Raw genomic sequence first — 144,179 nt, forward strand, 5'->3', positions numbered from 1 at the left:
GACTGTGGAGAGAGCTTTCTCATAGTTTACTGTGTTTATGACACAATGAGTCACCAGGGATTCTCTCAGTTCAACAGCAGATGTTTCTCAGACAAAGTATAGCCTTAAGAGCGTTATTATGACTAACTCGGATTTCAACAGATTTTAGATTTCAAGTAAAAGGGCAGATCACAGTTTTTGATTAGCTAACATTAAAAACCCCCAGCTGCCAGAAAAGTGATGATTATATTTAATTTCTGCTTTGGATTAATAAAGTAGAAACACTGCTTCCAATAAAGACTTTTCACGTCTAAATGTGAGTGCATGCATTCGAAATGGAAAATATGCCTTTTAACTGCTTCAAAATGTTACCCAGCTGCTTTCATTTGCAATGCATTCACAGCTGTGAATAATTATTTATTTAGAAAGTATGCATGAGGAGTGCTGTTTTTTTTTTTTTCTCCAGCTACGTTGAGCTGCACAGTAAGGTGCAGCATGTTGCAGAGTGAGGATGGAGTAGCGTAGGAGGAAGCGCATTGGACGGCGGGGGGGCGGTCACATGACAGTGACAGCATGTGCGCTTTAAAAGAAAGGAAAATAGAGAGTTGGGCATCAGATGAGGATCGGACGACATCTGCAAACTAACTGCGCCTCATTTCTCTGCTGCTGCTCTTATCTGCTTTTTTTAAATGCGTATTTCTTTAAACCAACACGGCTGAAATAACTAAACTATTCAGTTCCTGCAGAATAAAGAAGGCACAGCCCTTCACTGCGCTCGTCTTGGTCACAACAGAGGGGAAGAGCGTCCAATCAGAGATCCACTCTTTTTAAAAGGTAAGAGGTTTTAACTTTTTACCGCAATTTTGCGGAGCATTTAGCGCTTTTCTGTAATTGCGAATGAATTATTTGAGGTCATGTTGTATAATTTATGAAACAACCTACTTCACACAGTATTCTTCTTAAATATTAATATCATGCGTGTTGTGGCTCAATGCGTGCAGTGGGTGTAGAAAGCTCAGAGAAATGATACCACAGTGTGCAGAATCAGGAGCGTTTTGACGCACTAGTACGACCCAGTTACGTTTACTGCAGCAGCATTTGAAATATTAGTGTTTGATATCTAATTAATTCTGCTTTGTAGACGTGAGATTAACGTGCCCTCAGAGGAATCAGAAAATAATTGGGTGCAATTAGGAAATTGTTGTCTTTTAAACTCTGCAACATGCTACAGGAAATGAATCCGTATGAAAACATACACTATGTTGGCTAAGTTGGTGTTTGGAATAAATTAGGGGAAACTTTGAAGAAAAGGAAGTGCAGGTTTTTATTTATTTTACTTTTCTTGTTAATTTCTCTCCTTAAGTTAAACTTTTTTTCCCCCAAAAAATGCTTTTTGTAATTATTGTTCACGTTTGAAAGATGAAGTCAGAAATCGGCACTAGTCGGAACATCTCCTGTTGATCGGATAGCAGTGGATTTTAAAACGACTCTTTTATTATTTATCATATCCATTAAAACAAAACAGCCTTGCATTGTGAACCTGTTGCTGACCAAGGCACTACCACTCTTGTTTAGGTTATGTGATAACTGACAACAGATTCCCCTTGAGACAGAAAATATTGAAATCACTGTGGAAGTATTTGCATAACATGACTGTTGGAACTGGTTAATGTGGATACATTTTTTTGGTTAACTATGTCATATTTATTTTCAACCTGATTAATTGTTTTCCTTCCCGATATTTGGTCTGGTCAAATTGTATTGAGGCAGAGAGTAAACACGTTAGACCTGTTAGACCCAGAGTATTGGTAACTTTATTCAGTGGTATAAAAAAAGTATTTTCCAACTTGCAATATTATTCGGCCTTTGATTTTTTTTGTCAACCAGTATTCACGAGGCTTAGGGATCACAGCTAATTAAAATCAGCTAAATACTTGTGGTTCCCTCTAAATACTCTTTTAAGTGCTTATTATAATGGTTCAAACATCAAGTATACTTTGAGATGCATTTATTTACACAAAGTTAGCCATATTAGAAGAAAAATGACATCCCCAGTCTTCCTTACCCTCTGCTCTTGGGGGATACAGCCAGTCAAAGAAAATGAATGGTACTCTGGGATTGGCTGCTTAGTGAATGCCAGTCAACAGCATGTCAAGTGACATTGTGCATAGTTATTTAAGCTTTTAAATCCGCATTTTCTTCCAAATAATTTAGATGTGCTCTATGAAGCAAATCCAAAAATAATTTGGAGTTTGTTCCACAGAAAAATCTGGGAATATGTGAGTCGGCAAATACTGATCCCCAATAGCCGGGTGAACACTGTAGTGATAAGATTTCATCTTTGTCTTATGAAAGTTGTGTTCTTCCAAAATATTGATTGAAAAATTTGCTTGACTTGGAAGAAACAGAGTTTAATGATTTCATTACTAACTGAAGTCAGAAGGGCAGCTGTTTGGCTAGGCTTCCATTTGTTTATCTCAAAGACTGATGGAGACCGAATTTTGCTGTAATTGTGTAAGTTTTCAACCACTAATGTGAAGGTTTAATTAACAACATCCTTGTTTGTGGGTTTACATTAGTGTTTTCTGAGAAAATAGAGAAATATTTACTTTTCTATAGTCACATTATTTAAGAGTCTACTATGAATATTTCTCGGTGTTTATTGATGATGGTACTAATAGTAAAGGTTTACAATGAACTGGGTTTTAATTAAGGTCATGGTAAGAATCTCGGGAATATCTCCAGTTTGTAGAGTATGTATTTAAAGTTGCATATCTAAGAAAATAATTCATTTATATGTTGTGCTTTAAGGAGCCTTCACAGTGGTAGTGAAATGAAACCTTCTGCCACCCCCCGCAAAGAAAACGTCAGCCACACAAGTACGTAAACAACAGTGAGTGTTCATGCAATAAACATTGCTCACTTGGTGGAGTTCAAATGGATTTTGTTTGTAAGTCTTTGGCAATTTTACATCTGAAGTGACAATTATTCTGCTTGGTGACATGTTTAATATGTAGCTTAAGTTGTCAAGTTTCCTGATTCCTGTCACAGACAGCAGTGATGACAATAATCCTCAACCAAAGTACAAACTCTGATAAAACACCGTCTACAAAGTCTGAAAACGTTCCATAAGGCTAAAATAGACTTTTATTCTTAACCATCCTCCCATATTTGTGACTAAAACACCCTGGATGAACAGATATTTACATGATATTGTAAATAAGAAACTTGTATCAATTAAAAAATTTTTTTTGGTCAAAGGTACAATCAGAATTAATCTGGTAAAACCCGCTCTTTGTTCTACGCTTTGCTTCGTACGAAAGGCCTTGACTCTCGACTAATGAGAAACAATTGATATTTTTCGGATAAAGGTGGAGAGATATTGGTTTGAAGCTTTTACATTCAAGGACAACAAAGCAAAGCTGTTAAAATAACACACTGCTTTGTGCGCTTTGATGCTTAAAACCACCACAGACTGGAAGGTTAAGAATGTGTTTGATGACTTGAAGAGGCCAAACCCGGAAAATTATTTTTGATGAATTGGGGAGAAAGGGTGCCAGTTGTTTCTGACTGACTGGAGGGCTTCCTGAAATATTCATGAGCAATGCCTTTTTTTCTTGTCTTTTGCTTTTCAATGGCATTTGTTGTGATGACACAGTAAACGTGCCCAGGAGCCATGCCAGAGCTTGCCTGCAAATTACATAAGCACACTTGATTTTAATTACTGATTAAACAGATATCATAAGAGAAAGAAACCATAAAGCTTCTGTTAAGTTTTGGTTCCCACTTCTTATTTATTTTATGCATTAAAAACAATGTCTTTATAACGAAATATTGCTTGTAAATCTTTTTTTTATTTTTATTTTACCTGACTTAAAGCAGAGCAAAAGCTGCAGATTTTTCAATTTAAATGTAAAAATCATATGCTTCGTGGTTTGGGGGCATTGAACACATTATCATGTTAGGCACAGGCTGTCAGATGCAGTAAATCTCTGACCATGAGTCTGTTCTTATGACCAACAAGTGACCTACCTCGAAACACACATCCACACACAAATCGTGCTCACGTGCCTCCCTGCAAATTCACAAGTGTCAATTTGATTCTCAGTTTGACTCATGCCACGCTGAATCAAACAAATCTCTCTCTGTCTCAGACACTTATCTGACATTGATTTGCACAACAAATGAAGCAACAAAAAGACATTTTTGTTCTGAGCATGTAAGCTATCACTAAAGACACTTTGACGTGACCAAATGGAGAACATGTATATATGTTTAAAAACTGTTCTCTGTTTTGGATTATGAAATTACTGAGCTACCATGTGATGAATTGCTGTTTAATTTACAGTAATGACTAAATGGTTCACCCGTGGTTATGGTAAGAACCTCCTGCTGCTGCACTAAGGCAGGATCGATGCCACTGACTAACAGCAGGACGTCCATTTTCTCACAGCAAGCTGAAAAGGAAACTGGCTACCGTACCATATGGGCATTATGTTGAGAGAGGCTACCTGTATAAAAACAAAGCCTCTGTCAAACACTTTTACAATGGCAGTAAAATTAATCCCTCAAAGTTGAACGTTCCTGCATGTATTGAATATTTAAAGACGGCAGATTGGTATTTTAGTCCATAATCCGCACCATCATATGCAAAATTCATCATGTCAGAGGTACAGTAGAATACTGCTGAATCTGATTTCCCACTCAAACTGTAAACAATGTTTGGAGAATTTGCCGATTTGGTCTAAAGAAAAATGGAAGCGGACTTTTAAAGTCTTCAGGTAATGGGGGAGGACTCGGTGATTGCACACACAATAAATACCTTCCAGACACATTTCTATAAACCAGGTGTGTGATTCTTCCCAGCCTTCTTTCTCCCAGTTTCTTTGCTACAGAACGGTTCTTTGATTGCATTTGGTGCAGTTCACAATGACCAGGAGTCCATTTTCTAAGTTATCAGCATTTGAGCAAAGATAGTGTTCCATTTCTTCTGCTCAAACATTTGCCTTTACAGTGCTTCATGCAGCATGTCATCACTCTGACATTTTTCTGACTAAAACAAATCACATTGTATTTACATTATCAGATGAAAAATAAATGGATTGGAGAATATCATCCGTTTCATCCTGATTACTCGCAGCTAACCCTTTTCCATACTCTGTCCTCTTGAGGAGCAGCAGCTTTAATACACGACCTGGTTTAAAATTATATGAGGCACCGTGTGAAGAGTTACAGAGGAGCAGCTGTGAGTATCTGTAAAGTATGAGATGTGTTCATTAATAATTTTAACACCTCAGAGCTTGTGACATGAGGGCAGTTCTTACTAATGTGCAACGATGACCAGCTATGCTTCACTCCTTACTTGATAAATAATGGCAGTTTAGTCCAAATTGCCAATTGTCTAATTACTGCACTGCAAAAACTGAAATCTTAGTAAGATTAAATATCTTAAATTAAGGAGATTTTTCTTGTTTTCTTTCTGACAAGATAATTTTTCTCACCAAGAGAGATTTATGTTAGAATATTTTTCTTATTTTAAGTGTTTTTGTACTTAATTATCTCAGTAAGACATAAAAGCTTAATATTAAGAAAATATTACTTATTATGAGTAAATATGTGCTAGAATCTAGAATATCAATATTTACCAATCAAACTTCAAGTCTAGAACTTATTTTATATAAGTAAAAATTTCTTATTTCAAGCACATAAAGCGAAATCACATAGATTAGGTCAACATTGCATGACATAAAGGAGTCTAGGGAAGATATTAATTTTCTCATAACCAAAGAAGGTAGTTTAAAAGGATTTTAGGATTTGTGGGCCTTACTAAGAGTAAAATAACCAATTACCAGCTCCAACAATATTAAGGATTTCTAAGAAGGAATGCCTGCCATTTGACCTATTTACCTTAAGATGCTGTTTCCAATCTTACAGTGCATGTTTACATCTGGAAAAAGGGTTGCTTTCCAAGTCAGAAACAATAAACAAACAATAAACGTCAAGTCCTTGGAGTAAGTGTGTCGTTTTTGATAAGCACCTAGTTTGAATAGTGCACATGTATTGGCATCAAACATGGAATTTATTATGTTTAGCCACATCAGGTTGGAGGTGCAATACTGCTACCATCCTGTCACTGTCTTGTTAGTTTGCCTATGTTTAAGGATCAACTGAGCATCTAATACTGAAATTTTAGTTCTCAATGATTGCCAAGAGATCAGTTAATTATTAGCTAAATTTATGTGAAACCATGACATGCCATCAATTTTGCTTTCAGTTTTAAGCATCCAGCATCCTGATGCGAGTTGATTTTCATCAGGGTAGGCAGAGTATTGCAGGATTGCTGCAATATATTAAACAGCAGTTGTTTTAAAGCTGTAGGCACACATTTGCATTAGGCATGGTTGCCGTTGTGGCGCACATGCTACAAAACTTTGGTTTAGCTAATAATCAAAATCTCAATGCTCTTGAGTAAATGTGATGCCGGAGGCCTAAAGGCAATGTGCAAATGCAATAATGAGATGTCCACTTATGTGAGAGGCTGTCCATTGTTAAGTATGGTTAAAAATTGACATGCACATGGAAGCATCCAGATTCACACAGTTAAGAGACTGTAGTCAGGTAAATTTACAGGATAAGAAAAAAATGTAGTAAAAGTACAATAATACCATATGAAATACAGCATATTCAGTATAAGAAATATGTACAACTCAGTAGAATAGAAACAACAGATTATTTACAAGGAATTGGAAAACTGCAAATAACAGAAAATATCACATTTGCAACCCTCTGGGTTTGTACTGAGCCAGGAAGATGCATTCTTTATGCTCAAATTTGTAAAAACCTAATTTACATTCTGCTCCAAACCATAGTTGATTATAGGGTTGTCTGAAATTGTTTCGTAATAGCAGAGTTGTTTTTTTTTATTTTTTATATTTTAAGAGCTGGATATTTTTTGTTGCTTTACAACAGTTATGTATGATTACAGCATTCAAGTTTTTTTCCCCAATAGGTGTTTATCATGACTGAAACTTCCTAAACTATAGGGACATGTTCAGAGTCTGCTGTGGCTAAAACTCTACAACAGGGGTCACCAACTCCAGTCCTCAAGGGCTACCATCCTGCAACTTTTAGATTCACCTCTGCTCCAAAATGTCTGAATTTCCTCACCAGCATTCATTCTTCTCTGCAATAGGCTGGAAATGAGCAGTTTATTTGATCCAGGTGTGTTTGAGCAGAGACGCATCTAAACGTTGCAGGACGGTAGCCCTCGAGGACTGGAGCTGGTGAGCCATGCTCTACAACATCTTCTTTTTATATACCAACAGCAAAAGTCATGATTTGTTTTTTCATACTGTGTTAACATTTTTAATCCCAATATTTGTATTAAAATTAAAACTCGGTCAGGTTATATTTGTGCTCATAAATCAGTGACATAACTCAAACAACAAAATCTAAACAAAGAAACAGGAATAAGATTATGAATTAACTCATCTATATAACTAAATGGTCTGCAAAATAAAACATTGATAAAAGACCATTCAAAAGCTTATTTTAAAGTGAAAAAACAATACAAAACCGAAAACCCTCCATTGTTTTGAACCCAGTGATGCAATCAGTGACATCATACAGCCATTTAAGCAGAAGATATCATATTCATCTAATGGTCCAGAAGTCTTAGCTTTAACTAGAACATTTGCATAGATGTAAATTGCAACAAAATGCTACCACAAACAAACCCAGGATTGTGAGTGAAGCAAAGTTACGACAGCAATGTTTAAGCATGGAACAAACTTAAAACAATGATAATTCAAACTTACACTTTGAAAATTTATAAAATGTCCGCATATTTGTTGATATTAGGTTAAAAAGTTCTTTTAATATTTGGTTTACCTTAGAAAAAAAAGTTTTATTCCAGGATTAACTTTTCAGCTTGAATATGTGCAAAACCCCACAACAGCAGAAGAAACTGACTATGAACTTGGTTATAAGCAAATTTTACACAGAAGTTTCAGCTGCTACAACACTAAAACTACACCTACATATTTAAAACAATTAGCATTTATCTGTTTCCTAAGGTTTATTTCAGATCAAAGCACCTCTTTTTTTAAATTTTAGTTTTGTTTTTTTCTGTCGGGAAGGATTCCTTGTTATGGCATTCCTAACAGATGGTTGTTAAACTGCCCTCCCTTGTCTGTATGGTGATGAGCAAGCAGTGCACCTAAAGGTGATGTTAAGAATTAATTTAAATGTTGCATAAGCCTTTAGAAACACTCTGCAAAACTGTAGGAGAATTTGATGGCAATTCTCATCACTTCTCTATCGAAACAATTGCTAAGAATTGTTTATCAGTTTGGCAGGATCTAGTAGCGGAAATCAGTTGAAGCTTTAACCTGTTGTAAAGGAAAGAACACACACTGGTTTCTTGTGGTGTGTTTCCTTGGAAGAGGAGAAGCGGTAATGGATGGCTCTGGGAACCGTTGAAAGGTCAGAAGGCTGGAAAGAACTCTGTGATAAGAGTCATCAGACTCTCTGGGGCAGCTCGGCGATGCTGGCAGCGTGGTTCCTCCCATTACCCATGCAGCATGAAGGCCCTGGCTTTCTCCCAATTGTAATTAAGTGCTATAATGAGAGTCACCTCCAATTCCACACATGCAGAGAGAGAAAAACATTAAGTTTCTGCTGAAGCACACTCAGTTATTCGGTTTCATTTCTTTTACTTCTGAAGATGTTAAATTATTATTATTTTTTACGTTAGGGCTGTTAACGTTGAAGCGTTAAAGTATGGGATTAATCTGGAAAGTTTAATGCTTTGATATAGCATAATATATATTAATTGTCTTACCTAAGTTGACCTAAGTGCCTCTTGTAGATGGTGACTTAGTTCAAAGCAGTGCGTTACACGGTGTTGTACTCCATTCAACAAGGCAGATTCACAAATGTGAGCGAGAAGATGAACGAGGAGAGTCAGACTGGTGTGCTCAGCGGCATCACAGCTCTTACTTCATATGATCATTATCTAAATTGATTGACAGCACTAGTAAAAATGCATCCTTACACTTGACTGTCTCCGCCCACTTTGCTGGAATCTTTCAAAAAATTTTTTGCTAGTGATGGAGTTTAGCTTTCTCGTGGGAGTTAAACAAACTTGAACCCTTTAACTGTTAGCCCAAAAACACTTCGAATAAGGACACTGGTGTCCTCATGACATCAATAGAATACCTTTTTTCCCCATCTTCATAATGTTGCACATCATATACAATAGCCTTTATTAGAAAACTACAGACAACATTGAATTTTAACATGGTAGTTTACATTAAACAATACAAATAAGACACAGAAACAAGTTATTGCCACTACTTTCAAAATTAATTGTAAAGATGTACAACTTTGAATTCGTCATCAATATCCATTACATAATGCAATAACAAATTGAAAATGTCACTGTTGGCTTTTTAAATTGGTTTAGCTTGGTTTCCATGGACCTGATAGGATATTTTGTAAATTGAAAGGGCAAACGACAAGTGAGATGATCTCATAGGCCTGATACAAAAATGCTTGAACCAAATGATCCTTCAACCTTTGAGGTCTTTAGAAAGCTGGTGTACTCAGGCAAAGCCTCCACCTTTGAGTGATTAATGTACAATAACGACAGTAGAGCCAGTGGTTTACCATGTAACCCATGTGAACACCCCCTTCTGTCAGTTGTAATGAAATTAACTGATACTAAATCCAGGCCAGGGTCAGAATAGTGAAGTGAAGCTGAATTATGATGGCATAATGAGAGAAATTCTGGGGTGGGGGAGTCTCAACCTCAGTACATCGCATACAAGCCTGCAGGAGACGTGAGTCAAAACCCACGACTGTGATGACCTGCTTGCCTGCATTTTGCTTCATTGCCACAAATATTTCCAACTCTATAATCTCCCCTCCTTCTACTGTAATATAGTTGCACGTTTTGGAAATCTGTTTTCAAAATGATCAAAAAGTCTTTCTATGCTTGTTGTAGTCAATAAATTTGCTGTTTATGCACAGATACATTCTAAATAAAGCCAATTATTATTCTGTTGTCTTACTGTTTTGTGTCAGACTAAATCAAAAATCTAATACAAATGTAGGAATTGTTGTTTAAGGATACTTTTTGCTGCACTTCATGAGTCTATATTTAACACTTGGCTAATGTAGGGAATGTGGTTCAGATTAAAAGCAACTTCAAACTGCATTTATTTATTTTTTGGCATTTCTGTTTTCTATGATTTATTATAGTTTTTCAGTTATATTGCATTTTTTATCAGTCATTTGGACGCCTTGCTCTTTTTATGATCTGTGCACACCTCAAAAAAAGTAGCATAATCCTTCATTCAATTCTAAAGGGTCTGCAATGCCTCATGCAGGGTTCTAATTTCTGTCTCTCCACACATTCAGACAGTTGTATGCTCCCTAACACGCGTCATGCAGAGAGCTTGCTGCTGTGAAATGTCAGTAAGATGCAGTAAGCAACACTGCCTTGCTCCCCGGAAAGGAAAGAGAGGAGGAAAACACAGCTACAGGGAGAAAAATAATGAAGTCATTCTGAGATGCAAATTTACTGCAAAAGGTAAATCTTTACTTATTGTGCAGAATTTACATCAAGAGGAAGCCAGTTAAGAGACCACAGCAACACCTGCAAAGTTTGTTTCATCTGCATGCACTTCCCACAATGACGGCAACAAGTTAACTCCTCTGAGGCTGTGATGGATTTCTTAGGCAAATATGTGTTTTAGTTGCAAGCAGTCATGCTTAAACATTTCAGAATATGAAAAATGTGTTTCAGTCAAGTTCTTCTGAATTTATTAGAATATAATCAAATCATACATTTTTTATTAAAAAAATACAAAAAATCTGACTTGTTACAATCAGCAATTACTTTAAAAAAACAAAATTCAATAGATGAGCATATCAGGTAAGACCAATAGATAAAACATGCATTTTTTTAAGAATGCCACCATATGACCCACACAGTTATTTTAGGTCTGCTAACTTGACAGTTGTCCAGCTGTCAGTCACTAAAAGCCTCTGCATGGAAGGCAGGCCACAAAAGGCCATTGCTAAACAAGTTTGCTCTTTACACTGTGCTCTATACATTTATATAAATGGAAAGTTGAGTGAAAGGAAAAGTGAGATGGAAAAGGTTGAAAAAATATATTTTATTTCTAACTCAAGGTCTCAGAGTCTGATTGAAGAGAGGAAAGGTACAGAATCCAGGTTGTTTTTCAATTTCCAGCAGAAGGTTTTCCACTCAGACTCAAGTGTACGGATAACTAATGACAATTGTCATTGTTTGATAGGACAGAAAAATCACCTGACCTAAAACTCATGCACAATCTGCGGAGCACTGTAAGAATATTGAACATATTTTAGATTTTGTCTGGAGTTTTTTTTTTTGTCTTTAAGCAAATTCTAACATTTTATTGATTGCAAGAAGAAGCTAAATCAATACGAGATAGAAAACGTGTCTTGTTTTGATCATGTATTAACTCCTAGAAGAAAGGCATGTATTCAATATTTGCACAACATAAAGAAAGCAATGCGTTTGGTTCTGTATGGAGCTCTGCCATCACAGTCTGAAATGCTGGTGTTGTGTACCACATCAAAGACAAATTACAAAGTGTAACATTTGTTCGAGAATAGTTGGATATTGTTCCTGTGGTTATCTAGGCGATTATTTGCTCCTTTCAGAATCTTGCCTGCAGCATATTGAAGCCAGACAAATCTCAGTTTTGAGAATAAGAGCAGTAATTATTGATGGAGTCCTTGAGACTTGCTCTGAGGCACGCACTGGTATGCTATACTAGTTGTCTGGTGGCCATTTCTTACCAGTTTCCTTTGTTTATATTAGAGATTATAATAACCACAGCCTTCAGTGGGAGCAGCAGGACATGCAGGAGGTCAAAAAGACACATTGCATTTAATCATTGCCTGTGGCTAGAATGCAGGGCACGGTGTGTTTGCTAAATCTGGACTCTGACGGATAAATACAGATTGAAATATTTGTTCCTCTTTAACCCTTTACCGCATTGCTTGCGTTATAATAGAAAACAATAAGAGTATTTAATCAGAATTATGGTTTTATTTAAGTTGATGTTTTTACCAGAAAGGAAGCAGTTGATTGCTTAATCTCTGGTGATCCAATCACCTTCTTACAGCACAGGCATTGATGCACAGAAGCTTCACCTCTTGGTCTCCCTTTGGGCCAACATGGTTTATGCAGCAACAGTATGCAATGAAGGCTGATGATCAAATATTTACTAACGGTCTGAATTAACAACTAACAGTGTGTAAATCATCAGAAGCTATAAGCGACATGAACAAAAAGAAACAGCTCATGTCAGTGTAAATGTTTATGAAGGCCATTTTCTACCATGTCACGTTTTCTGTGGTTTCTTTCCTTTCATGTCCGGTCATGAAGTTTGTGATTACGAACCGTTATTTTAAGGATTCTGTTTACTTTAGCATGTGCTGTATTTTAATTTTCTACTCTCTGGCTGCTAATTGTTTCTTTGACTCATCCTCCAAACTTTTCTCAATCCCTGCAGCTCTCAGACATCTGTCCTTGCCAGCTGCATCATCATGTTTTCTTTCCTATATTGATTTGTTCTATCCATTCTTACGGGGTTCTACAAAGGGCATACCATTATCATTTCATTGCCAAACATATATCTTTTTAATAGAACATCTAATTTTGTTCATCATTATATGTTCAGAAATCCAAAGTTCATTAACACATTAATGCATGTTTGTCATTTTGTTTCTAACTTTGTTTAGCCAAAAGCTGCACACAGAAACTGTTTAAATGTTTAATTTTAGCTCATGTTGGAGTGTTTGGAATGATCTCCTGATCCTCATCCTCTGCCCAGATTCGATCTGCGTTGATGTTTTGGTTTAAAAGAGATGAAAGCCGCAAAGCTCTAGGCAAAGCGAGACTTTGCAAGTGTTGCTCTTTGTGCTTTAGTGTAGGAGGTACTTTTATGAAGAGGCTTTTTATTTGTAGCATAACTTTACTGTATTGACCTCAGTTGCTAGTCGCTGCAGGAATGGCAAGTTATTTTTTATTATGAGCAATAGAGCTGAATGAAATGGCCTGCACAATATTTGCTCTATCATACATCTAAGTTCTTGCAGAGGATAAAACCAAAGATTATCTCGGAATCAGATAGTTTCCTTCAACTCCTGACAGTCGCAGAGTGTCTCCATCCTGATTTATCTCCTAATTCTAAGGCTTAAGTGGCAGAATATTTTTTTATGGGCAGTGAGCTCCCTGTGAGCATGACTTTCCTTCATTGTGAACCTTCCCACACATTCTCCCTGACTGACTTTTAAATACAGAAGAAAATAACTGGCGGTTTTAATGTTCCCATCTAACCTGTCACTGGTAATAGTAGAAAAACGTTTGCAAGAAGGAAACAGGGAGCAAGCTCAATGTTTACAGCAAGGAAATGTGCTTAGTAAATGCTAATTAACAAGCTCTGGTGATTAGATGGTGGGGTTGTCTTTGGCATGTTTGTATTTTTCTTATGCAATTGCCGAGGGTGAAATTCAATACAAAGTTATTTTGGCAAATGCTGGAGGTGAACTGTTTATGCACCCAGAGGCACTCTCTGTTGGAGCTATGCTGAGATGTAGACAGTAAGGCAGCTTTTGTGCTTTTTTTCTGCCTCTTCACCACAGGAGATGTCTTTTTAACATCATGTATCAAAGCTAACTTCTGTTAAAATGTTCTGGTTTACTTTCCATTTTCTGTGAATCTTGTCACTTGCTGAAACTGCAGGATGTGTCAAATGCAAACCTTCTGGGATGTGTGATTGATAGGAGTACAAGACATCAGGTCGGTGACACATGGGTATTTGTTGCGGTGTCTAATGAACGTCTCACTTTCCTTACTTCTTCTTTTGAAGAATTAACCTATTTAAACTATAAGTTATTTTGCCTCCCTAGCGTCCTCGCTTAATTTCCCCTTAGCTCTAAGTATTGTAGGCTTGTTAAAAAGAGGTCAAAGAGGTCAAAGAGGTCAAAGAGTCCTGAGTCCGACTCTACACGACCATCAAGCAGATCATTTTGGTCCAATAAAGTTCTGGATTTCAGGTCCAGTTTGGGTTATAGATCTAAACTCCACACTATAGCTTTTATTTACTGTTTTATGTAGTATGTTTTTCTGGTAGATGGGCTGTTCCTTCATTTCTTTTCCTATTTTGTTCATTTTCCCTGAAAGACAACAGGTTTTTATTAAAAGATATCAATCTAGTTTTGTCATTACCTGCTTCTGTCTGGTACACAAGGCTTGTCATTGCTTACTGATAGCATAACTATAACACCAGTTTATAGACTTTACCTGGAAGCAGTTTTGTTTTTAATGAATATTTTTTATTATGCACCTCAAAGTTAATTTCCCCACAATATCCAGAATCTTTATGTCTAAAAAGTTCATTTTGCTCTAAGTTAATGTTGATTCAGATATAATTATGCGTTTTCTCTCTGTAACGGTGTAACCACACTTGTTGTGGACTCAATTTTGTTTGCCATTTATGTTTGCTTCTTATGAGAATAGTTAAATCAAGATAACTAGAGAAGGTAATCATCCTTTGTCCTTGTTAATTAAAATTAGTGTGCCAATCAGATATAGACATGATGGTGGTGACCAGGCTAATATTTGTTCTGTGAAATTGGAAATTGCGCAAAATTCAACATTGGATAACATTTCTAGGAATATAAGTTCAGGACAGCATTATTGGCGAAGACCCTACTGCAGACAACCAGCGAAGGAAAGCAACACACTTTTATGACACTAAAAATAATATAACTGTGTGTGTATTTCCTGGGAAGACTCCAAAAATAACCATAAAACCATCAAACGAAACTAACTGGGCCTGGAAAAGATGCTTGCAGTGAATCAAGGAGATTCAAACTTAATTTAGTAATTTAAACTCAAGAACTCCACAATACAGGATGACCAAACTAAATGATAACTCAAAGAAAACAGGCAGGAACTGGGACAGAAACAGGAGGGGCGGACTATATACTGAGAAAGTCAGGAAGTATTGATAACATGTAAACAACAATACAGAACTGAACTAAGACTGCTTAGGAAATTAATTCTCTTTACTAATGACACGTTAGTGTCATTAGTAAAGAGTGGTGCACTGATTTGTGGTCTATTTCATATAAGACAGTTTATATCCCAAGTTAACAGATCAGATTCAGAAATCAATGGTGACTTTGTATTCAATAGCACTATATTGTTTAAATGCCAGGAATGTCGTATTTTTTCAATGCATTAAAAGGGTCCACGACTTGTTGAACATGTTTGCCTAAATATGTTGCAATTTTCCATCCTATTGCCTAAAAAACTGCTGTTTGTGATACCCCACTCAAAATTACTTCAGAAATGTGCATCTTTTGCTAGATTTTTCACCCATGGAGGTCGCCATTTTTTCACCGATGGGTTGATGACGTCATTAGGTCCATTCTTCACTGGAGTCTAAAGAGAAACACAGGAAGGCTAATTTTACCTAAGTAGTTGTTTATCATATTGCGTTTGACTGGTGTCATTTTAGATAATGTCACACTGTGTCACTATCGGCTGTGATAAAATAATAATAATAATAAAATTGAGACGAATCTGGATAGTTTCCCACATGAAAGAAAGTTCGAGAGCCGGAGTGGAGCACAACGAAGGAGCTAATCTGGACCCTAGACATTTCTCCACAACACTGAGCCATTTATACCAGCAGAACTAAGAAGTCTCTAACAGGTGATTGTTACCTTAACAAGCTAAAAATAAATGCCGTGCTAATGCTGAGACAGGCAGAGCTGGACGCTCTTTGAGATGCTAGCAGGAGCTATACGGCCTGCGGTGCGGACATCACCAATTGACCGGTGATGTCGACATCGGTGGTAAAGTCCGATGTCGCTGTTACCACCACCCCTCTCAGCACAGCTGATGCCGAACCGGAGACAGCACTACAGACGCCTGAGAGAAACGTCAAAGACAAGCAGCGCTAATGGAGCCATTACTACTGGAAATGCTAATGGAGCTAGAACACAATGCTAATGGAGCAGCAGAAAACACCAGCTCCTACAGCCATCTCTGTCCTCTTCCTCTGTTTGCTCCTCCTCCTCATCACCTCTTCTGATTTCTACGTTCCGATCGATTTCAACGCTCTGGTTCAAATGAAAAAGGCTTAATAATGTTACTCATCACTGTTTTGGCTGGAGGAGCCAGGCAGTTGGACCATTACACATAATTTACCCAGAATGCATTGCAGCATGAGCAACATGGCAACATTCCTGTGAAAATATTTTATTGAAATGTATAAAAACTAAACCTACAGTAACCTACAGTGTTATTGCTGTATTGTTTTTACATCTAAGATAAATATTTCCCATATAAGCTTTATTTTTATAACTAGTTATAAGGCAACATAAGCTGTTTATAGATCACGTGATCTCCAGCACTGTATGTTTTTTTTTCTTGCATTTTTATGCTGCCAGCAGTAAATCCCCGATCACTTTGACAGGTTGTAATTTATGTAGGGTGATTACGTCAAACACCTTTCCTCCGGTCTCACAGGAAAGCTCCTCCTTTGATGCTTATCTGCAATATGAGTTGACTGATGAGTTTTTCTGTTGCTGATATGTTAAAAAAAACATTACCTTTACTTTTTGGCCAATATGGTTTGTTTGAGTGATGTTGACAATATGACAAATGACGATAGGCACATTGACAGATGGAATCATTAGTCTTCTTTTAAACAGGAGTTAGAAGTTTGCCAAATTCTATGACAGGCTAAAACAGGAGAGCTAAAGCTTCCCTCCTTTGTGCCTCCAGTGGTCTGGTGGTGAAGACACCACCAGGGGACTCGCATGCATCGTGTTTACTGCTCCGTCTTGCACAGCAGCTTCTGAAGGGGAGAGTTTCACCTCTAGAGATTAAAACACTGGAGCGATTTGTTCCTGTTGTGGTTTTATTGCTCACTAAGCTGCAGCTGTCTGAAGGTTAGTTGTAAATTTAGCAGTGCACAGAAGCTGTTTGATTGACAGGAAGATGCACTTTTACTACACAGCTGGGTGTTGTTGATTGTTTGTTTAACAGTAAACAGGAGTATTTTATATTTATTTTGAAATGTAGATGTTGACTGGGCATTCCTTCTCACCTGACCCCACCACACCCTCCGTCTGTTTTTCAGGCAAAGTATTGCTTCAGGGGCCCACAGTCCTGAGGGGGTTTATAAATTAAACTTGCGTACTTAACTTGCTTACTTACAGATGTATATATTCAGTTATTGATTGATACATATTTATGGAATTGACATGAGTAAATAAAATTCTGCATCTTATATGCTGTGATTTAGCGTATTCTCAGAAAAATTGTAACATTTCCTTTTCTGTGTTTATTGGAAACTCGGAAGGAAACCAGAAGTAATTATATTTTAAGTAAGGCAAAATTGCAAGCTTTCTACTGTGACTACTGACCTAATTTCTAATCATATTAAACAAATTCATCATAGACCACATCAAGCAGTGCAAAAATGCGACAAATCAATCCATATTTAGATTGAACTGCAGCTTTACTAAGCATAGTGTGTGTGTGTTCCCATTTAAATTTTACAGCCATATTCTAATAGTTTCTTGCTAACAAAGCAATTCATATTATAGATTGTTTATTTATGTATATAGTGAAGACTTATCACAGCAAATAATTTAAGTTTTTGAGAAAACTATTTTACATGTTTATCATATTTTCCTTTAATAAATGCTTTGACTTAAGCATGTTACCAACCAGTCATGAGGACACACACGCTTTTCCATTTGTTATTGAAACTCAATGACAGAGGCTTAGCACTGGTATTCACCCCACAGTGTAACACCTTCTGAGTTTCCATTAACCTCCACAATAGGACTGTCTGCTAATTTTCACAGCTCCACTTTGGCAATAATTGATATTCATGATGTGTATTCTTCCAGCTTCCAGTTGAATTCAATATAAACAGACTCGGAGGTTGTGGGTGTTTTAATCTGCTTGGGGATATGTGCCACATTGAACAAATCAGTCCACAGCCAAACATTGCACACTATTATTCCATGTTAAATGCACAATATGTAATTCACTGTAGAAACATGGAGCCAATAAATATTTCAAAACAAGACATCTCAGCCAATAAAGGTGACACTTGGAGAAGGTGTCCTTCCTCTAACAGATGGCATGCTCATTTCTTAGTGATGCGCCGCTCTGATGAGTAGTGCTCCTTAAAGAATAGTGGAAGCTTTTTATGCATTTGATTTCTAGAGACATCATATATTGTTTCCTATGGGAACAGCTGAAATAAAAGGACATTTTGTAGCCTGCAGATAAATTAGTATCTAGGGAATTTACACAATTGAAACCTGACCATGTTACTGGCAACAAAAGAGAATTTAAGCTCTATTGTTGCATATGATTGTGCAGAAATATAGTCTATTTTTCTTATGTATTTTATCTTTACGTCTTACTGCGAGTATGTCTGCTTGGGAATAAAAAGTTAATTAAAAGAGTTAGCAACACCACATGCTCACCTAATCACTGCTTGAACAAAGAACTTTGATACACATTTTATGTGAACCATGATGTGTTCTGTTTTTGGTTCCAACCTCTGCTGTCAGGAAGCCATATGCTCTCAACCTTGGGTCAAGGGAAACAAAAAAGAAAAAAGTAGTAGGGAATGTCCAGCATATAGCTAGGTATGACAGATGAGGCTGTCATGAAAGGCATGTTGCATAGTCAGGGCAACATCTTTCAGTGTCATGCTGTTAATTCCTGTACGGTTCAGGCATGCAGCAGCAGTTTGCAGCAAATAGAACAGATGAAGATATAGACAATTTCCAAGGACATTGCTTTATTTTAATCTCCAGAACGGAAATATGTGACAGGTGTTTTATCACACTGTATCTGGGTTTAATAACCACGCTGCTGTGGCACACCAGTATCAGTTCTATTCTTATGTAAAAAAAACAAACAAAAAAAAAAGATTATTTTGAAGATGTGTGCTGTAGCTGCAATTAAAAAAAATCTTTATGAGCTCTAAAGTGTAAGCTGTGTAGGCTATGTTGTAAAGTAGATGATGAAAAACAAAATTTAAATAACCAGGATGACAAAAGGCTTTTTAATTTGACTTTATTCTTGAACTTTTGAAGTTGGGCTTTATGTGCTGCAATATATCCGCAAAGAAAATTATCATTATAATAATTAGTTCTTCACTGATCATAACAATCAACTCTAACAATGACTGTAAACCCTGAAAACCAAAATTATGGTTGGAAATTGTTGCTTTTAATTTTTCCTTCTTCCATGTGACCAGAAGCACATGCTACGTTTCAGTTTAAAAGTCTACAGTTAAGCAGTGCAGATGTACTAATTGGTGTAGTGAAGTGGACTGTTTGATAACGAGCAGGTTTATTTTTAGAGGGACATTTGTGTTTGTAAGGCTCAAGCTGTATGCTGTGATAGATTTATAGCCAAAAACACAGTTAGACATTTTGTAAGCATTTTGTGGTGACTTTTATCATCATTGCAATATATTTGATAAAATCTTAAGATAAACTTTTATGTTCATGTTACCCAGGCCTACCTAATAATAAAAAGAAAATACCTGAATACATTTCCAAACTACATGATATTTTTTCTTTTGGAAAATATTGTTCACTCTTACTTGTAAATACAACACAATAAAATGGTACAAGTGTACCTGTCACTGTGTGACTCAGATTAAAGTAGTTCAGAATAAATTACTCGTCCATTAAAAATGTTTCCCCCCGTCGCCACAAGTTTATTATATCTTGTACAGACAGATCAACATTTAGGGTGAAACCTTGATAGCGCAAATATGCAAACATTTAAAGTCTCCGCTCTGAATGAACAGTTTTTCAGCAGTTTTTAAACAACCACTCTAGTTGACGTCCTGCCAGCAGTCTAATAAATAAGGTTACCATGATAAAATCACAACAAAAAAAAATTGCTATAATTGATGACTTTATTTTTCTTCCTTACAATTTTACAGACATTGTATATTCATTGTTCCCATGAAAAGGTGATGTTCTTTTAAGCAGTCAATGCTTAATATTTCCTTGTATCCATGAATGGGATCAATCTGGTATTTTATAGCACTGCTGGTAGCCCAGGGCTCCTCCGTGGTTCTCCGTTAAACTCATTACAGGCTTCAATATTTAATATCATGGCTTCTCTGGGGAATATTGGCCTCTCCAAAATATCCTGCTCATTCCATTGTTTAATGGATTGCCATCTTTGAGTGCTTTCCATATTGGCAAGTTGCAGAACCTTACATCATCTCACAGCCAGACTGTCTGCGTATAGATATCCATGGTCCACATTCTAATATCACATTTTCACCTTATCTGGGGTTTACAGAGGGAGTTTCAAATGTAGCACACAGCAGCTGTTATTTTTCTGTTTAAGTGCGGGTCTTTTCTCAGCAGTCTCATACAAATGTATCCAGGGCAATATGGTGTCTAAGCTAAAAACACTTCTGATACAATGCTGATTTTTTTCATAGTACTACAAGAACTCCATTGTTGATTCACAGCTATTGGACAATGTAAAATTGTGTTACGGCCCCCCCCTTTTGTGAGGAGGAGGGGAGTAACCCGACAACCACAAAAACTTGACAGAGTCCAGGTGAATGTTTTAAAAAAGAGGGATTTATTGATAAAAATCCCAGAAGGCTTGTACAAACTGTGGGGGAGAAAGGGACGGTTAGGTGGTGCCAAATCAAAGAAAATAATAAAACAAAACAGGGCCTAACTACCGTCTATGCTAAAGAAAAGAAATAGAAAACAAAAACCCTGCCTACCTAATCTAACAAAAGTTTCCACCAAAACTTTACATGGGTGGCACCCACCTACTTACCTAATGTTTCTAACAGAAAAACACCTACGTGATGACATGTACAGGGTACCCCAAACTTACCTCGCCCTCTAACTCCCACCACAAACCTTCACACCAAGAGCAACAAGACATGCGTCAGGTAAAGTCAGTTCCCGCGAGAGATCTCCGGCTGGGATGCTTATATAAGGCCTCCCTGGATGCTGATTGGGCCTTGGTTGACAAGGATCAATCAGGGGAGATTGACACCAGCTTTCCTTACTACCTGTGAAGAGACAAACAAAAGAGGGGGGAGGGGAAAGAGAAACAAACAGCCTGACAGGCATGTAACACCCCCACCCTTATAAGTCCAAACAAAAATGTTTGGAATGCTCAAGATAAAAAAAAATGCAAGCTCAAAATGCACGTGACAAAGCATCTGCTAACACATTCTCTGACCCCTTTTTATGGCAGATCTTGAGGTTGTACTCCTGAATGATCAAAGCCCACCGCATAAGTCTTTGATTCTGATTGTACATCCTGGAAAGAAAGACAAGTGGGTTATGGTCTGTGAAGACAGTGATGGGTTCCACACTCAAGCCAAGGTAAGCTTCAAAATGCTGTAACGCCAAGAGTAGTGCAAGCGCTTCCTTCTCAATGGTAGAATATCTACTTTGATGAAGATTAAACTTCCTTGAGAAGTAGCTCACAGGATGCTCTATGCCATCTTTATCATCCTGCAGAAGGACAGCTCCTGCCCCAACAGCACTGGCATCTATGTCCAGCTTAAATGGCAAACTGAAATTTGGGGCGGAAAGAACAGGAGAACACGAGAGCAATCCTTTTAGCTGTTCAAAAGCATACTGACATTCATCAGACCAAGTAAAAGGTTTAGAAGGGCTGGTCAAAGTTGTTAAAGGAGCAGCTACGGTGGAAAAGTTTTTACAAAAGCGACGGTAGAATCCTGCCATCCCCAGGAATCGACGGAGCTCCCTTCTGCTTGAAGGAACCGGAAAGTCAGAAATGACTTTAACTTTTGCATCCACAGGACACACTTTTCCTCCACCAACTTGTTGGCCAAGATAGAGAATGGTACCTTTACCAAACTCACACTTTGAAAGGTTGAGTGTTAGTGAGGCAGTTGAAAGACGTTTGAAGACCTCAATCAAAGCTGCCAGATGGTTAGGCCAGTCATTTGAGTATACAACTATGTCGTCTAGATATACTCTGCAGTTTGGCACATCTCCCAGTACTTTATTCACAAGCCTTTGAAACGTAGCCGGAGCATTACATAGCCCAAAAGGCATCACTGTGTACTGGAGAAAACAGTCTGGTGTGACAAAAGCTGAGACGTCAGAGGCCTGTTTTGTTAGAGGTACTTGCCAATACCCTTTCAGCATGTCAAGTTTAGTGACAAATTTTGCTGGTCCAATTTCATCAATACAGTCTTCAATGAGAGGCAACGGGTGTGCATCAAGGACTGTTACAGCATTCACCTTACGAAAGTCTGTGCAGAACCTTGGACTTCCATCAGACTTCATGTCTAATAGACACGGAGAACTCCATGGGCTGCAACTCTGAATGGCAAGTCCATTTTTAACAAGGTACTCTACCTCCTTTTTCATAACCTCCCTCTTTGTGGGATTGACACGGTATGCCCTCTGCTTTATAGGTGCAGGATTGGCAAGAACAATGTCATGAGACACCACATTAGTCTTGGTAGGAACATCCCCAAACAGACATTGGAAGTCTGATATGAGTTTTGTAATGTCCTCCACTTGGTCATCTGATAAATGTGCCAGATAGTCCGGCAGGTTTGCCAGTATTTCACCATTACTAAGCCTTGCAACTTGTGGTGGATCTTTACGCATTACCATATCCTCCTCATCCAACTTTGAAACACATGTTGCAGGGGAAATGGCTTCAACCTGACTGTGGGTTGCTTGGTCAGTCCCCTTGAATGATATAGTTTCATCATATTGACATGACAAAACCTGGTCTTACGGCGACGATCTGGGGTTTGAATAATGTAGTTCGTTTCACCAAGTTTCTTTTCTACCACATATGGTCCAGAGAACTTAGTTTCCAAAGAAGAGCCAGGGATGGGTAGCAAGATCAAAACCTTATCACCAGGGTGAAATTCACGAGTGACTGCTTTCCGGTCATAATGTTGTTTCATTTTGACCTGCTTTGAAGCCAAGACATTTTGCGCAAGAGCACAAGCTGCCTGAAGTCGCTCTCTCATCTTTGAAACATACTCTGGAATACTTTTTACAGAGTGAGAGGGTGAGATTAGCTTGTCTTTAAGGACATTTAAAGGTCCCCTAACCTCATGTCCAAACACAAGTCCAGCAGGACTACAACCTAAAGTGTCTTGCACTGTTCCACGCACGGCAAACAACAGAAAGGGGATACCTTCATCCCAGTCCCTCTCTGTATCCATACAGTATTTTCTCAGCATTGCTTTTAATGTCTGGTGAAACCTTTCAAGGGCGCCTTGGCTTTCAGGGTGGTAAGAGCTTGAAGTTACATGCTCCACACCCAGCTGTTTTAGTGCCTGGGCAAAGGTTCTAGACATAAAGTTTGTGCCCTGATCAGTTTGGACAACCTGGGGAAGACCAAATATTGAAAAAAACTTTACCAAAGCTTTGGTAACCATGGGAGCTGTGATCCTCCGCAGGGGCACGGCCTCAGGAAACCTGGTGGAAGCACACATCATTGTCAAGATGAATTGGTTTCCACTTCTTGACTTTGGCAAAGGCCCCACACAATCCACAATCACTCTTCCAAATGGTTCACCCATGACTGGAATTGGGCACAACGGAGCAGGAGGTATAATCTGGTTTGGCTTGCCTGCAACTTGGCAAACATGGCAAGTACGACAATAAAGTGAAACATCAGACTTGAGACCTGGCCAAAAGAAGTGTTTGAGAACATTGTTATAAGTTTTATTTATACCCAAATGCCCCGACAGTGGATGATCATGTGCTAATGCTAGCACCTGCATGCGGTACCTCATTGGCACAACCACCTGATAAATAGTACTCCAGTCCTCCAAGATTTCACCAGCCCAGCGTCGCAACAGAAGACCATCATCAAACACATATGCCACCTTCTTTCCCTGGGCTTCCTCCTGGGTAAGAACAGAAGAATGACATTTCAACAGAGTCATGTCCTGTTTTTGAGCAGCAATGAATTCCTCTCTGGAAGCAGGTAACTTCATCATATCTGGACCTGGAAGAGGAGATGCATTTTCAGACTTGTTAAGTTCAGTCTCTGATCCAGCAGCTTGAGTCTGCTCTGCAGCAAGAAAAGAGTCAGACAAATCAAGACTGTATTTCTTTGACTGGGCCCGCGTGACCACACAAGCAGGGAAAACGTTAGGCATTGGTTCAAAGTCCACGCTTGTGTCAGGTCTGTCCAACACCTCAGGCACAGGTAATACCTTTCCACCAGCCAAGTCATTCCCCAGAATGAGATCAATTCCCCTTATGGGCAAGGCGGGAAGGACAGCAACCCTGCAAAAACCACTCACAAGAGTCGAGTTAAGGTGGATATTATGCAGTGGTGCAGATACAAAAGTCATTCCAATACCTTGGACAACCACTTTGGACTGACAAGATGACATGACGGGTAAAGACAGAATACCCTCCCGAATGATTGTCTGGGAACCGCCTGTGTCCCTCAGTATTTTGACTTGTCGGCCATCCTTTGGATCCCCTGTCAAGGAAACAAGACCCTGGGTAACAAAGGGTATGAAACAGGGATCTAGTTCATCCTCATGTTTAGCAGTCTGTTTGCTGGAGGGTGACACATTTTTAAGCAACCCAACACCTTTTGTCTGTGCTGCCAAAGCCTTGCTCTTTAATGAAAGGCAGTCAGCAATGACATGGCCTTTTTTATGGCAGTAAAAGCACTCCCTTACCTCACGTGGAGAAAGTGGTGGTTGCTTAGCCTTAGCTTCTGACTGAGTGGGGTCAGGTTTTTGTTGACGAATGTTCAAAACTTTATCTGCACGAGGTACAGACACAAATACATTCTTGTGGGTCAACATAAACTCATCAGCGACAATAGCTGCTTTAGACAAAGAGGCCACCTTTTGTTCATTCAAGAAAACCACCAGTCTTTCAGGCAACATGTTCTTGAAGTCTTCCAACAGAATTAGTTGGCGAAGGGATTCAAAGTTACCTTTAACCTCACTTGCAGCACACCATTTATCAAAAAGTAGTCCCTTCTCACGTGCAAACTCCACATAGGTCTGGCCATTAGACCTCTTTTGGTTCCGGAATTTTTGCCTGTAAGCTTCAGGTACAAGTTCATAAGCACGCAAGATTGACTTTTTCAGCACATCATATTTCATGCCGTCTTCTGTTGACAGTGATGAAACAACCTCCTGTGCTTTACCTATGAGCTTGCACTGCAAAAGCACAGCCCACATCTCCTTTGGCCACTCTAGTGCCACAGCAATCCTCTCAAATGCATTGAAGTAAGAGTCCACTTCTGACTCCCTAAACACAGGCACCAAAGCAATATTCTTGCTGACATCAAACTTGTTTTTATCTGACACCACCTGTGGACAATCAGAGTTCACAGATGAACGAGGTGGTGAGTTTCCACGTGAAAGCCTCATAGCTTCTACCTCAAGCTGTTTCAATTTAATCTCCTTTTCGGCTTCAATTTCCAACTTGCGCATTTCAAGTTTGAAATCAAACTCAGCTTTTCTTACCAACTCCCTCTCCTGTGCCTCCAACTGTAGGCGAGCCAGCCGAACCTTGAGTCTGACATTACCACTGGAGCCACTGAGCTCTGGTGACACCGGATCGAACCGTGGTAAAGTCGCAGGGGGCGCCTGTGGCTCTGCCAACCCCTTTGGGGGAGTTTCCATTACAGCAACTCCATCTTCCGAAGGAGGGAGTCCTAGATCAACAGAAGGAACAGCACAAACATCTACATCCATTTTACTTGAGTCTGCTAGGACTTTAATCTCAATCAGTTTTTGAACAACAATGCTTTTAATTTCAGCTTTTGAAAAGTGTTTTTTCACTGAAATGTCAAAATGTTCAGCCAGACACAACAAGTCGTCCTTACGACACAGTTCCAGCCGTTCATGGCTAGGAGCCTGTATGAATTCCTCTAAGCTGAAGCTCATTTCTAAACAGACACAAGGATCTCTCAAATTATTGTGGATGTCTACAGCTCAGGGAAAATGGTGATCCCGGACGAGCCCCCACTTGTTACGGCCCCCCCCCTTTTGTGAGGAGGAGGGGAGTAACCCGACAACCACAAAAACTTGACAGAGTCCAGGTGAATGTTTTAAAAAAGAGGGATTTATTGATAAAAATCCCAGAAGGCTTGTACAAACTGTGGGGGAGAAAGGGACGGTTAGGTGGTGCCAAATCAAAGAAAATAATAAAACAAAACAGGGCCTAACTACCGTCTATGCTAAAGAAAAGAAATAGAAAACAAAAACCCTGCCTACCTAATCTAACAAAAGTTTCCACCAAAACTTTACATGGGTGGCACCCACCTACTTACCTAATGTTTCTAACAGAAAAACACCTACGTGATGACATGTACAGGGTACCCCAAACTTACCTCGCCCTCTAACTCCCACCACAAACCTTCACACCAAGAGCAACAAGACATGCGTCAGGTAAAGTCAGTTCCCGCGAGAGATCTCCGGCTGGGATGCTTATATAAGGCCTCCCTGGATGCTGATTGGGCCTTGGTTGACAAGGATCAATCAGGGGAGATTGACACCAGCTTTCCTTACTACCTGTGAAGAGACAAACAAAAGAGGGGGGAGGGGAAAGAGAAACAAACAGCCTGACAGGCATGTAACAATTGTTTGAAACGAATAACTGCTCCTCTTAGCTGGAATGATATAATTGGCAGTATAAACATAACAGTTGCCTCGCTTCAGATCCTAAATTAATAATAATATCTAAGTTAATAGACTTTTCCTAAGTTAATATAATATATCAATGGGGGGAAACAAGGTTTCTGGCTGTTAACTGATTATTGCTTGGTTAGTAAACTGCTAATTTTTATCTTCCTTTATTTGTTATGAGGTATAGCATTAAAAGTGCTAATAACATTCCCTAGAGGGCATATATTAAGTCTCTTGCTTCTTAAGAAAATTACAAATAATTGATAATTAACAGGAAATAATAGATATTTCAGCAGCACAAAGATTTTTGTGGTCACATTATTTATTGGTGGACTAACTTTAGGAGCTGTTAGCAAGGAGATTGAGTGCAAGGTGAATAAATCTTAACTTTAAGACAAGAAACTAAGAGTGAACATTTTGTGAATATTTTTTGTTTTAATGGTTAGCTCATGGACGAAGATGCTTTCTTGTTCTAAAGGTTTTTTGGGGAGTTAATTTTAATGAGGGCAAAAAATTCAACATCACTACTCTGCATTTAACAATAGTGTAAGTGGTTTAGATGTGAAGAGAAGATTCTAATGGTCAGTGACTGACAACAGCTTTTGCTTTGTGATTGTGTGTTTCAGTCGGACCAACCAAGTGAAGCAGGTTACTTCCAAAAATCTGTACTTAACTAGAACTAGCTGAAAAGAAAGCTAAACTTCTTCCCTGCCAGAAAAAGCTTCACATGTCCTGGGAGTGGCAACTGCTCCAGCTCATTTATTGCACATGTTCCTTATTCTTCTTGGCTAGCATTTGTCAGGAAAACAAAACGACAAAGTAACACGTAGTGCCACAAAAGTTAGAAAACAAACCGAAAATGGTAGTAATCTTAATCAAAAACTCAAGATCATATATGGAAATACCGAACTGAGGCAAATTATTTGCAGAGAAACATTCCAGGCTGAGTTGTTAAGATTTCATGAAGTACATTTTTGATCAAATTTATATTTTGTCCTTTGACTTGAGCATTTCAGATCTACTCTTTTATTCAGACGTTCAGCAATGATGGACTTTCTTGTCTCTTCATCTCAGATGTGGCCTTGTGTTTCCTGAAACACATTCACATTTGATAGGCTTTGCTCACAAATGGAAATATGGTATTGGGGGGGAAAAAAAATAAAATGACCAAAAGGTTTCTAGACATCAGATAGTCTATCCATTTTTTCCTTTTGTCCTAAAATCATCAGCAAGCCTGAGACTTAGAACTTTAGCAACGGATATGTGTTTTCTTTGGTTAAATCTCCTGCTGTCTCCTTAAAGCATCAGACGTAGGAATTCCCGTTTGGATTGTAGAGAGCCTCAAAGGGTCAGAGCGAGCACTGATTGGACACAGGCCGCACCATCAGATTTAGCAAAATGCCGCATGGAGAACAAAGGCAAAAGAAAGGGTGGCTTTGCCCTTTGATGTCACATCTGAAGTTGAGGAAGGGGTAGAAATCAGTGTGACACAGTGATCGCACTTCTGCTGCAGTGTGACACAAACACATATTTTCATTCAGGTATATTTTCAAGCCAGCAATTCCATTATTTTTTTGTTCACTTCACAGTAATTGTTACAACCATGTTTCTGCATGAGTGTGATAGAGCACAAACCTTTTAGTGAGTTTACAGACACCAGAACGAGGCCTTATATAACACATGGTTTTAAACGATCGTGTTGTGGAAAAGTCTGCTGTGAAAAATGAGCAATTCTTGCTATTTGTTAGCAGTTTAAACATAATATGGAGACGGATGTTTGTGTTCGTGTTTTAGAGATTAATACACTAATAAAATGGCATTGTGAAACTTTCTTTTAAACTGGACCAACCTTTTATGTTTTTTTATAATTGCACTTTAATTTGTTGTTGATATGCAAAAATGTAAGCTAATTAATTGATGTATATTTTTATGTAATAACACTATTATGTTATACGTATCATTTTAGATTATTTGGAATGCATTCAAAAGCATTATATGTAATTTTCATTGCAGCCTTCTTGACTACATTTTTGTCAGTTTTTTGGGGGTTTTTTCTTTTGCAAAGCTGAATTGCTAGAAATGTGTATATAGCAGAAAATTCCCATCAGAGCCTTTTATAGCTGCCCTCATAACCATGGACAGCAAGTTCTGAGTACAATTTACCCATTCAGTGTTGCTTTGGAGATGGCAGAATCATCTCTTTTGTCACATCTGTGATGGCATGTTTTGTCAAATGACAAGCTCAATGGCTTCATTTCCACAATTTCTTTTGATTTTTTTCTTGCATTGAAGATGTCCTGGCCTCCAAATTGTCCATCTGACACGATTCAAGCGGTGTCGACAAGAAGCTTTAACAATGCTTGAAGACAATATCAAAGTCCTAAGTTGTAATGGTGTATGGGTTCTACCATTGGATGCATCCTTGAAGACTTGGCATGTGTTCACATCCTGTTGTGCAGCAATGGCCAAAAAAAATGTTTGAATCCTGCTGCCGGGATTTTGAAGTCATGAACATAGAAGTTTGCAGCAGCTACCAAAAACGTTTGCTAACCTGACAAATAAGCATATTTTTGTTGCTGTCTACTAGAATAGATTGACAGTCTAAAATGTTAGTTAAATCTTGAGAATGATTTATTTTTGCTCTTGCCTATACTTCAATTTGCATGGCCAAAAAAGACTTAATCTCATTAAATGTTTTCAGATTATAAACTCATTATGTAACAGTATAAAATACATTTTCTTCAGTTTTATTAATTATCCATTTGTGCAAATCTGTTGGAAACGCACAGGTCGTTGAGAGGTGTGCTAATTATTTTTACGACTGTAAGAACTCCTTTGTAACCTCACAATACTTCGCCCCCAGATTACCATTTAGCCTTGTGCACCAACTGCTTGATCATACTTGAATTGAATTGCAACGCAACAGAAGCTGGACTTCTGAACAGCATGCTCAGCGAAGGTTTATTTTGATGAAAAATTAAACATCTTTCTGTTTATTTCTGACCCTCTGGAGTAGATAAATCAAAGTCAAACCCTTACTGAGTATCTGTTGCGTTTGTGTGGAAAGTCATTAAATCCAGGATGTGGCCCACAGGCAGTGCTGCTCTCCTCCCGTTAGACTCAATGGTTGAGATGAAAAATTCGCTTGGTTTTTCCTCTCCCTTTGTTTCTCTTTTCTTTGTTCTAATGGGCTCCCGCTCTCGGCTTTCACTCTGAGGATGACTCCTGCGTCCTGCTGGGCTTCTTCAGTAACGCAGTGCGTTAAAATGAACGCATTATGCCCTTACTTCAGACTTCTCTGAGGGCACATTCACAAAATCTCCCTGTCTTATGCTGTGATTTGTGACTTCATATTTCATCCTTATCCACAATCCAACACTAAACTAATGACTAAGGTCTACAAAGGCAGTGCTGTTATTACATTTTAGACAATAACTTGTTTGTTTTATGTAAAAAAATTAATTGGTTTGTTTATTTGCATCTTTTAATACATGTCTAATATTTTGTATAAAAAATGCTTTAAAGAAATTCTACAGAATATGCCCATTTTTTAAATAATAGATTAATTGTCCATATAATCAATAGGATAATTGATTACTGAAATAGCTGATTGTAGCATCTCCAACATTAATATTTATATACGAGTCTGTATGTCTGCCTACAGCAGCACCTTACAAGCACATTTTTTCCCCACCTCTTTTCTGTTCTGTTTGTCTATTTTTTCCACGGCACTCCCTTACATTCCTCTGCTATCATTGCCTGGAGAAGAGTTGTGAAATTTATGACATTTCAGATCTGCAGGGGCTGGGGTGATGGTAGACGAGAATAGTCTCCAGAGTTCCTGCTAGAATCCGCCTCTCTTTGATGAGCGAGTTACACAACGTCAGCGTCCTCAGTGGTCTTGCCTTCGCAATTTGTGGTAAAGAGAAAGGATTTTCATTTCATCTGGTATCAGAGGAGCGACCTCTGCAAGATGGCCCATCCTTTGTAATAACACGTGCTTCACCTTCAATGGGATATCGAAGGGTTTCAGAAAGATGTAAGGAAATGAAACTGAAACCTTTGTGTTTGAACTTGTGCACCTTGCTGCCCTGCTACTCTGTGCTGAGAAAACTCGACTCTTGTTTTCTTTTTTTCTTTCAATTTTCAAGCTATTATGTGTTATGAAGCAGCTTGAGAGCATGAAAAGTCATTCCTCTGATTAACAGAGAGCAATAGTGTGCTCCAAATCCATTAGTCTTTTGGCTTTTATTTGTTTTACTCTGTTTTTTTCAGCTATGACATAATGACATTTAATCCTACATTGAATATTCAGGTTAAAAACAAGCAGTGATTGTCTAGTGTCACAGCTTCCCCCAAAATTGTTTTTTTAGTCATTGCTTCTTAATTAAATAACAGAGAGAAGTAAAGCAAAACTTGGCATTTATTTATTTATGTGTTTATTTATTTAGCTGTAAACCAAAAAATATATTTAAAAAATGGACATTTATCATTTCACACTACAGAGACTGAGTGTGTTGTCCTTGCAGTGTTGTCAGGGATGTTGTTAGGTGCACAGATGGTAAATATTTAATGTTTCTGTGTCCTGCTTTGCTGTTCCCAGTTGGGATGAACTCTATAAGTGTGTAATAGCTCCTTATTCCCTCAGGTCAACATATAACAGCCTTTCTTCCACTTGAAGGTTTGCTGACCATTGCCTGAGGGGAATCTGGATGTTTGGACAGCTTTTCTATGGAACAATGTTTTTGTCATCTGGATATTAAGCTGCAGTGTGGAGAGGAGAGTTATAGTTTGAGCTAACAATTTTTATCAATAAGAAAATTATTTTTGCATCTTCAGACTTACTATTTTTAAAACCTTTTTTTTTTTTTTTTGAAAACTCATCTGTGAATTGGCTAATGTCACATTTTTATTATTATTGTGACAGTTGTAGTTATGCAACAGTAGGGATAAAAATCGCAATAGGTGACTTTTTTTTTTTTCTATTCCTCAGAGGTTTTTCCCATTTTTCCAAACTCAGCGGAGATGTCACTTTACATCTGTTTCCGGGTCTCACCGGAGATTTTCTATGCATCTGGATCTCTATATGCAACTTTGTCTTTGTGATGTTTGAGGCGTTCAAGGACCATTAAAAAATAAAAGATGCATACCTGTACCAAAAAAGAGAAATAGGATGTGGCAACCAAGAAGTCATTCATGTTATTTTTTCAGTCAGTAGGTTTTGTCGTCATTCACAAGTAAGAGTTATGTAGAAAAAAACTATGCCGTTTCCTTTTTTGCAGTGAATCCGGCAATTTTATGTAGATATGTTGGGATTCAAGTGCCAGTTAATGGTTATGGATGGGAATAATTTGTGCACATGCATAAATGTTCTCTGTTGTCTTGGTTCAGCAGAGTGAATCATTTACATGGCTTGGTAAACTGAAAGGATAAAGTGTGCATATTCCTGCCTTTTTCTTTGCACACCATTTAGTTATAAAACCTCTGATTTTTATGCATCTGTCCTTGGGCCTGCAACGAGTTTTCCCCAGAGCCAACTGTGATTTTTTTATTATTTTTTTTTGCTTGTATGTTATGAATTGTTATGCTGTTGAAACGTAACCTTTCACACCATCCTGAGCCTCTGGGCATTCTGACTGAGAAGACATCACACAGCGGTTCTAACCTTTCATAATTTCCGAACAACATTACACCACTGTGCTCCGTTGACCACATTCTGTAAGAAACATTCTAAACAGTTCTTATTTTCATTTTTCTTTCAGGACAAAAGACTTTGAGTCCTATGTGTGGAAAAAGTTTAAAAAGATTTTAAAACCTTGAGAACTGGATCTACTTGTATTACAGATTCAGACTAATATTGGTGGTGCTCTTGGGTGATTTACTTATTTGCCTATTTTCTTGTTAGGAGTTTATTTTAAGCACATTTATATATTTATCACAGAGGCTAATATTAAGGCCATTTCACAACAATCATAGTCACACTGCAAAAACACAAAATCTTACCAAGTATTACTGGTCTAGTTTCTAGTACAAATATCTTAGTACACTTGAAATTAAGCAAAACCCACCTTTAAGTAACTTTTCACAAAGAAATATGAGCTTGTTTTAAGTCAAAAATTCCTTAGTATTGATGAAAAAAGGTTAAGTTGTCGGACAGATTTTTTTTTTTAACTTACAAGAAACTGTTCAGCAACCTATAGCAGGTAGTTTTAAGTAAATAATTTCTTAATATTATTTAAAAAGTACTTATAAGTTACTTTTGTCTTATTTGAAGTGTACCAAGACATTTGCACTAGAACTAGACCAATTATACTTAGAAAGATTTTGCATATTGCAGTGGGATTGACTGAAGGACTTTTTATTGTTTGCTACCTGAATAATGCTGTAGTGCTAAAAAAGTTCTACACTCCCAAAAAGTTGTATTGGAGTGAAATAGATGTAAAACTCATTATAGCTGCACCATCATACGGAAAATGACTTCTCTTTTCAAATATGCTTTATAGCTTTTAAAAGCAGTGGGCTCAGATAAAAGCTGCAGCTTCTGACACTTATAATTTTTTATATGTTAGCTTCTTTCACAAGATAAATGTGCTTTAAAGAAAATACACTGATGTTTGGGTCAGATTGTATTTACACGTCTGTTGGGGCCGTATATACCAACTTTGTGTGGAAAAGCACTAATTCCACTGGCATTTTCTTCCAACATGAAAGAGAAAAAAAATATTCTTATTAGTGAATAAATCTTCCTGTGGAAATAGTAATTTTTTTTTGTCTATATTTAACAAGTATTGACTTGAAAAAAGTTATTTTGCTGAAAAGTTACTCTTAAATTAGTTTTCTCTTATTTCAAGTGTACTAAGATATTTGGAGTAGAAATTAGACCAAAAATACTTGATAAAATCTGAATTAATATCTGTTCATCATGTATTTCTGGTATGTTCAATGATTGTTTGTACGTCGTTAACATTTTCCTAGCATACCATGTACATATTGGCTGTGGCCATGTTTCAACAGACAACAGCTGTAGAAACCTGACTATTCCAGTTCTGTGCACATTTCTGCTTTCTGTCATTATTAATACACCTGGATTTAAAGAGTGGAAAATGTCATACATCTTGTTTTTGTTAAATCCACTTTGTAAATTAGGCTCCAAAAAATGGACAGGTGTAACTGACTTTACATATAGTCACTGTCTTTTTCATGTGCTTTCCTGGACTTGATTTAGTAGCTCAGTATTTATCTACTGCTTCAACAGAGCATATCACAGAGGGCGACCTTTCATTACCGTCTCCTACAGCCTGTTGACAGTCAAGCTCTCAAAGTCAAGGCTGACTTACATTAGATGGGCATTTCAGCATGGCCGCCGCGTCTCCTGGAGCCCGCAGACATGCACTAATTACACCAAACTGCCCTTTCAGTTTGACTTCCCTCAAACAGATATCTCAGAGTAAATGGCTTTTTTCTCTCTCTCCCGTTTTCGCATTCAATAAAAGGACGTCTTTTGAAAGACACGAGGGAAAATAAATAACAGCAAACAAAGCTCCTCAAACTACCCCAGTGTAGAGACAGTAAGCCATTTGTCAGTAGATGCCTATCTCTGGAGAATTAGCTTGCTGCCAACACGAGGTGTTAGTTTTGATTTCAGATGAAACAAGGAAATCTTATTCTAAAAGGGGAGCAGCAACCCTTTACCCTCATCTTTCTCTGAAAGCAAAAATAAAAGAAACGGTGTGATTAATATGCAGAATGCCAAAAACAGGACATGACATCTGAGCTTTGAAAAATAAAAAAGTAATCCTGTTTGTTCCCAGGTGTCCTAAAGCTATCTATTCAAAACAAATAAATTCTGACAGACTAAACTGATGGTAAATAGCTACTGCATCCAGACTAAAATATATGTGACATCAACCCTTAGGTCTTAAATTTTATACAAAAATAAATAAATATTTGTTCAGTGTAAGGAGCTGAATTTGCTTCAGACCTTCCCCAGACCGGATTGAGTTCTCTTTCATGCCAGATGATTGTTTGTTTTCTCCTTTCTATTTATTCAAGAAGAATATCTTTATTGCAAGCATTACTAAAGGACAATTAGCCTCAATAACAATTCTTAAAGAAGCTGAGAGAGCTTGGTGGGGACACGGTAGATTTAAGTGGCACAGTCCTTCGCCCTCTCCTTCAAGCCCCTGATTTGATTTATAGTCCATGTCTTTGCCAATGTCCAGTCAGACTTAATCGAATCCTAAAAGGTTGACCGGTGAGCCGTCAAGGCTCCCAGCTTTTTCAATCATTTGCAATATTATATGGGTTGTGTGCTTTGGGTGTGATTTGGGTACAGGACAATGATTGTACTTGAATATGACAAGGCAAGGAAGGGTAAATAAGGCCTTATCACAGAGAGAAAACTGTTCCTTTATAAAGATAAGCAACAAATAAGACACGCAGCAGTGATGGTAGCCAGAGGCAGGCAGAGGGATGAAAGAAAAGACGAGAAAGGATGAGGAAGTGTGAGAAGCAGAGTGAACCTTAGATCCAGGTGACAAATAAGGAAGATAAATCTGAGATATGGGATTTATTCCGTCTCTCAGTTGATGATAATGAACCGTGATCTTTCCCAGAAAACTTTTGTAGATGTTTATTTTCTCTTTATCATTATTCAGATGTTTCTGACAGGTTTGTTTTTTTTATTTATTCAGTCAAATTCAGTCAAAAAAGAAAAAAAAAGAGATGATGCTAGATTGCCTTGAGCATTAAACTATTTTCTGTTGGAAGGAATGTATAATCCCATATTTTCTAGAAATGTTGAAGAAAATGTTTTATTGCCTCAGATCAAACATCTTTTTTTCAGGTTTTCATATTCAGAAAAGCATACTAACTTTCTGAAGAGATACATCCAGTAATTGTCCTCTGCATAGCTAGATCATACACTCATCAAAATATGTGGAAAAATATACAGATGAATGGCATCAGGCAGCTTTAGGAATGCTAAGTTTTTGATGATATGCATAAATGAGCATATTTCATTAGAAATACTACAACTCCAAGCTGCCAACTCTGTCATTTCAGAGTTTCAAGCTTAATTTGGTTGTTGGTGTTTTTTCTATAAAGGTTTGAAATGCTTAATGAAGTATGGTAGAGGAGTGCTGGGTAACTCAACTGGTCAAGCCAGTGTATAATCTGCAGAGATCTGCAGGTCTTTGTTGCGGTAGGCTCAGTTGACCCTGACCTGACCTCTCTCTACCCTCCTCTCGAGGAAGTTTGTAAATAAAGGCTTGTTGTGTCAGCAAAAAACAAAAGTAAATATTAAGAAAAGTGTGCAAAGAAAATTATGTGAAATTTTACTTTTTTCTAAAGTGAATCATTCCAGTTCATCAGTGGGAAATTAGAATTATACACTTTCTCTCTCAGATTGAGCAAAGCAATGACTCCCTCCCAACTATTACCTGTAGTGAAACTCTTTCTTAAGACGTGTAAGTATAGCAATTAATTGAGAGCTCTTCAACAAAGAAAATAAAAATAAATTTCAGTCTCAGAAAATCCGACAAACCCTGTCTTTAACCTTGAAGTGCATTTGTGCTGCTTGCATGGACATCTTTCTATTTTCCTCCAGGAACACTCATGGACAGAGAGCACTTTTCATTCACACCGGAGCAATTGCTTGATAAAATTGAAAAGCAGAGGAAATATCAATTTTGTACCCTCTTCCTGGCAGAAGTAAAAAGGTAAACAGTTGAACTGATTTCAAGAAATCATTATTTGTGTTTCCGGGACACTCGCCACATCTTTAGTCGGCCAGAGATGGAAACTGCTTATAGTCAAAAATGGTGGGTTGGCAAGAGTGCACACAAAATGCACATACAGGAAAAAAAGAAACACACGCCCACATAATAGGGGCTGAATCAAAGACGGGAGAGGGGAGGTGAAAGTTAAAGGTGTTGGGAAATGAGGTTAAGCAGAGAGAAACAAACAGGTTTGACTGACTGTCCGTGGCTCCATGGTCTGATCTGAGCTGATATCCTCTGTGAAGCCTCATCAGCCGCTCAGCAGGATGTCTCAGAGGAAAAGGAGTTTTACGTTTGGAGCTTATGGAGGGTAAGATAATACAGGCCTAATCTGTGTAATGGCCATTTGATTTGGGATGTTTTACCATTTGCTTCGCTCTACAACGACACTAGCGTGTGACACAGTAGAGAACCTGTTGTGTCTGATTGCCATCTCAGGAGAACTGAGGGGAAGGTGTAAGACGACTGCTCAGGGAGCTGTTCTGCACCTGCTCAGCAACCGCAGAGTCGGATAACAAGGTCATTCACAGTCGGCAACGGGTCCTTCTAATTAACAGCTTTAAACATTCATAGCGAAATACTATGCTAAACTAATTACATGAGTTTTATTTATGTGCAAATCCAACAAAGGGTGATTTGAGGGATTCTTCAGATACCTCATGAGGAAGGCAGTTTGTTTTCTCGGTCACTGTGACCTGTACAGATTTTTTTTAAAGTATTGAACAGACTTGACTGCTTTCATGAATAATAAAATGTCTTGTTGTAAATTTAAGCAATGAATTGGCAGTTTTAACGGCTTTTCCACTGGATTTTTTTTGAACTTGTAGATTAATTAAATTCTATTTAACAAATAACATGATGACAAAGGGGGTCTTGAAGTGTTCACTTTGTGCCATTTAGCACAGAAAAGATGGCCATCAAAGTTGAGTGACTCTCTCAATGACTCAGAGACGAGTAGTTTGGTTTCTAAGCAGCGTACAAGAATTCATATGGTATTAAATGTACTATTGCTGATGCTGGGTAAAATAAATGAGTTATTTGAGGCTGTGAAGAGAACACCCGTGAGAGTCAGTTTGATGTTTTTGGAGGTCAAGTTGAAAGTTTTCCTAATTCTGCAGGCCTAAGAAAAGCAGAAATGTATTTTAAGGATTGGAAACAAAAACTTTGAGGACATAATTTCTCTCCACTAAAACCTCCAAAATCTATAGCTCTGAATGTAAAATATATTTTAATGTTGGAATTATTATTAGATCTTAAAGATGCAAAGTCTTCTTTTCACTCAGCAAGTTATTAACATTTTCAGGCCTATAAAATAAATTACTTGTTTTACTCCAACCAATAGTTGGAGTAAAACATCAAATTGGTATTGGTATTATTTTTACCAGGTTTTAAGGCTTATTCCTTAGCTGGATTGCAGCCGCTAGTTATCTAAATGATTGAATATTTACATGGGTCTAGTTTTATTTTGAAGATGGCGTCCTCCCTTCCCTCTCCTTGTCTGCCTCACCTTTGCAGTTCCCTGCGGTAAAGTTGGTGTTCTAGGCAATCAGGCCGAGCTTTGTTAACCATGTCATGTGATCAGACCATAAAATTTGTATTCCTCCTAGAAAATGAAAGTGGGTTAGTGCAGTGCATTCTGGGACGAATAGCTTGCATACAAGTCTTACTCTTCCTAGTATATAGTTCAGTTCCAACACAAGAAGCTAATAACACTGAATGAAGTGAATGCTCACAAACCTTAATAATGTTGAAAGAAAATTGGAAGAAATTTTTAAATTAAAAACATGAGATGCTGTAATTTGTTTTAGCTTTGCTGCAATTAATTAATTGTTTTACAGTATTTGGAGCTTTTTTTTTTATCTCACCAATATGAATTTTCTTTACAGTTTTCAATCTTCGGTTTTTATGAAGCTGCCGATTTTGATTTTAGCTTATTCAGATTCCTCTTTAAGAGCTATAATGTAGGAGGATATACGGACGACCTTTATGATGTTTTTAGTGACCTTTATACAATGAGGACATTAATTATTAGTGGTAGACGAGACGTCATATTCTATGTATGTGTGTGGCAGAGCAGCAGCCACCATACAACAGAGTTTCAGCATCAGAGTTGACATTTTAAGATGACTTGATTTTCTTATCTTTGGGTTTGGATCCTATTCTTAACTCAGAAATTTCCGAAGATCTTCTAACATTTTTAAATCCAGAATGCGCCAAGGAAGGCAGGTTGAAAGCTCTAAAATATAAATCAAGGCAAGTTTGGTTTAATATGTTCATCCCTCCTTTGCCAGAAGACTTGCCTTGATATGAGATTTAAAAAAAACCTCAATTTCCTTTTAAAATACTGGCTTACGTCTGTTTTTTCTGGCTTCATTTTTAAACACCTTACTGATAGACTACTGTTTATTTTGTGTTTTCCTCTTGCAGTAACATCTTCCACATTATAGGATATTTCCATTGAGACCTGAGTTGAAAATATCTTGTGACTGCATCAATGTAGCAGATAGCCAGATCATTTAATTGTAAGCAACTGTCAGGTACAAATGAGCATGTTTGTTGTAAGAAAAAAAAAAAAAAACTTTTTCTACTTTGCATTTTAATATATATTGGTGATTTATTTTTGCTTCCACATTGAAGAGAATTTTTCCTTGCTGCTAAAAGCCCTGTTGCTGAAAATGAGTCCCTGTGAGGAAATAATTGCTTAATGAATAACTGGAAAATAATTGAACAGAAATGAATTGAGCTCAGGCTTGAAGCTTCAGACTTGTTACACTGTCTTGGAGATATTATTTGGTGGCAGGATAATTTCCATGTGAAATTCTCATTGCTGTTGGAAGACGAAGTTGTTGGAGCAAGGAGAGCAGATGTACAAAACAACTGAAAATTGCATCCTTTATCTGCCTGTTCTGTTGTTGATAGAAGCCACTGGACAACAAACAAAGACATGGATGGACACGTTTCAATTCAGTTGTGGATTTTAATTAATTTATACAGCACAGACGAGTTTAAAAAAATTATTAACCCAACTTATTCATCCTAAAAACTTGTTTAGCTGTTGATTGGATGCAGAGTTTATTAATTCAGAGGTGTAAAAGTGTCCTTAAAGATTGTACAAGGTTTTTGTTTTTTTCCATCAATGTTCAGATGAGCTCCTGATAGATATTCAAAGCTGGAAATGTGGTCATCCAGAAATGCATGATTCCTTTATAGAAATATCTCACCATCATCACAATTGCGCTTACTTTCAGCCTCAAGGCTGTTGAAAATCTGTGCGTAGATGATGAGCTCCTACTGTTCTATATGGGTGATTTATCTGACTGAAGTTTGATTATATCTGCAGGTAAAGCTGCTTTATTACTCAGAAATATATCCATCTTCAGAGTTATTGTTGCATCATGCTGTTATGCTAAAAATAATTTTCCAGTTTTTTCCTTATTTAGCGCCAAGTTTATAACGTATTGAGACTTTCCCCACAGGTTTTCTGTTCATATTGTCCCGTCTCTGTCCATCACAGTTAGTGCAAATAGAAGATACTTAAACTACAATAGCTTTACCTTGCGAAACACATGACCATCTCGGCAAGGAAAAACTGGGCAGTTGCACAAGATGAACTTAATAAATGGAGAATAATGGCAAATTTTGCATCAAGGACTTTAAATATCTAATATAACAAGATATTTTAAGGAATTGGTGCAGCACTAAAAAACAAAATGCTCAACAGGTAGGTGCACTGTTCTTTGCAGTGCTCCACACACATACTTATGACCAGATAGCTCAGTTTTTATCTGGGATTTTGATTATGTACATAACCAGAAAAAAAAATTACCCTTCCAATAGGATAATGATCACAAAGATGCTTCAAACTGGTTTTAGAATGGGTAAAGCAGACTTTCATTATATTAGACATCTGGAAGAGGCCAATGAAAATTCATGGGCTGTGATTGAAAGTCAAGCCTGTGCCAAGAAACCAATCAATTTAAATGAACTCTACCGTTTCTGATAAGGCTGAATAAGTAACCACACAGTGTCATGTCGAAGGTTTGTTGATGTCTACAAAAAATGTGTGGTTTCTGCAGTGTTTGTTAACCAATATTAGTGGCGGCGTACGTATTTGTTTGTGCTTGTAATTTTAATCTTTTGTAGATAAAAAGAGACTCTGTTTTAAAGGCTTTGTAACGGTGAGTCAGCTTTCAGCCTCAAGACAAAAGGAAGAGTTCACCCATGTGAGATCAGAAGCTGTACACATATCTCACTGCTCTATTACAGTTACCCTTGCAGGTGTTTCTACCACCTTATGATTGTGTTGAGGAGCTTGGTGTGATAGTGTAAGGACCCTTCTTGTTGATTCATGTTTTCTATTCTTTTTTTTTTTTTTTTTTTATTTCACTGTTTTCCCAAGATGACTTGCGTTTTTTTCTTAACTTTGATGTTTAGGTTTTGCCCTAAGTAATAAATTGAAACATAAGTAAAGTAACAAAAATTTAAAGGATGAACAGTTTTTAAATCATCTCTGTTTCTGATTGCTTCTGAGGCAAACCCACCTGGCAGTTCTAGGCAGCCGTATAATTACTAAAGGAGATGGGGTGCAGAACTGTACCTATTGGAAAGAGCAGAGGTTGCTCATTTACAGTGGTGGAGAAAGTACTCAAAAAATGTACTTAAGTAAAAGTACAAATACACAGTCAAAAATGTACTCAAGTAAAAGTCAAAGTACCACATTAACATTTTACTTAAGTAAAAGTAAAAAAGTACTGGCTTTTAAAAATACTTAAGTATTAAAAGTAAAAGTACTCGCTGAATGCATCACTTAATCGCTAATATCATTAAGTGTGCTGATCGTATTTAATTTTAATACATCAGAAATGTGCCATTTTAATGAACACTACCACAGATTAAACATGTTCTTATTGTGTTTATTCTCTGTAACAGTTTAGACTTAGATATGTGATTCTATGAATCATAATTTCAGGGATGGAAACATTTTGTCTCCTGTCCTAACATAGCATGAACTTCATTAGTCACATTTATTTAGAAAGAAATCTAACTGAAAGGGGATGGAAAGAAGGTGTGGGCGGGATGGAGGACATGCAACCAAGGAGCCATGTAGCAGAGTTGTAGTCAAGACCACCGAACCCAAGACCAGTGCCCTGCGCTAAATGACACAATAACATTAAGTTTACCTATCAAAATTGGTTTTCAGATTGATCTGAAAGATCCACATTCCCATAAAAACACCTAGATATTAAATACTTAAGAGCTGAAATGAATTTAGCCAGTATCAATTAAAACTCACTTCATTCTGTTTTGCTTTCATCGCTGTGCTACAATCCGCAGAGGTCTCCTGCTATCCCTAGAAAAATAACGCCCTGGGTGGTTGCCCATATTGCCCATGTCAGAAACCACAACTGAAACATCGCAATTAACGGTAAATAACGTTCAACTATGAACACTGTCCAACGGCGCAACACCGCGCAACAAGTAACCAAGCAGAAGGAGCACCGTGACTGTTTTCATCCTCCCTCCCACTGCAATGTTTGCCACCATGACAGGAGACGAAATCAATCAATGAGCAATGAGCATGTTCTGTGTTCATACGTTCAACTTTTACTTATTCAGCGATTAAATAAATATGTGTGTGTGTATATATATATATAGCTACCGCAGTGTACACAAGAACAAAGAACGGCTCTAAGTGAGGCTTCAGTCCTTAGGACTTAGTAAAGATCCGTCCAGAAGAATCGGATCGTTCGTGAATGTTATATCACTATATTGCAGACTTTGGTCACAGTGTTGTCCTAAGCAACACCTCAGTCAACACCTCCACACAATAATTCAGCGCATGAGTGACAACTTTTTTTCATCGCAGATGCAACATGTGTCTCAGTACAGCTAGCTTTGCTAGCATCACTTCCACAGATATTACCTTTCTTTAAGCTTTCCTTCCAAGTGACGCTAAAAGTTGGACGACGTCCCACCGTCTGTGAAAGCGAAGCGCTGGCGATTTTACATGTCGCCATATATTATGATTTATGCAGCTATTATCGATTAAACAGACATCTTCTCCCGCTCAGAGGAAACCACTGCGCATGTCTGGAGCTCCGCGTGCGAGTAAAGGTGGAGTCGATGGGTGACAACAGACACTAAGTCACGTTATTGCTCGGATTTTACGGCGCCACCTTAAATCCCTGAACTTCACATTTTAACGGAAAAAAGAGCAACGAGACTTGGATGTAACGAGTAACGAGACAGTTTTGTAGAAATGTAATGAAGTAGAAAGTACAGATACTTACTGTAAAATGTAGTGGAGTAAAAGTAGAAAGTCCCCATTATTAAATCTACTTAAGTAAAGTACTGATACACGAAAACTGTACTTAAGTACAGTAACGAAGTACTTGTACTTCGTTACTTCCCACCACTGCTCATTTATGCTTTGGGCAGCTCTTTTTTTTAGACTTAAAAAGCTCAGGGACATACTGGAAGTGGCCAAGATAACAACTGGGTCTAAAAATATTTCAGAAAGGTTTTCTGTTGCTTCACTCTTATCTTCTTTATTAAAGGACATACAGAGAAAAAAGAAGATAATGGAGTCATGAATTTTCTTTCCAGGTTATGTATATAATCAGATAAGATTCTCTGCTTACCATTACAGAAGTTCGACATCTACCTTTGGGATACTTTAATCTCTTTTTATACAGTAAATACATTCTACAGATATGTATATAATGTAAGACCTTGGTCAAAATTTATCATAGATGGCTAAAGGACTAGGAGTTTCCAAGACGAGAATTTGTCTTGTTTGGAGCACACACAAAGATTTGTCTTTTCATGTGTCATAGAAGAAAGTTATCAGTCATCCAGCATTTTTTTTCATGAAGCAACCTAAAAACTTGGTGGGGCTTAAATTAAATTCTACGTTGTCTTCATTGCAGTGATAAGGAAATGTACATCAAAATGTGCCCAAAAGGCATGGTAGACATTGAGAACAATAGGAGTCCCAATAGTGAAACTGGAGGTACCCCATAGTGGAGTGGACAACCTGTAATTTGGCAGAGCTTCAAAAATATTATTAGTCAAATAAATGTGAAGTAAACCATTTCAAAGCAGATCCCAAATGACTAATTAATCTCTTTGTCTGTTGGTTATGAACCAAAAGTTGACTTTACCAAAGACGAAGGATTAATCCAGCATAAGTACAACAGTACAATTTTCTGTCACACTATGCATCAAAATCTCATCTGAGACACTATGAAGAGCAATGTCAAAGGTATGAGATTTAATGAAACCTGATGACTAATTTGCAGTTAAACATTTTTTTGTCTTAATTCTTCCTTTAAAAAAAATTTTAAAATCAGGCACCATATATGAGTAAGAATTTGTTTTTAACTTTCTTCCTAGAGATCTGTGCGATCTGAGCAGCGTGATTTTAGTTGACTAGAAATGGCTGAACCTGCTATATTTAGTAAAACTCCTGGAGGGCTGGAGTCATTTCTGCAGAGACTGTTTTAAATTTTCAGACACATTTCTTGTGGCACTAATAAATGTCATCTCACCAACACCTTTTGCACTACTGCAGCCCAATTTCATTGCTCTCCCCACTGATGTTTACTTTAGTCACTTAGCATTTGATGTGCTCAGCCCAGATCACCCTACGATGTCAAGTGGGATAAAATTACATTCGTACTCCATCAGCAGAGAATGTGAGTGTAACAGAAAGACGTTTTATGTCTTTTTCAGTGTTGTGCCAGACAAACAATTTGTTTTTTTTGTGCAAGCCGAGTCTCCACTTTATTTTGAAAGTGACGTATAAGAACCTGGAGATTTTTTCTGGAATTCTAAGAATTACACATAAAAAAAATACATCTTATGGTTTTTCTAATTTACACATAATACAGATTGTTATATGTTTATTAATAATGATGCAATAATTGAATGGATTTGATCACTCGAAGATTTCTCTTTACCAGTGTAAAAGAAGCAGGTTCGTAGAAAGCAAAGCAAACATGCAGAAAGATACACAACTTTTTGCTAAATGGTTTGTATTTTTGTGTTTTATATTTGAGCATCTTTTGATATATTGGAATTAGAATTTAGGATCATAGCTCAATCTTCAGAACCTATTGTGATGCCATAAGTAATGATTAACCATAATCAAATATTCCAATAAGAATCAGTAGATTTTTTTTTCTTTTGAACTGTTAAACTAGTTAGAACAGAACAAAATGTTAAACGATCAAATGTGATTTTTTTTTCAGTTTCTTGTATGATTCTGATTGTTTGCATTTAAGCTTCTTCTTTTTAATGACGATACAATTAATTTACCTGGCAAAAACCTAGCGTGCCTAGGAGCTACCATGGAAACAACAATTCAGAGTTTCCCCTGCATTAGTTAATTGTCTCATTTTGCGCAACTTTTGCATAAACAAAAAGGATTGCAAACTCACTTAGCAACAATCCAACCGGTGGGGCATAACGTGGTGGCTCCCACTCAGTTGTAACTAAAATTTAGTGAAAATCCAACAAATACGCTGGGGATATTGCAAAAGGAAAGCACAGCAGTAGACCAAGGACAATGTCACAGCAACGCAAACACAAAGACTGAAAGCAAGCAGCCCTGAAAACAGAAAATGCACAACAAAAGAAAGAAAACACAGAGCTGAACCAGAAGGCAGCCTTAGATTTAAGGAGTTCCAACCAAATCAGTAAAGATGACCTGTTGAAGAAAACACATTTACTGATTTCTAGTTAAAGGGCATCTATGCACCAGCAGTGAAAAGTAAGATTGTTGATTAAATATTTTGGTTTCCTTTCACAAGCTTCATATAGTTTGCTGAAATTTTGTCCTGTTCCTTCTGGAAGAAGTGATGTAACTTTGACATGTTTGATGGTGGCTCTGCTTACACACACACACACGCACACACCCACACACACACACACCTGTTCAACTCTGCCCTCTTATCATTTATGGTATTTAGGTTATAACATTGTGATGGTCACTTCAAAACATTTGCTCTGAGGCCTTTACGCTCTCTAGCAGATTGCTTAAGGACATGGTACATTGGAAAGCCCTTTTTCACCTAAGTTTTACCTTCTTTGCCTTCCCCCATTTTCCCCTAAATGTAAAATAAATGTTTCATCAGACTAAAAGATATGTCTGAAACCAAAAGCTTTTGTCTGAGGGCATTTTCAAATTGTAATCTGACTTTTTATGTTTCTTTTGGAGTAATAGCTTCTTCCTCACTGTCGAGCCTTTCAGCCATGCTGTTTTAATATGGAAAATTACACTTTCTTATGAGATTCTGTCACCATCTTCACAAGATCTTTTGTTTATTTCTGGAGCCGATACTCATTTCACATTGAAGCACATTCATCTCTGGGACTTATTTCTTTTCTCAATGGTAGAATAACTGGACATCCATGTGGTGTTTATATACGTCACCTTCAAGCAGGAAATTATAGCCTAGGATAAACAAGATTTTTGTAGATGCACGTTCCCTTTCCGATATCTTGCCTCATTTCTTTTTCCCATGTTACTCAACAAAGCAGTGTTTGAGGTGTAGCCTACAATACTATACAAAAATTATTGTTGTTGCTCCCTTACAGTTCTTATTAGATCAAGATTATATAACTTGTATGTACTCATATTTTTTAGAAGCATAAAATGTAGACATTTTTCATATGCAATTTCTAATGTCGCATGTCTTCTGAGCATCAGCCTTTCCCCCACAGGGTTTGCTTACCACTTTTCTTAGATTTCACTCTAGTTTAAATATTCTGCAGTTTTATGGCTACAAAAAATGCAATGTCGTCGAGGGAATTGTATTTTGCTTCAATCTCTGTAAATGTTTAAACTGAAAACGCTTGCTAGTGTGGTTGAAAAACTGACAAAAAAAAACATTTCATCCATTTTAACAGAACTGAATATGTTTTTTTTATCAACTGCTTGATACTAGAGATAGAAAATAAAAACGTGGCGAATCAGGGTTAGTTTCAGCTGTGCAATACCACATCAGTATATTGCAGTCCAAATCAAAAGCAATATATTAGGCTTCGCAGTAAAGTTAATGTATTTTCATAACTTTCCTCTCTAATTAAAACTTTTGGAAACACTTGTTTGTCAATGCAATTAGTTGCAAAATGTTGTTTGTTACGGTTCATGCTGTGTCACATTTTGGAAGTGTCATGTCATCCATTAGTAGAGGGAGGTGTGGTTGTTTATGCTGTGGCCTATTTCTCAATCCTGACTGTTAACATCAAAACAGTGCTGTCTGTGTCAGCAGGGGGGACAAACAGCACACCTAATGCTGACTGGCAAACTAATATTTCTACTAATAACAAGGTGCAACAAACAGTAAAAAAAAAAAAAACACAGCCGTCAGCAGCTCCTGATATGGCTGTTTTCAAATCAAATAGATATTAGACAGTTAGAAAACTGGGTTAAGGTTTATACAACAGTGTTTGAAATGCACTGAAAAGTTTAATAAAATAACATTTCATTTGAGACAAACTGGGATTCTACCATTTCATTATCTAAGACTTTACAAAATACATGTAATACATGTAATATTATCAAACTAAACATGTAAAATGTGCACATTTTAACAACAAATTTTAACAGCAAACATGTAAATATGTAAAACCTTTAGAATTTCCCATAATTTAATGACTGGACCATGGAAGAATGTAAGCAACACAAACTTGAATTTTTTATTTTATTTTACAGTCTGGCAAGGCATAAACTCAAACTTAGAACTGCAAGCTTCGATAATTCAATATTTTTTCCCTCCGGTCCAACAGGCTTTGAGACACTTTCGCACACCTTATTCAAATGAACTTATTACTTAAAACAGTTGCCACACATTCTGCGGGAGCAGTGTGCGATAAGAACCAGAGTGAGAAAGCAATGAACTGAGATCCGTTCCGGTTTAGGGTTAAAGTAGAAATTTGTTATGTGTTGCAGTAAAAGTAAAGTTCTGAATATGTAAACTGCTCCATTTGAAAATGCACCACAATCTGTGAGTTAGTTGATATTGGAAATGGTTGATTACATTCTGGCCACATTCCAACAGTTGAGTAGCGCTTTTCCTATTCTGTGTGAGCTGAATTTTTTCAGAGGGAAAAATGTATACTGATATTGTAAAGAGTAAACATTAAGGCTTGACGTGCACCGCTCTCCATAGCGTCACTTTATATAATAGGTTTTTCTTATTTAATCAAATTGGTAAAATAAATGTTTTAGTATTCCAATTTATTGAGATGCTCTCACTGTTGCTATCTCAGCTGCTTTCATTTGCCTATTTTGGCAGAGATGTGTCGATGCCAAAAATTTGTGGCATGTTCTCAGCCTAATACAATCAGACAAAAAGAGGATTTTTGTTTGCTTTTTCTAATTGTCGTTATGCAACACATAGCAGTGAATACTTGATGTGTATATTTAAAGTACAGCTGAACTCCTGAAATGGAAAAACTGGCAGCTACACCTATTTAGTCCACTTTATAGTGAATACAATGTGACAAAAGCATATGATGCCAGCAGAAAGAGGTGAAAACAAAGCAGCAGGGCAAAGCTGTTTTAAATTAAACACTCCTGATGGTGTCTGACAGGTGCTCCCAGTTGGGCTGATTAGACCCACCCATCAGGACTGGAAAGGTAGCACAAATTGTTCAAGAAAGCAACCAACACCTCTCCATACAAGTTCAGCTAAGTAACAGCTTATTCAAGGAATTTAGCATATAAATAGTTCTAATGCAGAGGTGTCTAAAGACGGTCCTTAATGGCTCACATCCTACAGGTTTTAGTTCCTTCCCTGGATTAACACACCTGAATCAAATGATAGTTTGCTAGCCAGCCTCTACAGCTCATGATGACATGCTGAGGACCATTTGGACCACTTCTGTCAGCTGTTTTGGTGCATAAGTATATGTAAAATGGCAGGAGACCGCTGCAGTCAAAGATAGTAATTATTCCTGCCAGCAGGCACATTTACTATACATGTTTAAGCTCATTTTTGTCCTCCAGGCAACATAATGTCACAGCAAGTGTGTTTTTGTTTGACAGTTATTTTAAAAACACTTCTTTTTTCTTAAGATTATTATAACCAAAGAGAAACATCTGCTCCGTGTATATGTCGTATAATCTGTAATGGATAAAGGGCGGAGACAGGAGCAAACCTTACAGAATCTCTTTCTGGTGCTCAGAAATATAATCTTTGGGGAATAAATCTTGGGATTTCTCAAGTAAAACAAATGCAACAGTAAAACTTGGAAACAAGGAGATGCTGGAGACACATCTCTTTTGTGTGTGATGTAACCAGTCAGCATTCACAGAAATTACTTTCCAATGAGCTTTTAGGAAGGTGAATTTCAGAAAGCAGTATTGCTGTTTCAAAAATAAATATCAAAATATTCCTAGCTAACATCAATGATTGGTATGCTGCTAAGCATGTCACATTTTTTTTTTTTTTTTTTTGAGATTTTTGTTATTTACGAAGCAAACAAAAGCAGTCTATGTGCACAAGACTAAAATAAGAATGTCAGGAGAGTTGCGCTAATTATCTGGATGGTATTTTCATTTTACTACTTTGTCAATAAATGGCTTGAATGCCTTTGTGAGCGTCGACTCTGCATGAGCTTTGTAATTATTTGAATTGTTACCCCTGGGGAGGATGTCAGTGGCAGTGATTATTTGTAGATTAATTGTCCACAGCCAGTGTCTGTTTTTGTGCAGTTTTAAAGATCAGTTCTATCAGAGGAGGCATTATTGTAAGAGAGTGACATCTCTCCAAAATACAGACCTGTTGAGCAAGTGTGGTGGAGGAAAAGTACTCTGGTATCCTCTTATATTGACTTTATTTCTTGCTTTGAATTTTAATATTTCTTTTATTCATTGCACATATCAGTTTATCTCACAACATAACGTTGCACGATTTCTGTAATTAATTCCTCCATATCTCTCAGATTATTTGAGATGTAATTACATTTTCATGCATGCTCTACTTTTATTTTCTAATCTTGATGATATTTCGATTAAAACTGCTGCGTTTCCTTCCATTTAATCATATCTACACTCCGACAGTCTGCCTCCCTGCAGCTGCCAGGCACCACTTACCGTGTTTGAAACAGTCCCACTCTGGCTCTGCTGAGCCTGTAGCTGGCAGGCAGAGGCGTGGTGGAGAGAGGAAATAGGATATATGGAAAGCGTATTCCTCTGGCTTCGTGTCACGTTCCTAGTGTACAACATGTATTGCAATCTACTGGTACAAAAAATATATACTGGCTTTAAAATTAGCATGATTTATGCAAAATTGTGTTTGGCAAAAATGAGTCCTTATGTTCAAATGCTCAGGTTTGATTGATATTTACAGAAAGCTTCCTTTTTTAGTGCTTTTGCTCTATTGCACTTGAGTTTTCCTACAGAATGTGAAATACAACTACGAGGTATTTAATTATAAGTAAAATTTAAAATGTCTTTCTTTCTGTCTAGAGTTGACAAGAGCTTCTCCAGGACCAGAACCACAGGGTGAGTCATCTCTTTTTAAAACTAACACATAACAGAATTGGGTTTTATGCTTCAGTAGCTGCAAATGTTTTCTTGCTATGTCGTATTTGTCAGTGTCATCTATTTTTATGTGGCCATCTTAAAATTAGATGAAGTCATCACAAATTTTACATCGATGCTGCATCCTGCTTTATTTTGTCCTGGTCACCTTGATGTTGCTTACTTCTCGCTTCACTGTACCAAAGCAAAATACAATTTCTATTTAACTAATGAGTATTTTAATTGTGATGTCTTGTGATGTAACCAGAAAAAAAACAAACATAATATGCTATTTGTTTCCCTATCTTGAAAAGAAGTGCTTAATTTAGTTTGAAATTAGCTGTTTTACTCACAGGAACCAACCTGTATCACTGCACTGGCATTCCCAAATTGTCTTATTAAGGGTGGGTTTGAAAATCTTGGCACAAAACTCTGTTGCCTTGACCGGAAATTGTCCTGAGACTTAAAGGCTGCTGGGACTAAAGCAAGTCTTTTGGAGGCTTGGGTGGTCCCCTACAGTGGATTTAGACAAGGTCCTCTTGAACACAGCAAGAAAGCGATACTTAGCACGCATGCAGCGATGTCTGGCGGAAAAAGAAGTCAAAATTAGCCAGCATACTTCGCATAAGAAAGTCTTTTAACACATACCAGCAGGTTACCAACTAAAATTCTTTTAACCAGATTCAGCCTTGAGGCTTGTGTGGGTCTAGCTCATAAATGTAATCCTTAGCTGGCTATATAATGTATTATGGAGAACTGCCATTTATTTTAAAAATCACGAAGTTGTCAGAAATTCATTGTAAGCTCCGTTGTGATACAAGCAGCTTGACAGGATCATTAATACCCTTACAATTAATCAGGAATGAATTCAAGATCCAGCCCACAGTCTTACATAGAGATTTTGAAGGGATCAGAGGAAGGGCATTTCTTATGGATAAAAAGTAACATTTGAAGTGTTCATTTGCACAACAAAATGCAAAAGTTTTTATTGCTTATTAAATAATTGTTATAGGCTGTAATTAAAAGTGAGGTCAAGCTCCTGGAAACACTTTCTTTTGCTGTACTGACTGCATTTTTGTTATAAGTAATACATTTCCAGTTGTCTGATGTTGTTATTTCATACGACTGAGATATGTACTTCTCGGTCGTCTAAGAAACGACTGTGTTATCTAAATTCATATTTTTTTGTATTTTTAATTAGCTAAGAATTTACTGAGGAAGTTTCTGAGGAAAAATAAAACGAAGTGATATCCATTGTCACTGTTTAAGCAAAAGGAGCTCAGGATTTAGACTTTAAGTTGTCCATCTACTAAATGCTTTGTCAGTTCCTTAAGGGATAAGACATCTAATTGTAATCTAAAATAGGCTTTGTTGCAATGATCAGTTGATGACCTAGGTGTAGTTGCTACAAAAGTGGATAAGAAAGTTTTCCATTTTCCATTGTAAGACCTTAAAACGACTACCCGAATATCTCAAGAAGACTTTTTTGGGTAGGTAATGACATTTCCAGTTGAGCAAAAATCTATGTATGTTTGAAAAACTTTGTACTCTGATGACTTGACCTTTTTGCAATGTGTTGTTAGAAAAAGGAGAGAGAGGAGCTAGTAATATTCCTTACTCAGCAGGTAGTCTACCACCATGGAAAGCCTGTGCAGGTGCAGAAACAGATGGATGGAGGCAGGGAGCAGAGGAATGTGTGTGATGCCAGCTGGTCATGTAAATTACAAACCTCTGAAATCTCAATCTTCACGTGAATTCACAGCACTGGATTAATCCGATGCTATTTATATTCTTTTGCCCTGTTAGCATGGGATATTCAACTGATGTTTAAGTAATATGTCATTAAACGTATTAAACGTATTTTATGAAAATGTGCCATTTGGATGTAAATTGTCATCATCATAACTGTGGATGGCATCATATCTTTTCAGGGACGTCCAAGAAATTTCTGTCAACAGTCGACAACATAAATGTCCAATACAAAAATTACTCAAATTATCATCCACATAGTGTGCACTGTCTAACAAAGCAAAAAAAAGTGTTTGTCTTTACCAGATGTTGCAGAAAAGGGAATAACTCGGGTCAGTTCAACTCTTCAAACCTACTAGGCCTTATGTTCAATATTACAGAGTTCTACAAAACTATTCAGGCCTTACAACCTGTTTTTATTTTACATTTTGACACATTGTAGCCATAGACTTTGGGCAATTTTGAGATTTTATGTAATAGACCTATAATGGGTTTCAAAATCTGAAAACGGGTGTATGCATTTGAATTTGATATCCCTAAATACAATGCAGTGAAATTAAATGCCTTTAAAATTCAAATAATTCACCAGAGTACAACTAAGCAAGGGCAGTATTGATCAGAGAAGCATCCAGGAAGTCCGTAGTGATAGTTGAAGAGCAGCAGAGAGCCACAGCTCAGGTGACAGAATCTGTTGACAGGACACAAAGTTGTGCAGTTTGCTACAGTGACCTCTAGCAAACTGCTAATGGCAAGACGAAGCTACTGTTCCAAAAAGTCATAAGAACACTCGCTTGGATTTTTAAGATGTATTTTTTTAATGTTGCTGTTTTTCAGGACTATATTGAATGAGCACTGAGCCAGCGTCAAGGGTCCCCTTTTGTATCATTTCAATATTGTTTATTGTTTTGTAAATCAAAGTATTATGTAATTTGATATTATTTAAATGTGTTAGTTTATTTTAAATACAGTTAAGTTTCGTACAAATGAGGAATATATCAAAACAGCTATCGTACGAGTAGCTAAATGTTTTTTTTGAAGGTATGCTTACCCATATGTAGATCAGTTGGTGGTTTATACACCATCTCCTCTAATGTCTGACCAACTGTTGAACATTTGTTAGCTCCCACACACTGATAAAATCAAAACTCATAAGCTGAACTGTCTACAGCTCGTACTTGAGATGGATGTGATACATTTCTCTAGCTTATTGTTACTTGGCGGGATGTAAAGCACAGCAGTCTACTGAAGGATTTTTGCCTTTTTGTTTACAAGTCTGTCATGTAGCTTGCCAGCAGCTGGAAAGTTATGCTTTGCTGATATTATGCATCAAATGGGCCATAAAATTAGACAAAAATGGACGCCTAATGAGTTTGAAAAGGACAATGGGAGGGCTTATTGGAAAGAGGAAATTGGAGATTTAAGAATGATTCATGTTCATCAGGAGAATACACCCTCGCACACTAGCTGAATTTTATTATGAGGATTTTGGTTCCTCCATATTTCAAACAGGTCTGCAGCAGATGGTAACAGTATCTCAGAGCGGGGTTGTGCCATTGCTATCAATCCACAGCACAGATTGTAATCATTGCAGATTATAATCACTGAGTCATGATGCCAGTTGTGTACCGCAGCAGTTGTAGGCTGCATCGAAATAAAAAAGGGTGAGCCAGACCAAGGCTCCTGGAGTTTAATTGTTTACTTTTTAGTACGTAATTTATCTTCAGTTCAGAGCAGCTCCTTTAGCTGCAGCTCTCTGGGAAAAAAAAGTTGTTTTTGTTTTGGATTGCTCCAAAACAGTTACTTTTTAAAAAAAATTATCTTATATCTATTGAGCTATGGACATCATCACATGGGTGAGATTTATGGTAGCAGCTTCACACCACAGATTGTCATTAAAAGTTGTTTTGCTGAATGCAACAACTTCACTGAGTGTACTGCTAAGTGTTGTTCTGTGTTTTTAAGCACAGCCTTAACTCCCTCCATCGCCGTGTTTGAGCATTTGGTTTGTGCTGATGTAATTTCAGCTCCCCTGACTCATTTGATTAAAGAGATGCTGTTTGTAAAAGGTGAGAAAACACATCTTTGACTGTGCTAAACTGCTGGCAGCACAGTGCTGCCAATTAAAAGGTAATTGCCTTAATTTCTTCCACTAACAAGGGAGCTTATCTTTCTAACTCTTAAGCTGCTGCTGGATAAAGACCTTGACATTTATGCAAGATTCTTCATTAAGACGTTAGCATGAGAGAGAACAAGCATAATCATAATGTATTATGGCTAAAGATACTGTCGGTGAGTTAGAGATTTTTCTAATTTTATTGGCTTAGATCAGTGTTTCCCAATCCTGGACCTCAAGCCACACTGCCCTGCATGTTTTAGAAATGTTCCTGCTTCTTTGCTCATAATACAGCTGATTGCAGTTCAGCAAAATCCTGCTAATTGAAATCACCTGTGCCAAAGTAAGGAAACACCTAAAAAATGCAGGGCAGTGTGCCTTGAGGACCAGGGTTGGGAAACACTGGCTTAGATTGACAGGGACGTTCACTTCCAAGAGGCTCTGTTTTAGGCTTTGGTGATATGCAGGGGCGCAGCTGGAAGTTGCATCTGTTGCTTTGCAGCCAGGAACACAAGCCTGAGCCAGCATTTTGACAGACTTGAGAACCTGAGTGTTAATGAAGTGGTCCTCTGCCTTTTTAAAGAAGAGAGAGTTAGCTGGAGAGGCATCTAATTAGCCATGTGTGCTACTTCAAACGGCTGTTAATGATCATTTCCATCTTAATGGAGGGGAGTCAAGTGTCGTGAGTAGAAAGTAAATGGATAAACCGGAGCCACCTGCTGCTTAGTGGATCGGCCAGATATTCGTGTGTGAGGTTTCTTGGCTTTGTTGTAATTGTGATACACTTTTTACATCTGTAATACCAACCAAGAGCCAACATGTTTCATAAATAACATGAAAGCAAACTAAAAAGACAGTCAGTGTGGTCTCTAATATTGTATAAGACTCTTGCTGACTGGATAGATTTTGTCTCAGAGATGTTCACTTGGAATGATATCGAGTGAGTTGGCAGACCACTAAATCTAACTAAATTAATATTAATGGTATATTCATAGACCAACTTACCTCAAACCACAGTTTCCACTTTGCTGCAGATTATCTAGAGCATCATTTTTATTTGAGGATATGCAGTGCATTTATGCTGCATACAGCACCATCCAATTATTCAGTGTCTTAGTTTCAGTGGTTTCCATTCAGTAGTGCAAAGGGAACTTGATACCAAGTAAAAGTACAACTATTCAGAATAAAAATTGTCTTTAATGGCTAAAACGGTACATACAAACAAGTTATTTGACCTTGGTTTTGAGTGCTCACAGAGGTATACATACATAAACTGCAAATATGCTTATTTTATTTCACATCTGAGTAACTGACAACTCATGCTGTAAGGTGTTTGTTGTGTTCATCAGAGAGACGGCCTGGGGGAAGATGCTGTCTCTCTGGCAGCTGTTTTTTGCAAAAAGTAGTGCCAACCTGATATGTTGCTTATGCTGTAAACGGAGGTGTTGCTGAAAACATGTTGGTGTCTTTCTTGGTCACTTCTTTAAATGAATAGCTCCAGAGAAATTGTGAAGCTTACTGAGGGAAGCCCAAAATCTGTTCCCAAATACATTTTGACAGCAGTGCTATTCATAAAGAGTCTTTTTCAATATGCTGTTATATTATTAAATAGATATTGACTCTAATTTTCCCACAGTGCAATGTGTGACTCATAGGGTAACTTGTGTTTTTATTGTAGCAAGAATGTCACCTTGAGTTGCATTTCTGAATATCATTGTTCTGCTTTGGCCCAAGACACTAAAGGCATTCTATCATATTAAGTAAATCTATTTAAACACCTAACTTTTAAGAAAGTAATAAAATAAATGTCTTGTAATCAGCTAATAAAACTGGATAAGTCTGGTTTGAATAAATGTCAGAGAATGAAGAAAGAAAAAGAGTAAAGATCTGTTATTAACCTGTGCCAAAGTACATGTTTGAAGTGCATCTGATGAGAATATCTTAAAAATAAAAAATATTTTTTTTAAAGAAAGAATTGTAGATGAGATTGCAGTTTCTTCCCATAAAAAAAATTAATTTGACTTTTTGTCCTTTTATTTTGCTTGGAGGAGATCTGTATGCTATTCTGAACAAGGAAAGAAACCTGGCTGCAAGCCCTTGGAGTGTGTCCCACTTTATAGTGTGTTCAGCCTGGAAATTGGTCTGCATCTGGATTTGCTCTTGTGGGTGGCACTAAGGTCAGAGCCGCAGAGTTATAAAGACCCTTCTGGCCAACCAGGTCTAAATCAGATGGATATATTCTGCTGCTCGCTTCACCTGCTCAGTTAAATACAAAATAGACATATAATCAAAAAATTAGTTTGGTATAACAACAATAAAAACCATTGTGAAGCACTTTGATATAGACATTTTGAAAATACTGATTATGATCCTACACAGACACTTATTCTCCAAAATTATCTGTCTGGAAACTCCAATAAAACTTTATGAAGTAGCTAAACATGGCTATTGTAATGATGATAAGCCTCATTGTCATAAGGCCTCATTACTTCCAAGCTAAAAAGAAATGCACCAGTTAGATATTTCTCACCATTAAACCAAGAGCAAAAGAAAATAGCAGCAGTGTTAATGACATATCATCACACTTAAGTTTTTGCTCAGTCTCACTTGCCCATTGTCATTTATGACACCTTCTAACCAAATTGTTCTTTATGTCTTCAAGTATCTCTAGGCTTTTCTGAGTTTATTTATGAAGCATAACAATTTCATTTGTGGCTAATATTCTGTCTTCAGTAAGTATAACCAGCAAAACAATATAAGTTTATAATTGTTTTGTATGTGATCGAACTTGCAAAATTCAGCAAACAATTCTAATGATTATTGCCTTCACTAAATGTTTCTACTTATAAGTATTTTGAGTATTTTTACCTTACAAATGTTGGTCACATTTAAAAATTTGTCTTCAGCCCATGTTTTCTGCATGCATGTCAATGAACCTTTCTTGCTCATTGTTATTTCATACTTGTTTTGGGTTTTCACTCAGCAGTCACTGTTGCCACTTGGAACAACAGGAAACCTCACTATATCAAGCCGCATAATAACTTTAATCAGCTAAATAGTCACAGGGACTCTCAGAAATGCAGCACAGAGGGGTTTCATTCAATCAACCTACTAATGAGTCACAAAGCTTGTCTTTATTTACCAAAGATGAAGTAAGTTTGTATAGTATTTTAAGAAAGCTAAAGCATTTCTACAAGAGAAGGAAAATTTTACATTAAACTTGAGCTCGGTAAATAATTTTTTACAGAAAGTCATGTTAAAATTTATGCTACAGATTTGCACACACCTATATTCATCGTATGTTTAGCTCATTTGAATTGTTGGGTTCCAATCAGAGATATTATTGTACTAGTTTGACTACATTGAATAAAAGAAAAGAACCCAAGTGAAGCAAGATAGTACATTTTCCAGACTATAGGTTGCTCTGGAGCAAGAGTCGTATCAGTCAAACGATATCATAAAGAAGAAAAATCACTGGTGATATGTTGTATTCAGCTACCTAATTTTCAATTAACTCACAGAAACTTTTCGACCTTGTCTTGAAAGTCTGCGGACAGTTTTTGATGGTTTCAGGGTGGTCTGCTCTGCCAGCGAAGTGCACAGCGGAGCGGAGACACATGCAGTGTAAATACAAAGTGATAGAGACAGCTGCGTTGCATGAAGCGGCAACACCAAAAAGGCTCGTCTACAAAGTCATTAATATTCATCTGGTTGGCAACTACCAGAGTATGAAGACATGGCATCATTAGTGATTAGCTTCTTCTTGGCTGCAGATAGCAACTCTTTGGTTCACATCAGTCTGTACGAATTAATACCATGAAGAGAAAAATATGTAGCAGGATCAACTAATACTGTATGAAAAACTGTGCGACTTATAGTCCATAAAATACAGTTATAAGCACCAGGCTATCAATCCAGCTTTTGTGTCTTTATTGTCCCTGAGGAAGGTGTACAACACATTAGCAGTGCTTCTGACTGGGGTCAAGTTTTCACAGTAAATCTTTTGGTTGGTGCAATACTGAAAAAATACACTAATGACAGTTTAGTTGCCATAACTGGCTCATTAAACTATGACGGGTCATGACCAATGACAGAGATACTTCCATTAAATAAAACACAACAATGAACCACAATAATTTCCTGCTGAAATTCAAAATGTAATTTTCTTCTAACACTTGCTGCTTATTTCTTATTTAGCCCTAACAGTTAAAGATTATGCTTACTGTAAATCTGAAACATCACTTTCTATTTTTAAAGATAGTTACAATAACTGTTTAATTACAGATTAAATATAATTATGAATGAGCAACATCCATCCCATCCAGATGGAAAGTCTACGTTCAAGTCTAGATTTCTAAAACCAGTTTCAGGCCATAAGAGCTCCAAGTAAAGATGGCACCAAATGAGACTCTGTCATGCTGACAACACTTTATTGGGAAGAAAAAAAAAGACCTCTCTAGGCATCTTTTAAGGGAATGATTAGAGTGAAAAACCAAGTCCTCCTCAAGAAGGCTACTCATGTTAATTAGTCTTTGCTGGAGAGTCATCTGTTTGCTTACAATCCTCTTTTTTGTCTGTCTCTACAGAATCTTCTGTGAGACACATCAGAGCTTGCATATTTTCATTGTCACCCGAAAGCTTAATTTATGTATTGCTGAATTAATTTTACTTTTAAAGAATTAGAGTGTTACATCACAAGTCTTATCTGATTGCTTGTCATTGCTAATATAGTGTTTAGCGTATAAAACACAGAACCATTTGATCATGGGGATCAGCTCATCTTGCTAGTTTTAGAAGTTATTTTAATGGGAACTTGTATAAAACATAAAATAAAAGGAAATATTTAAATAAAGTTGGATGTAAAAAACATGGTCATTTGAATATCAGGAAAAATACATCAGAAAAGCTTATAAAGTTTAAAGAGTTCCATTCTTATTTCAAAGCTTCAGTGTGGCATTGATCCTGCTGGAAGTGTAATAGTATAACTATTTGATTGCTGTAGTTATGATGTAAGAATATTAAGCCACATTAAATAATTATAATGTTCATAAATCAACCATCATAACTCCTGAAAAAGAACAGCCTAAAGGATAAATTGTCTTCCTTCCCATTGAGTGATCTCTATTACATTCTGAAAGAACCACAATATGTCTGTATAGACTTAGCATTGCAATTTATTTTTGAATGAACAGTTAATGCATTATTAATTATGAAGAACCAATGAGCAACAGTAACCCATAAACAACTTCAAGAATGAAGTTTATGAGCGCTTGGTGGTTCAGTTGGTAGAGCGCTTGCATTGTGCAAGAAACTTAAACAAGAAAAACATTCAAAATACTAATAAACTGGTTAAAAACCTAAAATGTACCAGGAGTTTTTAACTACAGTAGTTATTTATTTAGGGTCTAGATTACCAGGATTTTACAGGGGTCTTCAGAGACCCAAGGGGACAGTCGTATTGACATCTAGCATGACTGTAATGTAAAAGGAGACCTTAGAAATGGGAGATGTTTGCAGTCTCTAACTTTTTTCTCCTGTATTCTGGCTGGCTACAGAGGACAAAAAACATCTGGTTTGATGCTAGGCTTTTACATGTTCTGTACGCTGCTTAGTTTGGGTGTGGGTGGTTTTAGTTTGCATTTTGTGCTTCTGTATTACTCTACATCCTACACATAACATTCTTTACCAATACTCTGGAGATAAGTAAAGACTGAGCAGGAAAATCCCCCTACTCCGTTGCATTCTTTGTGGTTTTGTTTTCTTAAGTTTTGAAACTTGGAATTTTCTCAGTTTTATTTTGGAAGCTTCTGATGGTCTTCACTCACTTCTTTGCATCCTGGCATATTTCAGAAAATTTGTACCTAAAGCTTTGGCTTATTTTTGCCTTCTTGCTTTTGTTTTCCACTTGATTTGAGTTATTAATGTTTAGTTTATTTTCCATGGTGTTATTTAAGTTTTAGTCTGTCGTATATTGTCATGCCTTCATCCTCTGTTTTTTCTTTGATTGTTACTTCTTTCACGTCTGCATTGGTACTGGCTCTCTTAGACTGTGTAAATGTTAAACTCCGTTTTTCTAAGGAAAGGAGTGTGAATAGAAAAGGAAGCAAACAGTCACAGTGAAAGAGTGGGACAAACAGATGAGTAAAGCTAACTAAATAAAAAATATTTAATTCAGAGAAGTCTAATCTTAACCCATGTACATTTGCTTCTCCAATTACAAAGTTTAATATGGCAATTATGATTTTCTGTATAGCAATCTAAAAAAACAGACAGATAATATACAGAGATATCACCCTTCTTCTGTCCTGGTTTGACAAACATTTGCTCTCCCCGTGATAACCAAGATTTGCTCTTTCATCATCTGATCCTTCCTGTTGGCAAGGAAGAGAATGGAAACAGCCAGAGAAAGGTGTTGACTGTACTTAACCTGCATGTGTCATGCTCTCCCTCTCCGCTGTTCCACTGTGTCCAGGTTATCCCAGTACACACGGGATATCTTTCTGTGGTGACTGGTTGAGCGGCTTACCTGGAACCTGTGTGCTGGGAGACACAGCGTGGATTAACTGGAGTAGCCACTGAAGCAGCAAATGAAAGGATAGCAGGCTCTGTGTGTTTCTTTCACTGTCACAAGTGTATGATTAAGTTCTTGTGATTTGATTTGCTTCATACACAAATTTGTGTTGATTGCCAACAGATATCTGAATACTTTGGCTCACATTCACTGTTTGGTTTCTTGTTATTCAAGAATCATAGAATAATGACTTCATTGATTTGTAGTGTGGAAAGGGATACCGGACCATTTCTAAGACTCTGGGATTCCATCGATCCATAGTAAGAGCCATTGTTTACAAATCGAGAAAACAATGAACCGTGCTGAATCTTGCCATGACTGGCCAACCTAATAATTACTTCAACAGTTCTTTAACAACTTATTTAAGAGGTCCCAGAAAACCTAATTCAACATTTACAGTAGACATTTACATTTTCTCTTACCTCGATTAAAGTCAGTGGTCATGATTTAACAAAAAGAGAAGAGACTGGGTAAACCCGGCAGACATATGAGACAAAGATGGGACTTATTGAAAAGCATGGGTTCCATTACATTTTGCACTAAAACAACACAGTATTTCAGAGAAATAACATCATACCAAAACATGGCGATGATTGTATAATAGTCTGGGCTTGCTTTTCTGCGTTAAGACCTGGACAACTTGTCATAATTGACGAAGCCTTCAAACCTTCAAGAGACTCCACCTCCACAGTGATCAAGGTCTCAGAGTGGACTAGTCAAAGTCCATACTTCATCATATTGAGATCTTGTGACATGCTCAAAAACCCTCAACTGTGGAAAAATTAAAACCGTTCAGCCAACAAGAGCATTTCAGAAACTACTAAAATACAGTAACATATTCTTATTGCATGTAGGCCTTTTATTTACTGCAAATTTGTAAAAATGCTAACTGCAGAATCCCACAAAGCTTGGTGACAAGACAGGCCAACACTTTAAGAAACAGACATTGGAGACGGTAATATATGACTTGACTATAAACATAATTCCTCTGTCACAGTTGTTTTAATCTATATGTGATTAGATGTCAGGTTTATTTTGTTGTTTAAATGTTTGTTTTGACCAAAGCAGTTGAGGGACAGAGTTAAAACACCTTTTTATGAAGTTGAGTCAGAGTTTCAGCATGGATGACACATCCTGAATAATCACTTCATCTGGAATGTCAAGTCACCTCTCGAAACTAAAATTCTTCTGCTTATGTCGTCCATTTGTATGTTAGTACTAAATTAAACTGGACCTAGATAAATAAGTACATTTGAAATGCAATCATTTACCAGTGGATACTGTTGTGTTTGGAGTAGACTCCAGCAATGCTTGTTATTCAACTCTTTTGTGATTGTATGCATAATGCCTAGTAATGTATTTGACTCTTTTATGTTCATGCACAAAGATCAGGCTTCTCGCCAAAGAGGAAAATGTGATTACTCTGTAATACACTGCACAACTCCGACCTATGCTCATTCCTCTGCGAGCTGAGCAAGTCATTTTCCCCATTATGTGCGAGTGTGCTACAAAATCTGCAACATTTGAGAGCTTCTCAGCTCGCTGCCTGCCACTAATGTGTCAAATGGACAATGGGGTGTTTAGGCTCATTTCAGCAGAAGGGGTTTTGTGATGTTGAAACAAGTTGTCAGAGAGAGGCAGATGATGACACAGAAATCTGATGTCTCTGCATCCCCCCAGCAAAAGAGGTTATGTTCTGTTTTTTGTCTTTTTTTTTTAAAACTTGACTTCCAAACGTGGATTTGTCTGCAGTTGCGTCTTACTGAATGAGCAAATTCTGCAATTAACAAGCAGGCTCACTGAGGCAAAGGAACAGCTAGAGCTTGGATGTGCATCTCTCTGTCACAAACAGATCAAGAGAAAAGACAGGATGTGCAGATGGAAACATAAGAGAGACAGAGAGAAGAAAGCGCTTGTGACCGCCTTAGATTAAAAAGCAGCAGCAGCAGCGTGAACACAAGCATGTGAGGAGGAGAGACTGAGAGAGGGAGAGAGGAAAACAGGGAGGGGAAGACGAAGAGGGGAGGGCTGCTCTCAGCATCATCTGACAGGCGAGAGGCTGATCTCGACAGCAGGTGTTGGAGGATAGAGAGGCTGAGCCAGACGCATGGAGCGAGCGATACGCGGACCAAGTTATTGAAGAGGGAAGGCTGAGCTGTGAGTGAGGTAGCACCAAAGACAGGTGAGCATGGAGAGATATATGAAAGAGTGCACTGCCTTTGTGGGGATAAACTGCTGATGACGGAAGACGGATGAATTGAGCTTAACTCATGACAAGACTTGACAGATAAAGGAGGAACTGACGGGATAGACGCAGCTCAAAAGATTGTGCCTCTTGTACAACTCTGCTGATCAGCTCAGATCTCTTCATCCCACTGGGTGCCACTCTGAATGCTGAACTTTCTCTATGTGCCTGCTGCTGTTGTCCACACAGGAAGTAGACGTCTTTTATCTCGAGTAAATGACTCTGCTTTCATTGTGCATTAGCTGTAGAACTTGATTAGATTAGTTGCTCTCTACTAAGTGAACCTGCAAAGCATAGGGGTTTATGTGTGTAGTTGCGAACAATCAAACAATGTCTGGGTGTGTGTGTGCGCGCGCATGTGTGTGCGTGTCACTTAGTGCCCACGTATTTGTTGGACTAGGAGAAGAAAAAGATGCATCAGGGCAAAATATTCTTCCTAAAGCAAAACTGTGATCTAATTATTATTTGTGCTCAGTATACATAATGAATCCTAGATATGCAAGCCCAGGGCAAGAATGTCATAACAGTGAAACCTGACGTTGTTACAAAGAGAATGAACTGGAGAAACGAATACTTTCTTGTGAGCACTTGAACTTAATTGAGCCTCATTTGCCGCAATGATTAGTAAGCCGAATTTATGCCAGCATGTCTGCAAAGTTTGTGTTTTGCCAAAGTGAAGCCTCCCGTTAGTCATTCTGGCATAACTCAGAGATCTTTCGCTTGGTGACATTGATAAAAGAAGTGGGTGATGACAACAACCTTGGATTTTTAGCGAAACACTCCAAAAACACAGGCAGCAATCATGTTCTCAAATTAAGACAGGAAGCAAATTGCTGTTTCCTCCTGTGGTGCAGGTGATAGGTGTGTTGATTTTGGTGTTTTTGTAGAGTAATTTGCATTGGAAACCCATTTCATGAAAGCTACTTCCTTTTTCAAATACTGCAATGAGAAAAACATGTTATCAGGACCTCCACTGATAATTCACACCTTATAATAAGTGTATGACCCAAGTTTTCCTGTTGCAATGTTTCCCAGTTGGTGGTAGCATTGACTCAGATGTTGCTTTTAATGACAAACAACAAGAAATGTTATTACGACATTACGCTTTCAAATGTGTAGTGACTCGTTAACGTTTCAGTTTTTGTGATTTAAAAAACAAGACCACAAAAGAAAATTCAAAAACTTCTGCAACAAAAAAGTTTTTGATAGAATTTCACAGGATAGTGTGACATTTATCCTTTGCAATTCAACAGAAAAGCAAAGAAATCTGTTAAAAGGACAACAAGGGTATAAAAGCTGCGATAAATTCGATCCGGCTTATTTACTGTTCAGTATTCAAGGATTCACTAATTTGTGGATTTTTCTGTGGAACATTATTCTTGAAAAATTTGTAGATTTTCAGATTTTATTGTTGAACATATCTGAATTATTTGAATGAAAATGCAGCTTGGGCAAAGATGAGAAAGTGCAGTGATGTTTACATCTGCGACAGTGCCAAAATATTTTCCAATGTTAGTAATGATGTATGTTAAGGTATATTTGATGTTTGAACTATTAAAATAGGCAGTTTTAGGGATTTTTAGAGGGGTTCTCAAATATTTGAATATTTGCAGAGTTTAGATATTTGCAGCGTTCATAGTACGTAACCCCTGCAAATATTGAGGTTCCACTGTAAACTGGTTGTGAAAATGTGCGCATCCAAACTAAAACTCATTTCTGCATGTCACATCACATAAATTCTTGGAAGCTATTAGATAATGAGAACACCATATGCACACAGATTTAGTCATGCTTACTTGTTGATTCTGCATTGAACATTTCCAAAACCTTTTTTGTTTTCTTGCTTCTCTTTTTGATGCCAAGTATAAACTTCTCATTCATCTCTCCAGCAGACACATAATCAATTCACATTTTCATCCATCATAAACCATTAGGTTTTCCTCCAGAAAATAATGCAGTCACCACCTTGTTTTACCATGGCTCTGATGTGGTGTGCTTGGCTCATGCTCTTTGTTGTTTTTTTGCCAAACCTACTGTTTTTTAAGTATGACCTAAAACATCAGCTTGTGGTTCATGGGAACACAAAACCTTTCCTCATAATGAGTTGGAAGAATCTCCTTAGTCCACAGATGGTGAGGAAGACAGGAAATTGTTGTTACATGTTGAACACAGCCAGTCAAATTTTTTCTTCTTTGGAAAAGATGTCATACAGCACAGCAGCATCTGTTACATTCCTTGACACCCAAGCGACAAGATGATCCTTTCAATCTTTAAATTAGACATTGACCTCAGCATTAGAATAGAGATCTTAAGACAGATATTTTCCTTTGGAGCTGGTAAAAAAAAGACACGTGCCTTTTTCTTGCAGGTATAACTGTTACTCATCTAGTTGGAAGTGTAAATTCATTTCAATTCAAGTTCAAAGTTTTAAGTCCCTGGTTCTGATGCTGCTGCAGCAACAGATCACGGCAAATGAGATTGCACTGTTCACAGCAGACTCACAGAAAATAATATGCAACATCTGTTAAGTGTATGGGAGATGGAGAAAAAGCTGAGAACAGCTGGTGTAGCGCTTTGTAGACTGGGAACAACTGTTTTATCTTAAATGTGAACAAATCAATGGAGAATATTGTAGATTTCCAGAGAAACAGACTGTTTCTATCATTGGAGAAGTGGAGGTGGTGGAGGAATATAAATATTTTGGTGTTCAGCTGGACAACAGGCTAGACTGGAGACACAACAGTGAATCAATCTACAGGAAGGAACAGAGCAGATATGCATCCACACTTCGGTCAGCTTGGTTGGTTAACTGGTCTTCTCAGTAGGTGGTCTTGCAGCTTTTCCTTCAGAACAAGTTATACACTACCACATCATTGAAAGTCCATTTTTGTATTGAATCCTTAAAAAACTAAATCTTAGAACTTGCATCAAAAATGTGTTTTCTGGAAGTGAAAGAGATTACACACAAACAAAATTATTGAAGTCATTGCCTTCCAAATTGAACTTCTTGAGCACCTTTCTTCTCAGACAATTTAGTCTCCTCATTTTATAAAACAGTCACAATTTAACTAGCATGAGTAAAGCAAGTGTGATCCTGCTTGCCTTTGTCAAACATCTCCAGAGATTCAGTTTTCACTGAACGACAAGCCAAAAACTATGGTGGCCACCATGATATTAGGCAGGTGGTTTTAAAGTTGTGGCAGATCTACCACACCTTTCAACAATTAACCGAACGTAATCTTAATGCTTTTAATCTTAGACACATTTACAATCTGCATGTCCACTGATTGCATGTATAAATTATGGCATGTTCTGGCAGCCGCTTGATAAAGTACTGACCTGTCCTGGGTGTACCCCGCCTCTCACCGATTGATTCCTGGAGATATGAACCATCCTTCCTATGACCTTGCAAGCATTACACAGGCATAGAAAATGGATGGATGTTTCAGACATACAAACACAATAATTCTCGCTCTTCAAAAGAGTTCTGTTTGATATATGAGAGTACTTAGTACAAATACATGCTTCACATTTTAGTTTTTTTGTAGCACATTTTAAGATGCATTTGTCATTTTCCTTCCCCTTTACAATTATTCTGTTCTCTGTGTTGATTTATTTCCTAAAAACCCACGCAGGAAATGTGTGAATGTAATATAACAAAATGTGGAAAGCATCAAAATTACGGAAGGCACTGGAAATGCAGAACAAAAGGTTGTTTTTCTTGTCTCTCTGTTAATCTATGTCACTCAAGATCTTCATGCTAATGGGGAAATGTATATAAGCCCATTAGATCAGCTGTAACAGACCGTGTTACTCTGTTATTTGGAAAGCCCATAATAGCAACATTTGACAAGATGATGTCTGACTCTGCCAACAGGGTTTTTGGCTAACTTTCATTGCCAAAGTAACCAGTGCATTGTTCAGCTGGACACACAGCCAACATTAAGCTTGAGGTCAGAAGGATTTTGGAGCAGCATTTGTCTAACTGCCAAAGAGCCTGCTGGATTTACCTTAGCATTAATTTGAATTATTTTAAATTTTTTATCAATATGAAATACTGAAATATTTCCTAAAATATGTTTCATGCATGTGATTAATCCCAATGCTCGCCTGATTGCATAAGTGACAACACAAAGTTAAACATAACTGATAGGGATTTTTTGGTATTATCATTTTGTTGTTACTTTAGTTCATATTCAGTCTAATGTTCGTCAGTTTAAAGTATTCTCTGCTTTAAACTGTATGTGTGAACTGACCTAGAAGTCACAGCTGCCTGTTATCTTCATGTGAAACAGTTTGACCGAGATTTGAACCAGGCTCAGATCATGGGACAGATGTTAAATTGTTTTACGACCTTTGCTGTGTTTAGGTAAAATGTTTTACGACCTCAGCTGTTTCCCTGTTGTCTTATCTTGCCTTTCCTCCCTCTTTGAAGTTTGATAATAAAAGACAAGCTCTACCTAAAGATTGGCAGAATGCTCTGTGAACGGCTCGGAGGAGCAGTTGACAGAGTATTTTTCTTTTGCGCAAAAGTTTAGTCATAAATTCATATACGTTGTCTGTGGTTCTTTTATGTAGGTTCTAAGAAAATACCTATCAATAACAATAAATTGTTTTGCACATTGGCACTCGTTCTGTATATTTCAGATGAGCTTTATTCAATACATGACAGTTTGTCTATGGATATCAAAGGTTTTATTTAGTCTTCAGTCCAAAGGTTTGATGTACCGCATGCCCTCAAAGAAAATTTACTTGGGTAGCAAGCTATGTTGTTGACCTATCATCTGTTTCTATTTACTCTTATCTTTTGCGTACTCAGCAGACACATTTTCTCATCCTGAAAAGTTTAAATCCATTTTACTGAAACATGTTGGTATTTAGAGGTACAACCTGGCCTTCAACATGATTGGATTGCAGAAATTCTTCTCAGACTTTATGGGCCACACACTCCACAGAGACTGCTGCTGGTAAACACAGGATTAATTGGTGGATTTAGTTTCAGACAGCCTTGTGTCCATTTGAGAAACATTCTAGCCACCACGAATGAGCAGAAAATCAGGAGATTACTTGAAGAAAACGTTGTAAATAAAAAGCTATCAACGTAAAATGCCTCTAGGTCTCTGGCACTGTAAATTTAGCTTTGATTTAGTCTGTAGAATTTGCTCTTTTATTCTGCACTGGGTTTTATCACCATAGAACAAATGATGTGGTCTGATTAGTTTAACTAACTAACCAATATGCAAAGGTTTGGGCTTTCTGAAAACAGCAGAGAAATCTTCTTGAAGTGACTAGACAGTGGTAGACAGAGAAGTAACCAAGAGGTCCACGGTTGCTCTGGAGCCATTTTTACCCTCAGTCCAGCTAAATAAATTTTAATTATTAGGTTCCTGCATAAAACATTTAATTAATAAATAAAGAGTCATAAATGTTGCGTAACCTTTTGTGAAAAGACAACTTAAACTTTTTTTTAGTGAATATCTATAGTAGAAAATGTATGGTTGCTTTTAAACAACCACCATTTTGTTTCTGTCTTTAGGTTTGTTTTAAAACTAAGAAAAACAAAATATTTACAAAAAGAGGATTGATACATTTTCTTCTGTGAGATGTTGATGTTTGTAAGAGATAATTTAAACAAAAAACCCACTTACTTTCCAACTTAATGATGAGAAAAAAAATCATAAATATTACTGATATTTTTGTCATTAATTTTATGCAAGAAAATAGAAGAAAAAATAGGTGTATATTTTTTTTAAGTTTTTCTTCTGCACTTTTTTTTGTCAAATTATTAATAGCAACTGGCAGCTCTGAACCACTGCTGTAGAGGGTAACTCTCCTAAAATCCCAATGAAATACTGAAGTTTATAGTTGAAACTTACCAAAATGTGAAAAGTTAAATGAATGTGAATACTTTGGTGAGGCACTGAATAGGAAAATAGTTCATATGTTGTAATATTCTTGGCTCATCTTGCATAAAGCTCCATTTTCGATCAGAGTGCAAATTGTAGTTAGAATTAAAATCATTAATTTTTCACCCTATTTATTAATATAAAAGAAATTGTTATCCCAAAGATCTAATTTACCTTTAACATGACTCACGAGTTGTATAATGGCTCTGGTTTTCTTTCTAATTCCATGCAAGCAGTCTTGCTGCAATTTGTGATTTTGGGATTATTTCTCATTGATTCATCATGTTGCTAGGAAACAAACACATTAACACAACTGCATCTGTAAAAAGAGGAAAAAAAACTGAGGAGAAAAAAAGCTTCAAATCGTGTGTGTAGAATAGAAAAAAACAGCTGTCTGATTGGAAGATAAATGTAGAAGTAAAACAAACTCTATTGGTAGGAATGATGCACTCAGACCAGTCAGCGGAGAATTCTCTGTGCTTTATTAGTTAGAATAGAACATCCTTTTCATTTGGCAGAAAAAAAACTTGTTTTGTAGGTTTTAGCGCTGATTTTACTCTTAATACTCAAGTCAGCAAAGAATAAGTTAAGTGTAATTGGCAAAAACACTTTTCACCTTAGATAATGAGCAAGCAGCTTGGCAATGGACAGGGCGACTCGTATTCTTTAACTCAGCTAAATAAGTGGTACTGGCGTCTACACCTTCTATTAACTGCATCTGTCTTTTTTATGCTCTTATCCACATCATTTTCATGGTAATAGTTAATCTCCCACACCAGTGAACTTCTCTGCCTCCAGAGAGGCAGATAATTGAGAAAAGCCCTTTTTTCACATAAAACCATCAGTGCAGGATTTGTGGAGGTGATGGTATTTGATTGCATGTCTTTTGCTCTCTATGATTCTCTAAATGTAGCTCACGATCCTTATTGTTTTTTTTTCCTTTTATTATTATTATTATTATTATTATTATTATTATTATTATTATTTATCATACTTCCTGAAACAGTGTGCATAGAACTTAGTCCCTGCTTGGTTTCCACTTTTATGATATAAACTACATTCACTCAAAGTGGATGCAATTTAAGAACTATTATCGCATCAAACATCTACAAATGGAACAGATATATGAAGATTTCTTTGCACATGTAGTGTTGTTTCAAACACACTTTTCAAAATTATAGTGTACTCTTTAATTTTTCTTATACTCACATGTTTGGCCGTATGTCTCAACAAATTAAAATTTCTGGCTATCTGCTTTGAACTTCTATGTGGTGATTTAAGAATATTTGTTACAAACTGGTTAACACTTTCAAATACTGCTTTAGCATTATGTGGTACACATGCACTTATTTTACAGTCTCATATTCTCAACATGTATTTTTTGTATTTGAGTGAATCTGCTCCCTCCCATTTATTTCACTTGGCTGCTGGTACACCAATGAACAAAAAAGGATTTTTCTGTTTTTTTCTTTTCTATTCTGTCCACATGGGTATGCCTATTTAAAAGATTTTATATGCATACGGTAACAAACTAACAAAATATGCATCTTCTTTATGCTGTTACATGTTACAGATTACGCAATGGTTTGGCAACTAAGTTAGTTGTAACAATCAGAAACATCAACCCTTAAACATTTATAGAAACAGAAACAGCTCCGCATTTAACTAATCCCAGTCCTCACATTTCTAATCTGTACACTGACAGCAAACACAGATCAGAGAACAATTGGAAAACGAATCAGACTAAAGTCTTGAACTACAATCACAGAATGTCATACAGTCTACAAAAGATTCAGATATTGAATCCCAGAAAATGCCGTTGTGACCAAGACAGACAGTGAGGCCTAATTCACTGAATTAGTTTCAATTTTCAACAGCAAAGGCTTAAATTCATAAATCAATTAAGATTTAAGCAGATATATATGGGAAGGAAGGCTGTCTGACAGACACTATGTAGATAAATGAGTCTTCCCATTAGAAAGTTGTAAAAGATCAAGTCAAGTCAGATCTGTTGCCTTTATTCCTTTTTACAACTGCTGTTGTACACAACACAATGTGTAGTCAGTGTCGGTATGTGGTGTTTGACTTTTTTCCCACTGTGATACATGGTAATATGAGAAGCAAAGGACAAACTTTAAATGTATGTTTTGAGAGTCTAGCAGTCTAACTGTTTTCAGTCATTCAGCAGAGATTAAGGGTAACAAAGAGCTTTGTTCGTAATAGATTTTCTAACCTGAGTCCAGTCCAGCGGTCTGATGTCAGGGGAGTGGAGCTCTGTTTACTCAGACTTATAGATCCTCCTCAAGTGTAATGGAGGGATGTCTGATATCTATTAATGGACTGTGTTGCAGAAAAGAGATTGTGTGTAATGGATCTTATTTCAGCTTTGCTGCCTTTGAACTGCAATGGTTTCAACCAAAATGGCACAGTGAGAGAAATATGTGATGGTGAGAGCACACTTCTACCCCCCCCTCAATTCTCACTCCATTCTCACCAAGAAATCAGATTGTATCGTTATACTTTTGTTTAGAGGTGCCCGCTGCTGCAGGTTTGTGAACAGGATGCAGCACAGAAGGGCTGCCACCTCCAGTGACTGACTGTTGTGTGAGACGAAGCGTGAAGTCGTGTAATGCGACCAGAATCCTAGTCACACTGGTAATTCAGTCCAATCAAACGGAGCAGAGTATGGGCTGAGAGAGCTGCAGGTGAGGAGAGGAGAGGAGAGCTGAGGGTCCTTTCTTCTACCAATTTTCTCTGTTCTTCCTGGTGTCTGCACTTTATCGCATTCCTCTCTATTGCAGCCGTTTCACAACATTTATTCTTAACCTCCGGTCAGGACGTCACATTTGATTTCTAAGTTGTGAACATCTCCCCAAAACTTTGGAGTGACCTTGAATCTCATTTTTTCTTCAAATGAAACTGAATGCACATTGTGACTGAAGGATTCTATCTGCTTTTACAGTAACTCTGAAAATATGTGTAATTTTATCATCATATATGCAATTTTTATCCATTCCCAAACAAAAGTTTGCAAACTTGATACCTAATATTACAAATTTTTTGTCAGAACTGAAATCTCAGATTTAATTCCTCAAATTGATTAATAATAAAAGAGCAATATGTTTCTTTCAAATTACAAAGAATACTTTACCAAACTTAGTTTTTTTCTTTTAGTCATTTATTTGCTTTGTTTGTTTGTATATTTTCTCCTAGATTCACATATTTTGTATTACTGCATTTCATTTCCTCAAAATGTATATTTCTACTTATCTTGTTTAAATTTATCCTCTGATTATTATTTTTTTCACAATGGACTCTTTATGCATTATATCTTGTAATCGCTTTTGATGTACTGTTCTTTATTGCAAAACCTGTCTGTTCTGTACATTTTTGTTCGATAAAGAAACAAAAAAAAAACTTAGGTCAAAATGCAGCAAAGGCAAAAACTATGTAAAACAGGAATGATGTTTTGCGACAGCTTTGAGGAAAGAAGTATTGTGGCACAACACCGGCTCTATTTAGAGACTTCGGAAGGACTACATTAGGTGTCATGACTCATTTGGGTTTCATTGTCTGTCTTCCCCACGCTCTTATTGCATAAAAAAAACTTTTCAGTAATGTCTCTGTCCCTTTTCTCATCCCCGCCCCTCGATCCTCTCTGACTCACAGGAAACAAGATGGAAGGATTTCCCGAATATCTGATGAAATAAATCCCGTACTGCCACAGTCCCACCCTCTGTTTCCTCGTTTCTCGTCAGTAAAGGTAACACGCGTCTTTAACTCTCCGTTATCTTTTCTTTACATTCCTCATCCCTGGAACATCTTGCCTAGTCGCATTAAGCCACTAAGAAACAAGAACTCTAAAGCTGACATTTGAGTGCTTTAACTCATCATTTTGCTGGATGAGTCAGAGATGCATCAGGTTGAAGACGGATAAAATGTGAAGCAGGGTGCGTGAACCCTGTTGCCTTGTGAAAGGACAGCTGGCTCTGATGACAACAGAGATGGACAAGGTGGAGCTGCCTGCATCATTCTGACATGGCAGTGACAGCTGACAGCAGTGGACAGCTTTCAAGTTTGACAGCAGCTAAGCTGATTGGCTCTCAGTAGTTACGGCATGCTCTGATTGGCCGAAATGCAAAGAGTTAAGTCCATCAGAGAGGAACTATTTCTGAATAAACGGCTGTGCATGAAGACAGTGTTACATAACAGACTTAAGCGGAAGTGCTGAACAAAATTTTGCAAAACTTCAAACCGGCTTTTAAACAGGCACATTTCAATATGAAATAGAATATCATTGATTCCATCTGTAATTGCATTCAAAACATAGTGATATATTTATTTTAATTTTAGGAACTTCCATGGTGGCTCACAGCTAATAAAAACACCAAACTTCTCAGGAAACTAGACATAAGGCCAAGAGTTTTACTCGCTAAATGTTTTTGTTTTGGTCGTATAATTACCTTCAAAATCATGAGGAGACTGAGTATTAGACTTGTCATTGATGCCTTCCACAATGAAGGTGAGCCACTAAATGTCAGTATTAAAGAAGTTGGTTGTTCACAGGGGCCTTTTAATTTACATGTATTAATAGAATGTTTAATGGAGGGAAAAATGTGATGGATAAAGATTCACAAGCACCAGAAAAATAGTTCATTCAAAAATGAGATTGAGTCATCTTTTGTAGTGTATTTTTCCAAGTTAGGGCCTCAAGAGTCACCACATAGATATTTTATGGGCTTATGGCAGCCTCATTCCCTGAGTTAAGCCTTTCATGAGCCGCAGACAGCATCAGAAGAATCTTACTTAAACTAATAAGGAGGGAAAAAAAGAGTGAACTTTTTCTCAGAAGTCCAAAGTCTTCTTTTCAGATGAAATAAAAATACATACATACAGAAAGAGTGGAGAGGCGCAGAACCCAAGTTGTTTGATGTCAACTGCAAAGCTTTCAGAGTCGATGGATATTAATCTGCTGTTTCAAGTCACAGAAATCTACCAGGAAACTTTACAGCGCTTCTTACTTCCCTCTGCTGACAATGGAGATGCTAATGTCACTTTGAAACAGGAGTTGGAACCTTCCCCTGTTGCCAAATTTTGAAATACCTGTTTTAATGACCATGACTGTGCTGGACTGACCTGACTAACCTTTATTTCAAGTTAGTAATCTCAGATGGAGTGTCTCTGGAAACCACATGTGAATAATTTTGTGCTGTATAAATCCACTGCTTACACCTGACTAATATTTTTCAACCTCTGAAATGTTTAAAGTGTAAATGTGCATTTTGAAAAATTTATAAAAATTCTGACAGACATTTTGAATGAGTGATGAGTCAAAATATTTGCACGAGTCATAAAATGTTTTTGTTAACCCAAATAACTCCAGTCTCAAAAGCAATAGTTGCATTATTAGCCTGCTTTGCACTCTTTCCATCTGTGCATTTTGATTCCCCACTGCTTTCCTCCATGTTTTTGGCTCATCATATCCTTCAAGTGTTGGCCCCAGGTGAAAGGCCTCCGATGCCCCCAGTGCATCAGTATCAGTGATGCAGTAACTCTCATTGGCAGGCTGGTGTGGCGCCTGACAGAAAAGTCTGTGCCCTCTGTCACTGGCTCATGGGACAAATATAGATGTGCTGCAGTTTTTCCTACCTCAAACATACCAATAGAGACATCCCATTATTTCCATCTCTCACTTGAAATTCACTTTGCACTGGCTTAAAATAACTAACATTAACACTAATTTACTGGAATTTGCAGATGGCCAAAGCAAAGCCAACAGGTTTTGTGATCAGATGAGACGAAATTTGAACTTCACAATGGCAAGAATGTTTACAGTAGTCAAGGTGAAGCTTTCAAACCTAAGTAACTTTACCAGCTGTCCAGCTGTTTTACTTCTACCAATATGGTTTCATTGCACCAATTGATATGAATATAGAGCTACTGTATAAAGTCAAATTGTTTGACTTTCCTGCACAGCTAGACCTTGGGTATCAAACGGCAGAATCCTGCAGCTTTTAGATCCAGGAGCATCGGATCAGGGATGCATCTAAAATTTGCAAGACGCTGACCATTGAGGTTCGGAGTTTAAGATCCCTGAAATAGACAGTTTGAACTTGGACAAAATTTACCATTAATGCCGTTTCTGTATGTATCTTCAACATTTAGAATTGTCTGCCTTGTCTGGATTTGATAAAATCCACAACAATATCATGAATGTGTACCCAATTATTTTACAGTTGACTGAAGTTGTTGGTTGTGTGCTCAGTCCATCATGTAACCCATGAATATGCAGTTTGATACATTCCAAAATTGCTAAATTATGCTATCTGTGTCTGATATAAATGTATGAAAACTGTGTCTTTACATTTCTTTGCATCCTTTAATTTTTTTCTAATTTAAATCTGAGCAACATCCTACTCGACTTTACAGCTCGTGAGAAAAAATACAATATTTGCTTCTAGTGATGCCAACTGGTACTTGGATAAAAATACTGGATGACTTTAGGGAGAAATAGACTGGGATTTCATCTAACTTAAAACTTAAAAAACTTAAAAATAAAGAACAGGACAAATATTTAACACGCTGAGACCTACTTCTGTGCATTCTTCAGAAAGATAACCTTAGAAGACACAGTGCCCTCCTTATTTTGAACAAACTGGACATGACAAACAGTTTATAATTCGATCTGTGCAGTAGTCTGTCATTGTTGTACATTTCACACATGAAAAGATCTACACTGCTTGTTATCCAGCATCATTCTTATTTTAAAAATGAATCATTTTCACAAAATACTTTGTCACAATTACTTCAGTAATTTCTTGGACAGCCACCTTATACTGAATGCTCTGATGTGTGATGGGGAATCGAACGCTCTTCTATGATCTAAACTCACGGTTCTTGCCATTTTGGAAGGAACTGTCCTGCTTCGGCATACAGAGTACTTATCTGTGACATTCAGCAATCTTCCCTCAGGTGTTTATTAGTTGAAGAGGCTCATTTGTGCAAACTCCTACTGCTGTAACTCCAGTGGTTGTTCCCCAGACCACAGTGGCCACAGCGAGGTTAGGGCAGTCTGTTCTGCCAGCCAAATAAATGGATTTTTCTGGCCGAAACTGAGGCTTCTAAGCCAATTGAATGATGGTCTTTGAAGTTCATTTTTCTATTTTACACAGAAGTTTGCCTTTGTAACCCACACAATTTCATTTGAGGGAAAGAGAGGTGGAGGAAGATTGATTTGGTAACATCTCATTGATGAGTAGAATTTAAAATAGAGATCTGGCTGTGAAAACCTACTGGAGTCAAAGCTTTAGTGCTCAGCTTGCAGACTGAAGGTCTAGTCGTGGATATTAATAACTTCTATAGGCATTCGAACAGATGCAGCATGTGCAGAACTTTCACTTACTCAGTCAATCATTGAGCCATTTGATCACCCAGAAACAGTGGGTCACTCTCTGTTGCACTTTGTGTCTCTTTCTTTGGCCAGCATGCAGATGCTGACATCATAAAAGCTGGTAATCAACTTAAACTAAAATATATGTGCATACATTAACTCCTTGGGCTTTCAAGGTGGCAAGGAGGCATTCAGAACATCTATTAACTCTTTATTATAGGCTCTTTAGACAAACATTTGAGCAGCTTACCAGACAGAAAGCCTTCAGGTCCCAAAGTTGAGCCATGTCGATCGCGATTCTCCTCACTTGCTTTTTGTCAGTTTTTGTATTTTCCAGCACATTTCGCTTCGTTGGATCACATCAAAAAGTAGGATTGCACCAACAGCTTGGAGATTGTTTTTCCCAGCAGCTCCAACTCAAGTGTTGTTCTCAGCAGTACAGTCCAACAATCAGTATGCTTTCAAGTGAAACACAATGCCAGAGTCCACTCTGTGAATCTGAACAGTAATTAGTGTCTCCCACTCTTTTGCCTCCTTGTAACAGCTGTGCTTAAATAAGTATGCAATTAGTGTTCAGTTTTTGTCCGTAAATGTTTCCGTGAGGATTTGAGTGTGACTTTCAGCTAACCTGTTTGCTAAAAAACTCCGCTTAAAAGTTTCATGTTGTTAGTTGCTTTCTTTTTTTTTTCCCACTACAATGAGTTTTATAGAAACTTCCCATCATTTCTGCTGTATGGAAAAATACACAATTTTGTTTGTCTTATTTTGCAAACTGAAAAAATGATTATCATCTTGGTTAGGTCCATCCAGTATGGGAAGAAGCCATCTTAAAAAGATCTCAATCTTCTTTTTTTAGAAGTAGGTCAGTGTTGATATTGGATGTTTGAGAAATGTCTGATGGAAAGATTTTCACAGAAAGTGCCGTACTTTCAAAGAACAACAGCCTGTCTTATTTCTTCTCTTGTGTGTTTCATATTGTATTTCCTTGTCCGTCTCCCACTTCCTCATGCTTTTGTGTCAGACTCAGTCTTGACTACGTGCAAATGATAGTCACAGCTGTTGTGCCTGTGGTAAAGATCATCATGCTCTGAAATATAGTGTCTTGTATACACAGCTTCAAATATTAAAGTCATGATCTCCAAGCCTCTAAGCTTTGTATTTTCTTAGCCAGAGACACTGCAGGATTTATTCAGTCATTTGCAACATGATGTAAGCATCCTTTCATCACCTGTTGCCACACAGACAGAAAGAAGGGTATGATTGCTACATGACATGGGAGAAAAGTCTAAACATTCACCTTCCTTAACAAAAAAGTACAAAATTTGCCGTTTGGAAAGAGCAAAAATGCAAACAATCATGGCTCTGCTACTGTGGAGAGTTTTGACCCATCCCGTTTTACAAATATTGATTGTAAACAGACGTTTGGCATAAAGCTGTGTTGGTTGGTGTGTCTGTCAGTAAAATAGGCAGCCCACTGAAGGCTTAGAGAGGACACCCTGGATAATTAACACGTAAACTCAACTTGTCAGACTCCCAACATTACTTAAAAACAGCAGAATGGCACTTAAGACATAATATTCTGCAAATTAGATGTTTATTTTAGAGCTGTAGCAAGAGTGAGATGGTAGTAATTCTAGAAAGAAATGGCCAGATGGGGAGATATAACACCAAAGCCAGTATAAAGAGAAAATAAGATACTTTTATTATGTCCTTATATCATAGAAATGTGGGTGGATGATGAACATTAAAAAGTTACAGGAGCAAAAAACATCATATCCACACAAATAGATAAATGTTTCAAGAGAGACTTTAAAGCACATTCTTAAAAATACTTTGCAGATAATGGTGTTTTACCTGCAGGACCAGTGGGGGTTAGGATGACATCCAGCTGTTCATGTTTTTAAATCAGAAAGGACATAATAGAGGAAATAAATGAAGCAAACAATGATATCTATAGCATGAATAACTCTTCTTGAAATATGTTGTGTTATGTGTTATTTTAGCAGTAGGAGTGGAGAAGTTTTGTTTGAAAAGAAAACCAGTAAGATGGTAAGATTCATTTCAGCATTTTATGTTTATAACACATTAAAAAATTAACTGAGGAATTTCAGTCTAAATGTGCTTGAACTTCAACTTGTCTGTTATCTTACACTATTAATTTTAAGTTATAGAAAAATGTTATGAATGAACATTTTTTAAATTTTCTAATGGCTTGCAAGAAATTGAAAGTTGTACTTCAACTATATAGGATTTGAATCCCTACCAGGATTGTACAAGTACTTGATGTATTCGTCATCTCAACAACTTATAAAACATGCCATGCTGTACAATAGTGTTCAATGTTTTGTTTTTTTTCTTCATCTCTTTAGTCGTGTTTCAGAAATACCCACACTGGCATTTTTTCAGAACAAAAAAAATGTCCAAATGAGATGGCTTGAGAAATCTGAAATGAAAGAAAAGAGGAACAGAATAAGTCACATCTTGTAATATAAGAAAAAGAGAACTAAGAAGTTTCCTTCAGTTTACATGTAAGTTTGTGTGGGAGATTGCATGAAAAAAAAAAAAACGATATTTGCAGAGAAGACAGGGAGGAGAGCAACATTGTTCCTCTTCTGTCCTACTTCCTAAAGAACAGCTGTGTGTCTGTTTCACCGGGAGGGCGGTGGCACCGGGGGTTATTTGAAAAGAGGAAGGAAGGAGAAATAATATTCTCACATTACAGCACAAGCTCTTGACGCAAACATTTATGCATGGTTTCTGATGGACAGCGATCAAGTTTTCTCTCCAAGTTTACTTGCTGATAGAGCGTCGGTGTCAAGTGTCACTGTCAATCTTGCCTTTTTTCCATTTGGCTGACTGTGACATTAACACCCGCACTCTTGTCAGCTCGCCTGCATCTGTACTTGTGGAATGATGACTGAGCTCAGGATAGGAAAGGTTGCCGTATTGGAGGGACTAAAGAACAGTCCCTATAGTAAACCTTTTCTCAAGAGACGATGCCTCAGCGATGTGAGTAATGTAAACATTTGCTTGTAAGATTTAGACTCTTTTCTCTGTAGATATCGTAACTTTCAAAATTGATTTCAGTTTCACTTTTTTTTTCCAAAAATGAAGTAGTAGATTGGTTTATCTTGTATTTTTGGCTAATAAAAGACTCTTCGTTTAATTTGTTTGCATTTGTACATGGACTGCTCTGATGGAAACCTATAACACATTATGCACATTTCTGAGGGACATTTAACTTCAGAGTTGCTGCATGTTTGGTTTGCCATCTATGAGAGAGACCAACTCTAATCACTTTACTGTGGAGTCAGAGGAGTTTACTAATAATCTTGACAGAGCGAAAGAGAATATTTGTTGATACCTGTGTTTGTCATGCGGGAAGCAGGGTCTCCCTGAACATCATATGGTGGTGTTTATTTTTACATGCAACAATAGTTTGAGGCTGCACCTTTGGCTTTATGAGGTCAGAATCGGATGAGCGGATGCATTCCTGGTTGCAGGCGGTGACAGGTGCGTGCATGAGTCAGAAGAGTACATTTCAGTACATGTTCATGTAAAAAGATGGATGTTCTCCCCAATGCCTCCGTGTGCATATGTGTTTTGGAGGGCCTGCAGCTCCCCTCAGTAAATTTAAGCTGTCATGTGGAAACGTCAGCTTGCCACTGCAGTCCAGTTGTGTTACATGGTGAACTGACAGTGCAGCCTTTACTGCGAGTGCTCTTTGCAATGCTCCTTCTGCACAGGTTGGAACTGCTACAAGCCTTTAATGTGGACTCTGCAGATGAAAGGTTCATGCCTCAGGGTATTTGCTTTGACTCCAGCCTCCACCAGTGCTTCAGCTAATTGGACAAAACACTGAGCAAAACATATAAGATCGGCAACAGTGAGGGGTTGAGGTGTAATTAAAACTCTTTGGCTGGATTGAAATATTTCCATCTTATGAGTAGAATCAGCTCTCCAAGTGGACACATGTTGGCTTAAATACGAATTTTGTCATGACTGAAAATAAGCTTAACTTTCAGTGTCAGGTAATTTTTGCTTCCTTTCTGTTTGCTACATGCTAAGTAGCACAGAGTGTGTCTCAGTCACACATTAATGTGACTTTGTGCTTCACATGGCAGAACCAGGATGTGCAGCAGCTAATTTGCTAATTTGGCAGTTGCAAACAGTCGGAGGAGCAGTGGGCTTTTGCGACACAGCGAAGCACCCCGGTGCTTTGAGGCTCATTCTCCCTCCCCGAGAGGTGCTTGTTTACAGCGTGTTTGTCTTAAAGCGTAAAGGAGCAATTTCAAGGGTTATGCTGGCAGTGAATGTAGAGAGCTGTGTCAAGTGGGGCAGGGAGTGCAGACAGAGCAAAAATTTAATTTGAGGTGATGAAACTTTCCATTCTTCATCTGTTGGAAATGTACGATCAGGCTATTCATTAAGCAGAGAAATGTAAGACGGGTCTGGAAGGTATGGTAACGTCTCTACAGAATGTAAAACCCATGTGCCTTTGTGGTGTCAACTCTCTCCCCCAGACCTCAGACCTGTTTGCCATGATCGAGCGGATGCAGGTACAGTAACAGGTCTCCTGGCTCACCTATTAAACTGTCTGCTTCCCGTCTCACAAGCTTTAATCAAATGGCAAAGTAAGAATTTCACTCACGTTAGACATATTTTTCCTGCTAATTCAGTTTTCTGACCCCCTTTTTTTCTTTCGCTTTCCCCTACATTACTTTGCCCTGCAGCCCAGCGAGTTCAGCTCTTGTATGTATTTGTCCTTGCATCTGTCTGTTATATCGGCAGCTTCAGGCTGTCTACAGAAACCTTCTGCTTCTGAATGTGCTCAACAGAGCCTCCTTTGTGTTTTCACTTCACAGACGGGTAGTTTTGTCTGTGTCATCAGATGTGTGAAATGTAACAATTTTCATTTTGCTGAGGTGCATTCTTATGCATCTAGTTTGTCTTGTCAGTGCAGCAGCAACGCAGACGTGTCTGAAATATATTTGATATTGAAGGGAGAGCTACAGTTGGTGTTTGATCAAACATCATATTTGACTTCACAGGCATTCATGTGGCTTTCCTTTGAGCTATGGTCTTGCATAATTCACCTGTTTTCTTTCAGCTGTGACTATCTAGTCTGTTTGTGTCAACATTTTTTAGACTTTTAGTAATCCAGCAGAGACTAAAATAGTTGTATTTTGTTGGGTATGTAGTGCATCAGTTAAGAACGACTTATGTTTCTTTGAAGCTGGCTACTGATTTTAAATCTTATTTAAGATCACCTTAATTTGCTTTCACAAATGATCAAAAGTTGTTTTTTATATAAAAAATATGTTCAGATTTCAGCTTTTTTACTTTCAATAGTCCAAATTTGAAAGGAAATTATGTCAGACTTATTTATAGCACTTCACTGGAACACTCAAAGATATTTCTACATGAAGTCATTTCCACTCATTCACACACTATGTATGATACAAATCTGCAGAATTTGATACATTCGGTATATTTGATACATTTCTAACCTTGCTGTGTACACATCCTTGCTAAATTTGGTACATTTCAAACCCTGCTGGAGGCTATTCAACAGAAACAAAAAAAAATGGCTACAGAGCTCATTTCATCCATCATTTATCTTTCTGTGCACACTGGAAACTGTCAGCACTTATAAACTCAGCAGAGCGTGATATCGATGGAATCATTGTAAAAAAGTACAGATAATGGTATCTGCATTACGGCTGTTCTCATGAACATCCCCTACTTATCTTTTTTTACTCATTATAGCTTGTAAGTTGTCACTCTTTTTCACTTCCTCTTTCTTTAACACATCTGGCTTTTGACCATGCATCTTTGAACATCAGCTATTGTAACAATGATCATAAAGAACACTGCCACACAAATTTATTTGCTGCTGAGAATCGGTTGTACCCTCATCATTTGTTTTTTGTGTGTGTGTGTCGGTGTGTGCGTGTGTGTGTGTGTGTGTGTGTACATCTCTGTGAACGCCTTTCAGAGATATTGGACCTTTTCCATCACTACATTCTCTTTTTTTCTCCTTTCTCTCAACAGGGGTACAGAATGGATGAGCAAAGATGCCCCTTCCCTCCTCCCCTCAAAGTGAGTCACAAATTCACAAATCTCCTCGTAGTGCACAGTCTGGTAAAGCATCAGAAATGGCAGTGTTATAAAACCTTTCCTTATCAGCTGTCAGGCAGGCTTTAGGGCGCTCTCCGACTGAGTTATGAGTTAAGGAGCGGCAGGGGCAGCAAAATTTTCTGCTGTCTTATTATCTAGACTGGCTGATGGAGTCCTTGCTGAAGTCCGGACTCAGCAAGAGGTCCGGGGTCACGTCAGAAATACCAAATGTTCAGTAACTCATGGTGGATTTGGCTAAAAGGGGATTTAGAATTTAAAATAATACTTTCCAGTTCTGGTTCTGGTAAATTTAGCTGAACAGCAAAAGAAAACGCAACAATGCTGCAATTATTAAATCCAGCTTATGATCACTTGTCATGTATGAACATCGTATTACAATTGACCCTGACCCTGGGACAGCTTAGAGTTTCTTGGTAGGTATTCTGAAACACGATTGGAAGCTTGAGTTGCTCTGTTCTCATCCACAATCTGACAATCTGACACAAATAGGCTGTGGTGAGGATTGGCCCTTAGAATAGGCAAGAATGAAGTTTTAAGAAATACATACACAACGTCCATGTTTTGCTCTTTGAATATAAACTTAGATCAGTTTTTGAAGAAACTATGTAGTCTATTTTTTATTGTGTATATTGTTATTACATATTATGCTCTGTAGGAGTCATATTTGTCTGAATTAGTTCTAGAGAGCTTATAGCAGCTACAACATCCAAGACCAAACTAGATATTTAATGTGTTTGTCAAACTAGGTTATGATTTTGCTTTGCCTGCTTGTTGAGATCAAATTCTGTCCAGTATTGTGAAGCTATATTGAGGACAACACCAAAACTCATAAAGTATATGAAATTTGCATCATAAGCTCCAATGTTGTCGACTTCGACTAATTATGCAATCCTCACCAAAGGCGGAGCTTAAAACTCCTACTTCGTCTTCTACTTCTCTCAGTCACAATGTTTGTGATAGTACAACAAGAAAGGTTAGATGTGTAAGAAACTGTGACTTTCACTTTTTCTTTGTGAAGTGCTAAATGGTGACAGTTTTGCCTGCATACAGGCTACAGTTTTAAATTGAGTATTTCTGCTTTGGTAGGACTGTGTGAAAATCTTCTTTTGAGAAGGGGAAACACTGCATGAAGAGAAACTGCAGCATGTCAATGTTTGTAGAGTCCAATTAAATTAATACCACACAAAGTGAGCGCAATCTCCACAAGCCAAAGGGAGAGAAAATGGTCTTAGCACTTCATGCATTACCTGCAAAGTAAAAGAAATTAAACCTCTAGTGCACACACTCGGCTGAAATATTATCTTACTTTTCTCCCTGAGAGGCTCTTGGCCTTTTCTCACATGAAAAGGTTTTAGCACCCTGTCACTAGAGGTTACAAAATACAGGATTCAAACTTCGACCAAATCCCTCCCAAGATCAAAAGAGAATCTCAAAGCTAACATCAGTAGGACAAATTTTGTAGATTAGATTAGTTTTTAGCTGGACTTTAATGTAAAATCAAATAATTCCTATTAGATTTGGTTTGAAACGTACAGAGCAACATGTCGTAGCAGATTTTATGATTTTACCATAAGATGTTATGTGAGAGGGAGTCTCCCAAAAATGACATGCCTACGATGACATCACATAATGCACGAGGCTTTGGAGAACCTCGGCCTGTTACAAAAACAAATGTTGTTGGACAATAAATTCCCCCAGACATTATTGTAATAAACATAAATAATATAATAGCAATGGCATAATAATCCAAGAACACATTCTCCAAGGTCAATAAACTTTAAATCCTAATGAACATGTAACACGGGAACCGGAACACGTTTTAAATTTTAAAAAGGAAAAAACAAAACAGAAACAATTAATACAATGAATTATGAAATCTTTTTGTATACAAAATTGTCCTTCGAAAAAAAAAACAGACTGAAGACTTTTGTCATCTAGTTTTTGGAACAAAAGTAGGTAGAATATATAGAATATATTGAATATTGTACCACAGCATCTACTTTGTTCTTGTGTAAAATAGGTACCACATCTTATGTGGTTTGTTTTTCTTCCTACAGACAGAAGAGGACTACATTCCTTATCCTAGTGTTCATGAGGTACATTTCTAGTCTTATCTATGACTGCATATAGTTTACCTTCTATACATGAGTCCATGGTTTTTGATTAAATAATTCAACTTGAAACCTCAAAAGAGCTGTGTTATCTTTTTTTTTTTTTTTTTTTTTCCATCGTCCTCAGGTTCTGGGTCGCAGAAGCCCTTTTCCCCTCATCCTGCTGCCCCAGTTTGGAGGCTACTGGATTGAAGGAACCAATCATGAGCCCAAAGAGCCACCAGAGGCCGATAAGCCTACCTGTCCAGCCTCCCACGTTAAGCTGGAGACAAACAGCACTGCCAAGATCTACAGGAAGAACTTCATGGGCAAGGTGAGAATGGTGGTTCTGTATATAATTTTCACTGAAATAAAATTGCGGAAATGTGTTGGTTAAAGCTGCAGTATGTCAAATATTTATTCTACATAATTCCTAAGGCTAAATTATGACAGTATGAGAGATAATTTGAGAAAATCACACTACTTCACCTCCTCCTGATGCAATCTGCAGAAATAAGCTGCTAGATGAGAAACAACCAATCAGAACTAGAAAGGGGGTCTAAGTGGCATCAATGATCCTCATGTACACGCTGCTCAAGATTGTGATTTGCTCCAGGTGTGCTAAGGGTGGAGAAACAACTTACTGTTGCAAGAAAACTGTTTATCCCCCATCATTGGTGGCTTACAAGGCGGTGCATGCATGGTAGGCACCACTGTGGAAAAGGAGAGGTAGCACAACAGAGAACAAGAGGGAGGACATGAGCAGCATGTACACAAGATTGATTGACAGCTCTAAGAACCTCCTGCTGGCTCGGATTGGTTGTTTCTGACAGAACAGTATTTCTGCAGATGGCAGTAGAACCACAAAGAGGACATAGAGGAGCTTGATTTTTCCACAATCTGTCTCATAAAAATAATATGAGACGGATTAGCAAATATGCAAAAAACAATTATGTAAAAAACGTTTTTTTAAATAAACATTACCTACTTTAGTTTTTTTTTTAAGGGACTTTTTATGTACAAAAACGTAAGTCAATGAAACAACTAGGGAAATCGTACAGATCATTTCTGCTCTGCACAGCCTGTGTCAAAGTGAAAGGTTTGAAAAGAGTATGTTGTAAAATCCCACCATATGTTTATCTAAATTATGCTCAAGTTTTTGTGCAGCTATTGCAAGACTGTCTTAGTGTTCACCAGACTGTGCAATAAAACCTTTTGTACGATGATAATAAGATTGTTATTCTCGGCTCCACTCCTAATTGTGAATTTATCACAGCAGTATCTTTTTATTATTGTGTCACCCATTGTCACTTCTTTGTGGAATTACATCATAGTAACATTTCCTTCACTTATCTGCCCCCAGGAACACTTTAATTACTACACGATGGATGCTGCCCTCGGCCACTTGGTCTTCTCAATGAAGTATGAAGTCATTGGGGATCAAGAGCATCTGCGCTTGATGCTACGGTACCATTATGTTCCATTATTTCCCTCTAACTCTGACTTGTTTTGTCTGCTATTAATGTTTTTTTTTTCTGTCTGCCCTCTGTTCATCACAATAACAGCACCTTTCTTTTCTGTATTCCCTCCAAGTTTTTTAACATTTTGCCCTGTACTTGTTCTTCTTTTTGCATGCAGAATGTAGTGTCGGTATGTTTCTTTTTTTCTTCTTTGAGGGGCCTCTCAAGCACACAAAAAACCTGAATCAACAAGAGAGAAGCAGGGGTAATTTGCTGCTTGCTTTTTTTAAGAGTGGTGACAAAATATCCAGCAATCAACCCAGCATTCACCTCTGCTGAAAAAGTGGAAGGCCTTCCACCCACTATTTCCCAAAGTCATATTTATTCACTAAAATCCTCCACTCCATCACACTTACTGAGAGAGAGGAGCGGGTGAGAGGCAGCACTCAGTGTGCAGTGTAACCTGTGAATTAAATTTAGCACACAAGAGATTCCTCTTAAGATTTTAATAGCAGCGCTCCTTGCTTGTTAATGGACCTTCAGAGTGGATGACTGTTTGGTGGGGTAGCAGTAACACAGCCCACAATGTTTTTCGCGTTGTCCTGTTTTCTGGTAGGTGAACACCACCCACAGTCACCCCTTCAACTGGATGTAATTACAGGCAGTGGGAAATAGTCATATTTAACAGACCTGAAAGACCAGCAGAGTAACTCACGTTGTATTTCTATTTTACTGAAAATGCTCAATATACTCAGCCAATATTTCAACTGGCTGATTCAAGTAGCCTTGTTTAAACGATGAGAGCTGATATAAAGGGTTTATCTTGAGCTTAAGTGATGGTACACGCTGACCGAGGGAAGGGTGTGAGCGGCATGCACACGAGCATGGTTGACAGTGCTACAATATCTCTGATTGGTTGTTTCTGACCAAGAGCTGTGTATTTCTGCAGATGGCCGACGAGCCATCTGCAGAAATACAGATTATCTGTCTTATATTCTGCTGTCAGGACAGAGAGATTGTTTAAAAAAAAAAAAAAACATACAAAAGTTAGCTATCGCTCCTGTAATGCTGTTTCTAAATTATTATTATACTTATTTTTGCAGTTTGAGTCAGGCTTAGCAACGTTCATAATTATACTCGCTAAGCAAGAAAATTGCTGTTCTTGAGATGGATTTAATGAGTCTCAACTCTGTATTTTCAAGCTAATTAGCTCTCAAGGTGTTGCATGTTTACTTTTAAAAAGAAGAAAATATTGTTTGTTACTGCCTGCAGCATTTTGAATATTTTTTTTTCTTATTTGTTTCCACTGATGTAAGAGTTATATTTTAATTTGTTACAACTACTAATAAAGAAGAAACTAACCACATTATACAAAGTGTTGATATTAAAGCTTCTCACCTAATGTCTTGACATTTGCATGTAATAATTTCTTGGTGGCTTTTTATGGGTGAACGTTTCTTTTTTGTTGTTTGTTTAACTCCTTCCATTTTCCTAAACTCCTGCATTGCTATTTACTTTTCAGCACAAAATACAAAACCCATCATGATGTGATCCCCATTTCCTGCCTTACTGAGTTTCCCAATGTGGTTCAGATGGCAAAGGTAGGTAATCACAATCATACTGAATTAGTAATTAAGTTGTATTCAAAATGGATGAAGCACGTTGTTGTTTCTATTATTTTGCAGCTTGTTTGTGAAGAGGTAAACGTGGATAGGTTTTACCCTGTCCTCTATCCAAAGGTAGCTGTATTTTTTCCTCCTTTTCCATCTCATCCATCAACACTTAGTCATCATGACGTGACATGAAGAGCTCCCCATTTTTTCATCCCCAGGCTTCAAGACTCATTGTCACCTTTGATGAGCATGTAATCAGCAACAACTTCAAGTTTGGAGTCATTTATCAAAAGTTTGGCCAGGTGGGTGCATTTCAGAGATACTTCAGCTAATCTTTGCTTTCAGACTCACGTGTCAAACTCCTGGAAAATGCTTTCTGCCTGCTGTTTGCAGACATCAGAGGAGGAGTTGTTTGGGAACATGGAGGAAAGTCCAGCCTTCATTGAGTTTCTGGAGTTTTTGGGCACAAAGATTGAGCTTCATGACTTTAAAGGGTTTGACATTTTTCAGTTAATTTCTTTAAACACTTTAAATTTTTATTAAGAGTACTCTATCTAATGTCTGTAAAAGGGAGACTATCAGTATCTCAATGGCTTATCAAAGATTTCTTTAAAGAACTAAAGAAAAACAAATCAAAAAAGATTGAGTTGCTGAGATTGTAAGCTAAGTAGGAAGATGGAGTTCCCTTCATTAATTGAGTGATCATCATAGATCAAGAGCTCTGATAAAATTACATTCTACTGACATCATCATCTGTCCCCTCAAGATTTGTATCCTTTTACTCCATCTTTTTCTCTATTATGTTTAGTTCCCATACTTCTCTTTTGCTTCTCCAGTTTTCGAGGTGGACTCGATGTCACTCACGGGCAGACGGGGATGGAATCGGTTTACACAAATTTCCATAATAAGGAGATTATGTTTCATGTGTCCACCAAACTGCCTTATACGGAAGGAGACTCACAGCAGGTACAGACAAATCCCAGTTATTCATGAGTGTTGTAGTGTTGTCAAGTCTTTCTGGTTTTGATTTGTGAAGTTTTCTGTTGATCTGGTCTGGGTTGCAAGCTTAGTTTCAACTAATGTAAATAAGATTCATATTTTCCCCCATGTGTTTATTCTATGCTTTTCATGATTAGAAAAAAGAATGCAAATATTGACAGGTATGCCATTTTAGGAAGTTTATCTTTTTTAATTTATTGTGAGAAATTGAGGAAGAAAATTACATTAAAGTTTTGCTGGAATAGCTTTGAAACCATTTTAGAGATTTCCAGATTTCTTTAACTCTTTGTTGAAAAGAAGCGTGAAACCCAGATCAAATTGGCTACAAAACAAAATAAGTCCATTATAGTGAAAATAAAAATAAGATGAATAGAATTCATAAACACTTGATATCGATTGGCCTTAAGGGATCACATTCGGTGGGTGTTTGTGCAGATGTCTATAAACACCATATTGCATCATTTCTCTATGTCAGGGCTGTTCAGTTAAACACATTCCTATTTAAATTTTCCTCCCAACAGCGTAAAAAAGAATATCAAGAAAAAACAAATCATATATTATTTGTCACATTCTCTTTTCCAAGTATGGTATAATTTAGTTTCATATGCAATAATGGCATTGTATTTCCAGACTCGATAACTAATCATGTTAAATAATTTCAAGGACTTCATTATTGTCCAAAATAATTATATTTTTTCTATCATCAAGCAGCCCTGCTGTATGGTTCTGTGTGGTAAAGTGTGCAAACCTAAGTCATGTTTTACTGAGACAAAGGAGGGAGTACCCGTTCCAAGCAGGCCATAACTGTCCTTTGTGACCTTTAACCTTTAGCATCCTAACCAAGACTAAAGATTTAGTTTAGTGTTTCTTTTATTCTGAGCATTTTGTAGATCTGACCTCAAGGATTATAGCAGCCAGCAACTGATGGGCATTTCTGTCACATAACGCTGAGCTGCAGTCATTTTTAGACACCCTTATAGCCTTTTTCAGATTCATAGCAACAATTTCATCTCTCATATCATTGCTGGTGTCTTCCCTTTCAGGCATTTTGTAAACATAAACTTAAATACTCCTTATCAGCAAACTACACAGGCTTCTGCCTTGTAGATGTGCTCACACTTACTGCTAATTACTTGACTGAGTGCCTTTGATTAGCAGCACCTGGCTGCCAATTACCCAGTTAATTTTCAAAGCATCAGTAAGGGTGTACTTTACACAAACCCACTAGACGGAGGCTGCAATAGGGAAATTTCAGACCCTTAAAAGAAAAACGAAAATAAACTGCGCTGTTTTGTTTTTTTCTGGTGGTAGATGAGGGGGGGGGGGGTTTGTGTTCAGTGTGTTATCTTGGCACTTGGACAAGGCAAATTGGTGCTGCTGTTGACAGAACCACTAACCTTCCAGTTTGTGAACAAACCCCCTTCTGAGCCGCGGCAGTGACAAAAATAATTGCAGAGCCCCAGATCGTAGATGAATAAAAAGGGATTCAAGAAAGCAACTGGAAAAGAAACTGTGCCCTACTTTAGAAGGACTCGCACAGCCGCTGTGGTCTGCGCACCATCATCATCGCTAAAGTATGAAAACTCTCCAAACGGTGCCAAAATAGACGTATTTGTCCTGATTTGAATGTTTTCCAGTATTTCACACTTGGACCAAATGTTTGAATATCATAATACTTGACTTATAATTTGGTCATGCTGTAGTTAGTGTGAGTTGATAAAAAAAACTGTTATTAAGGCAGAAGGAAGTGAAAAAACCCTTTCAGAAATTGTGTGGTTCCCCCCTGTGCATTTTTCTTGAATTTCCTGGGGTAAAAAGAAACAAAAAAAATTACCCCAGGAAAAGGCTCTTGTAATAAGGTAATATTTTTTTCATTTACCAGGCCCTTCAGGATGGAATGACGTGGAGGAAAAGTTTTGTTTTATTAATCTGTTTCCAACTTTTCCCACTATGATTCAGTTGTATCAGTCTAAAAATAGTTTTCTGTTCATTTTTCACTTTCTATTCCAGTCATCAGCATTGTTTGTAGCTGTCTTTGGCCAAAGCGAAAGTAAATCCTTCATTCAACATGTTAATTTACAGTTTTAACCTATTTATGTTCTGAGGCACAAATAAAAAGATCTGTTTATGTGGATCATAGACAGATCTTTAATGATGCACTGACAGCTGCTGCTGTTTGGGTGTGCTTTAGTGTGATGCTCACACTTTATTCATTAAATGTTAAACTTCATCTGACTCTGAGGTTATTATAATACACCATCACACCGTAGTCACAGTCAAATTATCATGGGAACAGTGGCTTTTAATCCTGACCAGAACTATTTATTCTCGTCTCAGAAGTGATATAATGCACAAGTTTGCAAAATCCTTTTAAAATTTGCTACAGTTGCACCTTTTTTTGCAGTTAGTGACAACATAAAAAGCAACTCTAGTTCTAGAGTGAGACAGTCCTGCAACTTTTGAATGCATCCCTGCTCCAGTGCACCTGGATCAAATACACGGTTAATGACCAGGCCTTCCAAAACCTTGTAATTCAGTCTTTTTATTTCTACCGTATTTGTTGATGGTGATGCAGTTCTACATTTATTTAGCAACTTCACTTAAAATTATCATTGAAGATATTTCAGTATATAATTTTTAGTTTATCCCTTTCCTCTTCAAAAAAAACCCCCAGATGGTTCCTCTGTGATGCCACAGGAGGGACATGAACATGGATTTGGTTTGCTTTTGGAAGGGTATATTTTATCTTGATTAAATAAGTTAGAATCAAAATTGCCAGACAAAAAAGAAAGATCTTAACATGTTGTTGTATAGTTGAGAATCTACACCTAAAATGAGTTTGTTTGTTTACAGAAAAGCTGTGCTCATAGCTATAATGTCTCGGACACTTTTCTCTGGATTTGAAAGTCGTAGGCCATGAAATGTCAACAGCTCTTATCCAGTTTTAGAAAATAAACAGTTTGATCTGTTAACCATCATTTATTTTAATGACTGAGAAGGTTACAACTAACAGGTTCCAGCTAAATCTTGCCATCTGTTAAGTTTCCCTAATTAACACAATGCATCTCATTCTGTATTGCAACTAAATGTCATACTCATACATTTAAAAAAAATAGCAGAGACCCTTATCTTCCCAAGTTTTGCCAGAAAATATGAAGAAAATTACAAAAATCGTATAGGTGATAAAGTGAAAATGCAATGGAAATGTTTTGAGTTGTTCCTGTTTCTGTTGTTGAGAAATAACGCTGCAGTTCTTCCTACCTGCATTGACATTCTTGCTCTGTTGGTTTCTAGCTGCAGACTCTCATCTCTCTGCTATTGTTTTTGTAAAGTGCTGCATTTGTTCTCAGAAGCTCTTTAGTGCCATGAGTGGTTTGAACTTTGTTACCAAAGTAACCCTGCACAGTTGGTTCATAAAGCCAAGACATGGAGACAAACAGAGGACATAAACACCGCCCACATGGGATGATTCATCAGGGAACAGGAAAAAGGAGGCAGGGAGCACACTTAAAACCAAAGCCTTTATTCTGGAAGGAAAGTAGGCTGAATTTAGTAGGCTGATGATCTGGCCTGGCAGTAAATCTGCATGGAGAGAATAAGCTGAACGATGTTAAGCTGTCTGAGTTCGGAAAGTGCGTGTGTGAGAGGAACTACTAAAAATGTCAACTATAAAGGAATGAAGCAGCAGCAACCTGGCTGCCTGAATTTACATATAATGTGTTCTCTAATATTCAGCCTTTAATGTTGTCTTAGAAATTTATCACCAGTATCTATCAATACATAATTAAAACGGCTGAAACGGTTATGACTCTTACTGCCAGAGAGCTAGGTTCTATTATTATTAAAGTTTTAATAATAGTTTTCACCATACCTGTGAAAATAATATTTTTAATATTACTTAATAATCTTAATATTTTCTGAACGCTGATAAAAAAAAATTATTTGAAATATTTTTATATATATACCATTTTTGAAAATGCCTGAGAAGAATTCAGCCTCTTTCACTTTGAATTCATCATGATTTTTACCAAATCTTTAGTCTGGACATTTTATTTAGTTCTGAGACACTCTTAGTGAGAATCCATTTCAGGCTAATGCATGCCTGCCATGGCTCCGGCTCCTGGTGGAAACCTCCCAGGTTTAGAGCCAGATGGTTGATTGTTCACAGCATGACAAACAGGCTGGCTATAACACGAAGAGGCTATAAAGCAAGTGAACTGTTTCTGGAAAAGCAAATGCCATCATCATCGCTTAATTACAGAGTAAATATTGGCTCTGTTGGGCTGGATATACAACTGGTCTTCTTGTGAGACATTTTTCAAGGGCACACTAACATTGCAGACACTGTTTTTAATCTGAATTTACAAGCCACTTTACTAGGTACACCTCGCTAGTACCGTGTTGGACTCCATTTTAAAACTATTAATTCCTTGTGGTATTGATTCAGCAAGGAGTCAGAAACATTCCTCTGAGATTTTGTTGTAACAAATTGTCTTGACAGCCTGATGCAATTGTAAAAGATTTGTCAGAAGCTCATCCGTGTTGTGAATGTCCCCAAGGTGCTTTATTAGATTAAGATCTGGTGACTGAGGAGGCCATTTGAGTCGAGATGTATGGATAAGGCAGGCTAAAGATTTTCAACAATGCTCTTTTCAACTGGTACTAATGGGCCCAAAGCAGGCCAAGAAAATATTCTCCCCACCATTACACCACTAGCATCTTAATCTGCTGGCAGGATGAATGCATGAGCCGTAAGAGAGAGAACTGTGCATGAAATTCCCAGCAGTTTCTGAAACACTCAGAACAGCGGGTCTTGCACCGACCAGCATGCAATGTTCAAAATCATTTGAATCTGTGTTTCTAACTCATGCTCATGCACCGTTTCATCTTCTGCAAGTCATCATCAACACATCTAGATGCAATGAGTTGCTGCAGTCTTGACAGGTTCTCTCATTTTCAGCATAAGGAATTGGACAGGTGTATTTAATAAAGTGGCAGGTGAGGGTATATGATGCAGCTTCATTTAACAGTTGTATTATATTGTTAAATAGCCCTATAAATGATGGAAGGCTACAGTCTCCTGTGGAGTGTCAGAGGTCAAAGAATGTGCTTAGAATATTTTTGAATTTCCCTCTTTCTGTATCTGTTAGCAGAATCTGCTGTCACTTCTTTCTGAATTACATGCATCTGATTGATTTGGGTAGCAATATTCCTGATAAGAATTTTATTATGGTGCATATATACATTTTGATCTGCACTCATAACCTGTATTCTGCTATCTGATGTAGAAAAAAAATATTTGGAACAAGTACTAATGTGACACTGCAAAGTGAAATCTACATAAATTTTAGATATAAAGAGATGAAGTCATCTCCTTAGATATTTATGTATGTAACTAAGTTAGAATACCTTGCAAAAGCCAGTAAGGTGACGGCATGCATTCATATTTCAGCACAAAAAGAATCTGTCCCTATTGTTTAGCAGCGGCAGATTTTTTTTTCTTAAAGTAGATCGCCTGCATGAAAGATTTAGACTTCAGGACGGGTGCTGTGTCCTCCAAGTGCAAATGTGTCCTTTTGGCAACTTGAAGCTTTTTGGCAACAAGGGAAATGCTCTACTACAGTCATTTGTGTGGCCACCACCCTCTCTTTGTTTGACATTACCTTCTCTGTTATTCCAAATGATATATTTCTGTGATGTATATGCCTAGCAAACCTATTTAGGCATCAAAAATGGGAAATGTAGCTGTAGTAACTACATCATGTACATATTTTCCAGTACCGTTCATACTTCATTCTTTTAGTAATATTTGTCACCCAAACATGAGATATGAGAGTTACAATATGTTTGGCTGTAAAACTGAACTGAATTTTTAGAGAGGATTTTATGTCGCAAGGATTACTCTATTCTTTTGGGACCCAAACAAATTCCTCTTAAGACAATCTTTGAGTGCAGGTTCTGGTACGGATTCTCTAACACAATTGTGTTTTTAGTGCTAGGATTGGTTATCATATATTTTTAAGTTGGTAACTTTCTGTATTTGTGGCTCCCCCCTTCAGCTGCAGAGGAAGAGGCACATAGGCAACGACATTGTGGCCATCGTGTTCCAGGAGGAAAACACTCCCTTTGTACCGGACATGATCCAGTCCAACTTCTTACATGCGTATGTTGTGGTGCAGGTGGAGAACGCGTGCTCAGACAATGTTACATACAAGGTTTGTTTCACAGAATGACAGTTTTCTATTATAAAATGTTCATGGTTATCTGATGAACACGTTTCAGATCCAATTGAAGTTTGCTTAGAGGGCTGAATCCTAATTACTAGTGTTATCTCTTAAATTACCATAATGTTTTGATGTAATTATTTAGAGTCATGGGAGAAATTATTTTTCCTTTTAAAATAGAACTTAAATAAAACCCTCTCAATAACCTATTAAACCATCTGTTTTTGCTGTTATGAAAAGAGACACATAACACACTCCACATACCATGTTTTTTTTTCTTCTTTTTTGTTGCACCTACATATACTAGATCAGCAAAGACTTTTCAGATCAGACAATGATACTCACAGTAATTACTGTATAAATATCAGTTTCCAAATGAGACCCTTACCCTTTTGTCTCTTTGGCCAATAAATTTTAACTCCAAAGGCCTGCAGAATCATCAGGGCGTTTTCTGTAAATCTGAGATAGATATTTGTGGGAGGATTTTTTTTTTCAGTCAGCAGAAGTATTTACCTTGAAACTCTCCCAAGTTTCAAGGTAGTTTTTCTTATTGATATTGACCTTGGCCTGAGGCAACTGTGACCTGCAGAATGTTACTACCAGCATGTTTTTATTTTTGGGGGGTGATGGGGAGGGGGTGGCGTTGTGATTTCCTGAATGATTCTTAATAAAATTGAGAAGCGGTTTTGGCATGTGTGCATATCTTCTCCATTTGTGGATAATGTCTCTCAATGTGGTTCACTGGAGTACTAAAACATTAGAAATTATTTTGTAACACTTTCCAAACTCATACATGTTAATAACATTCTGTTTTGTTCTTGAATTTCTTTAGATGTGTTTTCTTTTCTTTTAGCCTACTTCATGTTGTCAGACAGGTCAGGTTCTTTTTAGGGGTTTTCTTGATTTTAATGGTTGGGCAGTAATCAGGCCTTGGTGTGGCCTATGAACCAAAGATAATTTGATTAATCCAAGTTCATTCATGATTTAACAAGATCATGGGCTGGAAATACTTTTTCACATAGACCCAGGTTTGTTTGGATTTTTTTCACCTCTTAAAAATTATCTTGATTAACAAAAAACATCACCATTCAGAAACACTTTTGACCAGTGTGTCTAAAATGCAAAAACAAAAAAAAAATCTTTCACTTTTTGGTTTTTTGGGTTTTTTTTTTCTCAGGTGTCAGTCACAGCTAGAGATGATGTACCTTTCTTTGGACCTGCTCTACCTGACCCCGCCATTTTCAGAAAGGTCAGCAACCAAACAAACACATCTGTTTCCCAGGGAGACGCCATATACTCTCCTTTATTCTTCTCCAAATGTTGTGTATTTTTCATCCTCAGGGCCCTGAATTCCATGAGTTCCTCTTCACGAAGCTTATCAATGCGGAGTACGCCTGCTACAAGGCCGAGAAGTTTGCAAAGCTAGAGGTGAGAAGCATATTTAAGAAAACATTGTCTTTTTTTTTTCATTTATTGTAATGTGTTTATTCATGTTGCTACAATCTAGCATGCGACCTCTTGCTTGTACCTGCAACCTACTGACTTCATCGTCCTCAAAAGTGAATTTTTAGATGTACTGTCACTGAAAATATAGTGGATTTGCTTGTTGACAGGAGCGAACACGTTCGGCCCTGTTGGAAACATTGTACGAGGAGCTGCACATTAACAGCCAGTCCATGATGGGTCTGGGTGGGGACGAAGATAAGCTGGAGAACGGAGGTGGAGGCGGAGGGGGCGGCTTCTTTGAGTCCTTTAAGGTACAGCATAATTTTTTTTTATTGATTAGGTGCACTGGTTATCTGCAATTGCACATGCATGGGCAAGAGTGGTGATGAGTGGAAAAACTTTTCGGATGTTTTTCTTTTACTTTTCGTCCTCTCATTTCTCTTGGCTGGGATTCTGGGTATTCACACATGAGGAAACAAAGCATAGAAAATGTGCAGTATCTCAAAGGACCAGTCCTTTGGCATTTGCTGTCCTCACTTGGCTGTGACTGCTGAACTCGGTGGGTTTTCACATGGCGCTGTGGCTTTGGAAGATGCGGAGTGTCCTCTTGTGTATGAAAGGCACTTTACTCTGACTGAGAGTTCTCCATCACTGGCCGTGGTGAAGCGACACCCAGCTACTGAGGCCTGGCAGCAGGAATTGTGATAGCTGATGAGCAATTTAATGACCCTTCATTACGCAGCTTATGATGCAATTTGCACATCTCCCCATGGGCAGCATTCCATTAATGTTTTTCTTCAGTTAACCTTTTTTTTCCCTCAACTTCAGTCTCAGCTGCTCTCAGTATGTCGGTCAACCAGTTTTTCTTCAACCTTTATTACAGACTACCTTAAATGTGCTCTTGCCCTTCTTTTGCCAAGTTGCCAAATACTAACTTGCTGTATCTTTGTCTTTGTCACCTTCGCAAGTTACATCTGTAAAGATTTTCCACTCTTCTTCGTCTCTGTTGTAGTACAGCTGGGTAGATTGCATTGTCCTGCTGTCTCTTAATTTTTGCAGTCCTTGTCTTAGTCGTCTTCATGCTTCAGACTCATCTACGTTCAGCTGACAATAGATCATTTTAATGAAGATGTATCTTCATCTTAAGCAACATTTTCTTAAGCAGCATCCCCTTAGTTTACTTTCTTCCTGTTGTCCATTGATCTACACTACCAATAAAGTTAAGAAGCAGTCCTGCATACACAACACACCTGTCACACACACATTACACACACACCCTATAAAACACATGTTATTAAAACTACATTTCCTTAATCTCCTCATAACATTTATATTTAATCACATCTAGCAACAGATCTAATAAACTCTGTTTTATTAATAATAGGACAAACTGACATGAATAAAATATAATTAATTAATTAATTAATTAGCCAAAAACGAATATAAAAAGATTGCAGTGGAAAAATGTAAACCATTTACGTGAGGTTTTCTAATGGAATTAGGTCTGTCTATGATCAATAATCCTGCACCAACCCAGTGATGGTCCAGTTTCAGTTTTTGGCCAGAAGTCACCAGGTTTTTATTGAAATGTTCTCCTTGCCTTTGAGAAAGAATAGAAATTCCCCCACATCATGATACGTCTTCCTCCAGATCATTCCATTTTAAATCCCAGTAGTGTTTAGCAAGCTCCAAACAACTGGTTTGCTGCTCTGGTTCCAGGAAATTACTGGTGGTTGCAGCTCCAGATTTTTTAAATTAATTAATTTTTTGCTTTGCTTTGTTTTATAAAATCACAATGATTCAAGATTTGGGCGAGTTCAGGCAAGTTTGCTTTGCTTGAACTGATTTATGACTTCATAAGTCATAAGTCCAGTTACAGCTGGACTTATGACTTATGAATATCAGCTGATTCTTCTGCTCTATTTGAATGGCATGTTCTCTTGTCCTCCCCATTTTGATGACTGTCTAAGAGAAACTGATCTCTCTGTCATGTCATATGTACACCCCAGAGAAACGGGAAGTTATACATTTAAAACTCCAAGACAATCTGACCATCTTGGATTCGAAGATGCTTAATTTTTCCAGAATGAGTTTATCCTACTTTTTTTTTAAAAGAATCTGTTAAGTCTTTTACACATATGTAGAAGGGATACCAATATGGTAAAAATTCCCTTTATAGACTTGGGAATATTAGTCAGTGTTCTGGGTTTCCACACGATATGAAGGTGGATCCACTGACTATGGATATCTCCTCGTTCTCTCTGCAGCGGGTCATCCGCAGCAGAAGCCAGTCAATGGACGCCATGGGTCTCAGTAACAAGAAGTCACACACAGTCTCCACTAGTCACAGTGGCAGCTTTACCCATAATCCCGCAGAGAGCCCCAAAACTCCAGGGATTGTAAGTAGCTCATTTTGGTTGACATGCCGCTCATCTGAACACACACACACCTCACATTCAGGACATGGTGTTTTCACAGCACAGTGGGTAAACACGTGTTCAGAAGGGTCTCGACTCAAAAGCGGCGTGACAAAGTACTCATCTGTATGTTCTTAACACCAAAGCACTTACTTTTATTTCTGACATTTTATAATCACTCTTGGTTTGTACTCATCTTTCACTAATTGACTCTTTCCATTTATGACTCATGGTGTTTGTGTTAATCCTGTTTTTCTGTTTAGGGGAGAGGGGGAAAAAAACATAAAACAAGATTTTATGCATTTTATTCAGTGTCCTCTTTTTGAAGAAGTGTTGCAGCATAAATTGGCAGGCTTTTAGCTGGGGAAAAACTGTGCCTATTTTGGAATAAAGGAAGTGATTGTTTTTGAGTCCCTCTTCCAGGGTTTGAAGTGAACTTAGACTAGCAGCTGTATGACTACCCAGACTCCCTCCCTCGTTGCTATGCTTTCATAATGAGCGTCTCCTCATTGCAAACACTTGATGCAACTTTGTGGATGTGTGGCTAGAGAATATGCATGGCACTTATCATAAACCTCAAGAGCACCTTGCCCTGTTTGTGTCTCCTTTTAATGTTGTATGTTTCAACTTTTGGGGAATTTCTTTTGCCCCATTTATGAAAAGCTTTTTGATGTTATAGTACCTGTTTGGAACGTCAGCCCCAGTTGTCCCCTTCTCCTCTTAATGCATCGGTAAACAAACTTGTATCCTTTAGGGCAGTACCTGCCAGCATGCCTGCTGTGCTGATCCTCCTATGTTTGACCTTAAACTTCCTGAACCCTGTGAAGCTTTTCACCATTTCCTTTTCCTCGTGTTTGCTTTTTAAGTTATGCTGCAAGCTCCCTTTAAAGCTGTTTTGCTCCCTGCTGTTAAAATTCTTTGTGCTCTGCGCATGAGATCTTATGATGTGTTCTTTCTTTTTCTTTCTCTCTCTTGCTTCTTCCATCTTTTATCTCCCCCTTTCTCTCCCTCTCTGCTTCCCTTTGCCCCGTCTTGTGTGGCTCAGTCATTGCTTGTCGCGGGGAAAAGTCCCAGTAAATATGGACGCCGAGGCAGTGCCATAGGGATAGGAACAATAGAAGAGGTTCATGCATTTTCTCTCTTACTGTTTATCATATTTGTTTGCATTTCTAATGTGTTCTCTTCATGGAACAATTTGTAACATTCCTGTGTTGCTTAGATTAGAATGTGTTTTAGTTTATGTTGCTGTGGGAGATGCTGTTAATATTACATGTAGTGATTTGCAACCACATTTAAGTCATTCATTCATGTAGTAAAAACTGATGTGTTTTATGATTTGACTGATAGAAACAAACATATGAATAATGACATGAGGGAGGGTAGTTTTGTTTTTGCTGTTTGATGCTTTAACTCAGAGCTTGAAGCCTGAATGTTCTTAAATTTCCTTATTTGTAACTTTTTTTGAACTCGCATAGAACAAATACACAATTTTGTTCCTGCTTTTGAGGTTTTTTGCTTGGATATTGTACTGTAATACTTACAAAATTGATATATCACTAGACATAAGAGAGTGTTCTTATGTACTTGTGTTTCAACAAATTAGAAAGAAGTACTAAACTCTTACCGCTTCTACAATTCAGGTTCAAAACAAAAACCTGGCCGAAAAAGAAAACAAAATGTTACAAAGATGCAGTAACCTGGTTGCAAAGGTGTGCACATCTTTAGATTAATACTTATTTAAAACACCTTTTGATTTGATGTAAGCATTTAGTCTTTTGAGCTAAAAGCACTTAGTTATTTTTGTGAATCTGATGAAGTTGTTAGTTGTTCCAGAAGGATTTCTTGACATTTGCATACTTATCTAAAGTCATAGTTTACAGAGACATTACTAATTTTAACAGGAGTGTGTACATGTTTAAACTACACATGAACTACATGTGTAGTTTCATGTACAACTGTGTACATGAAATTACACAGTTGTCTGAATCCTGGTGTGTTTTTTTAAAACGGTACTTTATGAACATTTATCATCAGATCATAAATTGTCAGCAGAATATTTATACATGTAGATGGATTTTATTTGCTTCAATTGCACTACAGTATGATGAATGCTTTGCACCAATGACTTCCCCCAAAATGTGTCTCTTACTATTTTGTTTCTCTTGCACCCTGTTAGTCATTGATCATTCCTGGGAAAAGCCCAACCAGAAAAAAGTCTGGACCCTTTAGCTCGCGCCGCAGCAGTGCCATTGGCATCGAGAACATCCAGGAGGTCCAAGAGAGGAGGTGAGAGTACAGCAGGGAGTGGGTAGTGAGGACAGAACATTGTTGCAACAGATGGAAGGAAGGACAACTAATTAATTCAGCAAGAATTAAAATCTGAGAAATGGACACTCAATGGCTTTTCGTACCTTACAAAAGGGATGACAGACCCACACATTTTTCACCTTTTCTTACATTACAGTCACAGTCTTAGCGCAGAAGTTTGACGTGAAAGATGGTAACACATGGTTTTCACAATTCTTAGAAATAAATATCTGAAAAGTGTGGTGTGCATTTGTATTCAGTTTCCCCGAGTCAATACTTTTGTCTTTTGGTTGTAAAATACTTTGTTTTTTCACATAACCCTCTATAAAAAAAAAAATTTGAATTTTCCATGGAAGATTATTTTAACACCCTCATTTTTAGCAAAACTGTTGGAATATTGTTTTATAACTTTACCTCACTTTCAACGTCCCCACAACTGTGTCTCTGTCTTTTGAGATCATTGGTCTTCCTGATGCTTTTTTTCTCATTAATGTTCTCTAACAAACTTCTGAGACCTTCAGAAAACTGTTGCATTTGGACTGAGACTAAATTACACACACCTGGACAGTGTACTAATTAGGTGACCTCTGATGGCCGTTGTTGGCACTGGATTTTATTTAGAGGTGGGAAAGTAACCAGACCTGAATACAAATTCACACCACACTTTTTCAAATCTTGGCTTTTAGGCATTTTGAAAATACTTTTCCTTCCACTTCACTTTGTGCTAGTATATCCCCTAAAATCCCAATAAATACATTGATGTTTGTAGTCGTAGCTCAACAAAATGCGAAAAGGTTCAGGAGGTAAATTTCCTTTGCAAGACAGTTGTTGCAATTCTACTAGCAACTTTGAACAAGGCTACATGTTGTGATCAAATAAAGTTCAATGTAGCAGTTCATTTGTAGATTTTTATGAGCAGTTTTTCAGTTGTAGTAAGAGGCACTTTATTGGTCTTAAAGCCCATATTTTTACAAGAATACTCCATTCTACTTATCAGTGGAGAACTTAAACCAATTTTCTTGTTTTCATCGCCTGATTTCCTCCTCTTTGCGTCAGCCGAGAGGTTTCTCCCAACACACAGAAAACTCCAGACTGCAGCCACTTGTCAAAAGAAAACAAATCAGGCAACTCCTCCGCCCACAGTTCTCCGGAGTTTGCAGCCACAAAGAACAGGTGACCATCTCCGTTCGTGCTAAAGCTACACACACGGGAAGGCTTGTGAAATATGTGAAAAGAGACAGGTGTTAATATGATCAAAGTAACCCAGGTGTGTAGTCTGGCGATGTGTTGCAGAGCGCCTTCCATCCCCGAGGCTCAGGACTTGTCTCGCTCCTCCTCCAACGCCAGCAGCTTCACCAGCGTTGTGGAGGAGCACGACGCCGAGGAGGAATATGAAACTGGACTGGTGGGTACAGACGCAGGCACACTGATAAACACATTATGAAAGTGCATACATTATTAAAGTCACTCTGGGAAAACAAAGACGCTTGAATCTCTCCCCTGATTATACTGCCTCCATTAACTTTTGTTTAATATTTACTGTGGGGGGGGAAATAACGGAGTTTTAAGTCGGCAGCTGTTACCTGCACAGTAAAAACAAAGAGCATAAAAAGACTCAATGGATTTCATCACATCCCAATAATGACGGGCCTGAAAATGGACTGCACAGTCATACATATTAATGTGTTTATGCAGGTCGTCTCTTTTCAACCATGTGCATATTAAGAAAGGCTTTAAAGCAAATGTACACCTGGAGTATTAACTCCCATTTAAATGTATTTTTTATTTTAAAAAAATACAAGTATGAAAATCTAATTGTACATCTTTTCACAGGAAAGTGTGTCTTGTGTTACTCCAGTAAAAAAAGACTCATTTGTTTATGGGTCGGCCGTGGAGGACAGTTCCTGCAGCCAGGGAAGCTTTTCAGGTGAGTTTGCGAGATGTTGGCTCATTCTACCAGGCCAGAGACAGTCTGGAGGTGTAAGAAGCAGACAGACTGCGTCATGTATCAGGAGATCATCTACATTGGGGAAAAGAAAGAAGAACGCTCCCTGTTTCCTGGGCAAATCACGTCAAAGCGCACTTGAGCACAGACATTCCCTTCATCTGATGTAACTTAGAGAGCTGCTTAAATGACTAAGGTGTAGCAGCACAAAGCTAGCCAGGATTTCACTCCACATGTCTTAATGGCTAACTCTGACCTATCAATCCTTTGCATTTTCTCAAATCTCTTTTTGTTTCCAGCTTGAACAGCTGGCAGCATTGTACGGTTGAGTTTATTACTCATGACAGCCACACATCTGTCCCCTTCCTCCAAGCAGCTTCCCGTCTTCAGCAGCAAGCGGACGGGGTGAAGACGTCGGAGCCAAAAGGGACAGACGGCCAGCCCAAGACGGAGCGCCCCCAGCAGGAGCAGAAGCCGTCATCGGTGAGAGAAATTACTGAACATCAGTCACTAAATGACATTGTAATGGCTTCACACATCGGCAAGATGACTATGCGCAGACATGTATTGTTTAAGTCATCATTTCCATTAGATATACCCCAGATTCCCAGCTTACGCTTCAGAAAGTCTTTGGGAGGATTACATACAGGTGAAATACAAACGTTAAGCTCATATGCTGCTCATCTTCTCACCTTCATATTGCTACATTACAGCCAGTATTTGTCTTTGGCAAATATTTTGTTAGGTCCAATATTTTACAGCTTGAAGAGACGATGCTTCCATGTATCAAATCTCATGATCATTCATCCAAATGATACATATTCCCCACCAGTAGGGGGTGCTACTGTTATTGTCGTTAGAAGGAACAATAACAGTTAGCAAGTGGAAGTTAGCATTAATGTCTCTGCAGAATATTGTTGGTTTCCTTTTAAATCAACCAGGTTAAGTAGCTTTTAAAATATGTACATTCTAACATGAGATCCATGAAGCCTCACAGCTCACATTTTGTGTTGATTTGCAGAACTGTTAGCTGCTGTCTTCTGATCACCATGTTGGCATCCATTTCAAGGTTGGACACATTGCTTACATAAATATTTATTGCTCGTCTTACTGTACTGAGCAATAACCGTCTTTACAGTTTATTTCAGTCAGACTTTGTTAGAAATCTGGTTGCCTGGGCTTCCTGAAGTATTATTATTATTATTATTATTATTATTATTATTATTTATTTATTTATTTATTTTTTTTTTTTTGACTCCAGTTTCAATAATTTCTACTTACTTCTTGTCTGGCAAGTTTTCCTGTAATTACACTTTGGGAATCACCTGTCAGGTCCTAGAATGCCATATTTTATGTTAAATCTTTGGAAGTTCTAGATTTCTGTATTATATTCTGATGGATTTATTAAAAATATGGGAACAAACAGTGTGTTTGTGACAATCTGACAGTCGGGTCGCATTTAATACCATTTATTTCTAATTTATCTCATTTGTAGATGGAACGCTGTTCCATCCTTTAAGCTTAGCTCCCTTCATAAGCCTAATTTATTCATTGATTAGATTTAAGTGGCTTAACAAACAAACATAGAAAAATTAATTGTTCTGAAAGAGGTAGAGGACTGAAAAGGCAAGCAAAGTGGAATATTTACAGACCTTCAGAAAGCCTGAGGAACTGTCGATCCAGAAAGTTTCTTTGAATACAAAATTATTCATTCTGATGTCTAATTTACCCGTGTTTCAATTATTTTATACCTCTTTTCTACACCCATACCCTTTTCTTCTTAGAGACGTTATTTAATATAGAAGAAGAGATGAGGACAACCGAAGGAGGGCAAGAGACGTCCGAAGCTGACGCAGAGAAGAAATACAATTGGGGCTGAGCAAGCGATGGACAGATCCTCCCTTGATCGTTCAACACGGATCTGCAGTTTATCAGGACAGACATCCAGCTGCCTGGACATGTATCGACCTCTCGACCTCATTCCGTCCTCCATGTGGAAAACCTTGTGCTCAAGTGAAAGCAGCAGCGAACTGACTGTCCTTTGGCAGCTGGCTCAGCACAGTCAATCTGCTCACCTGCCCATTCTTTGGGCCAGCAGGCATCGGTTGTTACTGTAAACAAACTCTCAGACATTGTGGCTCTTCTATCAAAGACCTTCCTTTTTTTTTTTTTTTTTTCAAAATGAAAATTCACAACAATCCAACAGATTGGGTTTGTCAAGCTTGTACAGAGTGCTGTAAAGCAGTTTCTTCCTTACAAATTTCTCTCTTTTTTTGTTATTTTTTTTGTCACTCGTGTTTCAGGTCATTTGAACCATATCAGGTCAAATAAAGATAGCCTGGTTTGATGCAAATCGCAATTTTTAAATCATTTCAGTTGTTGAAGTATAAAATCTGTCTTATCCAAACCAATTAGGCCCTATGTAAAAATAATAATTTACCCCTAAAACTGATAACTGTTTATGCAATCCATGGCAGTAGCAACCACCATCAAGTATTTCCAACAACTTAATGAGTGTTGCATTACTGTGGATGCATTTTGTCCCACTCTGAATTTCTTTAATGCAGCCACATTGGGGTGTTTTGTGAACTTGAGTGACCGGTTTGGTGTCACATCTGAAATGAATTTAAGTTCAGACTTTGACTAGGCCACTGCAAAATCTGTATAGGGTTTTTTTTTGCCATTCAGAAGTCTAATTCCTAGTGCAATTCTTGTTGTCTTGCTGTAGAGCTTAAGTATACTACTCTTTGGAAAGTTGATCTCACTGTTTCGTGTTTTCTTAAGCTGTGGAGAATGATTCTCACTGTGTTTCGCTGGAATCCCAAAGCCTTAGAAATGGCTCCGCAGCCATTTCTAGATGGATAGATGTTAATAACTTGGTGCCTATTATGTTCTTAAATTTGTTTTATTTCAGTGTATATTTTTGTCTTTGAGACCTTTTACTTCATGTTGTCAGATAGGTTCCATGAAAGATATTCCAAGAGTTGGGCAGTAATTGAGTCTAGTTGTGGCTATGAAACCTGAACCAAACATATAACAGTTGCAGTTAAATTGTGATTTAGCATGTGGGAGACTCAATTATATTTTCACAGAGGGTCACATTGGTTTGGATAGCATTTTTCCCCTTAAATGAAATCATACTTTAAATATTGCTTTATGCGTTTACTCAGGTTATCTTTGTCTTTTGCTAAAATATGTTTGATTTGAAATATTTAAACGTGACTAATATGTAAGGAGGGCACTGCATGTTTGTTTGTTTTTTTATGTCTAATTCACATCCCACTGTGACAATGTACATACGTTTAACTTTGATGTACTAAGTGACTGTGGCTGTATGTCAGACCAAGTTCTGTTTTAATGACAGTATAATCTTTTGTAGGTTTTCTGCTGTTACTTGTTGTGCTGTACAACAATCCTGGCATATTTGTTTTCTGCAGGAGGTCGATGATGTTGCTAGTGGCTCTGTAAACCTCCTTGCCCTTGTTTTATAAACCATAGGTGAAGTTAGACCTATGGTGAAATTGTCAGAAAAATAGTAAATATTTTCCAAGACATGTTGAAAAATCTCTCCAGATGCTCTTTGTTCCACCCCACCTGTTGATGTCTGTGTGCAGGTGTATTCAGCAGTACTGCGCATGGTGAAAGTCTTGCTTGCCAAAGCCCCTTTTTTCTTCTCTGCACACCAACACAATTCTTCACACAAAGGGATTGTCCTTGTGATTTGTGTTTCATTCTGAACCAGCCAACATCCCCAGATGCAGCGCACAATGCTGACAGGAAGCCAAATGTCACTGTTCCCATCATTATTTGTAAAGTGTAATATATATAAATAACTGTGACCTACTGTAAGCACTACATTTCAGTTGTTTTAAAAGTGCTGACCTTTTTGAAAAGCCTTGGTTTGTTGCTGAGAATTGATCACACTGTGATTTGTCTTGAAGTTGCCTTTTTAATTGTGTCACAGGAGCTGCTCTGTGGGAAGGTCATATTTAAAGGCACCATGTTGCCAGATGAATGTAAAACGAACTAGAAATTAGTTTAGTTAAAAAGGGAGAGACAGTTGAGACGTTTTATTTCAGTAAATCTTCAGAATATATTTATTATGTAGTTAACAGATGGAAGCATTTATATTGCATACAAAGTAAAGAATTTTAAGACAGAAGCAAAGGCAGAAGTGTATAATGTATTTATTAAGGCTCTTTATAGTGACAAAAGTAAAGTGGCATAGGAAAATAAATGACAACTAGTAGGTATAATGCAAAAATATCTTAAGCAGATTCTTAAGAGGAAAAAAAACTTGGCTATTGAAAAGACTGGAGTAGATAACGTCTGCCCTCTTGTGGCTCGACATTGTTACTGCACATTACTATATAGTACCATCATTCGACTGTACGTGTTTGCACTGCATACCAGGGTATATCAGCCACTAAAAACATAGAAAAATTATTTGCTGTGCTTAATTCAAATGATTGTATTTATGTACTCATCAACTGTTTACTTAAACCCTTGTTAAAAAAAACCAACTTGTTTGTAAATATTGCTTTTCATCTTTTTTTTTGTAAATGAAATCAAGGAGAAGATTTAATAAAAATGACCACTACTAGCCTCAGAGTAATTTATTCTCAATAAATGCTGATTGTTGCGATGCAAAGAATGAAAGTGAGGTACTATTAGGAAAGTATTTGGTAAGAGAAGAAAGTTATTTAGCAACCTGGCAGCAACAGATGTTCTAAACAGATAAAAAGTATACTTCCTATTCTTCAAAAGTGCTAAAATCCAAATAATTTGTCAAATATCTACTTTATGTGACAATTTAAATAAAACTATCATAGGCTTATGTAAATGTTACTGTAAGTCTTTGATAAAATAATCTACCATCATTTAGTGAAACTTTATTTTGTGTGTCATATAAGCTGCAGTACATCATGAAATAATTTAAACTGACAACTTGGATAGAACAGTCTAGTAAATTTGACAGATAAAATTAATTCATGATGTGCATCATTAGACAATGAAATCCAAACAACCACTGAGATAATTATAAATGCTTTACACTGAGAAAATTAAAAGTACATTTGGTTCCTTTTAAATCATTGGTGCATTCAATGAATTGTATTTATTTAATTTATCACATAATGTAAATATTTACCAACAAATTTAATTTACTGAATTGTGGCACTTTTTGAACCCCATGTATTTTAGGTAATAATCCTACAGATAAAGCCATTTTATGCTAATTGGAAATTTGGCACCTTCATGTACGTATTGGTACTTATTAAGTAATTGCTTCTGTGCTCACTTATTAGTCTTAATTGCTGAATCTTGTTATGACTGACAGGAAAAGAAAATTCTTTTTCAGTTAAAAAGCGGTGTGCATGCTGTGTAGCTTTGCTGATTACTATTCACTCTTTTCACACCATGTCAGACGTAAAGTGTGATTATCTCTTAAATGCAGATTTACATAAATGTATGACTGACCTAAGTGTTGAAACAAGGAATTATTTTTCATGAAAATGTGATTGTTTAAATTTTATTAAAATGGTGTTGCAAAGAACGAGAATTGTCATTTAAAGACTTTCCTGTGATATTATAGAATATTTGCTGAACTGAATCTTTAAGGATTGTACCTTTGTCCTTTTTTAATTTTTAATTCACAGCTCGAGGTTCCACCATTTGAAGTCAAAAGGCTTTCTGAGGACGTTGGAGCCACAGTGCACCTCTCCCAGCAGTTTGTGGTAGGAGGAGAAGTCGTCAATGAAGGTGCACCTGAGGCCCAGGCCCTCCATCAGGGAGCACATCTCGGTCTCCAGGGCACAGCGTCCGTCCACCTTGGGGCCAAACGGCTTTGGAATGCCGAGGTCTTTCCCCAAAACAATCATGTTGACCTGGAAATTGATATCAAGATGAAGCCATGGAATTAGCGCATAATTATAGTGCAGTGAAAAAGTATGTAGCCCCTCAACAGGTGTCCTTTGTTTCTGCGTGTCACATGTAGACATTTCAAAATGAACAATTTTGTCCCCACTCGCATTAAGGTATCCTGAATATATAACAAAGACAATTTTCAAATGATGTCTTCATTTTTTTTTTTTTAAAGTAAAGACAACCAAACCAGCCTGACCTTTTATAAAATAAACTTTAAATGCTACTCTTTGTTAGATCATAAACTTACTGGAATTGTTTTTTATTATTATTATTATTATTATTAAGAGCTGTAGAGAAAAAAATGTAAATATAACATGACATCATGACAGGCTAAAATATCTTAAAAACCAACACATCATAATCTAAAGAATAATCTAAAATCGGATTTAAAAAAAAGAAGCAGAAAAGTCCAAGCAAGTTATCAGATTGAACATTTCAGGGGTTAGGAGGCAAATCTTAGTTTGGATAGATTTCATTTCAACTGCAACAAAAACATCATTTGCCAAAAGAAAGAAATCTGTAGAAAGGTAAATACTTTTTATAACAATCAATTTCAATTTTCTGTTCATCTTAACTCAAAAGGAATTATCAAAACAAACCATATCAGGGTAGTAAGCCACTGCTCTGGAGCCATCTTCCTCATCCAGCTTAAACAGAATTGGGAGGTCAATAATGTCGTCATCATCCAGGCCCAGCTCTCTTTTCAGAACATCCCTGTTCCAGTCAATGCAGCTCTGTTAAAAGCAGGTTTCAAAGAAAAGACAATACCCATGCAATATTATTTGATGCTCACTATGGGGCATAATGAGAAGATTTTCATTTTCTTGCACCCTTGTCCCTCAGTGGGGTCGGGAGGGTTGCTGGTGCCCATCTCCAGCTAGCGTTCTAGGTGAGAGGGGGGGTCACCCTGGACAGGTTGCCAGTCTGTCGCAGGGCAACACAGAGACACACAGGACACACAACCATGCACACACACTCACACCTAGGGGCAATTTGGAGAGGCCAATTAACCTGACAGTCATGTTTTTGGACTGTGGGAGGAAACTGGAGTACCTGGAGAAAACCCACGCATGCAGAGGGAGAACATGCAAGCTCCATGCAGAGAGACCGGGGCCAGGAATTGAACCCAGAACCTTCTTGCTGCAAGGCAACAGCTCTACCAACTGCGCCACTGTGCAGCCCCCCTCATAGAACATACAAATATAAATTTATCATTAAAAAAATCTCATATTTGTCATCTGTGATGCCCAGTGATAAGTTACCAAGTTTTAATGATGCTATTGTGATAAATGTCTGATTTGTACAGAGCTATAAACATTTAGGTGCGAACATTAAGATAACAACATGCTAGAAACTTTGAGGTGGATAAGAATAAACTGAAAGTGATGAGATCTGTTAGTCAGATCTTAATCAACAAAGACCACATGGGGGCAGTAAAGGAGGGTTGGCAATGTCATTTATTAAAAACAGAGGGAGAATTTAACAGAAGCCACAAACTTGATTCATTTCAACTACTTTTATATACACAATGAAAAAGAATCTCATTACATAAGTGTTAATACTTCAATCTATTCCTTTGTCAGAAAATGTAATTAAATTGCAGCATCCAAAGTCTTTGGTAGGAGTATATTAACAGCCATTATCTTGACTTTCCCTCCATATTGTGCGGATCTAGTCCACAGTCCTCTACAGATGGGCAGAGACCTGCATTTCATTTTCTGTAACCTCTCTGCAAACTGTATGGCTTTAGCTTAAAGCATGTAAATGAACATGTAATCTTTCCACTGTGGTTTAAAAAAATAAATGTTCCATTAGAAAAAGACTATTAAATGGTTTCAAAACTCACCTGTCTGCATCACAAAAAACTTTACCTGCAGTTTGCAAACCCACTCACCTGCACGTAGTTATTTTCATCTCGCAGATTTTCATCCCTCAGAATATCATCCACTGTCACTCGCTCTTCATTTTTCACACCTTGTGGAAGAATTAAAATTTTGAGTTCTGTTAATTCTACATTTTACCCATTAGTTTTTTTTATGTATCTGCGAGTAACTCGCCAGCTATACCATCAAACATCTTGGCTTGTCCATGCCCGTCTTTATGCAGTCCTCTGAATAATTTGTAGGCAGCGTCTGGGCTGGCCAGCAGCAGACGAAAACCCTGTCAGCAGGAACACAAAAGACAAAGATAACACTGGAGCTCTCATATCCAAAGAGATCACACAATCACTCAGTGGAAGTAAGAGCTTGGCAGCGTCAACCAGTGATGGTGACAAAGTAAAGTAGAATCTGAATCCTTGAACCCAACAGGCTGTGCATCTGAACGCAGTGGGAGCATTTTGCCACCATGTATTTCTTCCACCGTGAAGCTTGAACAGAGATGTTACACAGCGGTATTTATACAACCATCATCATCAACACATCTACAGGTGGAAAATAGGTCAGAGCAGTTTTATTTTTAATTTTTTTTTATTATTATTTTTTGTATTGACGCCAGAGTACAGTATAATCACAATTTATACTTTTCTTGTCTTATTAGATTTGAGCTTCTTAACTACCACATTTACCTTTCTGTCGGGAGCCGGAACAAAGGTCATGAATTCGTCGATGTGACCAACACAGAGCCAGTCAGAAAACAAGGCAACGGGCTCCTGGACCTTCTGAGCCCACAAAAAGTCTTGAACCACTTTGGTCATGTTTCGTCCCTTAGTTGCCCTTATAAAAAAAATAAAAAATAAAAAATAGAAAGGAAAGAACAAGTCTTGACACAAATTCTTTTTAGAACCCAAGACCTGGTCCCTCATGTATAAATGTTGTGTACGCACAAAAAAGTTGCAGCACAATATTTTACACACAAACTGGGATGTATAAAAATAAATGTGCATTAATATATGCAAACTGTTTGCCTGCTGTCAAATGTGCAGTAGCCACGTAAACTCTTTCAGTGGACAATCACAAACTACCTCCCACCAAAACTCACCAATGTACACTGATGTCTGACTACATTCAGTGTTATTTAACCCAAGGAGAATCCCAATGTTCTCACGATTTGAAGCTTTCATAGTTTAAACTTAAATGATGAATCTGAACCACATTATCTTCAAAGAGATAATAAATTATAGGAAAACATCACTCCAAATGTTATTAGTCATTTCTTTTGTCACTTGCAGATGTAACTACACATCGGTCTGTGTGCCTTTTAAATAAAAGATGTTGTTATTATTGGTTGTAGTTGGTAACACACTGAATCCAAAACTGTTGCCATGGTTATTGGGACATGTGTTGGGAGACTTTCAGATCTTTATACTTATTTGTAAATGTATTCAGGTGCGGAGAAATGTCACAAGTGCAGCTGCATCAAATACAGTGCAAACCTGAATTCATAAAGGCAACGTTTGCTGTTGCCTTTATGTCCACACACGCTTTTGTGTATCAGATTTTTTTTGTGCACCATAAGTTTCAGAACTTCTCCCGACTACAAACTTTCACCAAAGCTGCACACTTTTAAACACAACGCCCTTGGTCATTTATAATTTGCTTCATAAACTCTTTAGGTTTGAAATTGTTCTGCAGCGATATTACTTACGTTGGGAAGGCAACCCCAATGAGGATTCTGCCCAGAGGGTATTTTTTTCCATTCACTGTGACGGGAGGGCTGACCTCCAGATTGCCGAACGAGTCCAGGCTGCTCACATCTTTTCTGTGAGCCACCCTGGTCACATACCCAAAGTCAGGGCCCTGAGGATGAAACTGCATTGAATGTTCTGCACTACAAATGCAAGACAGCTTTCCTAACAATCTGTTGAATTTAGAGTTAGACATGCCCTTCATTGTTCCTCAGTGAGGAAGTCAAGGTCTAACAGCAGCAAAGTGACAGAAAAATGTAGACTTACATTTGTGTGAATCTAACTGGTAGACTTAGATTCACACAAATGTAAAAATGTAATTAAAAAAAGCGTAACCCCCCACCCCCGCCAAAAAAAAAACAAAAAAACGACCATACGGTAAAATTTAAAACGTAATAAAAAAATATTGTAGTTATTACAGATGACACTCAGATTTGGAGAAATTTAAAATTTAATTTCATTTAACTAATGTTCTCTGCTTGTATTGTTTCTTTAATATTATATTGCAAAATTTTCAAACTCTGTTTTCTTTTGAGAAACATTTTTTGTGTCAGAGTCTAAAGATTTACCCTCCTTTGAGAAATGTCACATTTGATCTTCACAGATTTACTCCAGACTTTGCAACATTTGTAGTTTATAAAAGAGCATCCTTCTGAACATCTTAAACTTACTTTATTGTAACCTGTTACTACAAGGCAACAAACATGTAGAGTTTCCATCTCTGTTTTAGGATATGTCAGAAATAATAAATTTTTTAACATTTTGTTTATATTTTTGGAAGTTATTTACAGAGTAAAGCTTTACACAAGTCAAACTCTATTGAAAATTTGATGTTCACAACAGAAAACATTAAAATATTCAAGTTACTTTGATGAGTGGCTCAGGACGTGATAAGACGTTAAATATTTTCAAAAGGAATTTAATCTAAAGAGAAAACAGTCTCCTACCAATAGTTCATCATAAGGAAAGTCATCAAGATGTCCGTCTCTGGGGGAATCCAAAACCACAGGAAATGAGTGATGGGGTGAATCAATGTAACCAAATTCCAGTTCATCCTGAAAAAATAAAACAGGTTATTTTATCTTTGTGTGTCTCAGTTGTTCACAGAGTTTAAGCTGTTTGACTATTGTCTAAATCCTTTGGATATCAAAACTATACTTTTGACAAAAAGTCTTCAAATACATTGACAGGGTTATAAGAGCAGCACAAGTAAAGAAAACCTTCCATGAAAATCAAGTAAAGCAAATGTTTGACATAAGTCAAAGAAGTTTGATTACTTGCATCCAGCGATCTCCTCTGTTCATGTATTCAAAGCAGACCTTCAGCTTGTACCCACAACGTGAAACAAGAGCCTTCATTCCTTTGAGGAACTGGTAGTTATCAGACGTACTGAAACCACAGGCAGACATGTGTTTTCTTGTGAAATATTTTGCCATTATGAAATGGTGGCTTTTGGAATATTAAACAGTTGATTATTTGATATAAAAATTGATTTTTGAAGGAAAAGATAAAACAGTTGTCAGAAATTACAAAGTTGACTTTGCACAGCGCGAGAAGGTGCAAGATAAAGAGAAAAACATAGCAAGTTCAGAAACATATTGATTATTCATTAGTTCCCTCTTACCTGCAGACAAACACCTCCACGGGCTGGAGGGTGTTGGGTGTCATGATCCATGGTGACACTCTGAACACCACTTTGTCTGTAAAAATGGGCGTCTCAGGAATGCCCTTAGAAAAAAGAAAACAAGCTGATGAATATGTAATGTTTTAACTCCCAACATGGTCTGCTTTTACTGCAAAGGAAAATTCTGACTTGAACCAAGAAGAGAGACAGAAGAAACATGGAGAAAAAGATGTTTTAGGAAGACAAGACCAACAATGTGCTTTCTGCCCAGCATGCTAAACTCTATGTATGGCTCATGTGACACATGATGACATCAGCACTGTGGACTCATCTTTCCATAGAAGTTAAGTTGGTCAGAGCCAAAAAGGAAAATGAATGACTCCACAAAAAGGAGTCTTTGCTTGCTGACAAAAAGTAATCTTTGCTCGATGACAGAGATTACATTTCTAACAAGACAATAGCCATAAATAAACAGAGTTAAAGTTAAATAAACAGAGTTTTAAAATTAAACATGGCCATGTGTTAGAATGACCCAGTCAAAGCACAGACCAAATTCCAATTGAGTCTGTAGCACAGCTGGAAATCTAATTCTCATAGATGCTCCCAATACAATCTGACAGCTATTTTTAAAATTAAAAAATGTATAAAAGTATGTCCCTACATGTGTTAAACTGCTTGAGTGATTGGCAGCTGTCATTTTCATTTCATTCCACTTCACAATAGTATAATAGCCCCTCTGCGTCTACAGGGGCTTTTATAATTCAATAAAATATATTGTAGTTTGTTGTTTTAACATGGAAATCAATGTAGTTATTATAAACTGAAAGGTGTAAAAATTAAGGTACTATTTTGCTGATCTTACCTCCTTCACTGGCTGCAGTAAGCTAAGGTTGATGGTGATGAGCCCATCAAAGTCCTTGTCAGGAAATCTCAGACCCTCCACATAGAAGTTCATTTCTGCTGAGCCTCCAAGGTAAGGCACTTCCTGGGACAGCACCTCACTGCTTAGCACCAATGGATAGTCCTTTACAAAGGAACTAAATAATTTATCTGCAGAAAAACATTATAATTAGTTGCTTGATTAAAAAAACACAAATTGTATAATGAGTGATTTAAGTAAAATGTGGAACAGTGTACAGCCATAAAACAGTAGCTGAATTGCATTTACATTACATCATCATCTGTTGCCCTTTAAATCTTCAGTTTTACTCACGCAGGCTGTTTTTAACCGCTTCACGGGATGCGGCTCTGAAGACTCGAACACTCTCTGCGTCTCCCTGAGAGATGTGCATGGTGAGCTTGTAGCCTTCTGGGAGTTCAGCAGGGCCTCTGGTCCGCAGCACCATGAGCGACATGTCCTTAAGATCTGTACATATACAAGAAGTCCCATTGACACACACAATTTGTATCACCCTCCAGTGGTGAGCGTAACTTTCAGTAATGGGCTTAATAGTAAGGAAGTTTAATTGTAAGGACAAAAACATTGTAATTTTAGATTTTTCTTTTCTCGGATTCAGTGGCATGTAATTTCCTTTTAGACAATCTTTTTCCAATTCTTGCATTGCAAAATTTCTCCCTCACATACTTTGACACGAACCTTCAAGCTCAACAAAGCTGCTGTTTTCCAAAAATATAGAATCAAACAATAGAAACTTCTCAACTCTCAGAGTCGCTTCTAATATTGGTGCATTTAAGAAACAAGAACTGATCAATTCTGGCTGAGAAAAAATGTTAAAAGGACAAAATCTGGGGCACAAGACAATCTACGATAATGTATTGTTAAATTGAAACCTTTTGTAATATTTAATTAATAGTAAAATGTTTATGCATAAATATCATGGGAGTTCAAACATTCAATGTGCTGTTAATTTAAAGTTGCTATTGAGAAAGGGATAAACATGGACAAAGACAAAGAAACTGCAGTCCATCTGATCCAATTTGGAGAAGTTCAGACCAGAATGCACAACATAGTGTTCTCCTGAAAAATCTTAACAATTACTTTCAAAGCTATGGAGTTCGAATCATTAGTAATGACTGCGTGTAGACACAATGCAAAGCACAGAATTTGTAACAATTTCCCTTTCAATTAATCTTCTAAAACCTGATAATACTTTCAAATACACAGATTTTTTACATTTGCATACAGAAAAGCACTTTTTCATACAGTGGGGAGAAAACAGAGTGAAAAATGTTGATAGTAAATGCTCCTCTGGACCAATACGGTTTTACCTGACACTTTGACTATGCGGGGATCCTCATTGTCTGGCGACTTGTCGTGTATCTTTTCTGCATCACAGTTGACCAGAAGGATAGCTCCATGCCCATTGGGACCCCATGTCCATGATTCCTAAGAGATTTTCAACAAACCAAAAATGTTTAGCAGACATTCAAAGTTTGCTAAAATCTCTATAAAGCTACTTCAGAATTTGTACTTTTTAATGCAAGGATTCAAGTTATGAATGAGTATGTGTTCATAAGTACCGTAATATAAATTATGGAGAACATTAACTGTGTCCTGCTTGCCCTGGTGCTGTTAAACAGTGTTCCACCTGGGACTGAATAAAGATGTAAACTAAAGACTTTCAAGAGAAGCTTCAGCTTGATTATGCAGAAAGAAAGTCAAGACCCATTGAGTTGACTGTTCTGTGTTTGTGTATGTATGAAGGTGAGTCCATGCATAGTTCTACAGGCTTTAAACTTGCAGTTGCTTTGCATTCTGATAATAAGAACAATGAGAAATTGGCAAGATTAAAACTGAATTTCTGCAAACACAGATTAAAGAAGGACATAAAAGAGATGTAAATGAGTTAACAAAGCCATGCTGCAAATGCCAGATGATCCTTATTGTATTTACACATGACATAAGGAGCTGGAAAAAGAATTTTATATTAAAAAAAGATTAATAAATAACTGAGAACTGCTTTATTTTCAGTTCTGTTGTTTTTGTTCAGTTTGTGAAAATATATCCACATGAATTCATAAAATTTTTCATAGTGAGAACTGAATTTAGGGCCACTATGGGAGGGTGAATTGGAACAATACAGAGTGGAATGTGGAGTAAAAACATGCTTAGACAGCACACATTCAGCCTGCCTCTAATTATATATAAAATATGTGCAAAATAGACTTCACAGAAAAAGAAAAACGAGTATCTCTGCTGCTGCATGTTCAAGCTTGTACTAAGATAAGCACATTAGCACCCTAAGCTGTTCAAAATGCACCACAACAATTTGTTTCCTGACTAAAGCTCTTCTTGATGACCAGTGGGTAATATTTTTTATTGTAAACAATAACATTTCATCTTTTACCTTATGCGGGTTGTTTATCTCCACAGTACCATCTCGGTCAGCATCCACGTCGAGAGAGATCTCTGGGAGACAAACACATCTTGCTTATCGCATAGTGCTTTTGCATGGGCTTGAATGTTTCATGCAAAGGCTCAAGCACAGTGCAGCTATTGCTTCAATGGTTCCTTTTCCAGTGCAAAATAACGTTTAGACTTTGGTACTACTTTTAATCACTGATGATCTGTTAAAATGAAACTAACAAATAAATTTGCTGAACATTAATAAGTGGTTGCCACGATCCCTTGTTTTGGACTCTGTGCTTCTGTTATTTCCTTGTATTCATTTCTTAATACTATTTTTCCTTGTTTTAGTTCCGTCACACTCTGTTGCCTTTTTCCTGTTTCGTAAGCTAATCTTCCACTTCTTAAATCTTCATTTTGCATCAAACTTGCTGCCTCCTTTCCTCTGCACATTAGTCCACATCATCAGCATCATGACAGAAGTGTGTTATTCAGTTAAATAAAACTTACCAATAGCAGTAAGATGCAGAACTGCTGTCCCCAAAACCGACCTGGCATTTCCACTTTGATAATAGCGGACGGAGAGCTTTATATAAATAAACAAATGTTTACTTATGGAAGACAAATGTAAGAAGTTTAATAGCAAAAGCTGCAGGAATGTTTGACAAGGTTGTGTTGATGAGGCCTATCAGTACGAAAAACTTGTGTTGGATTAAAGGCTTTCTGTATTTTCATGGCTGTCCAGATTACCTTATCATCTTTTTCGGATTGGCTGGCATGGCTCATGCTGATGAGTATGACTGACTTTCCACTGAGGGGTACCAGGGCCCCATGGGACGACTCCACAGGTGGAGGGCTGAGTTCGAATTTAACATTGGCAGTGCACTTCACTGAGAAGAATTTGGAGCCAGGAGGGGCGCCCCTGAAAAGCAGAATGGCATATTTTGACATTAGGTGTTTCGCCTAATTCAACATTTCTCAAAGGTAATCACACTCCTTGAGTTTTCAGCCAATTTGTCAAGTTACAATCACAACCTCTAATGTACCTTACGTGGTAGAAAATACAATGTTGTGCATTACTGTGCACAGTAGAGGAAACTTGAAATGCATTTACTGCCACATGCAATAAATTAGAATATATGTCTTGATGAGTCTTGTTGTTAGACTGAAAGTATCATCACCTTTTTCATTAAACCCATATTTCTATTTTTAAAAAAGTTTTTTTTTATCTGATATAATATTTCAATTTCAAATGTCATGTTTTCTTTAGCTTTAAGTAGAAAATGACAAATTTGATGATCCCCACATGGTTTGTTTCAAATTGTACACAAGACTGCCTTATGGCTTTCTGTGGGGCTGTAACTTGACAACATGTGCAAAGTTTGAGTGGTAAGGATACTATTACAAGGTTTTGTAAATAATTATGTAGAGTGTGCACAATCAAGTTCTTCCAGCGCCACTTAAGTCAGAGTAAACATAACTTAGGATGAACACTGATGTTTTTTAGCCTGCTCATGTTTCAACAGATGACAAACCAAACTGACAGCATAGGTTATAACGTGCTTATTTTGAACTTGCACTAGTCTAAAAAGTAAATCAATCTTTGTGTAAAAAGTAAAATAACAAGAAGCAACTGTTACAATGAACTACTGAATATTTTTACATGTCTACATACGACTTTATATTAGCATTTACTGTTTCACTTACCTCAGCTGAGGTTTTAAAAATGTTGACATGTGTCAATCTGAATTCATTTTAACAATAAAAGACTCACTGTTGTTGTTTTATAGACTTTTCATGTTAGCTTCAGTTTAAGATCACAACTTTTTGTGAGCCAATGTCAAAGCCACTCACACTGCGCCTATACTCATCTGTGCTCTGAAACTGAAACTATGAGCTTAGCCCTCCTTTTCTTCTTTTACATTTTAGAATGTTGCAACAACTTAAATGTCAGCCAGTAAAATCTTTCTTGAATTGTAATTTAGAATAACTTGTGCTATTTACACCTCATGAGTAGGTCTGTGCAGTTAAGTAAGCAAAATGGGGGTAGTAGGTTCTAAAAACAACAACCACAGAGATGCATGTGTGAATACATTCAACACATCAGTCATCCAAATTACAGTAATATTTTTATCAACAGATAAAAATAAAATATGCCTTGGAAAAATGGAAATGCAAATGTCATGATGAATCAGTATCCAGTAATCAACACATCAACAGGTGTCCTGTCACAAGAGATGCAAAAGATTGTGTTGAGTGGAATTTGAAACCCCCTAAGAGTCCTGGACAGACTACACCACATGTTAGTCTTTTTTGTAATCGAGCCTGGTTTGGTTATGCACGACAGGCTGACATTTGTCAGAGCGTAGGCCCTTTTCTATGGAGAAAGACAAAGTGTTTTCTGTGCAAAGCAACAAAAGAGGACTGTTGTGACTGTTGTGTATTGTCCATAATAAAGGAAAACCCCACAATTGTCTTCTGTGCAAATACAAAAGTTTTTCTGTGAATTAACAATGACTTCCTTATTTTGCTGTAACTGTACCAAAACGGCTTAGTCATTGACTAAGATGACAATACTTCAGTCAGTAGTACCAAAAAATATGTTTTAAGAAACTTTTGTTTAAACGTATCACAACCCTAAATGTGAGAAGATCTATCAGAGAGCTATCAGACATGTTTTCCATCTAAAACTCAGGTTTTTGCTTCAGAGAAAGGGTTTCATCTGACGCTTAAATCTAATCTGAAAGTATTTTGATAAGTACAATATTATATCACTGTAGCAAATGTGTTGCAAGCAAATACCCATCAGACCATCTGGTGGGTATTTGCTTTTGATGGGTCGTTCTTTTAAAACGACTTAAAAGACCGTCGTTTCATTGCCTAACATTATTTCCGTGTAGCAGCTGCAATAAATCAAAAAAGAGAGACGGAAAGTGCGAGCCTGTATCAAATGCTGGATCTTTAACAAACGGTGCGCACCTTGTAGGTGAAGGGTGGGCTGCAGAGAGAAGCCTACCTGTCTAAGTTCACGTTGAGTTCCGAGCCGACCACGCACACTACGTTGGTCGAGCTATCATAATCTACTCGGAGAGTCCGCCGGTGAGCCATGGCTGCAGCCCTCTCGGCTCTCAAAGGCTCTGATACAGCTCCGGTACAAGACGGCGTGAACGGGTCAGCGGGTTGCGGAGAGGATAGCTCGACTAAGTCCGCAGTTACAACTGGAGCCACTGGGCGGTGATTGGTCAGAATATAGTCACCCCCCCCTCCCCCCCCTGTCCTTCTCTATGTCCAAACTCTTTTTCTCTTACCAGTCTGTTTGTGCTGATAAAAAAAAAAAAAAAAAAAAAAAAACTTTAAATGTCGCTGCATGAGTTGCAATGAAGTTCATCCAGCTACGAAAACATAATATTGACACATTTCCTTAAGTAATCCGACTGAGCTCCGTTGTCTCACCTGTCCATTCAGGCTCTGTGGTCCGTCGGACAATTAAGTGTCGCACTTTGAAGCAAATTAGCGGAAATAATATGCAAATGAACACAGGCACCTAAATGTGAAGCACATAGTTCTTATTTCCTAAGTTAATTCATCTGTTTCGCTAATAAATATCAAGTCTACCTGTTCAAATTCGCCTTCAAAGATGTGCCAACGACGTGCAGGACGCTCTGTGGATTGTCTGTGTCCAGACGGCATGTCCGGTGATATTCCGCTCCCCCTCTTCTTTTGTGGACAAAAGCAGGGACATTGGACGCTGAATCAGTTTTGGAAATGTCCTGAGACATATTTGGCTACCAAGTTCTCTGGCTCAAAGGAATGCAACGATCACAGAAGTGGCTGCTCTGCTCATGGGAAGTGGATATATAAGAGAGAGGAGGTACCAAACTGTTTTTGAAGCCTATTACCTTCATTGTAATTGGCAGCTTGCTCGGACTACAGTTCTTAGAATACTCGTTACAAAGTAAAGGTACAAGGAAAGGTGCGACTGCTGATTGGTTTGTGTTGTTTCGCCCACTCCTTATTTTTGAGGTGTGTCCTCCTGTATTCTCTACGAATAATATAGTTCAAAGCACACCCTAAGCAACACATGCGGACACCGCATGAATCTTTTTAGACAGAATGAGTTTAAAAATCAGAGTTAAAAAATATATTTGCCCCTGTTTGGGTTTCATTTAGTTCACAGATAGTTTCCCCCTCCCCCCTCCTCTCTCTCTGTAAAGAAGGGCAGGTATGGGGCCCCTTTCATTGAAGCAGAATTGACAAAACATGATGAAAGTAGACAGCAGGGCTTTACCAAGCTTCATCAGTGCGGCTGGGCTCACAAACACCAAGCTACGCTGAAGAGGAGCAGTCAGGTTTAAATAATCACACCCAGCCCCCGTTCTAAACACGATGATTCTGATCACAGGTTACTGATGCATAAAAATGATCCAACTTGTTTTGAGCAAACAGACAATAATAGACTTGGATACATGCTGTCTCCACAAATGATCAATGACATTTGTGAGACAAAGAAAATGTCCTTGCATTAAAGGGTTGGAGAACAAAATAATAATAATAATAATAGCTTCTCTCCTTTTGAAAATTAAGGTTTGGCCCTTTGTCTCATTTGTATTAAAACTTACATACACAATGATCTATGATGGAAAAATGCTGCCAGGCCAATAGCTGTTTAAAAGTGAGCACTGATATTTTAATACCAGAAGTCATAATAGCTTGAAAACCCATCCTAATCTTTTATTTTAGAACGAGCAATGAAACATGCAACAATAGGGTTAAATATGTGCTTTACAAATAGGGCATAAAAATGTTATGTTTTTATTTCTTCAAGTAATTACTGACCTTGGTTTATTTTGAATTTTTTGCATCGTCTTATTTCACTGTACTTATTTTGATGTGGTGTGTAGAACGTTGTCTCTTTATCCTATAAACGTATAAAGAAAACTAAACATATGTAAGTACACCCTTTTTAAACACTACGTTATGATGATAATGAGGATGATGATGATGATGATGATGATGATGATGATGATGATTATTATTATTATTATTATTATTATTATTATTATTATTATTATTATTATTATTATTATCATTATTATTATTATTATTTTGTTATAATGGCGAGAAAACTATGGTATAATTGTAAAGATCTGTTTCTGAAAACTGGCAGGTTAGAGATTTTGCTAACGCTCTTCTGCCAAACTTTTTTCCAAAGTGGGAAGGTCGCCACTTTTACTCAGTTAAACCACATCCAATCAAATCGTTGAAATTCTTTGACATACTTGACCATTGACCAATAGCGTGTTTGTCAACATGCTGGAATGGGGCGGGATCTTTGCTATCCTTTGTCATCAGTTTACGGCGCATTGTTTTTCTTTTGGGACAGGGCTCCAAAAACGTTATTATAATTTGCAGAAAAATATGCTTTTAACCTTTCCGTTGTTGTTTTGCAACCAGAAGCCTTCGGAGCATTTATTTTAGGCTATTTCGTTTTTCGGGAAGTGTTGTATTTTTGGGGTCAAACCAGCTTAGCAGTTAGCTGGTTAGCCTGGCGGTGAGGCTACCCTGATTGGAGCAGGACGAATTCCAGGCTGTTCGAAGAAGGGAACAAATCTCAGCTACTATGTTTCGCGCAAGTTGGACAACATTGGATTACACGATTTATGTTGGGTTTATGACGCTGTAAAGCTGAATTATGTGTTCATTAGACTGAAATCAAACGCCTGGGATAGTTTGTTGCTTTTGGTAGCTCTTAAAAGTGCCATTTGAAACGGTCTGTTAGCCACGTAGCTACCTCTCAGTAGGAGGACATTTAAAATGGCGGAAGGTTGGCCCGTTCTTCCAGCTCTTGTTGTCCTGCTGCTGAGTTTCAGTGCCTGGGTCACAGACTCTTGTCCTGCTCCCTGCTCCTGCCCAAAAGGACAAGATGAGGTCCATATTTTGGAGTGCAACAGGAAAAGACTGTCCGCTGCCCCGTTGGACGTCCCAGATGGGATAACTCAAGTGTAAGTACACAAGCGGATTTTGTCAGAAGCATGTTCCAACTAAATCCTCTGCTCTGTTTTGATATTCAAAACCCTGCACAATTGATCATGAAGACGTTAATGCATTTTAATTGATAGAACCCTCTATCAAGGGCTGTTGTATACAGATATTTTGTTAGTTTTTTCTGTGTGAATTCCCTGTAAACTAACTGATAATTAATGTTATTTAAAAAACGTTTTAGGTTTCCAACTGCATTTAAATTATGTTAACTTTGTTGTCGGACTCTTCAGTTAAAATTTTGTGTTTGTCCTTGGTTATCTTGAGTTAAAGTGATGCAAGGTTTTAGAGGTTGCCCAGATTGTTTTTTTTTTTTATTCCTATCAGAGAGGTTAGTTCACTTTGACCATTATAATTCTAATATTGTCTGTAATTTAATTTCAGCGCCATGAACCACAACGACCTGGCTGTTTTTCCCTTTCTTGGAAACGTTTCATCAAACATTACCTCACTTTCATTGTGAGTACAGAACTCCCATTATGTGTTCTTCCTCCTTCCTTGATATAAAGATTTTAAATCATTTTCTGCCATGATTGTGTAGCATTACCATTCTCCATCTAAGACCTATTTAAATACACAACATTTGATGTAATGTGCCATACAGTGCTAACGCATGCTTTGCCACTGCAAAAAACCTATTATATTTTGTTCCTGAGAAAAATAAATGATCTGCAATACATTCTTAATCATAATGAGCAGTTGCTAATCAATTGAGTCATTTCTACTTGTGTTTTTATTAATCCCTGAGAGAATAGTGGAAAAACTTTTATTGCCCTCCCATTTTCTTGTTTTGTTTGGATCTAACAAGTCCAATGACACTTCTAAGTAATTTTGTCTTAAAAAGTTGTCTTACCCATGAATAAACTTCTAATCTTGCTTTTTGACATGCAAAGGCAGAGTTTGTTCTGGAGCTGGACATAATATAATATAGAATCTTACATTTTATTTCAAGTTCAATGTGTGCAGTATTGCAATTAGAAAGTGCTAAGGGAATAAATAAGTCTTACTTAAGGTGAAACACTTAAGTCAATCAAGAAGGAATCAAAATACATTTTGATTATTATTTTATTAAGAAATTAAGCAAAGAATATGAGCAATGAGTCCCCTGGGTATTCCAGGGAAGTGAAGAAAAGATTAATCGCTTTTAATATCCACCAGCCCTCTTACAGAGATTGAAGCAAAAAGAAAAATCCCACCAGTTTCAGTTTACTTCACATCTCTGGTATTTGCACCTGCAGACAATGACCCTGGATAGTTCCAACCCTGGTCAGAAAAACGTTTTTTTATGTGTTTCCAGCGAGCTGCCTCCAACATGAAGGGTGCTTTATAGATACAATTTATTGAAACAAAGCAAAGTTTTGACATAACAAAAGTCTGCTGGAATGCAGTATTTGGCAGGTAATAACATTTCAGGCGCCTGTTTGCCACTAATGCATTAAATCCTGCAATCTTAACTATATGCTATAACTTATTTAGTTTAATTTAGAAAAAATGAAAAGTATAATCCAGGATGTAGCCTGGATATGGTCTCAAAAGTTTGATTTGTACTGTTATAGTTGACCCATTTGCTCACTGTATGGAAGACTTGTTCAAAAATATTTTAGTGTCACTTTATTGAGCCAAATAACTGACTTGATGTCAGTTAATGGGGCCACCACATCGCTCACTATAGAGTAGGCTCACCATATACAAATACAGTTGGCCCTGGTTTGATTCCCAGCCCTGGGCAATTTGCTGCATATCTTCGCCTTACCTTTGTACCATTCTACTTGTCCAGCTATCAATGAATTATGGTCACAAAAATCTTTCACTGATTTAGAAAAGAAATTGGAACAAACTTCCTCTGTGGCAGAAAGGACAAAGTACGAAACTTTCTGTTTGTTACATGGTTCTTATCTGTCAGTATGAGGTTACGCTTAAATTTAGCTGCCTTTAATGTTTGAATGATTTTTATATAACTTTTAAGTGGCTGGGCAATAAAATATCTTTTAAAAAAAAACGTCAAAGAATTGTTCTGTGGAAGTTCACATAAAACAACTTGAAGAGTTTCATAAATATTACAGATGTTTCTTTCTAATTCATGGAATCTGTCTCCTCAGAAGTTAGAAAAAATGAGCTGTCACTCCAAACATTTGAAAAATACAGATCTTTTTTAGGCCTCATTAGTCATCATTACTCATTGGGTTTAGTATTCCAGTTTAGCCAAGCTTCATGATAACTTTGAATTGATTGTGACTTGTAATTATCAATGTTATTGCAGAAAACTGAAATGTTTTTGTTTTTAATATAATTCAGAGTCCACAATCGGATCTCAGAACTGTTGATGCATGAGCTGCAACCATACATTTCCCTGGAAACACTGGACCTAACGTCTAACTCTATCTCTGTGCTCAAAGTGGGAGCCTTTCCGTCCATCCAGCTCAGATATCTGTAAGTAATACTACATCATTGAAATTAACATTATATACTTTTCCCCTCAGGACTTGGAGTCACCATTAAACATTAACAACAACTTTTACTTCCTCCTCAATTTCAGTGGATCACAATAGTTGCGTAATCAGTAGTATAGGAAATAAGAAAACACTTCTGAGGATGAGTTTAGGTTGAATAGTAACAGTTCTTTTGGGAATGTAAAGCATTTTAAATATCTTAATGAAAAAACTGCATGCATTGTTGCTTTTGTTATTAAAGAAATCATTAATGCGCGGAGCTTCTTTTACTCCTGAGCAGACCTAAAGTAGGTGAGGCATATTTATCCCTTTTTAATTTTTTGCTTCAGTGTTTCTGCTTTTGTTTCATCTTTTAGGAATTTGAGTAACAATAAGATCAGCCTCCTGGAGCCTGGCTGCTTTGAGAACATCTCCAGCTCACTGCTGGTGCTTCGGCTGAACAGGAACAGATTAGTTACGCTGCCGTCAAAAGTCTTCAAACTTCCTCAGCTTCAGCTACTGTAAGTATTAAACATATTTTAGTTCCAACCTGAAATCGACACCCTCAAAGTGATTTTTATTTATGTTTTGGTTTGATCAACTTTTATTTAGGCTAATGAATCAAGCTGGTAATGCTACTTTAAGTATTCCAGCCATTTTATGAGTTTACTTCATTGTTTTATTTCTGCTTGGCTAAATAAAGCTTTGATTTACTTTCCCAACAGGGAAATGAAGCGTAATAAGATCAAGATAGTGGACAGTCTGACATTCAAGGGGTTGGACTCGCTAAAGTCACTGAAGATGCAAAGAAATGGCATCACAAAGCTCATGGACGGAGCATTTTTTGGGCTAAACAACATTGAAGAGCTGTGAGTATAATGCTGTTCATTTCAATTTCAAAACAGTTTAGTTACTATTTGTTTTAGAAGTAGCTGGTTGGTTTTGATGGGAAATACTTTTCTCATGGTTTGTGAATTATCAGCCTGGAGTTTCTCACATAAAAATAAATATTATTTCTTTGGTCTTTTGTTGTTTTCCCATCTTTCAGAGAGTTGGAACACAACAACCTAACGGAGGTTAATAAAGTTTGGCTGTATGGCCTCCGGATGTTGCGCATCCTGCAGATCAGCCACAACGCCATAGGTGTTATTCGTCCTGACGCCTGGGAGTTTTGCCAAAAACTGGAGGAACTGTGAGTGTGTTGCTATTAAAAACCGAAACTCCTATGCAGATGAGCAGTCCCACATGGTTTCATCAGCCACTGTTGTATAATTGATTTAATGTTTACTGTACTGCCTTTTTTTCCTAGCCGTATCTGAACCTGATTATAGCTTTCCACAGCTCATTTAGCAAAGGTTAGGTTGTGAAATTGTCTAATTTCTGAACATATTTGTACACAACCAAACAAGGTCAAATTTAAATGGATGGGAATTGTACTTTATGAAATTGGTGTTTATCTTTGCAGAGACTTGTCCCACAACCACCTGACAAGACTTGAGGAGACTGCTTTTGTTGGATTAGGATTCCTAGAGACTCTGAACCTGGGAGAAAACTCCATCAGCCATTTGGGAGAAGGCGTTTTTAGCGGCTTGGCACATCTGCGCAGCTTGTAAGTACAATGCCCTGTAGCAGTATCGCCTATGTGTTCTAAGAAATTAAATGGAGCTGAGTTTGCTTATTAAAATCAAGTCTTGACTTGTTCTTGACTTGCATTCCGACAGATTGCTGACTACAGTAGGTCACAGGGTGCTTGTTTTCGTTCTTTATCTTCTAGTCTGACATGAATATAGTTTTTCCTTGCATATTAGAAAAACCATAGGAGCTGCTTTCTCTTTACATGCTGGTTTAGTTTCCGTTATGTGGTAATCCTGCTTTAGTCATTTCATTTGTATTCTGAATCAAATGACTCGGTGTGTAATTTTTCCCAGAATTCCACTTTAGTTCTGTATTATCTGTTCTCCAAATGGAGAAGAAAGTGTTTTTGACAGCCTGAAGAGGTGCTTTAATGATTAGCATGTATTAACATTTAATGAATGTGGGTTTCTCCTAAGTAGACTCTGATGGATTAAAACTGCAAATGCAATCATAATCAGTCTTTCTAATGGAATATTTGCATTGCCTTGTAAGGGCTGTATGCGTGTCATACATGTGGGATGTGAGAGGGTTCTGCACTTTAGCTGTACGAGGGGCAGATTTAATGGGACGATTACAATATGAACAACATTAGCATTACAACAAAGGCTTTGGAAATCTTATAGAATAATATGCTAGCCTAATTAAGCAAGTATGCAATTTTTATATAAGTATTATTCTGTAACTTATGAAGTGTAGAGAAACTCCTCATTTGATGCAAGTATAAGGTGCTGAAATGAAATATGGAGAGTTTATGTTTTGGTATGTTTATTATCCAGAAAGCTTTCATTGAAGAGAGGTATTTTACAGAGCCAGGCTTCTTTCAGAGGTGGCCATGCATGAGGGAAGTAAAACAAAAGAGCCTGTGACCCATCCTGCAAACACAAAGCCTCTCTGGGTTTCCAGGAGACCCATGAACTGTGATAAACAGTGCTAAACAGAGCCAATTATTTCCTCTCATCAGAAGCAGGGCCACCAAACTTTGACACAGCTTAGAAGCTCGGTGTCTCAAATTGTTGGGTCCGGAACTGTGGCTACATTCACACAGCAGGCCTTGATGCTCAATTTTGATATTTTTTTTTCTGGAATCTTATTGTTTGTGTGTGTGTGTGTGTGTGTGTGTGGTCATACATACTCCTCATTTAAAGCAAGTATAATCAGACTTCTGTGTGAATGGTTTACAACCCCAAAGGGACCCACATGCACAGAAGAAGAATGTCACACTGATTACGGGAGCAATAATGGATACCACTATCTATGGATTTATTTTAAAGTTATTCACCAACAGGAGTCGGCAGTACTGTCACAAGAAAGCACAACTCATACCAATGGCATTTTGTAGAGTATTGACTGAAATCTGTGTAAAGAAGTATTTTTGTATGTGTTGCCGGCACCAGGAGTGGTGGAATTGCGATTATATTTCATAAGTCCAGATTTGTCATAGATTTAATTGTTGTTTATGTTCAGTTTTAGTCTGTCTGGCGGTGATGCATGTCTCACGTCAATGACATAAAAGTAGGATAAAATGTCACTTGACCATTTAGACTGCAGACGCTTTCCAAACTACTGGAGATGTATCTTATTTGGTATTATATTAGTGACACATATTTGATTTATTTATTTGTTTATTTTTTTGCAGCAGTTGAAGGTTGAAAAGATTGGAATAGGGTCATTAAAACTGCTGTGTGATTGTTGCCTAAAGTTCCTATTACTGGCAACCACAGTTATTGGGTTGCAAATACTAATTTATAATGTATTTACAGAAGATGTTTTTAGCTGTTTAGCACATTTAACATATAATGTGTGATATGACTCTTTGTTTTTCAGAGATATTCGCAACAATGAAATCTCATGGGCCATTGAAGACTCCATTGCTGTATTTGATGGAATGAAGAAGCTGAACACACTGTAAGAATGGAATAAAGATGGCTGTGTGAAATTGTAATGTACTGCTTGCTTGCATGCATGCATGTTGTTGGAATGCCTTTCATTTAGACAAATACCCTTCTTACATGTTATTTCTTAGTGCTTCATTAGCATTTTAGTGATGAATGTTATAAATTTAACATATATCTGTTTATTTACAGTACTGTAAAAAAGGGTTTGCCCATCACAAATTTGTTCTGTTACTAATATTACAAGAAAAAGACAGGCAGAGTAAATGGAAATGGATTGTTTTACATAATTATTTTATTTAGTATAGGATAAAACCATTCAGACCAACCTGATACTATGTGAAAAAGTAGTTTGTCTGCTTTGAAATATTGTTCTGGTGTATAGCCCAAGCGTTTAGACTAATGCCCCAAACTGATGCTGGCTGGATAATCTTTAGGATTTTCTGGTGGAAGTTTTTTTTTTATTTTTATTTTTTAACAAATATGTGGTGGAACTTTGGTTTTATTTGTTCAGCAGCAGTTTTGATCTTTGAACTCTCTTGTGGATGCCATTTTTTTCCAGTCTTTTTTTTGTTGTTGTTGAATTATAAGCATCATCTGAGCTAACTGAGGCTACCCACGCTTAATGGTATTTTGGGTTGTGTTTTAATCTTGTGGATGTGGTGTTGACGTACTCTTGGAGTAATTTTGGTAGGTCAGCCACTTCTTGGAAGATTCATTCCTGTTTCATTTTTTCTCCGTTTGTGGTTAATGATGTTCACTGAGGTTTATTGAAGCCTCAACCTTAGAAATGGTTTTGTAATCCTGTCTAGACACACACATGTTAATGACGTCCTCTTTTCATGTCTGTTCTTCTTTTAATTGTATGTATTGCTATTTGAGATCTTTCAACTTGCGTATTGTTGTGAGCTACGTTCTATTTTAGTAATACCATAATTATGCAAATCAGGCAATAATCACACCTTTTTTTGTACACAGGGCTTGTTGGTTTGGCAAACTGTTTTTTTGAATTAATTCTGTTTGATATTACAATTTGATTGACTTAAATGTGGCAAAAAAAATTAAATCTCTGTCAGGTACCAACATTTTAACAGCACAATTCACTATATGTCTATAGTAAATGTTTAATTTATAGCCATGTTATAGCCCGAACAAGCTGACTGACCATGAAATATTGTTCAGTTGTTTTAAACTAACCTTCACAAAAGTTGTGGACTCGGTTTATCAATGTGTAAAACAACTTAAGAAACTGTTTTAAAAATATTACATGAAATTACTTTATTTTGCAGAAATTTGCAGCGGAACAAAATCAAATCAATCACTCAGAAGGCGTTTGAGGGGCTGGATGAGCTGAAGGAACTGTGAGTTAAATCGTTAAACTTTCTTTGTGTCCTGACAGTACTGATAACTCCTACAAATATGTTGTTGATGACAGATTATATGTATCAGTAAGACTGTCTTAGAATTATGTAATTTTAGTAAATCCAGATATAGCTGAGATCAAATCTAGTTAAAAGCTCTAATCCATATTTCTGTCTTGTCTGCAGGGACCTTGGCAAAAACGGTATCATGTCCATACATCCTGAGGCACTTTCCCATTTAAAACTGGAAGTATTGTAAGTACGCTGAAAGCTTAAGTCCTAGTTTTGGTTAAGCTTACATACAACAAAGTTTTTTTTTTATGTTTCTTAAACTGATTTTTAAAAATGGAATTAAATTACTTATAAAACACGAATTTACTTTTTGTTTTGATGTTAGAGATGTTTGTTTATTTTCAGGTACATCTTGAGCGGACTCCCTGTTAGTAAAAACAGCCACGTCCTCTGCTAGAAAATATTACAGAAATATTTTTTCCTTTTTAGAGGTTTTGATCAGCACTTGTTTGGCGTCTTTAAGACTTTGCATAAAGTACCCTTGATGCTGTAATGAAAGTAAGACAATTTCTTATTTTCATTAGAATTTGACTTATAATCAAATTACCGTATTTTCCGCACTATAAGGCACACCTAAAAACCTTCAATTTCCTCAAAAGCTGACAGTGCGCCTTATAATCCGGTGCCCCTTATATATGGACCAATATTGAGCAACAACGGGTCTAGCAACTACGGTAAGCAGCCACTGACTTCATTTTCCAAAGTAGAAGAAGAAGTGCGCGGTGCATGCTGGGATAGTTGTCAGAACGATGGTTTGTCAATAAAGTTTCGGGGAGGGGTGAGAGACAGAGACTGCAGCGGCAGCGTGTCGGTTGGTCTGTGTTACCCAGAAAGCAATTGGGTACAATATCGCAACACCATCACCGTGGGTGAAACAATGACTGGGGCAGACTACTATATAAAGTACTCGGGGAACACTTCTTTACAAATGTGGATGTGTAATAATAGAGTACGACAACCCAAACTGAAGCGTCTATTCTATGCGCCTTACAATGCCTTATATATGAAAAGCTTTAAAATGGGCCATTTGTTGAAGGTGCGCCTTATAGTGCGGAAAATACGGTATTTTATTTACAAGTCAACCTTCACTTCAGCACACTTTATTTGCAAGTGGATAAAGGATATTTTGCTAGTAATCTGGAAAAATTGAAAAGAGAAACTGCATTACTGGAAGTAAAGATTAGCGCTGTTTTAAACTCCTTCCGATGTGTTAATGTTGCAGTCGGGTGAAAATGCACATCACTTGATGGGAAACTATATAGACTACAGAGGAGTCAAAAATGGTACTGGAGACCTACACACATCTTAGTGTATGCTCTCTGTAAAAAGACATCAATTCTATATTTTTTCGCCGAACTTTTAAAGCCAGGGATTTAGTTTTTTGAAATGTTTGAAACATGTAACTTTAAATTGAGAACACAATTGCATATCTAATTTAAACAGATTTGACTGAGCACAGTAAAATGGTTAAGTACCAGCTTACTATATAGCTGGAAACATTTATTCAACACTAACTTCTTTCAAACTTGACACTGATGACCGTAATATATTGCACATCACTTCATGCTTCATGAACATACATGTCCAAAATGCGTTCACTAAAATTTAAAATTAAATTTGATATGTAACCCTGTGACTTCTAGGATAATGCACCAAAACACCTAGAAGTGTCAGGAGTTTTGTTGGGGAATTCCAGTTTGTTAGTGGAACAAGAAAATAGTTAATTTGGTGATTGTGAATATTTAGATGTCAACTCTGCTCCTCTGGTTTTAAACTTTCTATTGATGAATTAGTGGAGTTATTTTGTCTTTCTTTAGATATTTTTACTTTATATTTGCTTTTACTACTACGATGACATGACCTTTCTGGAAGGTAAATTTAAATTGAGACTTTAACCTAGATAAATAAGGGATTTAATTATAAAAACAAAACGTTTTTTTTTTTTTTTTAATGTATGACAATTTGCCAATTTTTCTGCTTTCTCAGTGTCCTGAACTCCAGCAGCCTGCTGTGTGACTGTCATATGCAGTGGCTGGGTCCCTGGCTGACCGAAAGCCACTTCCTTCAGTCTGTCTCTGCTGTCTGCGCCCACCCTACTGGTCTACTTGGTCGCAGCGTCCTTTCAATCAGCCCAGAGGAGTTTGTTTGTGGTCAGTTTGAATATTTAAATTCTCAGAAATATATGATGAATTATAAAAGATGTTGCAAAAAGGTCCTTGTCTATGTTTGGTGTTTTTGTTGAGGTATTTGGAATAGTTGAAATTCTAATACAGTGTGGTAAATATTTTATTCTGAGAGATATTTTATTCAAGAGTTCTATTGGAATATTGTTAATATAGAACAATCTCCCAATTTTCCTCTTTCTCTGCTATAGATGATTTCCCCAAGCCTCGGATCACGACCCACCCGGAGACCTCAGTGGCTTTGAGGGACAACAACATGACTCTGAGCTGCGTTGCATCCAGCAGCAGTGACTCGCCAATGACCACGGCGTGGCGGAAGGACGGGGAGGTTCTCTACGATGCAGAAGTGGAAAACTACGCCCGTTATCAGGATGGACAGCTCATCTACACCACCGTGCTTCATCTCCTCAATGTCAACTTCACTGATGCAGGGCTTTACCAGTGTGTTGTCTCCAATCACTTTGGCTCCAACTACTCAAACAGGGCTATGCTGACGATCAACGGTGAGATCCTGTCCACTTTTTCATGAATACTTTTAACATCCGTTATTAGAAAAATACTGATCTGATATTAATATCTGTGTTGGTCTTGATATTGAAAAAACTAATTCTAGATTGAGTATCAGTGACAATGTGCCTGGTCCATAAGGGCAGATCTGTTCAATGTAATTCTATACTTTATTCTCTGAGCTTTATTATTTATTGTACATTGGCTGTTATGTTTCCTATTGCACTGACTGAGCAAATTAAAGTTGAGTTGTTTTTACAAGTTTGACTAAGCTTGTAAAGCTTTTGGTGTCTTTAAGGATACTGTACTGGTCCAGAGTAATCAAATAAATTTGTTATTCGGCACATTTTCATCTGTTTATAAAAAATGAACTTTTTAAGTCAATTGAGCACTGGTTTTATGTATTGAATTGTATAGGGCAATTCTAATATTCAGATATCTGTATTGGTATCAGAAGTGGAAAAAGTGGATCTGTTATGCAGTTTGTTTTCTAGAAAAAGTGTTGGTCTTAGAAACTTAGTCTGCACTGCAGTACTTTAATAAGGATTGTGCTATTGTGATTTAACTGAGTTGCAATTAAAATGATTACCTAATAGATTTTAAGAAAAGTATCAGCCAAAAGATGTCTTGATAACAGACCCTAACCCCAGATTGCCCTCTGCTTTTCAGAGATGCCCTTCTTCCGTAAGACTCCCATGGATCTGACAATCCGCACTAGGACGACGGCCCGGCTTGAGTGTGGAGCGGAAGGTCACCCTTCTCCCCAGATCGCTTGGCAGAAGGATGGAGGCACTGACTTCCCTGCTGCCAGAGAGCGCAGGATGCACGTGATGCCTGATGACGACATCTTCTTCATCACTAATGTGAAGACAGAAGACATGGGAGTGTACAGCTGTACGGCTCAAAATGCAGCTGGCAGTCTCTCAGCAAACGCCACTCTGACCGTCCTGGGTGAGTCACGCTCCTTATCAGCAGAGAGTATAACTGTTCCTTTGTTTTCTGCTTGGTCATTTCCGCTCAAATTGGATGCTTTTCTATATGTGTCACTTACTAGAAGCTTTTATTTGTTACCACGTTGCCAGATAGAATCAGTGGTGCTGCAAAAGAAAACCTTAACATGTTTATTATTCACAGGGTTCTTATGGGTGGTTGAAATTCTTGAAAATGCTTGAATTTCAATACGATGTTTCAAGTGCTTGATTTCTGTATAAAGTCCTTTTAAGTTCTGGATATTCGAACTGCACAGTTTTGTAACGAAGTGCAATCAAACGTTTGGTTAAAAGCCTAAATTTAGAGAACATTAATTAAAGTTGAACCTTAATTAAATATTTAACTTCAGACAGTGAAGCACATCTCACTGTCTGAAGTTAAATCAGTCTAAACTTCTCTTTTTTTAGATAAGATAAGCTATCTAAACAAGATAAGCTTTGATAATTTGCCTAGGTACAAAGATGTACCAAAATTCTCTAAGTTTAGTCAATTTAGAGAATCACCTTAATTATTTCAATTTGCTAAATGCCAGAATATTTGGCAAGAACATTTTTTACGTTTTTTTTAAACATTCTTTATATATTTAGCATTTAATTTGAGCAGGAAGGTCATTTACTTAAACATAATTTGTTTGGATTGTTTCAATGTAATGAATATTTATTATTGCCAATGGCTCAATGACTTAATGATCTAAGTAATTGAAATAAGGGTTAGCTTATAATTTATACATTATGCAAATTAACACTAACACAAATTTTTCTTGTTAAATTTGTGTTTTGTTCCTTAAGCAGTCAGGTTTATAGTGTATGTGTGTGTGAGAGCGAGAATCATTTCAAAACAAAGACTTTTGTTATATTTTAGTTTACATTGTCCCTGCTGTAGAACATAAAATACCATCACAAGACATTATTAACAAGTCATAAATTATGTCATAGTGAATAGAAATTGTTTTTATTTTAGTTAATTTGTGTTGCTTTTATTTTATGTCCAATATGTGGAAAAGTTTGAAAACTTTCCTTAGAAATGCTTGAAAAGTGCTTGAATTTTACTGTGGGAAAAGTGTGTGAGGCCTGTTTTCACATCCTCCTGGCTACAGTAGCTTTATTAATCACTATTTTAATGACTATACTTGTCAGACTTTTTTATGCTAACTAGTTGTCAGCTACAAACTTCACTTTTCATACCAACCAATTCCAAAACTTAATCAGTCCTCTTTTCCAGAAACCCCATCCTTCGTGCGGCCATTGGAAGACCGAACAGTGGCACGTGGTGAAACTGCAGTGCTTCAGTGCATAGCCGGAGGCAGTCCCGCTCCCCGACTCAACTGGACCAAAGACGACGGGCCTCTCATGCTCACAGAGCGTCACTTTTTTGCTGCAGCCAATCAACTCCTCATCATAGTTGATGCTGGTCCAGCTGATGCGGGGAAGTACACCTGCATCATGTCTAACACCCTGGGTACCGAACGCGGCCACATCTACCTCAGCGTCTCACCATTACTCAACTGTGACACAGCAACTGGGTACGACAACGATGCCTGGACCACTGTGGGGATCGTGGTAATTGTTGTTGTGTGCTGTGTGGTCGGGACGTCACTCGTCTGGGTCATCGTCATCTATCACATGCGCAAGAAGAATGAGGACTACAGCATCACAAACACTGGTTAGTCATTTTCGAAATGCTGTTAAATGAAGGCAGATACGAGATTAAAGGGGACATATGATGCAAAATCCACATTTTGCACATTTTTGTACTTCTGTTTTGATTTCAACTGCTTTTAAAAACAGCCAAAGCACTTAAAAAATAAAAAACACCCAGCCATTTTTTTTGGCAATAGGTTAACTGTTTCAAAAACCCTTGGGAATGTAGCGTCAGAAATCAGCTGGTCCTGCCCTTCACCAGCATCAGCTGGGAAAGCTGGACTTACTAACCCCAGCTAAGTCCAGCCTGTTACCTAGCAACCAAACTGAACTCCCAGACATTTGCCCAGCAGATTTTACCACTGTATGTCTTGTGTATTGGGTGTGTTTTGTTGTTGACTTGCCATCCAGAAACCACTTGCTGCTTCTTGTTGGTTGTGCAGGAGGGTCTACTAATGCTTTTCAAAGATATAGGGTTGTATAATTATCTGTCTGTTTGCGCCCTTTTTAACTTGAAATGTAAACGTTGAGTGATGGGGTGTGGTCAGTAGAAGCTTATTTAAATTTAAAGTGACAAGAGACCCTAAAGCAGCTCATTCTGAAAGGCAGAACTGACCAAACTAAAATCTCATTTAAGAATGACTTTGTGCAGAAAAAATGTAATGAACATGTTTTGTATAGTCCATAGACCCATCCTAACCTGTTAACGGAGGCATAGTAGGTCGCCTTTAAATCTTTACTCAGCCATGAAACTAATATTTACCTGGTTGGACACATGTCTTTGTTACAGATGAGATGAATTTGCCTGCAGATATCCCAAGCTACCTGTCCTCTCAGGGTACTTTGTCAGAGCCACAGGAAGGCTACAGTAACTCTGAGGCAGGAAGCCACCAGCAGCTCATGCCTCCACTCTCCAATGGATACAGTCATAAGGGCACTGATGGTATGTACTCCATTTTAAATCTCAGCAGGATTCAGTCAAACCTCTTTTCTCAATACTGTGTACAATCGCGGATGTTTTGCTTGTAGGTTTGTGATGTTGACATTACAAACATGTTGTAGTATTTGTATGCATGATTCTTGCAGTAGATGCAGTTGAATCGCTATGATGTTCCTCAGACATGTTTTGTAATGTAAGTTGCTTGGAAATTCCGAAGAGCTTTATTGACACAATTTGGAGTAAATTTCAGACGGGATTCATTTACTTGTTAGTTGACATTATAAAACAGCTGGTTCCACTGAAATTGTTTTAGGAGTATATTAGTAAAAGTGGTTGAATGCAAACACTCAATACACTGGAAACATTTCAGAAATTCTGCAAAAATAAATTTCACACCTTACACTGTGCACTACTTCTTTATTTATCAACGTAATAAAAAAGGAAGCACAAAAGTGTTTGTCCATCACAAAAATGCCAATCAAGCACATTTGATTTTCTGGCGTTTTCTTTCCCCATAACATAAATTGAAAAAGTTTAAGGTGTGGCAAGTTGTTTGCTATAACTTGTGACTAAATCTCCCAAGATCTGACTTAAGTACTGCAAGAGTAGATTAAAAAAAATAATAATTTTGTCTAGTTTTTGTTTGGGCTTAATGAACATTTTCATATCAAGGAAACATGTTGACATGATAAAGAATACATAAATAAACAAAGGTTTTCTAAAGAAACTCTCCTACCAAAACAAAACAAAAATTTTAGAGGCTTTTTCAAAAAGAACAAAGCTTCTCAGATGTGCCTTTTTAATGTGATTGGAGATACTCTCATGCCTATCAGGCACTTGTGTCTGTTGTTGTGTTTTGGATCATATCCCCCGCAGAATGAAACTGTAACTAATTATTATATTTGTCCCAGGAGTCTGCTATGGAGACACAGGCAGTGAGGTGGAAACTGAAGGGAATGGGATGCTGCACTGCAAGATGGGCTCTCTGTTCACCGGCCGTAGCAGCTTCCATCCTGGCGAGTCTCGTGAGGGATTAGCGGGAGTCTCCTCTGGTTTGTCATTATTTTATTGCTTCTATTTACTTTTTTAAAAAAATTGGAATGTTTTCTCTCTGAAAAACCTTTGAATTAGGCGTCGGCATTTATCGCATTGTTTATCAATTATGGTGAAAAAATGATCGTCATGATGAGAAATTTGATTTATCGTTGGCTTGATGAATTCCATTTACTGATGTTAAAAAATATATATGACAATTTTTTTTTTTTTACTATTTTCTCCACTGTTCTGTGAGAGCATCAATAAAATCAAAAATATTGTTAAGTGCACTTACTGTGTGCAGTTTAGTGATATAAATCACATATTTAAGTAGCTGCCATCCTGAAGAAGCTACTTTCTAATGGGAGTGCAGTATTTGTGGTGCTATGAATGCTGTGGTATGTATTTACAGCCACACAATTACCCAAAGAAAATTAATGATTAGTTTTTAATCATCCTTTTTATTGATATTACAATAGTGCCACAAAATATTGTGATCAAATTCTAAGTCATCCAGTCCTATTTTGAACTTCTTTCATTATGTTCTTGCTTACACATTAAGATGTTACTTTTGTAACCTTAAAGCATTTTTAATGATTAAAGGGCCTAAAATAACTAACAAAAATGTACATAACATCAGTATGTGCATTTTTCATTTTTTGTTTTTTTTTTGCAAAAATGGGAGCATTAAAGAATTAAGATTTGTGTACTTGAGACTTTCATCCTGTGAAAATCTGAATCAAATCAAAGCAGATGTCCAAATTTATTAATTAACTTAAAAAAAACCCCAAAGTAATAATAATTAAAAAAAAAGTTAAGTGCAACAATAACAATTATCGTTTTATCTTACTAGGTGGTGCAGGTCCTCTTGTCATCTGCTCCGATTGCTACGACAACGCCAACATCTACTCTCGAACGCGAGAGTATTGCCAATATGCTTATCTGGGGGAGGACGATCCACTGGACAGGGCCCTGCCAAGCCTGAAGGACGGCCTTGGAGACACTGCCCACCCTGAGGATACAGCACTGGACAACCTCATACACAACAACCACACTTCTGCAGAGCAATATGTTAAAGGTAAGACATCAAGCAAAAGCTCAAGTTTTTTATACTTGCACAAAAAGATAAAATTACCAACATCCAGGTATAAACTGCAAATATGAAGTGGTTTTTAAGGAAAGTGGCTATTAACCACACTGCAGATGCACAGGTTAGACTGCACGAAGCTGTATGAGTATTGTGGTAATTGATTTAACAAATCTGTAGAGGATATTTTCCATTGACCTGCTAAACACAAAGGTGAAGCCACAAGCTTGTAGATATTATATTGACTTCCTGGATATCTTCTTTTCAGTTGCACAAGTACAGTGCACAGATAAAGAAGACTATTTATGCATATAAATGTTTTTCTCTGCTTTCTTAAGAGATTTTAAGCAAAAATATTACAAATTGCTAAAAAAAAACAAAAAAACCCCACAAAATCTTGCCAAGTATTTTTGTGTAGTTTCTAGTGCACATTTCTTATTAAACGTAAAATACACTAAAACTAACTTACAAATACCTTTTCACCAAGGTATAAGAGCTTCTTTTGAGTAAATAATTCTTGAATATTGATAAAAATGACTAGTTCCATTGTCAGATTATTTCACTTATATCAATACATTTTTCCCATGTCAGTGACATAATCTGCTAGTGGAACTGGCAGATTATTGATTTAAATATATATTTACTTAAAGCAGGCTTGTATATCTTGCTGAAAAGTTACTTGCGAGTACGTTTTAACTTATTTCAAGTGTACTAAGATATTTGCCCTAGAAGCTAAGCAAAAATTACTTAAGATTTTGTGTTCTTGCAGCGTAGGGAAAGAGAATCATTTTGGTGCTGAGATTAAAGGTTTTCTGGTTTTTGGCTATTTGTAGATTCGCTCAGCAGATCTTTATGGAGAGAAGGTGAAGATCCATCATCAGTATCTCAACCTGGAGCTTCCCATCTCTCAGTAACATTACACAGGACACCTGCTCTGACCTCTGCTGCTGACAGGGCAGTAGAGCAGAGTGAAGCAGTGGCTAACTACTTCCCCAGGCAGCCCACCCAGGACCACAGAAGTGCCTATAACAGGACTAACCCACAGGACCACGGGGCTCCTACATAGGCTCTTTAAATTCAGGCAATGTTTTTGCCTCAGACTTGTTTCTGCACCTCCTTACCTTTTCCATCCTTACCTTTACCCACTACCTCCAAAGAGATTCCTTACTTTCTGCCAAAGATGCTCTCTTGTATGTTTACATTCCCCAGCTCAACTCAAGAGGACAAGCTAATGTTCTGTACTTCAGAAAGACTGATTTCTCAGACAGGATTAATTAAAATGACCTCTTTCCAGACATCCTCACCTCAGGAGGACACCGCCTCTTCCCTTCATTCTAGCTATTCTTCTGTCTCCAACAACAACAACAACAAAAAAAAGAATGAATGTATGCTTAATGGAACCAAGTCGGACGCTGCCAGGCAGGACCACTTCTCTGAGGCAGCTGTGCCTCAGCATTTCTGGTACCAGTTGCAGAGTACTCCACGTCTTAAGAAGAAAACACTAAGCCCTCCTTTTCAAGTGGAGGAAAAGAGGGTAATTAAAGAGAAAGATGACCAGCAGTATTCAGTTGATAACATTGGAAAGACTCTTAAAGGCTTACCTCTCATGTTTCCGCAGCCATTCTGACCGACTCTTATGCAAATTCCAGAGACAATAACACCAAAATGTGGTGTGTATTATGAGTATACATATATATGGGTACATTTTTCATGTATTATCCTTATTTGTTGTTTCGGGTTTTTAAATCATGTTAATTTTACACTTTTGTTAAGAATAAAGAGCAGTTTGTGAAGAAAATCATTTGTTTTGCACATGAGACAATCACAGTTTGCTGGGTATTTTCTGATGGTTGTCTAGCAGACGGCCTCATTTTTATATCAAGCCTCTTCAGTGACCTTTCTACAGTATGCACTGATTCATTAGCCCTTTTGTTTCCTTTGTTACAGGCACTTCATGTTGGCAAACTTTATTGTGCAGTTTACTTGTTGTTTCAGGTTATAAAGAGGTTTTTTTTTTCAGTTCAGTCAGAAAATTAATGATCCTACATAAATAGTAATGAAGCCTATAATTTCACTCTGGACTGTGAAAAAAGGAATGTATTGTCTTCTTTTACGTGTTTGTGTATGTAAATAATGTTATCTAATGAATTACATGCTCTGTTTGTGCATTTGAGGTGAGAATTACAGCAGCTACTTGAACAAAGCAACTTAAACGTCCACAGTGTGTGAGCAGTATGCACAAATTTTACATTCTTGATTTTGACAGAAATAATCAGATTTTATTTCTGGATGGTTTTTAATTATTTAATGTGTTTTGAAAAGTTGAAAGTTGGGGTGCATCAACAAATTGGCTCAGATTTTCTTAGTTTTGGGAAATCTGCGAGCAGCTGGTCCTTGCATGAGAAACTGATCTTATCTGTCTCCGCAAAGATCCGAAAATCAGCCACTGTCCACTTTTACTCTGCCATAAGAGAGGACTGACAGCCTGACTCGCCCACCAGGTCACATTTGTACATGCGCAATGAACAATAGTCACCCCACTGTTGCCAACTTAGCAACTTTGTGGCTATATTTAGCAACTTTTCAGAGAAAAACTGTTTTAATCGGCAGGCTGGGCTTGTTAAAGATTGGTGATTGGCTGGAATACTGCAATCGGTGCACTCCTAGATGAAAGACACTAATTGTAAAACAACACAGTACAGTTTCATCAGCTGCTATGTTGTGGTTGGATTTGATAAAAGATTTGTGTCCAGTTAAAAAGATCATTTGATCATGAGCTGTCCAGAAAAAGCCTGGCTTTTCACAGTTACGTCTTCACTGATAAAACTGTTTGCATTAGAGAGCATTTCAATATGACCTCTAAGGTGCGTTCCATAATAATATTAATGAGTTGAAACCTCTTCAAAATAATTTCACCAGTACTGATTATTAACATAGGTTGTATTACAAAACAGTTATAAAATTCATTCTGTTTGGGAAAAGTGTATCTAATGAATTTTTAGCCGGGTGTGTGACTGTTTAGTTCTTTTCCCCATTTTTCAAATTGTCCATTATTAGATTCATCCTCATATGCGAGAGTTTGGATATATTATCATCTCAATCATATAACGATTCAGAGGATTTGATCTCATTGGATCATTGTTGGGATCCAATGAGTTAAATGGTACTAAACTCAGAAATGCTGAAATTAATTTTAAAGTGCATAATTATGCTGCTTCATGCTGATTTTTGTTTTGGCACAATTTATATCATGGGAAAAAGCTTATTTTTTTTATATCAGCTGTACGTTCAATTGCCTTAAACAGCAAGTGGTATTCAGAAATCCTCAGTGATGTGCAGGCATGAACTGAAAGTTCCTCTTCTGATCTACTTTTTTTTTTATTCCAACTTGTTTTAATTCATCTTAACAATGTGTGTTCCTAGCACTTTCTCAGCCTGTTTTTATTTTTCGGAACTTGGTATCAGCAACAAAGCTAATGACCAACTGGTATCCAAGTGAGGAATAAAGCCTTGGCAAAACTTTGTAGTCTTGTTATTCTGTCACACTCCTAGATTCAATGGTACTAAATGATTTTTCTGTTTTTGGTGTTTTAAAACTCTTCGTAAATGATGCAAAATTGTCAGTGGAAAACTTTCAGTCATACAATGACCAGAAGTGATTTATTTGTTGGGTGCTTAAAATTTTTTATACAAGTGATGTCGATGACAAAAAGTGCTTTTAGTTCTCTAAAACATCCATCCTGACCTTATACCAAAGTTTAACAGTGATTGCTCTGGCACTATCCAATGCTGCTCTGTTTGCTTTGTTAAATCTTGCCTTTTCTTTTTGTGAAATGTTTATTTGTATTGTATGTTGGGCCTTGTTTTAATTGTACATTCTGTAAAGCATGTCTAAAGAGTCTTTTTGTTACACGGCAAATATTCCAACATTAAACATTAGTTCTCATAACTTCTGTTGATTTTTGACAATATTTTTACAAAACAAACACATTTTCAGCTCTAGGGGCCTTTATTGAACAGTACACAGACAGTAAATGAGGAGAAAGAAAGGGAAGACCGAAGAGTCTCAAGCAGAAAGATTTTTAAACGAAGAGTTTATTAGCTAAAATATAAAAAAATAATGCAGTTCTACATTGTCTTTGCTGGTGCCAACTTGAGAAAACAAACATGCTGTTTCCACAATTTAATTTTGAGTTGCAAATATTTTGCTGGCATTAATTCTGGTCACATCACACAGAGTAATTTTTAAAGGGCAAACAGATTAAATGTGGGCTTAATTGCATCAAGCTTGTACAAGTTTGGCCAGCATGGGGCCTAGTCTAGGAAAAAAAGATTCAATAAAGTCTCATATAAATCCACGCTATAGAAGACAAATCAGATAGTGTTTAAACTTAAAAATGTACAATTTGTATCTCAGCTGCAGTCCCTTCTCCCCATCAAAGACATGGCGGCTGCGTTAATCAGCCCACACAAGCTTATGGATTATGCAGGCGATGTTGAAGGTGCTTATTTAGTCAAGGACGTGGAACGGGTCACGTTCCTAAAAACAAGGTTTCTGTCCTCCTCATTTAGGTTTATGTAGCATTATTGATAGTTTCACATGCTGGTGAAACATTTGACTTTTCAAAAAACAATATTAAACATTTTAAAACTTGTAGCACACACACAAAAAAACAAAAATAATGGGAAGATATATAGATAATGCAGGTCAATCCTGAAAGACTTTTAGAGCCTGTATTAACCTTCCGAGAGGAGAGAAAGATCTCCAACAGGCAGCTACAAAGGAATGGTTCAGTTTGAAGCATATTAATGCAAACCCCCCTCACCTCCCACTCCATCCCCCAACCCTCCCACCAAAAAACAAAACAGTAACTATTAATGTCAATCCTTACAGTCATGTACATTGCACTGTGGTCTATTGCATAAATTGCAAATAAAACATTGCATCTAGAAGTTGCAACAAAGTAAAGTCAACGCCTGAATCAATGACCATGAAATGAACTAGTCCTATCAGTCCTGTGGATCTCATCAGCAGGTGGCGCTGTGTAAACATTCATCGTATTCACCTGGAAATTCCTCCCCATACCAGATTTAAAATAATAATAATAATACTAAGAAAAATGTTTCATATGTGGGTTCCTAATTAGGCGTGATTTGTTTTTTGCACGCTTAATATGAGGATTATTGGCGCGTATATTTTTAG

General features: G+C 37.4%; 4 protein-coding genes across 18 annotated transcripts in view; 3 read left to right on the forward strand and 1 right to left on the reverse strand.

The window, feature by feature from the left end:
- Window positions 1-459: 459 nt before the first annotated feature.
- rap1gapb (RAP1 GTPase activating protein b) lies at window positions 460-107,286 on the forward strand. Of its 12 annotated transcripts, XM_081606894.1 has the most exons (26): window positions 460-813; window positions 2,791-2,858; window positions 50,016-50,051; window positions 72,323-72,416; window positions 80,567-80,602; window positions 82,098-82,145; window positions 84,242-84,280; window positions 84,423-84,608; window positions 85,638-85,741; window positions 87,257-87,335; window positions 87,420-87,473; window positions 87,566-87,649; window positions 87,741-87,841; window positions 88,184-88,313; window positions 94,406-94,561; window positions 95,748-95,819; window positions 95,912-95,998; window positions 96,184-96,327; window positions 98,284-98,415; window positions 99,479-99,556; window positions 100,610-100,719; window positions 101,797-101,913; window positions 102,016-102,145; window positions 102,574-102,667; window positions 103,062-103,168; window positions 104,470-107,286. In XM_081606894.1, exons 5-26 carry the CDS (start codon window positions 80,585-80,587, stop codon window positions 104,485-104,487), a joined length of 2,088 nt encoding a protein of 695 aa, XP_081463020.1. In that variant the 5' UTR covers window positions 460-813; window positions 2,791-2,858; window positions 50,016-50,051; window positions 72,323-72,416; window positions 80,567-80,584; the 3' UTR covers window positions 104,488-107,286. The 12 variants fall into 12 exon arrangements, with proteins under 12 accessions (XP_081463020.1, XP_081463026.1, XP_081463025.1 ...); XM_081606898.1 differs by lacking the exon at window positions 80,567-80,602 and having other exon boundaries at window positions 462-813; XM_081606902.1 differs by lacking the exon at window positions 2,791-2,858 and having other exon boundaries at window positions 741-813.
- Window positions 107,287-121,028, reverse strand: padi2 (peptidyl arginine deiminase, type II). Of its 2 annotated transcripts, none has more exons than XM_008409047.3 (16): window positions 120,782-121,028; window positions 117,917-118,088; window positions 117,677-117,752; window positions 117,168-117,229; window positions 116,089-116,206; window positions 115,073-115,225; window positions 114,722-114,909; window positions 113,860-113,963; window positions 113,513-113,624; window positions 113,183-113,290; window positions 112,196-112,347; window positions 111,177-111,324; window positions 110,677-110,770; window positions 110,505-110,584; window positions 109,210-109,344; window positions 107,287-108,570 (listed from the first exon to the last, which is right to left on the reverse strand). In XM_008409047.3, the coding sequence occupies exons 1-16, from the start codon at window positions 120,943-120,945 to the stop codon at window positions 108,337-108,339; spliced, it is 2,100 nt and encodes a 699-aa protein (XP_008407269.1). In that variant the 5' UTR covers window positions 120,946-121,028; the 3' UTR covers window positions 107,287-108,336. The 2 variants fall into 2 exon arrangements, with proteins under 2 accessions (XP_008407269.1, XP_008407270.1); XM_008409048.3 differs by lacking the exon at window positions 120,782-121,028 and adding an exon at window positions 120,183-120,395.
- Window positions 121,029-122,480: 1,452 nt separating this feature from the next.
- On the forward strand, window positions 122,481-142,925 carry lrig2 (leucine-rich repeats and immunoglobulin-like domains 2). Its single transcript, XM_008409049.2, has 18 exons — window positions 122,481-123,168; window positions 123,590-123,664; window positions 125,501-125,635; window positions 126,012-126,155; window positions 126,360-126,503; window positions 126,683-126,826; window positions 127,100-127,243; window positions 129,094-129,174; window positions 130,451-130,522; window positions 130,709-130,777; window positions 132,581-132,744; window positions 132,969-133,280; window positions 133,954-134,235; window positions 135,496-135,936; window positions 136,705-136,857; window positions 137,766-137,906; window positions 138,743-138,967; window positions 139,810-142,925. Exons 1-18 carry the CDS (start codon window positions 122,981-122,983, stop codon window positions 140,040-140,042), a joined length of 3,147 nt encoding a protein of 1,048 aa, XP_008407271.2. The 5' UTR covers window positions 122,481-122,980; the 3' UTR covers window positions 140,043-142,925.
- A 931-nt stretch (window positions 142,926-143,856) lies between these two features.
- Window positions 143,857-144,179, forward strand: part of magi3b (membrane associated guanylate kinase, WW and PDZ domain containing 3b) — a 153,563-nt gene continuing 153,240 nt past the window's right edge. For 2 of the 3 annotated variants that reach the window (XM_081606903.1, XM_081606904.1), the window contains exon 1: window positions 143,858-144,179. This exon is cut by the window's right edge and continues 1,186 nt beyond it. The gene's annotated coding sequence lies outside the window, so the exon portion shown is untranslated. The other variant, XM_081606905.1, reaches the window with a different exon arrangement.

Source organism: Poecilia reticulata, chromosome 5 (assembly GCF_904066995.2).
Source record: "Poecilia reticulata chromosome 5, P_reticulata-male-v2, whole genome shotgun sequence".
NCBI lineage: Eukaryota > Metazoa > Chordata > Actinopteri > Cyprinodontiformes > Poeciliidae > Poecilia > Poecilia reticulata.

Bases quoted from the DNA above. Each gene is read 5' to 3' on its own strand.
- rap1gapb (XM_081606890.1), top strand. From the start codon at position 78,954: ATGATGACTGAGCTCAGGATAGGAAAGGTTGCCGTATTGGAGGGACTA. The intron at 79,053-80,566 runs GTGAGTAATGTA...TCTCTCCCCCAG, and splicing joins AGAGACGATGCCTCAGCGAT to ACCTCAGACCTGTTTGCCAT. The intron at 95,820-95,911 runs GTCAGCAACCAA...TTTCATCCTCAG, and splicing joins ACCCCGCCATTTTCAGAAAG to GGCCCTGAATTCCATGAGTT.
- lrig2 (XM_008409049.2), top strand. From the start codon at position 122,981: ATGGCGGAAGGTTGGCCCGTTCTTCCAGCTCTTGTTGTCCTGCTGCTG. The intron at 130,523-130,708 runs GTGAGTTAAATC...TCTTGTCTGCAG, and splicing joins CTGGATGAGCTGAAGGAACT to GGACCTTGGCAAAAACGGTA. The intron at 134,236-135,495 runs GTGAGTCACGCT...CCTCTTTTCCAG, and splicing joins CGCCACTCTGACCGTCCTGG to AAACCCCATCCTTCGTGCGG.
- padi2 (XM_008409047.3), bottom strand. From the start codon at position 120,945: ATGTCTCAGGACATTTCCAAAACTGATTCAGCGTCCAATGTCCCTGCT. The intron at 117,230-117,676 runs GTAAGTTTTATT...TTTGTCTCCCAG, and splicing joins TCTGCATCTTACTGCTATTG to AGATCTCTCTCGACGTGGAT. The intron at 113,291-113,512 runs GTAATCAAACTT...TTATTTTTTCAG, and splicing joins GAGGAGATCGCTGGATGCAA to GATGAACTGGAATTTGGTTA.